This window comes from Triticum urartu, chromosome 7A, assembly GCF_056163025.1.
Source record: "Triticum urartu cultivar PI428250 chromosome 7A, HENAU_Tu73, whole genome shotgun sequence".
Classification (NCBI taxonomy): domain Eukaryota; kingdom Viridiplantae; phylum Streptophyta; class Magnoliopsida; order Poales; family Poaceae; genus Triticum; species Triticum urartu.
In genome coordinates this window covers 674,739,722-674,883,900 of record NC_141879.1, presented here as the reverse complement: position 1 = coordinate 674,883,900, position 144,179 = coordinate 674,739,722, and the positions used below count along the sequence as shown (strand labels likewise).

At 46.8% G+C, this 144,179-nt stretch overlaps 4 protein-coding genes, 2 long non-coding RNA genes and 3 pseudogenes across 6 annotated transcripts; 1 reads left to right on the top strand and 8 right to left on the bottom strand.

The window, feature by feature from the left end:
• Positions 1 to 51,212: 51,212 nt before the first annotated feature.
• LOC147961355 (uncharacterized) lies at positions 51,213 to 51,761 on the bottom strand. The gene has a single exon (XM_087533776.1). The coding sequence runs from the start codon at positions 51,759 to 51,761 to the stop codon at positions 51,213 to 51,215; it is 549 nt and encodes a 182-aa protein (XP_087389902.1).
• A 1,381-nt stretch (positions 51,762 to 53,142) lies between these two features.
• On the bottom strand, positions 53,143 to 61,397 carry LOC125523064 (mitogen-activated protein kinase kinase kinase ANP1-like). Its single transcript, XM_087537959.1, has 6 exons — positions 61,377 to 61,397; positions 54,140 to 54,403; positions 53,748 to 53,813; positions 53,546 to 53,656; positions 53,387 to 53,467; positions 53,143 to 53,292 (listed from the first exon to the last, which is right to left on the bottom strand). Exons 1-6 carry the CDS (start codon positions 61,395 to 61,397, stop codon positions 53,158 to 53,160), a joined length of 678 nt encoding a protein of 225 aa, XP_087394085.1. The 3' UTR covers positions 53,143 to 53,157.
• Positions 61,398 to 63,001: 1,604 nt separating this feature from the next.
• On the top strand, positions 63,002 to 64,214 carry LOC147961354 (uncharacterized; annotated as a pseudogene).
• A 4,999-nt stretch (positions 64,215 to 69,213) lies between these two features.
• On the bottom strand, positions 69,214 to 72,055 carry LOC147961353 (F-box protein At5g07610-like). The gene is made up of 3 exons (XM_087535311.1): positions 72,007 to 72,055; positions 71,301 to 71,934; positions 69,214 to 69,748 (listed from the first exon to the last, which is right to left on the bottom strand). The coding sequence occupies exons 1-3, from the start codon at positions 72,053 to 72,055 to the stop codon at positions 69,214 to 69,216; spliced, it is 1,218 nt and encodes a 405-aa protein (XP_087391437.1).
• A 2,331-nt stretch (positions 72,056 to 74,386) lies between these two features.
• On the bottom strand, positions 74,387 to 80,929 carry LOC147961352 (uncharacterized). The gene is made up of 8 exons (XR_015612083.1): positions 80,498 to 80,929; positions 80,243 to 80,370; positions 80,020 to 80,106; positions 79,397 to 79,815; positions 77,860 to 78,599; positions 75,844 to 77,775; positions 75,597 to 75,758; positions 74,387 to 74,857 (listed from the first exon to the last, which is right to left on the bottom strand). It is a non-coding gene; the product is annotated as an uncharacterized LOC147961352 (long non-coding RNA).
• Positions 80,930 to 90,084: 9,155 nt separating this feature from the next.
• Positions 90,085 to 91,236, bottom strand: LOC147961351 (F-box protein At5g07610-like). The gene has a single exon (XM_087533775.1). It carries the CDS (start codon positions 91,234 to 91,236, stop codon positions 90,085 to 90,087), a length of 1,152 nt encoding a protein of 383 aa, XP_087389901.1.
• A 6,886-nt stretch (positions 91,237 to 98,122) lies between these two features.
• LOC147961350 (F-box protein At5g07610-like) lies at positions 98,123 to 98,948 on the bottom strand (annotated as a pseudogene).
• A 2,251-nt stretch (positions 98,949 to 101,199) lies between these two features.
• LOC147961349 (uncharacterized) lies at positions 101,200 to 107,742 on the bottom strand. Its single transcript, XR_015612065.1, has 8 exons — positions 107,311 to 107,742; positions 107,056 to 107,183; positions 106,833 to 106,919; positions 106,210 to 106,628; positions 104,673 to 105,412; positions 102,657 to 104,588; positions 102,410 to 102,571; positions 101,200 to 101,670 (listed from the first exon to the last, which is right to left on the bottom strand). It is a non-coding gene; the product is annotated as an uncharacterized LOC147961349 (long non-coding RNA).
• Positions 107,743 to 122,194: 14,452 nt separating this feature from the next.
• Positions 122,195 to 125,766, bottom strand: LOC147961348 (uncharacterized; annotated as a pseudogene).
• Between the last annotated feature and the right edge of the window lie 18,413 nt (positions 125,767 to 144,179).

Here is a 144,179-nt window from a genome sequence, read left to right as displayed (position 1 = left end):
ATGGCACAAAATGGCCGTACTTGGACAATTTGTCAATGATCACCATCAAGCAGTTGAACTGTCCAGAAACTGGTAGGCCTTCGACAAAGTCCATAGTCACCATCTCCCAAGGCAACCCAGGAACAGGTAAAGGTTGCAGTAGCCCGGGATAGGGCACCCGTTCAGGTTTTGCTTGCTGGCAAACGAGGCAATTTTTGACAAACTGTTTAATGAAACTGCGCATATCTTGCCAACGGAACAGTTGCCTGACTCGCTTATAAGTGACTGGGAATCCTGAATGCCCGCCAATTGGACTGTCATTGAAAGCGCTCACAATTGTCTGCTGAAGCTTCAGATCTGCCCCCACCCAAATGCACTTGTCCACTCTGAGTATTCCAGCCTTCGGGGAAAATTTGTTGTCAGATTTACTAGAAGAAGACAATTTATGTAACATATCAGTGCAAAACTTGTTTTGCGAGTAGCTGTGTATGATATCATCAAGCCATGCTGGCTAAGCAGTTGTTATAGGAAAAAGTTCAGGCATGGTTTCAGCCAGAGTATGGGGTTTTCTGGACAGTGAATCTGCAGCATTATTCTCCACTCCCTTCTTATAGACAATGCTATATTGAAGGCCCAATAATTTAGTCAGAGCCTTCTGCTGCCATTTCGTGTGTAATCATTGTTCAGATAAACTGGCCAGACTATGCTGATCTGTTCTGATAACAAACTCAGACAGCTGCAGGTATTGGCGCCAGTGCTCTACAGCCAGTAAAATCGCCAAGTATTCCTTCTCATAAACTGATAGAGCTTGATTTCTTGGGCCCAAAGCCTTGCTCACATAATGTAACGCCCTCGATGCGGCTATAGCTCCCACGTGTCGAGGCACGACTTAGAGACATAACCGCATTGAAAGCAATGTCGCAAGTCAGGCAATCATTACAACATCCCATGTAATACATAATAAAAGGGGGAGATAACATAGTTGGCTTACACTCGCCACGTCACATCAGAGTACATAAATAACATCCATCAAACAAACACTCATGGCCCGACTACGGCGCCAAAATGGAAAAGAACCCAACATGCGACAAGGCCCTGAATTGAACCCCAACTAGGCACCACTACTGATCATCGGGAAAGGAAACATAATAACGCTGAGAGTCCTCATCGAACTCCCACTTGAGCTCGTACTCGTCACCTGGAGCGAAATCACCTGGACCTGCATCTGAAATTATAGTATCTGTGAGCCACAGGGACTCAGCAATCTCGCACCCTCGCGATCAAGACTATTTAAGCTTATAGGAATGGATATGGCAAATATATGTGGAGTTGCAGCAAGCGACTAGCATATATGGTGGCTACCTTATACGCAAAAGAGAGCGAGAAGAGGGGGCAAAGCGCGAGCGAGAATCTAGAGGAACAACCTGCGCAAGCATTACTCCAACACCGTGTCCACTTCCCGGACTCCGCCGAGGAGAGGCCATCACGGCAACTCACTCAGTTGATTCATTTTAATTAATTAAGGTTTAAGTTATCTACAACCGGATATTAACAAATTCCCATCCGCCCATAACCGCGGGCACGGCTTTCGAAAGTTCAATCCCTGCAGGGGGTCCCAACTTAGCCCATGACAAGCTCTCACGGTCAACGAAGGAATAGACCTCCACCCGAGACACACTGATCAGACTCGGTAACCCGGTACAACAAGACAATTCGACAGGTTAAAACAAGACCAGCAACACCGCCCGAATGTGCCGACAAATCCCGATAGGAGCTGCACATATCTCTTTCTCAGGGCACACTCAGATTGTCTTAGGTACGGGTAGGCCAGCCCAGAGTTGCCCCTGGTGGCCACCGGTAGCTGACAGGTGGACCAACACTCAGAGGAGCACTGGCCCGGGGGGGGGGGGGTTAAAATAAGATGACCCTTGAGTCTGCAGAACCCAAGGGAAAGAAAAGGGCTAGGTGGCAAATGGTAAAACCAAGGTTGGGCATTGCTGGAAAAGCTTTAATCAAGGCGAAATATCAAGGGTTTCCCATTATAACCCAACCGCGTAAGGAACGCAAAATCCGGGAACATAACACCGATATGACGGAAACTAGGGCGGCAAGAGTGGAACAAAACACTAGGCGAGAGGCCGAGCCTTCCACCCTTTACCAAGTATATAGATGCATTAAGATAACATAGCAATATAGTGATATCCCAACAAGTAAATAAATGTTCCAACAAGGAACGGCTCCAATCTTCACCTGCAACTAACAACGCTATATGAAGGGCTGAGCAAAGCGGTAACATAGCCAAACAAAGGTTTGCTAGGACAAAGTGGGTTAGAGGTTCGAACATGGCAATTGGGAGGCTGACAAGCAAAAGGTAGGCATCGTAGCATTGGCATAGCAAGAGCGAGCAAACTAGCATAGCAAAGATAGTAGTGATTTCGAGGGTATGATCATCTTGCCTGCACAGTTGTCAGAGTTGACTGGATCCTCACAAGCAAACTCAACGGGCTCCTCGGTAGCTAACTCGTCTCCCGGCTCTACCCAAACAAGACAAACAAGCAACAAGGATCCAATCAACCACGTGCAAGACCAAGCAAAAATGATGAAATGATGATATGCTATGCGGGATGCAAAATGCAAGATATGACAGGAAACGCATGAACCTGGCCTCAACTTGGAGTTCCAAGGGTGACACTGGATAGAGGGGATGAAATCGCTTGAAAACGATATAAAGATCATAGGAATCGGAGCTACGGTTTGGAAATGGCGAGCGTTTTACGAAACGAACCGATCTGCGATATACAGCAAGTAGGCTCCTAAATGCAACGAAACGAACATGCTACAGCCACCAAACATGAAAACAAAATACATGGCAGTGATGCCCACAAGATGCTTAACAAATCACTAGCACTGAGCTACAGGCAAATTCATCCATTAAGAGGTTCAAACAAGCATGGCAAAAACGCAAACGCAAAACAGATTCCAGACTTAGTGAAATTAACACTAGCCTGAAATTTCAGATCACGAAGCCCTCTTCGGAGCAGCAAAACAACATGATACATGACCTGAACATGACAAGTAAGAACATGGCATGGAGCTACTCAACAAGCTTAACAAAACACCCAAAGTGACCTGGGGCCAAAAGGGTTCACAAAATACTCTACCGAGCTCACGAACATAGCTCGAACACAATCAGTTTTCAGACTTAGTGAAAACTGGGACATGCAGAAATTTAATTCACGAAGGCATGTAAACGAGCTCGATGCACTCACTACGGTGCAAGTCATGGCAAAGCAAGCATATATCCAGCAAGAAGACACAATATGCTAGCTACACATGGCAAGAACAATGGTATAGCATGCATGGATCACTAGCAATAGCACCGGCAAAATCGCAAACGAGTTGACGACCTGCCCAGATTAACAACGAAGCAAAAGTTGAGCTCGATCGAGTCAACCCAGAGCACTCCACATATGCAAACAAAGACATGGATCACTAGGAAACAAGCTGGACATATAGCATCATGAACTAAAATATCCTAGACTTAGTGAAAATCACTAAGTCCCTGAAATCAGCAATCTCAGGTGCCTCTCTTTGCAAGCTTGCACAAGACAACCCACACACCCTAAAAATGCATGGGTGGCACCTCTGGAAAGAAGACAAAATGCTTAACAATTCATCCCAAAGGAGCACAGGCATATCATGCACGGATTAAACATGGCAAAAATGACAAAAGTGCATGATGAACTAACGGATCTGCAATTTAACTCACGAAGCCTCCTTCTAACAGCATTTTGGGAAACGAGATGACCTCAAATGCAAATGATGCAATGGAATGAAATGATGTACATGTCGAGGCGAAGATTTTGATATATCATACACCCAAATCGGAGCTACGGATGCCAAGTTACGGGTCCTCGAACAGAGCAACTTGGATCAAATTTCCAGGACTTAGACAAAAAATCGGGGTTAGGGTTTACTGTTCACGCGACCGGATCTGGATCGGGCGAGGCTCTCAGAGCCCGAGGATCGCCGGGGCCTCGCCGGCTTGAGGCCCGTGGTGGCCGGCGGCGAGGGAGGAGGCGGTGGCCGGCGACGTGAGGAGGAGGCGGTGGCCGGGGGCGACGGCGCCCGGGCGGCGGGCGGCGAGGTGCCCGCGGCGGCAGCGGCGGCCGGCCGGGGAGAAGACGGCGGCGGGGCGCGGGACAAGGCGCGGCGGCGGATCGGGCCGCGGGGGCCCCGCACGGGCCTAGCGGGCCCGCGGGCGGCGACGAACTGGGGACCGGGCGGCGGCCACTAGGAGGCCGACACGTGGCGGCGGACGGGGAGGCCGGACATGTCCGTCGGCGGCGGGAGGAGTTGGATCTCTTTTTTTTTCGGAGGAGGACGGGGAGGAATCTGAGATCTGAATGGGGGGGTGTTTAAATAGGCATAAGTGGAGCTAGGAGAGTCCAAATGAGGTGCGGTTTTCGCCCACGCGATCGTGATCGAACGCTCTAGGACATGGAGCAGAGTTTGGTGGGTTTTGGGCCAAATTTGGGGGGTGTTGGGCTGCAACACACACGAGGCCTTTCGGTACCTCGGTTAACCGTTGAAGTATCAAACGAAGTCCAAATGACCCGAAACTTGACAGGCGGTCTACCGGTAGTAAACCAAGGCCGCATGGCAAGTCTCGGTCCAATCCGGAAATGTTTAATCCCCACACATGAAAGAAAGCTAGAAATGACCACCGGAGGAGAATGAAGCGCCGGAATGCAAAACGGACAACGGGGAAAATGCTCGAATGCATGAGATGAACACGTATGCAAATGCAATGCACATGATGACATGATATGAGATGCATAAAAACGAAAACAACACACGGAGACAAAGACCCGAACCCGAGAAATAAATATAACTTAACGCCGGAAACGGCAAGAGTTGGAGTACAAATAGGGAAAGTTACATCTGGGGCGTTACAACACTCGACCACTACGAAAAGATCTCGTCCCGAGATCTAGGACTGAAAGAACTCCGGGTACTCAGAACGGAGGTGATCCTCGCGTTCCCAGGTAGCTTCACGGTCGGAATGGTGAGACCACTTGACTTTGAGAAATTTGATTGACTTGTTGTGAGTCTTGCGTTCAGTCTCTTCAAGAATAGCAACTGGGTGCTCACGATAAGAGAGATCTTCTTGGAGCTCAATGTCCTCGAAGTTTACGGTGCGGTCAGGAGTCTTGAAGCACTTTCGAAGCTGAGAGACATGGAACACATCATGAACATTTGAAAAGTTTGAAGGAAGCTCAAGTTGATAGGCGAGGTCGCCTCTCTTGCTGACAATCTTGAAAGGTCCCACGTATCTAGGGGCAAGCTTCCCTTTGATACCGAAGCGACGAGTACCTTTCATGGGAGAGACGCGGAGGTAAACAAGATCTCCGATCTCGAAAGCCAAATCACGGTGCTTACTATCATAGTAGCTCTTCTAGCGGGATTGGGCTGCTTTGAGGTTATCACGAATGACTTTGCACATTTCTTCTGCTTCTGTGATTAAGTCATTACCCAGCAGCTGACGTTCACCGGTTTCAGACCAGTTGAGAGGGGTACGGCACTTCCTGCCATACAGAATTTCAAATGGGGCCTTGCCCGAACTTGCTTGAAAACTGTTGTTATAGGAGAATTCAGCATAAGGAAGACAATCCTCCCACTTCATGCCGAAGGAGATCACACAAGCCCTGAGCATATCTTCAAGAATCTGGTTGACACGCTCGACTTGACCACTTGTTTGAGGATGGAAAGCAGTGCTGAAGCGGATGTTTGTGCCCATGGCCTTCTGAAAAGAATCCCAAAACTTGGAGGTAAAGATGCTGCCACGGTCTGAAGAGATCACTTGAGGAATACCGTGCAGAGAGACAATGCGAGAGGTATAGAGTTCCGCCAATTGAGCTGCAGTGATCGACTCTTTGATAGGCAGAAAGTGAGCCACTTTGGTGAGCTTGTCGATGACAACAAATATAGCATCATTGCCACGCTTGGACTTTGGAAACCCAGTCATGAAGTCCATTTCAATGTGGTCAAACTTTCATTCTGGAATGGCAAGAGGTTGGAGGAGACCAGCTGGCCTTTGGTGTTCTGCCTTCACTCTTCTGCAGACATCACATTCATTCACGAATTGAGCGATCTCGCGCTTCATTCGAGTCCACCAATAAGCTTGCTTAAGGTCCTGATACATCTTCGTACTCCCAGGGTGGATGGAGAGGAGAGAATTGTGAGCCTCGTTCATGATCACTTTACGAAGTTTTCCTTTGGGCACAACAATACGATCCTCGAAGAAGAGAGTGTCCTTGTCATCAAGGCGGTAGCACTTGTACTTGGACTGACTCTTGGCAATCCCAATCTTCACCTTTTTCACCATAGCATCAAGAAGCTGGGCTTGGCGAATCTGGTCTTCTAAGGTAGGAGAGACTTGAAGGTTGGCGAGGAAACCTTGAGGAACAACTTGCAGATTAAGCTTGCGGAAAGCTTCACAAAGCTCGGTTGATAAGGCTTTGAGAATCAGACTGTTGCAGTAGGCCTTTCTGCTCAAAGCATCAACAATCACATTGGCCTTGCCTGGAGTATACTCAATACTCGGATTATACTCTTGAATCATTTCGACCCATCGAGTTTGCCTTAGGTTGAGATTAGGCTGAGTGAAGATGTACTTGAGACTCTTGTGATCAGTGAAAATGTCCACTTTTCTTCCCAATAGAAGATGTCTCCAAGTCAAAAGAGCATGCACAACTGCCGCCAACTCGAGGTCATGAGTGGGGTAATTCTTCTCATTAGGCTTCAACTGGTGAGATGTATAAGCAACAACTTTCTTCTCTTGCATCAAAACTGCGCCAAGACCTTGGAGAGAGGCATCACAAAAGACCTCGTACGGCTTGGATTCATCAGGTGGAGTCAGAACTGGAGCAGTGATCAACTTCTCTTTCAAAGTGTTGAAAGCAATATCACACTCTGGAGACCAAACGTACTTGACATGCTCCTGAAGAAGATTAGAGAGAGGCTTCGCGATCTTGGAAAAGTTCTCAACGAATCTTCGGCAATAGCTTGCGAGACCGAGAAAACTGCGGAGTTGCTTCACGTTCTGAGGAGGTTCCCAATTCACAATTGCGGATACCTTCTCGGGATTCACGGAAATGCCCTTGGCAGAGATGATATGACCAAGATAAAGAACCTCATCGAGCCAAAATTCACACTTGGAGAACTTGGCGTAGAACTGATGTTCCCTGAGCTTATCGAGAACCAAACGCAAGTGCTTGGCATGATCTTCCTTGTTCTTCGAGAAAACCAGAATGTCATCGAGATAGACCAAAGCGAAGCCATTGGTGTAGGCGTTGAAGATGAAATTCATCATGCGAGAGAACGTCGGAGGAGCGTTGGCGAGGCCAAAAGACATGACAGTGTATTCATATGAACCAAAGCTTGTTCTGAATGCTGTCTTGGGAATATCTTCTTCACGAATGCGAATCTGGTGATAACCCATACGGAGATCAAGCTTGGAGAATACTTGGGCACCTTTGAGTTGTTCGAACAGCTCATTGATGTTGGGAAGTGGGTATTTGTTCTTGATGGTCTTCTTGTTCACTGGACGGTAATCAACACAAAGTCGACTCGATCCATCCTTCTTCTTCACAAAAAGAACACCACAACCCCACGGAGAAGTACTAGGCCGAATGAGACCCAATCTTTCTTGCTCATCGAGTTGTTTCTTCAGCTCCTTCAACTCTTCGGGGCCGAGCTTGTAGGGACGTTTGCACACAGGTTCCGTGCCAGGCTCAAGTTCAATAACGAATTCGACTGGCCGGTGCGGAGGCATTCCTGGGAGCTCTTCTGGAAAGACGTCTTGATATTCGCAAACGACAGGAATTTGCGAGATGGCATCCAATTCACCCTTCTCATTGAGAGAAAACAGACGGATAGTATTATCCCGAGAGGCAAAGATAATTACGTCCTCAGACGAATGAGTCAATTGGATCTGCCTGGCTGCACAATCAAGATGTGCCTTGTGCTTAGAAAGCCAATCCATCCCGAGAATAAGATCAATATCCGAGTCACCAAGAACCGTTGGAGAAGATAGAAACTTGTAGTCACCCAAAGTAATAGTAACATCCGGAGCAATGGAGTTAGCCTGCATGCGCTTACCGGGAGAGACAACTGCTAAAGGACTAGGCAAAATTTGCAAAGGCAACCCATGCTTAGATGAAAACGGTCTCGAGATGAAACAATGTGATGCACCCGTGTCAAAAAGAACATTTGCAGGAATATCATTAACAGGAAGGTTACCCATGATCACATCTGACGAGTCCTCTGCCTGAGCTACATTCATCAAATTGACCTTGGCATGCTTGGGGTTATGCTTGACCACAGCTGTACTTGCCGATCTCACAGGAGGAGGAGGAAGACGCCTCTGGTTGAAACACTTGTTGGCATAGTGACCCTTCTGTTGGCACTTGTTGCACGTGACCTCTGAAAGCGGACGGTGATACGGAGCACTCGATCTTGGAGGTTGAGACGAAGTCTTGTTCTGAAAGCCTGGGTTGGGTGGGTGGGAAGAACCACTGCCACCTTTGCTCTTCTGCTGATACGGCTGACGGAACGGAGGAGGAGGAAGCCAGAACTTCTGCTGCTTGGCCACTTGAGTAGAGGAAGAAGGAGTAACATCTCTGACTCGCTTCCTGGACGCATCACACCTCAACTGAGCAGCCTCTTGCTTCAGTGCCATGTTGTAGAACTCATCGTATCTCAAAGGCTCAAAGAGAACAAGAGAGAGCTGAATATCTTCTCTGAGACCACCCCTGAACTGATATATCATGCTCTTCTCATCAGGCACATCCTGCTTGGCAAAGCGGGCAAGCTTCTGGAACAATTTGTTGTAGTCATAGACAGACAAAGAACCTTGCTTCAGATTGCGGAATTCCTCACGCTTGCTTTCAACCACGCTCTGCGGAATGTGATGAGCTCGGAAATCTCGACGGAAATCATCCCAAGTGATAACACGTCCACCTCTGGAATCCTTATACTGCTGGAACCATTCTGCAGCTTGATCTTTGAGTTGGAAGGAAGCGAACTTGACAAAGTCCTCAGGCCTGACGTTGCTGCACTCGAAATGCTTACACAGATCCACAAGCCAATCGTCAGCATCGGTTGCCTCAACACAATTACTGAAAGTCTTTGGCCCGTTAGCAAGGAACTGGTTGAGTGTAGTAAAGTGACTCTGGTTGCTGCCTTGATTCCCTTGATTGTCTTGATTGCGCTCTTGGAGAATTTGCATGATCAGCTGAGTGTTTGCATTGGTTGCGGCCATCACAGCTTGCCATGCCTCTGGAGGAGGTGGAGGCGGTGGCGGATCTTGATTCTGGTTCTGACTGGTGCTCTTAGCGGGAGCCATCCTGAAGAGGTTGACCACCGTTAGCACATAGACAGATAAATGAAGCTGAAACCAACGGAATGAAAATTGCAACATAAAGTCTTCACATCCGAACAAAATGAACGAATGCATTTCTCTTGAAGTGGTCACATATTCCTAAATTGCGAAGCCACGAAGAATCAGGTAGAAGGGGTACATCAACGGGGGATGGAATCAACATATGACGTCGAAGCAAAACGAAAGCCACAACTCGAAATAAAACCAAGGGTTGGCTTGCGGAATAAGCCGGAACACACATATGATAGAAATTTCGTCCGAAGTTTTCGTGGTGGGACCTACACGGGCTCGATCATACAACACCATCATGTACAAGGCAGTGCACATGACCTACGAAGCGTCCCCGAGTCAGCATAGCCAAGGACTCTTTAAGACACAACGAGATCACTGTAAAATCGACCGTGAATAGACGAACCACTAGACGTCGAACCCCAATTTCATATCATACATCTGTCAGAAAGATATCCTAAGGCTACTTGAATTCCCACCTATGAAATTCCCGAAATTTTCCGGTTATGCAATCAGGTGTTGGGGATACAGGGGAGCATAATATCTCACTCAAGCTAGCAAATCCTACATCCAGCTGTATCCATCCTTCAACACATAACCAAGAAACCTTCGGAAACCACCTACCTCAACCTTCGAAAAGCATCCGTTATACAAGTTATGGTGATACTCCCGAACTCCCGCCCCAGTACTGGGTGGCGTCGAGGTTATCTCACCAACGAACTGCATAAAAGAGATTTTCGATGTCGGCGAACATATCTCAAGTATTCCAGAATTGCAACGATAAAATTATGATGACAACACCTCAGAGCTCAACTCCCCGGGACACTTCCACTAAACCCCTGACAGGAGGCACCAAGACAGTATTCTCATCATAAGCCATCGGAACAAATCCAAGATACTCGCGTGATCCTAAAATTTTTTTTTAGTGAAATTTGAGAAGAGAAGAGTCAAAACTCTACGTCAGGATGCCTTACCAGAGCGATGAGGAGACTGGGAAGTAAAAAGAATTCCTAACTCTCCGATATATAAATCCTAAGTGACTCAAAACATTTTTCTAGACACAACTCGGCTACTAAGACGATCAAGCAATGGGGCTCCTAAGCTCGGGGAAGGCTCTGATTACCAACTTGTAACGCCCTCAATGCGGCTATAGCTCCCACGTGTCAAGGCACGACTTAGAGACATAACCGCATTGAAAGCAATGTCCCAAGTCAGGCAATCATTACAACATCCCATGTAATACATAATAAAAGGGGGAGATAACATAGTTGGCTTACACTCGCCACGTCACATCAGAGTACATAAATAACATCCATCAAACAAACACTCATGGCCCGACTACGGCGCCAAAATGGAAAAGAACCCAACATGCGACAAGGCCCTGAATCGAACCCCAACTAGGCACCACTACTGATCATCGGGAAAGGAAACATAATAACGCTGAGAGTCCTCGTCGAACTCCCACTTGAGCTCGTACTCGTCACCTGGAGTGAAATCACCTGGACCTGCATCTGGAATTATAGTATCTGTGAGCCACAGGGACTCAGCAATCTCGCACCCTCGCGATCAAGACTATTTAAGCTTATAGGAATGGATATGGCAAATATATGTGGAGTTGCAGCAAGCGACTAGCATATATGGTGGCTACCTTATACGCAAAAGAGAGCGAGAAGAGGGGGCAAAGCGCGAGCGAGAATCTAGAGGAACAACCTGCGCAAGCATTACTCCAACACCGTGTGCACTTCCCGGACTCCGCCGAGGAGAGGCCATCACGGCAACTCACTCAGTTGATTCATTTTAATTAATTAAGGTTTAAGTTATCTACAACCGGATATTAACAAATTCCCATCCGCCCATAACCGCGGGCACGGCTTTCGAAAGTTCAATCCCTGCAGGGGGTCCCAACTTAGCCCATGACAAGCTCTCACGGTCAACGAAGGAATAGACCTCCACCCGAGACACACCGATCAGACTCGGTAACCCGGTACAACAAGACAATTCGACAGGTTAAAACAAGACCAGCAACACCGCCCGAATGTGCCGACAAATCCCGATAGGAGCTACACATATCTCTTTCTCAGGGCACACTCAGATTGTCTTAGGTACGGGTAGGCCAGCCCAGAGTTGCCCCTGGTGGCCACCGGTAGCTGACAGGTGGACCAACACTCAGAGGAGCACTGGCCCGGGGGGGGGGGGTTAAAATAAGATGACCCTTGAGTCTGCAGAACCCAAGGGAAAGAAAAGGGCTAGGTGGCAAATGGTAAAACCAAGGTTGGGCATTGCTGGAAAAGCTTTAATCAAGGCGAAATATCAAGGGTTTCCCATTATAACCCAACCGCGTAAGGAACGCAAAATCCGGGAACATAACACCGATATGACGGAAACTAGGGCGGCAAGAGTGGAACAAAACACTAGGCGAGAGGCCGAGCCTTCCACCCTTTACCAAGTATATAGATGCATTAAGATAACATAGCAATATAGTGATATCCCAACAAGTAAATAAATGTTCCAACAAGGAACGGCTCCAATCTTCACCTGCAACTAACAACGCTATATGAAGGGCTGAGCAAAGCGGTAACATAGCCAAACAAAGGTTTGCTAGGACAAGGTGGGTTAGAGGTTCGAACATGGAAATTGGGAGGCTGACAAGCAAAAGGTAGGCATCGTAGCATTGGCATAGCAAGAGCGAGCAAACTAGCATAGCAAAGATAGTAGTGATTTCGAGGGTATGATCATCTTGCCTGCACAGTTGTCAGAGTTGACTGGATCCTGACAAGAAAGCTCAACGGGCTCCTCGGTAGCGAACTCGTCTCCCGGCTCTACCCAAACAAGACAAACAAGCAACAAGGATCCAATCAACCACGTGCAAGACCAAGCAAAAATGATGAAATGATGATATGCTATGCGGGATGCAAAATGCAAGATATGACAGGAAACGCATGAACCTGGCCTCAACTTGGAGTTCCAAGGGTGACACTGGATAGAGGGGATGAAATCGCTTGAAAACTATATAAAGATCATAGGAATCGGAGCTACGGTTTGGAAATGGCGAGCGTTTTACGAAACGAACCGATCTGCGATATACAGCAAGTAGGCTCCTAAATGCAACGAAACGAACATGCTACAGCCACCAAACATGAAAACAAAATACATGGCAGTGATGCCCACAAGATGCTTAACAAATCACTAGCACTGAGCTACAGGCAAATTCATCCATTAAGAGGTTCAAACAAGCATGGCAAAAACGCAAACGCAAAACAGATTCCAGACTTAGTGAAATTAACACTAGCCTGAAATTTCAGATCACGAAGCCCTCTTCGGAGCAGCAAAACAACATGATACATGACCTGAACATGACAAGTAAGAACATGGCATGGAGCTACTCAACAAGCTTAACAAAACACCCAAAGTGACCTGGGGCCAAAAGGGTTCACAAAATACTCTACCGAGCTCACGAACATAGCTCGAACACAATCAGTTTTCAGACTTAGTGAAAAATGGGACATGCAGAAATTTAATTCACGAAGGCATGTAAACGAGCTCGATGCACTCACTACGGTGCAAGTCATGGCAAAGCAAGCATATATCCAGCAAGAAGACACAATATGCTAGCTACACATGGCAAGAACAATGGTATAGCATGCATGGATCACTAGCAATAGCACCGGCAAAATCGCAAACGAGTTGACGACCTGCCCAGATTAACAACGAAGCAAAAGTTGAGCTCGATCGAGTCAACCCAGAGCACTCCACATATGCAAACAAAGACATGGATCACTAGGAAACAAGCTGGACATATAGCATCATGAACTAAAATATCCTAGACTTAGTGAAAATCACTAAGTCCCTGAAATCAGCAATCTCAGGTGCCTCTCTTTGCAAGCTTGCACAAGACAACCCACACACCCTAAAAATGCATGGGTGGCACCTCTGGAAAGAAGACAAAATGCTTAACAATTCATACCAAAGGAGCACAGGCATATCATGCACGGATTAAACATGGCAAAAATGACAAAAGTGCATGATGAACTAACGGATCTGCAATTTAACTCACGAAGCCTCCTTCTAACAGCATTTTGGGAAACGAGATGACCTCAAATGCAAATGATGCAATGGAATGAAATGATGTACATGTCGAGACGAAGATTTTGATATATCATACGCCCAAATCGGAGCTACCGATGCCAAGTTACGGGTCCTCGAACAGAGCAACTTGGATCAAATTTCCAGGACTTAGACAAAAAATCGGGGTTAGGGTTTACTGTTCACGCGACCGGATCTGGATCGGGCGAGGCTCTCAGAGCCCGAGGATCGCCGGGGCCTCGCCGGCGTTGAGGCCCGTGGTGGCCGGCGGCGAGGGAGGAGGCGGTGGCCGGCGACGTGAGGAGGAGGCGGTGGCCGGGGGCGACGGCGCCCGGGCGGCGGGCGGCGAGGTGCCCGCGGCGGCAGCGGCGGCCGGCCGGGGAGAAGACGGCGGCGGGGCGCGGGACAAGGCGCGGCGGAGGATCGGGCCGCGGGGGCCCCGCACGGGCCTAGCGGGCCCGCGGGCGGCGACGAACTGGGGACCGGGCGGCGGCCACTAGGAGGCCGACACGTGGCGGCGGACGGGGAGGCCGGACATGTCCGTCGGCGGCGGGAGGAGTTGGATCTCTTTTTTTTTTCGGAGGAGGACGGGGAGGAATCTGAGATCCGAATGGGGGGGTGTTTAAATAGGCATAAGTGGAGCTAGGAGAGTCCAAATGAGGTGCGGTTTTCGCCCACGCGATCGTGATCGAACGCTCTAGGACATGGAGCAGAGTTTGGTGGGTTTTGGGCCAAATTTGGGGGGTGTTGGGCTGCAACACACACGAGGCCTTTCGGTACCTCGGTTAACCGTTGAAGTATCAAACGAAGTCCAAATGACCCGAAACTTGACAGGCGGTCTACCGGTAGTAAACCAAGGCCGCATGGCAAGTCTCGGTCCAATCCGGAAATGTTTAATCCCCACACACGAAAGAAAGCTAGAAATGACCACCGGAGGAGAATGAAGCGCCGGAATGCAAAACGGACAACGGGGAAAATGCTCGAATGCATGAGATGAACACGTATGCAAATGCAATGCACATGATGACATGATATGAGATGCATGAAAACGAAAACAACACACGGAGACAAAGACCCGAACCCGAGAAATAAATATAACTTAACGCCGGAAACGGCAAGAGTTGGAGTACAAATAGGGAAAGTTACATCTGGGGCGTTACACATAAGCTAAAGGGTGGCCTTCCTGCATCAGTACTGCACCCACTCCTACGTCACACGCATCAGTTTCAATAACAAACTGTTTAGAGAAATCTGGGAGTGCTAGGACAGGCGCTGACATCAATCCTTGCTTGAGAGTTGTAAAAGCTTGCTGCTCTACTTGTGTCCAATGGAACGACACACCTTTCTTTAGCAAGTTAGTGAGTGGCTTGCTGATGAGACCATAGTGGGCGATGAATTTCCTGTAGTATCCAGCCAGACCCAAGAACCCTCTGACTTCTTTAGCAGACACAGGCACATGCCATTCCTTAATGCTATTGATTTTCTCAGGATCAGTGGCAACCCCTTGGCTGCTGATGATATGACCCAAATAACCAATCTGGGTTTGAGCAAACGCACACTTTGATAACTTCACCTTCCACTAATGCTGGTGCAAGAGCTGTAGCACTTTTGCTAAATGTTCCAAATGGAGTGCATAGGTGGCACTGAAAATCAATATATCATCAAAGAATGAAATGGCAAATCCCCTGAGGCAAGGAGACAGAGTATCATCCATGGCAAAATGGAATGTATTTGGACCACCAATCAGACCAAATGATAGAACCAGGAATTCAAAGTGCCCAAAGTGAGTTTGAAAAGTTGTTTTATGTTCTTCCCAAGGGGCCAGTCGAATCTGGTGGTAACCAGCTCTAAGATCTAGCTTAGAAAACCAACAAGACCCAGCTAGTTCATCGAGCAGTTCATCAATGACAGGGATAGGGAACTTACTCTTGATAGTAATTGCATTCAAATGTCTGTAGTCGAAGACTGGTCTCCAGGTTTTGTCCTTCTTCTGAACCATTATCATGGGTGATGAGAAAGCACTCGTGCTAGGTCTGATAATACCTGAGTCTAGCATTTCCTTAACTTGTTTTTCCATCTCATCCTTGAGAGCAGGTGGGAGTCTGTATGGTCTGATAGAAACTGGAGAAGCACCGGGGATCAGAGGTATGGTATGATCATATTTCCTCCTAGGGGGTAGGCCGGAAGGGGGCTCAAACACAGATGCATAGGTGTTAAGGATTTCCTGTATTTCAGCAGGTACTTGTTGTTGTTCTGTGTTCTTGGGAGATAGGAGTGCAGACAGTTCAATCATAGCCAGAAGGCTAGGAGTTGCATCATTACCCAGTAATGTAATGGGCATACCATGTAAGTTGAATGATAGCCAGTGTTCAGCCCAATCTACTTGCATGGGACTATGGGTGGCCAACCAATTTAGTCCCAGAATTCCATTATAAGATCCCAGTGGAAATATTTTAAAATCACTGGTAAATTTGTGCCCATCAGTGGACCAAGACCCTGACAACAGCTGCTGGTTGCAAGGCACTAAACTCCCATTGGCCACTTTTACCAACTTAACCGGCATGTCAGATATCCCTCTGATTTGAGCAGCAACGGCACAATCCAGGAACGAGTGCGTACTTCCAGAATCAATGTGACGCCCGGATAATTAAGCTACAGTGAACCTCTGCTAATGATGCCACGTCACCTCGATTACTGTTCCTAGTCTCGTGCTAGTTCGAAACTGATTCAAATTCAAATTCAAAATCAACCAGGGGATAAAAACTTTTCAAAATTTAAAACAAAAATGTTCGGGGTGTGCAAATAAATGCCTAGGAATTTATGGTGTGGGATCCATGCCTTTATAAAAGACCTAAATACTTAAAATGAATTAAAACAGAAAAGAAAATAAATAAAGAAAAGAAAATACAAAAACAAAAAACAAAAAAAATAAAATAAAAGGACCCCCCCCACTGGGCCAGACGGCCCAGCCGGCCAGGCCACCAACCGGCCCAACTGGGCAAAGGCCCAGCCGGCCACCCCCTTTCCCCTTATCCCCCCGCGACCCAAACCCTAACCCCCACGACCGCCCCCACTCGCCCCCTCCCCCAGTCGCTCTCCCCCCTCCTCCCCGGTCCAGATCGGATCGAGGGGACGAGCCCGCTCCCCCCCACCTCGCGACGCCACTGCCCCGGATCTCCGTCGCCTAACCGCCTCCCCAGCACCACGGTGCCGCCCCATCGTCCTCGTCTCCTCGTCGCCAACGCCGTCGACGCAAGCCGCCGCCTCGGCCTCGTCTCCTCCCCGTCGACGCCGTCCCCGTCCCCCTCCACCGCGGTCCTCCCCGACCTCCATCGGGCACGCTGCCCGTTCCCTACGCACCCCGGTGAGGACCCCGGTCCTCCTGCACCCCGTCCCCTCTCGCCGGTGCTTGGCCCCTCCTCCTTGGCCGCACCCCGCGGGCGCTCGCGCCGCGCGCCCCCCTTTTCCCGTACGCCCCGCGCCCGAGCTCCGGACGGGCTCGCGTCTGCCGCGCCCATCGCCGTGAGCCCCGCCTCTCGCCCACGGCCTCTACTCCGCCGCTCGCTGCACGCTGTTCCGCGCCACTCGCCCGCCCTTGGCGCCGCGCCTTGCGCCGCCTGCACCGCGCCTCGTGCCCCCTGCTGCGCGCGTCGCAAGTCTCGCCGTGACCTCGCGCTCGCCTTCGTGCCTCCCGCGGTCGCCTGCTCTGCCATCGCTGCCGCCGCTGCGCCCGGCCGCCGAACCGCATCGTGGCCGCGCCGGTTCCGCCCACCACTGCGGCCGCCGACGCGCCGTCCTGCTCCGCCCCACCTCCGGCTCGCTGGGCCGCCGCCCTGCCGTGGCCTCGCCGCGGCCATCTCCGACGCCCGGCGCCCGCTCGGCCCTCGCCCGGGTCTGGGCGCTCACAGCGCCTCTGCGCCCGCGCCCACTGGGGCTCCATCCGGATCGGGCGCCCGTGCGGCCATGCGCCCGTTAGGCCTAGGGGCCTATGACAAGGGGCCCCACCCTGGAACGTTTTATATAAAAAAAGGAATAAAAATAATAATAATAAAATAATAAAATAAATAATAATAATTAAATTAATTAATTAATTAAGTTAATTAATTATAATTAGATTAACCTAATCACTAGTTTACCTAATTAATCTGTTAGTTTAATTAAACAGTAGTTTGATTAGCCTAATCCCTAATTAACTAAAACAGTCAATGACATGGGGGTCCCACCCCTGTTGACCAGTCAAACGTTGACTGGTCAACTGGGTCCCTCTGGCCCACCTGTCAGTCACTGGGTACACTTTGGTGTACACTGTGCTGGGTGCGCCTAGCAATTTAACAATTATTTTCGAATTAAAAATAATTCCAGAAATTAGTAAAATCTTTAGAAAATCATATCTTTTTATCCGTAACTCGGATTAAATTATTCTCAACATGAAAGTTGCTCAGAACGATGAGACGAAGCCGGATACGCAGCCCGTTCGTCCGCCACAAATTCCTAGCATAGCAAACACGCAACTTTCCCCCTCCGGTTCATCTGTCCGAAAACGCGAAACACCGGGAATACTTTCCCGGATGTTTCTCCCCTTCACCGGTAACACCTATCCCTGCGTTAGATCACCTCTAGCACCACGTTTGTCATGTTATGCTTTGATTGCTCTGTTATTTATTGTGTTCCCCCTCCGTTACTTTTCCGGTAGACCCCGAGACTGCCGCTGATGCCCCTGTGATCGACTACGTCGACGACGACCCCTCTCTCTTGCCAGAGCAACCAGGCAAGCCCCCCCTTTGATCACCAGATATCGCCTACTCTTCTCTATACTGCTTGCATTAGAGTAGCGTAGCATGTTACTGCTTCCCGTTAATCCTATACTGATGCATAGCCTGTCCTTGCTACTACTGTTGATACCTTTACCTGCAATCCTACTTGCTTAGTATAGGATGCTAGTTTTTCATCAGTGGCCCTACATCCGTGTCCGTCTGCCATGCTATACTATCGGGCCGTGATCACTCGGGAGTTGATCACGGGTATATACTATATACTTTATACATGATACATGTGGTGACTAAAGACGGGTCGGCTTGAGGAGCACCCGAGTGGATCTTTGAGGCGGAGCGGCAGGGCAGGTTCCGACCACCTAGGAGAGAGGTGGGCCTGGCCCTGGTCGACGTTCGCGGATACTTAACACGCTTAACGAGATCTGGGTATTTGATCTGAGTCTGGCCATTTGGTCTATACGCACTAACCATCTACGCGGGAGTAGTTATGGGTATCCCGGCGTCGTGGTATTAGCCGAAGCCTTCTTGACGTCAGCGACGGAGCGGCGCGCGCTGGATTGGACTGGAACGCCACTAGGCTAGGTCTGCTTCCGGCCGCCCACGCAACGTGCAGGTGTGCTAAGGGCGACGGGCCCAGACCCCTGTGCGCTTAGGTTTAGACCGGCGTGCTGACCTCTCTGTTGGTCTAGGTGGGGCTGCGACGTGTTGATCTTCCGAGGCCGGGCATGACCCAGGAAAGTGTGTCCGGCCAAATGGGATCGAGCATGTTGGGGTATGTGGTGCACCCCTGCAGGGAAGTTAATCTATTCGAATAGCCGTGATCTTCGGTAACAGGACGATTTGGAGTTGTACCTTGACCTTATGACAACTAGAACCGGATACTTAATAAAACACACCCTTCCAAGTGCCAGATACAACCGGTGATCGCTCTCTCACAGGGCGACGAGGGGAGGATCATCGGTTAGGGTTATGCTATGCGATGCTACTTGGAGGTCTTCAGTCTACCTCTTCTACATGCTGCAAGACGGAGGCTGCCAGAAGCGTAGTCTTCGAAAGGACTAGCTATCCCCCTCTTATTCCGGCTTTCTGCAGTCCAGTCCACATATAATAGCCTTATTCCAGTTGATACCAATGCATACGCATGTAGTGTAGCTCCTTGCTTGCGAGTACTTTGGATGAGTACTCACGGTTGCTTTCTCCTTCTTTTCCCTCTATCCCTTCTACCTGGTTGTCGCAACCAGATGTTGGAGCCCAGGAGCCAGACGCCACCGTCGACGACGACTCCTACTACACCGGAGGTGCCTACTACTACGTGGTGCCCGCTGACGACGACCAGGAGTAGTTAGGAGGATCCCAGGCAGGAGGCCTGCGCCTCTTTCGATCTGTATCCCAGTTTGTGCTAGCCTTCTTAAGGCAAACTTGTTTAACTTATGTCTGTGCTCAGATATTGTTGCTTCCACTGACTCGTCTATGATCGAGCTCTTGTATTCGAGCCCTCGAGGCCCCTGGCTTGTAATATGATGCTTGTATGACTTATTTTATTTGTAGAGTTGTGTTGTGATATCTTCCCGTGAGTCCCTGATCTTGATCGTACACGTTTGTGTGTATGATTAGTGTACGATTGAATCGGGGGCGTCACAATCAACTAGGAATGTGAGCGCATGCCCTTGTAACTGCACTGTCAGTTTCATCGTTGCAATAGCAGGTACAGATGGATCTCCCAAAGCAGCAGCGAAATGCAAATGGCATTAACTTCCCCAGTACTCTCTGCCTCAGTGTCACTGGTCTCTGCTGGCATATTCTGCACGTACTCCAACATTTCCTGTACAACATGTAACTGAACCTCTTGTTTACAACGGTGATCTCTTGCCCAACGCTCTCGCAAATGAAGCATAGCCCCTTAGACTTCCTATATGCACGCAGAGCTGACCAACGATCTTCAACTAGCGCTGGACGACTTGACTCTGCAGTAGTTCTGTCCTCAATGGCCTTACTGGTAGTAGCACAATCTGTGCTCAGACTCAGCAAATCAAGGTGAGCGAGCTTTACTCGTAGCTGATCAGCTTTGAAAGCAGATTGGCTATGTTTGAAGGCGGAGGGCAGTCCTCCCACTCCTCTGCCAACGCCGTGTCTAGTGGCGGGCGCGGTGGATCCAACCGTGGCGGTGGCCGCGGTGGCAATGGTAGCCACAATGGAGGCGGCCGTGGCAACGGCGGCTGCGGCGGCGGTGGGAGCTACAGCTTAATGAACATGAGTATGAACTTGTCCGTAATGTCAACCATCTCCATGACAGGATCTGTGCACACATAAAAACAAAATCAAACCAGATACTGGAACCATTTTATGTGCGAGCAATAATGATCTAAAAGTAGATACTTACATGGCATATTTATACGTAATAAATCATATGTAGTAGATCTAAAGAACATGCAAGTACGTACTCAGATAGTATCTTCATATACAATGGTTTATATTTCTAGTTAATGCTAGGTTCAGTTCATGGCTTCATATGAGATAATTCAGGCACATTGTTGTAATACTTTGTAAGGTCCTCGAGAATAATCAATAAAGTGGCCGTATGCATCTCCCAGATGCAGAGGCCGGGGGTTATCCTCCTTTTCTAAAAAAAATATGAGATAACCTGGCAACCGAGGCACAAATCGTAGAGAGATAAAGCTGGCAACTAATCTGTATAATCATCTTCAAGGAAAGGCAAGAAAATAGTGTGCAGCAGCAAAGCTTTACTTTTTTTTAAGAAAGCAAAGCTTCAGCTATTTCTTCAGCAAGGAACCAAATTCAGAAATCAAAGTCAAAACAGAGAATAAATGTTTCCCTATAGAGCTTATAGGCAAAGAGGTAAAAACAAGCAGATCTAAATACCAATGCTAATGTAATATTGGTATCCATAAGCAGTAGCTTCAGATCCTAAAATTCATCAGCACTGCAGCCACATAATTTTCACTCTTCTGTCTATTTCCCCTTTCATATCATTCAACTCTTTGTTTATTGGATCTTCATAAACAACAAAAATCTCAAGGATTTACATGCACATTAGAAATTAAACTTGCCTTTGCATTCTATTTGTAAACTACACCAAAAGAGAGAAGCCACAGGCATCTAGGGCGAAGATGAACTCGCACGTATGTACACTGGGAAGCATGCATATGAAAGTTAGAAGCATATGTTTACCTATGGTTGTAATCCTATGAATAGAATTAGCAACTACTATTTATTTGTTACTTGAATGGAATCAACAGCGACTTTCATGCATTGCATATACGACGGCTGGCCCTATATGCCTCCTCTGCCTTATCTCGTAACTACTACTAATAATTGTTGACTGGGCTCGGCTGCTGTCTAAACAAAGACAACTGCATTCAAGCACAGGGCAGTACCTCCTAAGACTGAAGCTTTAATTAACAGAAGCAAGCATCTGCCAATTTATTGAAGGAAGAACACCACGCCTGAAACACAGCAGGCCTATCAACTTAATCCAGACATATAAATCTGTGGTCACACCACCACCATCACACCTAAAAACTTAGGAAAAGTCTGTAGTCCATGTCACAATTATAAATACTCTGTTTTCACCTTAAACTATCATAAAAGAGAAATAAAAATACAAGAGTAATATAATGCAGACCAATGCACAACACATCAGGTGAAGATTTCCAAAGATAAGCAATCAGATCAGTTCAGTTGCACACAACATGTTCATACAACTACTTCCACAAACAGTTCCAGTAGGCTTTCATAAACTCACTTGCACCAATCCATCCCTTGCGAGTAAACAGCAACCGCTACCCAATCACTTATCCAGAATGACCCAAAGCACCAAACTGAACATAACTCTATGACCACACTGTTCTGAAATATTATTCTTCTTCAAGCTAATTAATAAATTAATAAATTCACCCAAACTAAATTATCTTCTTAGCTGCTTTAATGGAGCATAGTAAGCACTTGTCGTTGCTGTCTGGACCCTTTTTTTAGGCAGTGATGCATGCGCATTTTACACAGTAGCTTGCATAACCTGCTCAGCTTGCTTAACCCAGGGATATAATGACCACCAGGGTGGGCCCTGAGTAATAGAATAACTGTACGATCCCATGTGTCAGTAACCTGATCTGCAACCCAAGCGCACAAATAGACATGCAAGGAGAAGCAGAATGACACCTACCAATAGATACGATGGTGTGTTACAGAATTGAAAGGCAAAAGAACCAAATGGATTCATCTCAAGCAAGGCAGCAGGAATGCAACTAACCCTCGCGTCTTCCTTGCAGCACGAAGAGAACTTTAGAGAAGCAAAGTAAATGCAAAATAGGGACTCGGTGGGCTAAATCTGACAGATGGCATCAACCAAGATATTAAGAGGAGCTAACATGTTATTAGCCTCCTTGCAACTGTTCAGAGATCACCGTCATATTGCACTTGGTCAGCTGAACGATCCTCCCACCTGCCATAAGAGGAGCTTACCAAAGTAAGCTGACTAAAAATTAAGAAACAAGAACAAGTGGAACATCGCAAGGCAAAACACTCAAAGCACCAACCTGCTCATTGTCGCTTGAGCCCCAGTGCACTGTCACAAACATAGGCGGTTCTAGAGAAAGAGAAGAAATAACATTGTAAGAACCGTGAGGGGCCGGCTCGAGGAGTGTGGTGAGGTCGGATCAGGGTACCTGAGGTGTCCTGCACCTTGCTTCATCAGACCCTGGGATTCCATGGAACAATCGTATCAAAACAAGTAAACCAGGCCGGCTAAGATTATTAGAAGAGATGCACCACATTAAATAATTATAGTACAGAAAATAATTTTTACGAAGAAATGAAAGGGAAAACCGGTTTACATCAATCTTAGATTCCCTCAAAGACAAAAATACAAAGAGAATATTGGGATAAATTATTGAATCTGTTCAAGTGAAGAATGCATACCCAGGGGTTTTAGCCCCCCCCCCCCCCCCCCCCACACACACATCATGTTTGTAGAGAGAATATTTGGTGCAACTCATTGTATTCCATGGAGTAGGTTACATTATATACACAGGATATCTTGCGTGACAAGGTAACTAATCCTACCATATCTCTAGGAGTTAGCTATACAAGGCTAGAGAAGATAAGATTAGAAATACAAGATATGTCACGTTCAACACCCCCCCCCCCCCCCCCCCCCCCGCAGTCGAAGCGTCGGTGTCGGCGATGCAAAGACTGGAACGAAACTCCTGGAATGCAGCGGTTGGAAGCCCCTTGGTCATAATGTCGACAAACTGCTGGGTGGTCGGTACATGAAGAACACGAAGCTGACCCAACTGTACCTTCTCGCGAACGAAGTGAACATCAAGTTCAATATTCTTGGTGCGCTTTGCTGCACTGGGTTGGCCGTGAGATAGGTGGCCGAAACATTATCACAGTAAACCACCGTGGCTTTCGGGATGGAAACCTGAAGTTCACCAAGTAACTGACGGAGCCAACATGTCTCGGCAACAACATTGGCGACGACACGGTACTCGGCCTCGGCACTCGAGCGGGAGACGGTGGGCTACCGCTTGGAGGACCAAGATATGAGAGAGTCACCGAAGAAGACACAATATCCCGATGTGGACCGTCGAGTGTCGGGACAGCCAGCCCAATCCGCATCAGTGTAAGCAAGCAGCTCGGTGGAGGTAGAAGCACGAAGACAAAGACCGAAGGTCGGTGTGCCACGAATATACCGAAGAATGCGCTTGACCAAGGACCAGTGAACATCACGGGGCGAGTGCATATGCAAGCAAACTTGCTGGACTGCAAACTGAATGTCTGGTCTGGTGAGCGTGAGGTACTGAAGAGCACCAACAATACTGCGGTATAGAGCGGCGTCGGTAGCAGGTTGCCCAACAGTGGCAGAAAGCTTCGGCTTAGCCTCGGTAGGAGTGGCAGCAGGCTTGCAGTCGGTCATGCCAGCACGATCCAGGAGATCAAGAACATACTGTCCTTGATGGAGAAAGAATCCGGAGGCATCATGTCGCACATTAATGCTGAGGAAGAAGTGCAAAGCGCCCAAGTACTTCAGCCGAAACTCAGAACCAAGGCGACCGATGATGTCGCGAAGTATGTCCGCGCGAGAGGCGGTGATGACAATGTCATCAACATACAAGAGAAGCATGGTGACATGATCAGCTCGATGAAGCACAAAGAGCGACGTGTCCGAGGTGGTGCTGTGAAACCCAAGAGCAGTGAGAAATGCTACAATGCGGTGATACCAAGCACGAGGCGCCTGCTTCAGACCACAGAGAGACCGTGAGAGCAAGCAGACATCATCAGGCCGAGTGGGATCAACAAAACCAGTGGGCTGCTGACATAGAACATGCTCCTGGAGATGACCATAAAGAAATGCGTTGTTGATGATGAGCTGATGAACATGCCAATGATGAGATGCAACGAGCTGAAGAATGACGCGTATCGTGGCGGGTTTGACAACCGGAGAAAAGGTCTCCGAGAAATCAACGCCGGCACGTTGCGCAAAGCCACGAACAACCCAGCGGGCCTTGTACTTGTCCAAAGAGCCATCCGGAAGGAACTTGTGCCAAAATACCCACTTGCCAGTAATAATGTTAGCACCAGGGGGACGAAGAACCAACGTCCAAGTCCAGTTGGTGACGAGGGCATCATACTCAGAGCGCATGGCGGCAAGCCAATGCGGGTCGCTCAACGCAGAGCGCACCGAGCGCGACATGGGGGAGACGACCGTGACACTGAGGTTGTGATAGCGAGGGTTCGGTTGCTGGATCCCGTCCTTGGCGCGTGTCACCATGGAATGATGAGGCGGCGGGGGTGGTGGCCGAGGCCACCGTCGAGGCGGAGCCACAACCTCGGGAGAAGGTGAGGCGACGGTAACATCCGGTGACGAGGCGGCAGGAAAAGCCGGAGATGGGACCGCCGAGGATGACGGCGTGACCGCGGCTAAGACGGCGGGTGATGAAGGCGACGAGGCCGCAGGTGGCGATGACGAAACTGCGGGCAAGGCTGCAGTTGGCAGCGTCAGTGACGGCGACGGGGCCATCGACGAAGCCGCAGGTGGCTGTACCAACAGCGGCGATGGAGCCGCGGATGAGGCCGCGGGTGACCACGAATACGACGGTGACGAGGCCGCGGAAGGAGCCGCGGGTGGCGGAGTGACCGCAGTGTTGGGGAACGTAGCAGAATTTTAAAATTTTCTACGCATCACCAAGATCAATCTATGGAGTCATCTAGCAACGAGGGAGAGAGGAGTGCATCTACATACCCTTATAGATCATGAGCGGAAGCGTTCAAGAGAATGGGGTTGATGGAGTCGTACTCGTCGTGATCCAAATCACCGAAGATCCTAGCGCCGAACGGACGGCACCTCCGTGGTCAACACACGTACGGAGCGAGGACGTCTTCCGCGCCTTGATCCAGCAAGGAGGAGGGAGAGGTTGAGGAAGAGGACTCCAACAGCATCACGACGGTGTGGTGGTGGTGAAGCTGCAGTACTCCGGCAGGGCTTTGCCAAGCTCTTATGGAGGAGGAGAGGTGTTGGGGAGGGGAGGGGCTGCGCCTTGGATGTTCTGTGCAGCCCTCCCCTCACCCCTCTATGTATAGGGGAAGGGGGAAGGGGGCCGGCCCCCTCTAGATGAGATCTAGAGGGGGGGCAAGGAGAGGGGGGCTTGCCCCCCAAGCAAGGGGGCGCCCCCCTTAGGGTTTCCCCCCAACCCTAGGCGCATGGGCCCTAGGGGGTTGTGGCGCCCCAGCCCACTTGGGCTGGTTCCCTTCTCCATACAGCCCATAAGGCCCTCCGGAAGAAGTGGCCCCTCCCGGTGGACCCCCGGAACCCCTCTGGTGGCCCCGGTACAATACCGATATGCCCCCGAACCTTTCTGGCGACCGTATGACAACTTCCCATATATAAATCTTTACCTCCGGACCATTCCGGAACTCCTCGTGACATCCGGGATCTCATCCGGGACTCCGAACAACATTCGGTAATCACATACAAGTCTTCCTAACAACCCTAGCGTCACCGAACCTTAAGTGTGTAGACCCTACGGGTTCGGGAGACATGCAGACATGACCGAGACGACTCTCCGGTCAATAACCAACAGCGGGATCTGGATACCCATGTTGGCTCCCACATGCTCCACGATGATCTCATCGGATGAACCACGATGTCGAGGATTCAATCAATCCGTATACAATTCCCTTTGTCAATCGGTACGTTACTTGCCCGAGACTCGATCGTCGGTATCCCAATACCTTGTTCAGTCTCGTTACCGGCTAGTCACTTTACTCGTACCGTAATGCATGATCCCGTGATCAACCACTTGATCACACTGAGCTCATTATGATGATGCATTACCGAGTGGGCCCAAAGATACCTCTCCTTCATACGGAGTGACAAATCCCAGTCTCGATTCGTGCCAACCCAACAGACACTTTCGAAGATACCTGTAATGTACCTTTATAGTCACCCAGTTACGTTGTGACATTTGGCACACCCAAGGCACTCCTACGGTATCCGGGAGTTGCACAATCTCATGGTCTAAGGAAATGATACTTGACATTCAGAAAAGCTACAACAAACGAACTACACGATCTTTGAGCTAAGCTTAGGATTGGGTCTTGTCCATCACATCATTCTCCTAATGATGTGATCCCGTTATCAATGACATCTAATGTCCATAGTCAGGAAACCATGACTATCTTTTGATCAACGAGCTAGTCAACTAGAGGCTCACTAGGGACATGTTGTGGTCTATGTATTCACACATGTATTATGATTTCCGGATAACACAATTATAGCATGAACAATAGACAATTATCATGAACAAAGAAATATAATAATAACCATTTTATTATTGCCTCTAGGGCATATTCCCAACAGTCTCCCACTTGCACTAGAGTCAATATTCTAGTTACATTGTGATGAATCGAACACCCATGCAGTTCTGGTGTTGATCATGTTGTGCTCTAGGGAGAGGTCTAGTCAACGGATCTGCTACATTCAGGTCCGTATGTACTTTACAAATCTCTATGTCTCCATTTTGAACACTTTCACGAATGGAGTTGAAGCGACGCTTGATATGCCTGGTCTTCCTGTGAAACCTGGGCTCCTTGGCAAGGGCAATAGCTCCAGTGTTGTCACAGAAGAGAGTCATCGGGCCTGACGCATTGGGTATGACTCCTAGGTCGGTAATGAACTCCTTCACCCAGACTGCTTCTTGTGCTGCCTCTGAGGCTGCCATGTACTCCGCTTCACATGTAGATCTCGCCACAACGCTTTGCTTGCAACTGCACCAGCTTACTGCCCCAGCATTCAAAATATACACGTATCTGGTTTGTGACTTAGAGTCATCCAGATCTGTATCGAAGCTAGCATCGACGTAACCCTTTACGACGAGCTCTTCGTCACCTCCATAAACGAGAAACATTTCCTTAGTCCTTTTCAGGTACTTCAGGATATTCTTGACCGCTGTCCAGTGTCCAGAGTTCATTAGCTCCAGTGTTGTCACAGAAGAGAGTCATCGGGCCTGACGCATTGGGTATGACTCCTAGGTCGGTAATGAACTCCTTCACCCAGACTGCTTCTTGTGCTGCCTCTGAGGCTGCCATGTACTCCGCTTCACATGTAGATCTCGCCACAACGCTTTGCTTGCAACTGCACCAGCTTACTGCCCCAGCATTCAAAATATACACGTATCTGGTTTGTGACTTAGAGTCATCCAGATCTGTATCGAAGCTAGCATCGACGTAATCCTTTACGACGAGCTCTTCGTCACCTCCATAAACGAGAAACATTTCCTTAGTCCTTTTCAGGTACTTCAGGATATTCTTGACCGCTGTCCAGTGTTCCGTGCCGGGATTACTTTGGTACCTTCCTACCAAACTTACGGCAAGGTTTACATCAGGCCTGGTACACAGCATAGCATACATGATAGACCCTATGGCCGAGGCATAGGGGACGACACTCATCTTTTCTCTATCTTCTGCCGTGGTCGGGCATTGAGCCGTGCTCAATCTCGTACCTTGCAATACAGGCAAGAACCCCTTCTTTGACTGATCCATTTTGAACTTCTTCAATATCTTGTCAAGGTACATACTCTGTGAAAGACCAATGAGGCGTCTCGATCTATCTCTATAGATCTTGATGCCTAATATATAAGCAGATTCTCCAAGGTCCTTCATTGAAAAACACTTGTTCAAGTAGGCCTTTATGCTTTCCAAGAATTCTATATCATTTCCCATCAACAGTATGTCATCCACATATAATATGAGAAATGCCACAGAGCTCCCACTCACTTTCTTGTAAATGCAGGCTTCTCCATAAGTCTGCATAAACCCAAACGCTTTGATCATCTCATCAAAACGAATGTTCCAACTCCGAGATGCTTGCACCAGCCCATAAATCGAGCGTTGGAGCTTGCACACCTTGTCAGCATTGTTAGGATCGACAAAACCTTCTAGCTGCATCATATACAGTTCTTCCTTAAGAACCATTAAGGAATGCCGTTTTGACGTCCATTTGCCATATCTCATAATCATAGAATGCGGCAATTGCTAACATGATTTGGACGGACTTTAGCTTCGCTACGGGTGAGAAAGTCTCATCGTAGTCAACCCCTTGAACTTGTCGATAACCCTTAGCGACAAGCCGAGCTTTATAGATGGTCACATTACCATCCGCGTCTGTCTTCTTCTTAAAGATCCATTTATTTTCTATGGCTCGCCGATCATCGGGCAAGTCAGTCAAAGTCCATACTTTGTTTTCATACATGGATCCTATCTCGGATTTCATGGCTTCCAGCCATTTGTCAGAATCTGGGCCCGCCATCGCTTCTTCATAGTTCGAAGGTTCACCGTTGTCTAACAACATGATTTCCAAGACAGGGTTGCCGTGCCACTCTGGTGCGGAACGTGTCCTCGTGGACCTACAAAGTTCAGTACTAACTTGATCTGAAGTTTAATGATCATCATCATTAACTTCCTCTCTAGTCGGTGCAGGCACCTCAGGAACATTTTCTTGAGCTGCGCCACTTACCGGTTCAAGAGGCAATACTTCATCAAGTTCTACTTTCCTCCCTATTGGGGATATAACTATTTGAGTAAGCCGGCTAGGAGGGGCCGGGTTATGCAAAGAAGACTCATCGTAAAGGAAGCCCAAGACCCAGCGTGAAGATGGTGGTTCATTGAGCTTAAGGCCCATGGAGACAAACCGCCGTAATGGCATGACTTGTAACATAAGGTAGAGGTAACTAGTCACCAAGCCGGACACTGTTTATGAGCCGGTCGGGACTCTGTAGGCCGCAGGGCGTCAACCCGTGTATATAAGGGAATGACCCGCCGGTGGCTTAGGGCAAGAAACAACCAATCGAGAACCGGGCATAGTGTATCTCGCTCCCTGGTCATCGAAACCTCAAGCAATACCAACCCAACTAGACGTAGGCCTTCCTTCACCGCAAGGGGCTGAACTAGTATAAACCTCGCGTGTCCTTTGTCCCGATTAACCCCTTTAAGCTTCCTAGTTGCGATGGCTCCACGGTTAAGTCCTTGCAAGAGGACATCTGCCGTGACAATTCCACGAAAGTTGGCGCCCACCGTGGGGCCAGCGCACGGTGGATTTGAGTTCTTGAAGGGCAGCTTCGAAGGGCTCAAGGGATACGCAGTTGGCCTGATGACCAAGAGTCGTCGCGGCAAGATCTACATCGACGACGAAGGCTGGGGCCCCGACGCCAGTTCAATTGAGTACGGGTACCGTGTCCCCTTTGGCGGAATTCACGTCTTCATCGGCCGGATTGGTGAGCCGGGCCCTGAGCCGGACAGCTGCACCGACCTCGTCGAGACGGCTCAGCGTGCGAAACCCGCCCGAGCTCAACCCGTCATGAAGCGTGCCTTTGTGGGTTGCATCCACGGAGGTGAACTTTCCGAAGGATCTGAAGGTGATGGTGAGCCAGCCGTCCTCCCTGACGGTGATTCGTCCGCCGGCTCAACAGATTCGCTATATCAAGTTCAAGATGGTGTGCTTGGGGGCTGTTCCGATGGCAGCACTACTCCGGACCCCTCAGAGTCACCAAACCGGGCAGGAGTCTTCATGGCTGGTACTCAACCCGGCCAAAATTCTACGGCCTCAGCGGCGATAACGTCCGGGTTAGGAGCAGCCAGGGCAGGAGGCCCTGTGCGCTCACCGGCTCAGGTGCTGATGTATCTCATGGATAAACTTATGGCCTTGTTAACTGCTACAGTCATCCCCGCGAACCAATCTGAGCATGAGGCAGAGGTGGCATAGGTTCGCGATGAGATCGCCCGGGCCAGGGAAACCTTAGCAGCTGAAGATACTAGATTAGCCACAGAGCGGGCGGCTTTGGACGTACGGGCACAGCAACTTCAGGCAGAGGCTTTTCAGCTCACGTTGAGCTTGAACGCATCTAATGAGGTAATGAGGAGGAGACATCAGAAAACTCAGTCCCGTTTACCTCAGATTTATGATCCTCGGAATCTCTTTGCTACACCCGGGGCCGGCCCAAGTAACCCGCCAGGTGCAAATCAGTTTATGACATCCGGAGCGGGAGGCCCAGTCCAGCCTCCGGTGACGGCGCCTCTTCACAGCAATATGGCACCGCCCCATTACGTACCAATACCGCAGGGTCACTTCTCCAACCCCATGGAGAACTTAATCGCAACATCAGCACGTTTGGCGGCTCTCCCAGTAGATGGTGATGATCCGACAACGGTGGAAACCCGGAGGATCAGGGAACTTGTCCAAACAGCCATGGCTCAGCAAGAGACCTACTCCTACAGCCGGGACATGATTCACTCAACTCCTCCGCCCTGGTTAGCTCTGCCTCGTCAAAACTGGAGCCCGAGTTACAGTAGACACATGGAGTCAGGGGCCTTTTCAAGTAGCGCTCAGCGCCGGAACCAAACCGGCGGGTATAACCCAGTTCAGGATCGGATACGTCAGGAGGACGAGCGGGCGGCTCAACTAGCGGCTCAGCTAGCAGCCCAACAGGACTCACCGGCTTACCCAACGACTTCCGTTGAGGCGGGTGTTGCTACCAGAACCGGAGGAGTTCCTTGTCTGGTACCGTCTCTACGTAATGTATGTCTGCCCAAGGATTTCAAGGGACCTCGAAAGGTGCCGAATTATACGGCCGATTTACAGCCTGGGGCGTGGATTGAAAGTTACGAGATGGCCATGGAGCTGCTGGAGGTTAGTGATGAAGCGATGGCTAAATACTTCACCATGATGTTGGACGGAACGGCCCGTTCTTGGTTAAAGGGTTTGCCACCCAATTCCATTGGTTCATGGGCGGAGCTAAAGGCCCGTTTCATCCAGAACTTCAAGGACACCTGCAAGCAGTCTATGTCGATTGTGGACCTGACAAATTGTAAGCAGGAGGAAGGTGAATCTACGACTCATTGGGTGCGCCGGGTCAAAGATATAATACATTCGTCAGACAAGATGGATGCCGGCTCAGCAGTTCTCATGCTGGAGAAGAATTGCCGCTTTGAGCCTCTGAGACAGAAAATGGGGCGCCTTAAGCGTGATTGCAACGATATGGGGACGCTGATGGCGGCTTTAGTCAAGTATGCCGATTCTGATAGTACCAAGGATCCCGCGTCTGATGAGGAAAAGACAGGGAAGGGAAAGAAGAACGGTAATGGAAAGGGTCAGCAGCATAACCCGGCGAGTCAAGGAGGCAATAATCGTAAGGCGGACGGTAACCCGGAATTTGTGGCCAATGCACAGGGTAACAATCATAAGCGCAAAGGAAAGCCACCCCCTCGGTTTGGCGGGTCAGGTCCATCTCTTGAGCAACTACTCAATGAGCCCTGCCCGAAACACGACACCCGGGAACGACCAACGACTCATTTATGGAAGGATTGCGCAATCATGAAGGCTTTTAAGAATTCTAATACGTTTGATGGCAATCAAGGCCCTGGCGGCGCCTCAGGAGCTGGCGGCTTTCATGGCCCGGGCGGCGGTTCAGGATCTGGTTTTCAGGGAAGCCAGGGTGGTTATAATCAACAACAGTCTGGTCAAGGAGGTCAATAGCAGCAGCAATCGGGTTATCAGAGCCATCCAGAACAGCTAAACAGTGGGCAGTATCACGTGTTTACCACAAGTTTGTGTAAATGTGATCAGAAAGTTCATAGGAGGGCGGTGAATTCTGTTGAGTCGGCAGCCCCTCGTTACTTGAGGTGGTCGGAACAGCCTATTGACTGGAGCAGGGAGGATCACCCTCCCTGGGTTGATAATCCAGGTCAACTGGCCCTGGTAGTGGCACCGCAGGTTGGTGGTTATAAATTTACTAAGGTGCTCATGGATGGAGGTAGCAACATCAACATCCTCTATTACGAGACCTTTCGATGCATGGGCTTAACTGACAAGAATTTAAAGACTTCCAACACCGTCTTCCATGGAGTGGTGCCTGGTAAATCGGCGTATCCTGTGGGTAAGATTGAGCTAGAGGTGGCCTTTGGAGACGAGCATGATTCTAGGGCGGAAAAGTTAACTTTTGAAGTGGTAAAAATCAAGAGTCCATATCACACTTTGTTCGGGCGGCTGGCTTATGCCAAGTTCATGGCGCGGCCGTGTTATGTTTATTTACAGCTCAAGATGCCGGGTTACAAGGGTACCATCACCGTGCATGGAAGCCGAAAGGTGGCCCTGGAATGCGAAGAAGGCGATGCGGCTTATGCCGAGTCTGTCTGTGCAGCAGAGGAGCTCAAATTTTATCAAGATAACGTTGACCCGGCGGATATGACCTCTCTCAAGAAGCTGACTACGGAGCATGACCCGACCATGAAGTTTAAATCGGCTGCAGAGACTAAGCTTGTTGATTTTACTCCGGGCGATTCGTCTAAGCAATTCAGCATCAGTGCCAACTTGGATCCTAAATAGGAAAGCACGCTCATCGAGTTCATCCGTGAGAACCGGGACATCTTTGCATGGAAGCCTTCTAACATGCCGGGTGTACCGAGAGGACTCGCTGAGCACACTCTTAATATTGATCCGAAGTATAAGCCGGTCAGGCAGTTTCTGCGGCGATTCAATGAGGAACGATGAAAAGCTATAGGGGAAGAAGTCGCCCGGCTCTTGGCGGCTGGGTTTATTGTCGAAGTTTTTCAGCCGGAGTGGTTGGCTAACCCGGTGCTCGTGCTCAAGAAAAACGGCACCTGGCGGATGTGTGTGGATTATATGGACTTAAATAAGGCTTGTCCGGCTGATCCTTTCGCTCCCCCCCGTATTGATCAAATCATTGATGCTACGGCGGGTTGTGCGCGTTTGAGCTTTTTGGATGCTTACTCTGGTTATCATCAGATCAAGATGGCAGTTAAGGACCAGGAGAAGACGGCTTTCATCACTCCGTTTGGAGCCTTCTGCTATGTGTCTATGCCTTTTGGGCTCAAGAGTGCCCAGGTGACTTATCAACGGTGTGTACAGAATTGTCTCCACAATCAGATTGGGCGCAATGTTCATGCTTATGTGGATGACATAGTGGTGAAATCCAGAGAGGCGGAAACCTTGATATCTGATCTCAGAGAAACCTTTGACAATCTCCGGGTTTACAAAATGATGCTTAACCCGGAGAAGTGTGTATTTGGTGTGCCTGCAGGCAAGCTTTTGGGATTCTTGGTCTCAAACAGGGGCATCGAGGCTAATCCGGAGAAGATTAAGGCAATCACTTCTTTGGCTAAACCGGCATGTATCAATGATGTTTAGCGACTGGCGGGTCGTGTTGCCGCTTTAAGCCGGTTAGGTGAGAAGGCCCTACCGCTGTACCAACTGATGAAGAAGGCAGACACCTTTGTCTGGAGTAATGCTGCTAATGCTGCTTTTGAGGATTTGAAGAGGCAGTTATCTGAGCCGCCGGTTCTTGCAGCTCCCATTGACAAAGAGCCTTTGCTGTTATATGTGGCTGCTAATTCACGAGCCGTCAGTGTGGTAATTGTGGTAGAGCGCAAGGAGGCTGGTAAGGAACATCCGGTTCAACGGCCGGTTTATTATGTTAGTGAAGTACTCATCGAGTCAAAACAAAGATATCCTCATTGGCAGAAACTTGTTTACGGGGTGTTCATGGCAAGCTGGAAGCTGAAGCAATATTTCCAAGGTCACCCTATCACTGTGGTAAGTTCTGCCCCCTTGGGAGAGATTATTCAGAACAGAGAGGCTACAGGACGAGTCGCCAAGTGGGCCATCGAGCTCGGGCCTCATGGTCTGAAGTACGTACCACGCACTGCCATTAAGTCTCAAGCTTTGGTGGATTTCATCAATGACTGGACAGAGCTACAGGCAACTGAGGAGAAGCCCGATAACACTTATTGGACTATTCACTTTGATGGGTCCAGACAGTTGGAAGGCTCGGGGGCTGGAGTCGTGTTAACTTCCCCTTGAGGTGACAAATTTTGCTATGTGCTCCGGCTTATGTTTCCTTGTACTAACAATGCAGCTGAGTACGAGGCCCTACTCCATGGTCTCCGGATGGCCAAGGAGATGAACTTGAGCCGGGTAAGATGCTTGGGAGACTCAGACCTTGTGGCTCAACAGGTGTCAGGCAAGTGGGATTCTAAAGATCCCCTTATGGCGGCTTACCGTCGTGAAGTCGATGTTGTGGCTGGACATTTCAAGGGTTATGTGGTGGAACACATTGATCGAAGGAAGAATGAGGCGGCTGATGCCTTAAGCCGGCTGGGATCTCAGTGTAAGCCGGTGCCGCCTAACACCTTTCTTGATGTTTTGAATAATCCTTCTGTTAAGTTACCTACAGAGGAAGATCTGGCAATACCAGACCCAGAGGCACAGCTAGTGGCGGCTCTCCACGTTATCCCGGATTGGACAGTGCCTTATTTGGCTTACATGACCCGGGGAGAGTTGCCTGAAGATGAGACCTCGGCAAGACAAATCGCCCGGCGGTCCAAATCCATGACAATTGTCAATGGCGAGTTACATCATTGCAGCGTCACTGGAGCATTTCAACGTTGCGTGTCACCTACAGAGGGTCAGGAGATCCTTTGTGAGATTCATGAAGGTGATTGTGGTCATCACGCCAGCTCAAAATCTCTTGCGGCCAAAGCTTTCCGTCATGGGTTTTATTGGCTGACGGCTCATGCTGATGCAGAAGACCTGGTCAGTAAATGTGACGGATGTCAGAAATTCTCACGACGAGCCCATGTGCCGGCTCAAGAATTGAGGATGATTCCAATTACTTGGCCATTTGCAATCTGGGGGCTTGATATGGTCGGGCCTTTCAAAAGGTCTAAGGATAAAAAGACGCACCTCTTGGTGGCGGTTGACAAGTTCACAAAGTGGGTGGAGGCGAAGCCAGTCAGTAAGTGTGATGCAGCCACGACGGTCCAGTTTATGAAAAAGGTGATTTTTCGCTTTGGTTTTCCACATAACATTATAACTGATAATGGCACTAACCTCTCCAAAGGAGCTATGGAAGAGTTTTGTCAACGAGAGCATATCCGGCTTGACGTTTCAGCTGTGGCTCACCCTCAATCCAATGGTCAAGCAGAACGAGCTAATCAAGAAATCTTGAGGGGTATCAAGCCCCGGCTCTTGGTCCCCTTGCAGCGGACGCCGGGTTGTTGGGTGGAGGAGTTACCTTCTGTACTTTGGAGCATCAATACTACACCTAACAGATCTACGGGTTACACGCCTTTCTTTATGGTGTATGGAGCAGAGGCGGTCCTGCCAAGTGACATCCGTCATGACTCACCCCGTGTGGCGGCTTATGTTGAGGAAGACAATGAAAAAGCTCGGCAAGACGCACTTGACCTGTTGGATGAAGAGCGAGACTTGGCAATAGCCCGCTCGGCGATTTACCAGCAAGACCTGCGCCGCTACCACAGCCGCCGGGTTAGGTCCAGAACCTTTCAGGAAGGCGACTTAGTGCTCCGACTCATCCAGGATCAATCTGACATGCACAAGCTATCCCCTCCTTGGGAAGGACCCTTTGTGGTCAGCAAGAATCTGAACAATGGATCATACTACCTTATCGACGTTCGGGAGCATAAAGACTCACGTAAGTCGGAGGAGGAGACCCGTCGGCCGTGGAATATCGCTCATCTTCGGCCTTATTATACTTGAGCCATCGGCTCTAATGTGTATATACTTATACTATGTATATTACATAAAGCAATAAAGCAGGACCTCTGTCCTTTTTTCCACTCCCAAAAAGGTTCATGTGTTTTCTTTGTCAGGTGGTGGAGATAACCAAGGAAAAGCGGATCATATCTGAATCCGGCTTTCCTTTGGTCCGGCTTATGATCATATCTGAATCTAGCCGTGGTCATTTGGGGGCTTCCTGTTCAAACATAGGTCGTATTCGAACCAAAGAGAACATAGCTGTCGACACCCACTTGATCGGCATACTGCCAAACCCACTTGGGGGCTTCTTGATCATATTTGAATCATAGCTTAACCCCTTTGGGTCTGACGTGGATCGTATTCGAATTAGCGTCATTAAACAACTCTTATGGTCACTTGGGGGCTTCCTGTTCAAACATAGGTCGTATTCGAACCAAAGAGAACATAGCTGTCGATACCCACTTGATCGGCATCGCCACAGCCACTGGGGGCTAACAGATCGTATCCGAATCTTAGCTCAACCCCTTTGGAACGGTTCACTGATCGTATTCGAATCAGAAACCCTTGAATTTTGTTCATCATATTTTACAAGTATCAACATTGGATATCTTGTGACCCTCTTGAAAATACAATGGAATACATTGCAATCCTCCAGAATTAATATTGGTTACATCAGGTGGTTAAGTACCAGGTGAACTTTTATGTGCCAATTTTCAGGAGTTAAACTTACCCTCAGGGGTTGGCTTATATAAGCCGGAAAAGCAACTGTAAGCATGACAGGGCAATGCAAGACATTTCTGCAAAGGACATAACAGATTCATATAAACTACAAAGTGCATAGTGACGGCGGCTTATGCAAGTATTAAGGGCCATAAGCGTGCGCAAAGGCATAGCAAAACTCAAAGTATTTTCTACTCTGTTACAAGACTCCCCGAGTCTGAATGATGCGGCATTGTTTTTCTACAACGACATAAGCAGGTGGCGCCTGGCAATCTACTCTTGGGGTTGACTTGAAGCTTCCGGGTTATCCTTCTCCGCCTCTCTGCCGGCTGTTTTGTCCTGGAAGGATGATGAGGCCCAGTCAATGCTTCATCATCTATTAAACCGGCCGGGTCGACTTCAGGGGCAAAGGTGTGCTTACGGATTGGAGGGATCAAGCTAACATCGTCATAATGCGGCATGGGGATTCTCCGATTCTCCTTGTCATAACCCGGATGACACTTGGTGAGGTCAGTGTCGTTTCCAATTTGAGTGGCCACAGGGCGTATATCTCTCACACAGGTGGTGAAATCCTTTTCATCAAATGGAGTGCCATCTTCCTTTAAACTTGGATACCCAAGAGCGATGTCGGCCGGGTCTAGCTCTGGTAACCAGGCTTTGGCCCGACTCAAAGCGGCTATTGCTCCGGCTCTTGCTTAGGCCCGTCTCAACTCTTGAATCTGCTGAGGAAGTACAGCAAGCCGTTGTAACACATCTTGCAAGAGGTAGGGCGCATCATTTGATAAGGCTACAACGGCCAAGGCACGTTGTGACCCGATGTACAGTTGCTCTACTAGAGTATACACCGCCTTCAGTTTGATCAGCATATTCTGCTTGAGGTTTGTGCTCCTGGGGCCTGTATTGGTAAGTATAAGGTAAACTTCAGGTAACAATTGAATGAATATTTACAATATTTAAATGCTTGCTTAAGATAACTTACCAAAGATCGCTGAGACCATCCGAGATATCTGGTGTTGTAAGCCGGTCAGTTCGGCTGTTGCATTTGCCAGCGATGCCTCTGCTGTCTCGGCCCGGGTCACCAGTCCGGCCTTTTCGTCAGTCCAAATTTTCTTCTTCGACTCAAATTTTTTCCTCAGCTTCTCTTGTTCAGAGACGCTGAATTCAAATTTGGAATTAGCCTTTTGAGTTTCAATCTCCTGGGCTGCCACACGGTTCTTCAAGTCAGCAATCTCTGATTCAAATTGACTTATGATGGCCTGCATTGCACCGGATAGTAGTCAAGATTACGATAAATAATATTAAGTCCCAAGCACTTTGCAAGCAAAGATACTTGACACTTGGGGGCTAATGTATACTGAAGCTTTCTAAATTATTAAGCCGGTCCTGGATATTAAGTCCCAAATACTTTGCAAACAAAGATACCTGGCACTTGGGGGCTAATGTGTATCACAAGTTAAAGCATATTTATTCATAAGCAATAGACTTGGGGGCTGGTACAGTAAGTATGATTGAAAGTAAGGAAGCATAATTCATACCTCAGATTTTTGCTGTATTTGCTTCACCATGTCAATTTCCAGGTCACGGCTGCTTTGCACCTGGTTGATATAGCCGGAGACGATCTCTCCAATACTCAAATGAGTATAGTCGATGATATCCATCTTGGCCTTATGGCGTTCTAGCAACTCCTCTTTAGCCGAGCATTTGGCAAGGACGGTGGGCCTGGCCGGCTCAACGAATTGAGCCTTGAGAAATTCCACTTCTGGGTCAGCCGTTTTGACTGGGCTAGGTGCCTCCGGGTTAACAGAACTATCAAGAATATCTTCAGTAGGCGGGTCAGAAGTTGGTGCTGCAATGTCTTCAGCCGGCTCAGGCGGCGGTTGATGTGTGGAAGAGTCGGGAGCAGCTATACCCTGGTCCAGTTCAGTCACCACAGGGGTTTGGGCCGGTTTATCCTTCTTGGTTTTCTTCCTGGGCTTAACCTGCACGCTGTGGGCAAAGCAGAGAAATAAGTAAAGAAACATGAAGAAAGAAAAACATAAGGTGAATAAATTGATATTACCCAGGGGCAGTCTTAAAAGCCGGCATGTTTGATTGCATGGACTCGCCGGATGAAGGAGAGGTATCCTGGTAATTAGAGTCAGAGGAATTGAGAGGTTGACGGATTAGACCCGCCAAAGGTAAAAAGGGTATAAATTGGAGATAACCTCAGTCCGACGCTTCCGGGTTGTGTCACGCAAGCCGGAGGATAGCTCTGCATCCTTGATGGTCCGGGTCTGCCTCCGGTTTTCAAATTGCTGTTGCTTCAAAAGAAAGTCAGGATCTTGGTAAGCCAAAGGGTGTGAAAATCTTACTTTCCGGGTTACTCTTCGAATTTTCTGACGCGGCCGAAGTTCGGAGTCAGAGGAGATTATAATTACCTCTTCCTCGACGGGTTGGCTGTTGCCCGTGTCTCCCTGAAAGAAGGTTAATATCAGTAAAGTAGTGATAAAGGAGAAAGGGAAATTAAAAAGTTACCTCTTCCTCATTATCATCAGTATCATCAAGCTGAAACAACTCAGAAGCGCTTGGCTTCCTTTTCCTTGAAGTGGTGGGCTTAGCGGTTTTCCTTTTGGCCCTCTTGGCCGCCCTGGCGGTCTTGGCCGCCTCATGATCATATTGGATTTTCCAGAAGTTATCATTTGCCTGTAAAAGGTTATAAAGGGTTATGCGTAAGAATACAGTATAACATGGTAAAAAAATAACCCGACCGCTGGAAACTTACTGCAGGGGGCGGGTTCTTCTGGCAAAAAGACTGAGTTGTAGCTTCCACTACATCATCTGGTAAGTCGTCAGGACTATGCGCTGAGGGTCATCTTTCTCACCTGAATAATTACACATTAAGCCGGGGCGGTGGCTTAACGGAATTATTCTCCAGGCAACCCAGCCTCGGACCAGGTCAATGCCATCTAAGTCGTTCCCTAAAAGAGCTTTAATCTTCTTGATCTTGGGGGTGAGTGGCAGACGTTCAATAGCAGTCAACTTATCCGGCAGTGGGTGAGTAGGTTCAAGGCGCAATGCACGGAAGCCGGGCAGCGGGTTTTCACCAGTCGGAGAAGTATCTTGGCAGTAGAACCATGTCTGGTTCCAGTCCTTTGGATGACTCGGCAATTCAGCATAAGGGAACAGGCAGTCTCTCCGCCTTTGAATCGATATGCCACCAAGCTCCAGACTGGGCCCGTTGGCCCGCTCATTCTGCCGGTTCAAATAGAACAATTCCCTGAACAAAAGTAGGCTGGGTTCTTCTTCAAGGTAGACCTCACAGAAAACTTGGAAGTTGCAGATATTTGACACGGAATTGGGCCCGATGTCTTGAGGTCTTAAATCAAAGAAGTGCAGAACGTCTCTAAAGAATTTTGAACCGGGAGGAGCAAATCCCCGGCTCATGTGATCGGTAAAAATGATCACCTCCCCTTCCTTGGGTTGAGGTTTCTCTTCAGACGGTTCAGGAGCACGATAAGACATGACATCCTTCTTGGGCAGATGGCCAGACTTTACAAACTCGGACAGTTTGCTCTCTGTAACAATGGATGGGACCCAGTTGCAGGTAACCGGAGGTTTAACAGCTTTGGGTGCCATTGGGTAAATTGAAGCCTACAACAAGATAAAGGAAAATTTTCCGGTTTATTATAGCCCGGAGAATAAATATTATTGGGCTGTTTAAGATGGCGGCTTAAGAAGGGGCCTAATGACATACAGGTAACTATGTGATAATGTTTAATAGCTGCAGGTATTAAAAATGATTAAGGTTTTCTTAAGTCGCCAGAGGCAAGTGGTGCTGACAGCCGGTATTATCTTAAACCGGCTACACGGACTACTATGGCTGAAACAGAGTCAACAGACGCAGTTTTTTGGCTAAGTGTGGAACAAACAGGTTTCACAAGTTGCAATCATTATTTTGGATCAAACGATGCTCTGGAAAGGAAAATATTTCTAGACCTAAAACAGTATAGAGAAGTTCATATACTCACGGAGGGCTTCCAAAACAAGGGAAATGAGATCTGTTCTCATACAGGATAAGCACAAACATTTTCCACGGCAGTTCTAAGTTGTTTTTATAATCTAAACAAAGCATTGGAGATGAGAACTAATGGAGGTTTGCGTCGGGCGGCGATGAACGACGACGAACTCAAGATGGTTTCAATGCAGATCTGAGAAGGGGGAAAAGAGGAACTCACAGATGCGGAAGAACTGCGGAGGGTCGCCATCGTTCTCTGGTCAGAATCAGGGTGATGCAGCGGCCTGAGTCGGTGAAGACGAGGGGGTCGACGGCGGCGGCGGCGGAGCTTGAGCAGCAAAGAAGGAGGTGCGAGGAGGAAGACGACTTAAGGAAATGAAAAAGACCTAGGTCGCATCTATTTATAAGGAGGGTCCGACCAAGACGGTGCGAGAAACGAGGAGACGGAATATCATTTTACAACAGCCCCGACGCCTCAATTTTCGGGATGGTCAGTTAAGGCAAAGATCCGTTGAAGATATGATGAAATAAGATAAGGATTTAATTAAAAGATGATGTCACGGTGGGTTAACCCGGATCCAGAAGATGACGTCACAATGGGTTATGACCTTTTCACGGACAGAAGACAGAGGGACTGATTCTTAAGGTATTTTAAGATTGACATGAACCGGTCCAAATCAATCTGGGGCCTAATGTTGGGGATATAACTATTTGAGTAAGCCGGCCAGGAGGGGCCGGGTTATGCAAAGAAGACTCATCGTAAAGGAAGCCCAAGACCCATCGTGAAGATGGCGGTTCATAGAGCTTAAGGCCCATGGAGACAAACCGCTGTAATGGCATGACTTGTAACATAAGGTAGAGGTAACTAGTCACCGATCCAGACACTGTTTATGAGCCGGCCGGGACTCTGTAGGCCGCAGGGCGTCAACCCGTGTATATAAGGGAACGACCCGCCGGCAGCTTAGGGCAAGAAACAACCAATCGAGAACCGGGCATAGCGTATCTCGCTCCCTGGTCATCGAAACCTCAAGCAATACCAACCCAACTAGACGTAGGCCTTCCTTCACCGCAAGGGGCTGAACTAGTATAAACCTCGTGTGTCCTTTGTCCCGATTAACCCCTTTAAGCTTCCTAGTTGTGATGGCTCCACGATTAAGTCCTTGCAAGAGGACATCTGCCGTGACAATTCCACGACACTCCCACTTATTTCTTTCGAGAGAAACTCTTTCTCTAGAAAGGACCCATTCTTGGCAACAAAGATATTGCCTTCGGATATGAGGTAGAAGGTATACCCAACAGTTTCTTTAGGGTATCCTATTAAGACGCATTTTTCTGACTTGGGTTCGAGCTTTTCAGGTTGAAGTTTCTTGACATAAGCATCGCATCCCCAAACTTTTAGAAACGACAGCTTAGGTTTCTTCCCAAACCATAATTCATACGGTGTCGTCTCAACGGATTTTGACGGAGCCCTATTTAAAGTGAATGCGGCAGTCTCTAAAGCATAGCCCCAAAATGACAGCGGTAAATCGGTAAGAGACATCATAGATCGCACCATATCCAATAGAGTGTGATTACGATGTTCGGACACACCATTACGCTGAGGTGTTCCAGGCGGCGTGAGTTGTGAAACTATTCCACATTTTCTTAAGTGTGTGCCAAATTCGTGACTCAAGTATTCTCCCCCACGATCTGACCGCAAGAACTTGATTTTCTTGTCACGTTGATTCTCAACATCACTCTGAAATTCCTTGAACTTTTCAAAGGTCTCAGACTTGTGTTTCATTAAGTAGACATATCCATATCTACTCAAGTCATCAGTGAGGGTGAGAACATAACGATAGCCATCGCGAGCCTCAACACTCATTGGACCGCACACATCAGTATGTATGATTTCCAATAAGTTGGTTGCTCGCTCCGTTGTTCCTAAGAACGGAGTCTTGGTCAGTTTACCCATGAGGCATGGTTCGCACGTGTCAAATGATTCGTAATCAAGAGACTCTAAAAGTCCATCTGCATGGAGCTTCTTCATGCATTTGACACCTATGTGACCAAGGCGGCAGTGCCACAAGTATGTGGGACTATCATTATCAACCTTACATCTTTTGGTATTCACACTATGAATATGTGTAGCATTACGCTCGAGATTCATTAAGAATAAACCATTCACCATCGGAGCATGACCATAAAACATATCTCTCATATAAATAGAACAACCATTATTCTCAGATTTAAATGAGTAGCCATCTCGAATTAAACGAGATCCTGATACAATGTTCATGCTCAAAGCTGGCACTAAATAACAATTATTGAGGTTTAAAACTAATCCCGTAGGTAAATGTAGAGGCAGCGTGCCGACGATGATCACATCGACCTTGGAACCATTCACGACGCGCATCGTCACCTCGTCCTTCGCCAGTCTCCGCTTATTCCACAGCTCCTGCTTTGAGTTACAAATGTGAGCAACCGCACCGGTATCAAATACCCAGGAGCTACTACGAGTACTGGTAAGGTACACATCAATTACATGTATATCACATATACCTTTCGTGTTGCCGGCTTTCTTGTCCGCTAAGTATTTGGGGCAGTTCCGCTTCCAGTGACCACTTCCCTTGCAATAAAAACACTCAGTCTCGGGCTTGGGTCCATTCTTTGGCTTCTTCCCGGAAGCTTGCTTACCGGGCGCGGCAACTCCCTTGCCGTCCTTCTTGAAGTTCTTCTTACCCTTGCCTTTCTTGAACTTAGTGGTTTTATTCACCATCAACACTTGATGTTCCTTTTTGACTTCTACCTTTGCTGATTTCAACATTGAATATACCTCAGGAATGGTCTTTTCCATCCCCTGCATATTGAAGTTCATCACAAAGCTCTTGTAGCTCGGTGGAAGCGACTGAAGGATTCTGTCAATGACCGCGTCATCCGGGAGATTAACTCCCAGCTGAGTCAAGCGGTTATGCAACCCAGACATTTTGAGTATGTGCTCACTGACAGAACTATTTTCCTCCATCTTATAGCTGAAGAACTTGTCGGACACTTCATATCTCTCGACCCGGGCATGAGCTTGAAAAACCATTTTCAGCTCTTCAAACATCTCATATGCTCCGTGTCTCTCAAAACGCTTTTGGAGCCCTCGTTCTAAGCTGTAAAGCATGCCGCACTGAACGAGGGAGTAATCATTAGCACGTGACTGCCAAGCGTTCATAACGTCTTGGTTCTGTGGGACGGGTGCGTCACCTAGCGGTGCTTCTAGGACATAATCTTTCTTGGCAGCTATGAGGATGATCCTCAGGTTCCGGACCCAGTCCGTATAGTTGCTGCCATCGTCTTTCAGCTTGGTTTTCTCTAGGAACGCGTTGAAGTTGAGGACAACGTGGGCCATTTGATCTACAAGACATATTGTAAAGATTTTAGACTAAGTTCATGATAATTAAGTTCATCTAATCAAATTACTCAATGAACTCCCACTCAGATAGACATCCCTCCAGTCATCTAAGTGAAACATGATCCGAGTTAACTAGGCCGTGTCCGATCATCACGTGAGACGGACTAGCCAACATCGGTGAACATCTTCATGTTGATCGTATCTTCTATACGACTCATGCTCGACCTATCGGTCTTCCGTGTTCCGAGGCCATGTCTGTACATGCTAGGCTCGTCAAGTCAACCTAAGTGTATTGCGTGTGTAAATCTGGCTTACACCCGTTGTATTCGAACGTTAGAATCTATCACACCCGATCATCATGTGGTGCTTCGAAACAACGAACCTTCGCAACGGTGCACAGTTAGGGGGAACACTTTCTTGAAATTATTGCGAGGGATCATCTTATTTAAGCTACCGTCGTTCTAAGCAAATAAGATGTAAAACATGATAAACATCACATGCAATCAAATAGTGACATGATATGGCCAATATCATTTGCTCCTTTTGATCTCCATCTTCGGGGCTCCATGATCATCGTTGTCACCGGCATGACACCATGATCTCCATCATGATCTCCATCATCATGTCTTCTTGAAGTTGTCTCGTCATCTATTACTTCTACTACTATGGCTAACGCTTTAGCAATAAAGTAAAGTAATTACATGACGTTTATGTTGACACGCAGGTCATAAATAAATAAAGACAACTCCTATGGCTCCTGCCGGTTGTCATACTCATCGACATCCAAGTCGTGATTCCTATTACAAGAACATGATCATCTCATACATCACATATATCATTCATCACATCCTTTGGCCATATCACATCACAAAACACTTGCTGCAAAAACAAGTTAGACGTCCTCTAATTGTTGTTGCAAGTTTTTACGTGGCTGCTATAGGTTTCTAGCAAGAACGTTTCTTACCTACGCCAAAACCACAACGTGAATTGCCAATTTCTATTTACCCTTCATAAGGACCCTGTTCATCGAATCCGATCCGACTAAAGTGGGAGAGACAGACACCCGCCAGCCACCTTATGCAACTAGTGCATGTCAGTCGGTGGAACCGGTCTCACGTAATCGTACGTGTAAGGTTGGTCCGGGCCGCTTCATCCCACGATGCCGCCGAATCAAGATAAGACTAGTAACGGCAAGCAAATTGACAATATCGACGCCCATAACTGCTTTGTGTTCTACTCGTGCATAGTAACTACGCATAGACCTAGCTCATGATGCCACTGTTGGGTAACGTAGCAGAATTTTAAAATTTTCTACGCATCACCAAGATCAATCTATGGAGTCATCTAGCAATGAGGGAGAGAGCTACATACCCTTGTAGATCACGAGCGGAAGCGTTCAAGAGAATGAGGTTGATGGAGTCGTACTCGTCGTGATCCAAATCACCGAAGATCCTAGCGCCGAACGGACGGCACCTCCGTGTTCAACACACGTACGGAGCGAGAACGTCTCCCGCGCCTTGATCCAGCAAGGAGGAGGGAGAGGTTGAGGAAGAGGGCTCCAACAGCAGCACGACGGCGTGGTGGTGGTGAAGCTGCAGTACTCCGGCAGGGCTTCGCCAAGATCTTATGGAGGAGGAGAGGTGTTGGGGAGGGGAGGGGCTGCGCCTTGGATATTCTGTGCAGCCCTCCCCTCACCCCTCTATTTATAGGGGAAGGGGGAAGGGGGCCGGCCCCCTCTAGATGAGATCTAGAGGGGGGCGGCGGCCAAGGAGAGGGGGGCTTGCCTCCCAAGCAAGGGGGCGCCCCCCTTAGGGTTTCCCCCCAACCCTAGGCGCATGGGCCCTAGGGGGTTGTGGCGCCCCAGCCCACTTGGGCTGGTTCCCTTCTCCATACAACCCATAAGGCCCTCCGGAAGAGGTGGCCCTCCCGGTGGACCCCCGGAACCCCTCCGGTGGCCCCGGTACAATACCGATATGCCCCCGAACCTTTCCGGCGACCGTATGACAACTTCCCATATATAAATCTTTACCTCCGGACCATTCCGGGACTCCTCGTGACGTCCGGGATCTCATCCGGGACTCCGAACAACATTCGGTAATCACATACAAGTCTTCCTAACAACCCTAGCGTCACCGAACCTTAAGTGTGTAGACCCTACGGGTTTGGGAGACATGCAGACATGACCGAGACGACTCTCCAGTCAATAACCAACAGCGGGATCTGGATACCCATGTTGGCTCCCACATGCTCCACGATGATCTCATCGGATGAACCACGATGTCGAGGATTCAATCAATCCGTATACAATTCCCTTTGTCAATCGGTACGTTACTTGCCCGAGACTCGATCGTCGGTATCCCAATACCTTGTTCAGTCTCGTTACCGGCAAGTCACTTTACTCGTACCGTAATGCATGATCCCGTGATCAACCACTTGATAACATTGAGCTTATTATGATGATGCATTACCGAGTGGGCCTAGAGAAACCTCTCCGTCATACGGAGTGATAAATCCCAGTCTCGATTCGTGCCAACCCAACAGACACTTTCGAAGATACATGTAATGTACCTTTATAGTCACCCCGTTACGTTGTGAAGTTTGGCACACCCAAGGCACTCCTACGGTATCCGGGAGTTGCACAATCTCATGGTCTAAGGAAATGATACTTGACATTCAGAAAAGCTACAGCAAACGAACTACACGATCTTTGAGCTAAGCTTAGGATTGGGTCTTGTCCATCACATCATTCTCCTAATGATGTGATCCCGTTATCAATGACATCTAATGTCCATAGTCAGGAAACCATGACTATCTTTTGATCAACGAGCTAGTCAACTAGAGGCTCACTAGGGACGTGTTGTGGTCTATGTATTCACACATGTATTACGATTTCCGGATAACACAATTATAGCATGAACAATAGACAACTATCATGAACAAAGAAATATAATAATAACCATTTTATTATTGCCTCTAGGGCATATTTCCAACACGCAGGTGGCGGGGAGGCCGCGGCACGCATGGGTGACGCCGACCGGGGCAAAGCCGGCTCCTCCTGAGCCGGCGAAGGAGACCCCGCCGAGAGGCCGGAGGGGCCCGCCAAAGAGGAGGGCGGGCGCGGCGATGGGAGCGCAAGGGCTCCCCGAGACCGCCGAGTGGGAGCATCCAAGGTCGGAGCTGCTATCGATGAAACCTACTCAAAGGGAAAAACAACTTCATCAAAGTAAACATGCCATGAGACAAACACTCGACGAGAGACCGGGTCGAAGCAGCGAAAGCCTTTGGTGTTGGGTTGATAGCCAAGAAAGACACAAGCGAGAGAGCGTGGTGCGAGCTTGTGTGGCGTCGTAGTGGTGATGTTGGGATAACACAAACAACCAAAGACGTGAAGATCATCATATGATGGAGGAGACCCGAACAGAAGATGGTGAGGGGTATAGTTCCAGCGTGGTTTACACGTCCGGAGGTTGAGAAGGAGAGTGGCGGTGGCGAGTGCATCGGGCCAAAAGCGAGGTGGCATGTGTGCATCAAAGAGCAAGGCACGGACACTCTCATTGAGGGTGCGGAGAACACGTTCGGCACGGCCGTTTTGTTGGGATGTGTATGGACAAGTTAAGCGAAAAATAGTGCCATGCGTGGATAGAAGATGGCGAATGGCGAGATTATCAAATTCTTTTCCGTTATCGGTTTGAAGATGAGCAATCACTACTAGGAAAAGGGCTATAGATAGAATTGACACTAATGGCGCACCAGACATGTGGTGCGCCATTACTATATACTAATGGCGCACCATGTGTTGGTGCGCCATTAGTGTGCAAATACTAATGACGCACCACGTCCACGATGCGCCATTAGTAATTTTTTTAATTTTTTCAAAACTACTAATGGCGCACCGTGGGAGTGGTGCGCCATTACTAGTTGAACTAGTAATGGCGCACCACATCTACGGTGCGCCATTAGTAAATTTTTTTTAATTTTTTCAAAACTACTAATGGCGCACCGTGGGAGTGGTGCGCCATTACTAGTTGAACTAGTAATGGCGCATCATGCCACGGTGCGCCATTAGTAACTTGGCCCAAACATTCACCCAAATGCACCCCCCCTTGGACCGCCTTTTCAGTTTCAAAAAAATAAAAGAAAATGATAGAAATGTCAAAAAAATAAAAGAAAATAAGATTCCCATGTGATATGTGGTCTAGTTGTTAGCAAAATTTACAAACATGAATTTTCGACTTTTTTGCAAAATCTCTCGAGAATTTGTAAAAATGGGCATAACTTTTGCGTACGAACTCGGATGAAGAAGTTTTTTATATGAAAATTCATCTACTCGAAAAGTTACATCTGAATTTAAAATTCAAAATAAGTTACTAATGGTGCACCTGCCCATGGTGCGCCATTAGTATCTTCCCTCCTTCAAAATTCAAAATAAGTCAAAAAAATAAAAAAAAAAGTTACTAATGGCGCACCTCCCCATGGTGCGTCATTAGTATCTTCCCGCCTTCAAAATTCAAAATAAATCAAAAAAATAAAAAAGGTAGTAATGGCGCACCTGCCCACGGTGCGCCATTACTATGTCGTATATATGGCTGGGCGCACCTCCTCCACTCCACCTCTCCTCCATTCCATCTCCTCCTCTCCTCCACTCCATCTCCTCCTCTCCTCCACTCCATCTCCTCCTCTCCTCCACTCCATCTTCCCTTCTCTCCTCCACCATACTACCCTCCTCCTCTCCGGCGACCTCCTCCTCCTCTCCGGCGACCTCCTCCTCCCTCCTCTCCTCTCCTCCCCTCCCCTCCCCTCACGGTTTCTCTCCCTCCTCTCCGGTGAGCTCCTCCTCCCTCCTCTCCTCCCATTCCCTCATGGTTTCTCCTTCCTCCTCTCCGATGCTTCGGTGAACTCCTCTCCGGCGACCTCCTCCTCCTCTCCGGCGATGTAGGCGAGCGCCTCTCCGGTGACCTCCTCCTCCTCCTCTCCGGCAAAAGAACACGGCAAAAGAACGTACAAGATCCAAAAACAGGAACAAAATTTGAAATAATATCGTGCCAAAAAACGAGCAAAAAAAACTAGCAAAAAATGGGCAAAAAAATCACGATCCAGATCCAAATTCAAAATTCAAAAATAGCAATGGTGCACGGTGGGGGTTAGACGGTGCGCCACTACTATTTTCCCGCCTTCAAAATTCAAAAATACTAATGGCGCACCGTGGCCTATACTAATGGCGCACCAGTGGCCTATACTAATGGCGCACCGTGGCCTATACTAATGGCGCACCAGTGGTGCGCCATTAGTAAAAAATACTAGTGGCGTGATACTAATGGCGCACCAGTGATGCGTCATTAGTAGGCAAAACTGGTGCGCGATTAGTAGCCCTTTTCCTAGTAGTGAATGGTGCGATGAAAGTGGGTGTTGACATAGGCATAAAATGAGTGAAGGGTGGAGGCGACGTCGGATTTGCGGCGTAACGGAAAAGTCCAGGTGAAGTGTGAAAAATCATCTAAAATCACAAGGTAATATGATAAACCCGAATTGCTAGGCACGGGGGATGTCCAAACATCACAATGAATAACATCAAAGGGAAAAGTTGCAATCGATGAAGATGAAGAAAATGGTAGATGAACGTGTTTTCCTATGCGGCAAGCATGACAAGTGTGAGCCGCTGATTTATTACATGAAAAGGAAAAAGTGCTCAAAATTTTATGAAGAGTGTCGGCGCCGGGATGACCGAGACGAGCGTGCCAAAGCGAGACGTCGGTATGAAGAGCAACCGGGCCACTGCGAGTAGAAGCGCCGCATGGGTAGAGATCATCGGGAGAGTCACATCGGTGCAGAACCCTCCGGGAGCGAGCATCCTTAACAGAAAAACCGAGAGCGTCAAACTCAACGGTGACAGGATTTTCACGAGTAAGAGTGCGAACAGAACAAAGATTTTTAATTAAGGATGGTGAAACAAGCACATTATTGAGAGTTAAATAAGAAGAGGGTAACGGGAGAGAGGATGAACCATGATGGGTGATGGGAAGAGAGCTGCCATCACCAACCATGATGTGGGAGGAGAAAGGATAGGGAGCGAAACGGGATAAGATACCGGGGTTGGAGGCCATGTGGGCGGCAGCACCGGTGTCCATGTACCAATCGCCGCCTCCGTTGTAGGCGCTCGGCGAGGGGGCAGCATGAAGGGCGGAGAGAAGCGCCGGGTCGTAGATCGGAGGGGCGCCACCGTATGCACCATAGCCCGGCGCGCCACCGTATGCAGAGGGACCACCATAGGCCGACGAGCCACCGTAGGCCGCGGCAGCGCCAGACGCGGCAGGGACCGGTGCGGTCAGCAGCGCTTGAGGGGTGCTCGGCCGTGGCCCGAGGATGCTCGGAGCTGGTGGGCGGGGGACGGGCATGGAGTAGGCATGCACTACTCCCGTCCATGGGTTATACCCCGAGAGCCAAGGAGGAGGAGGTGCAGCCGCCGCAGGCGCAGGAGGGCGCGGCGTCATGTTGGAGTTGCGGCCCCGTCCCCCGCGACCCTTCTGCTTGCGGCCGCTAGAGGGCGCAGGCGCGGGTGGCGGGGCAGGAGCGGGAGCGCACGACCCTGACTGGGTTGGAGTAGAGCCGTGGCCGGCGGCGAGGCCGACGTGAAGAGCGGCGTGGGTCGCCTGCCGAGCGGTGTGACGGAGACGCTTTTCCTCCATGCGAAGGTAGGTGACCGCCTTCGCGTACGTCAGTGTGATGAGGGAGAGGTTGGCAGCGGACTAGCCAAGGTCGGGGTGGAGGCCGCGGAGGAGGTTGGTGAGGAGGACCGAGTCATCGATGGTTATGCCGACGTCGCGTAGCTCATCGGCGAGAACCTTCAGCCGCGTGCAGTACTCGTCGATCGAAAGATCGTTTTGCTGCATAGTGAAGAACTCCCATTGAAGAAAGACGCGGCGCTGCAGTTGATTGTTGAGGAAAAGATCACACAGGCACGTCCACATAGCATACGCGGACGGATCGCGGGCATTCACCATGTTGAAGAGGCTGCCGGAGATGGTGAGGAAGAGCCACTTGACGATGCAGGCGTCCACAGCAAGCCACTCGTCGTCGTCCTTCATGTCGTGGAAGTCAACGCTCCCGTCAACATGCTCGATGAGACGGTAAGAGCGGAACAACAGCGCGAAGTACGTGCGCCATGCGTTGTAGGACGGCGAGTCGAGGTCGAGGATGACAGGTACATGGTCCTTGATGTGGATCTCGTTGAGGCGATCGGAGGTGAACATGGCACCGGAGAAAGAACCGGCGTCGGATGCATCGGCCTTGGCCATGGAGACGGCGGGTGGTTAGGGTTTTGGGTGAGGGGGAGAGGGAGCGGTGGCTGCGATGGGTGTGGAGAAGAGGGCGGCAGCGGCGACAGAAGGAAGAGAGGAGCGGCGGCGGCCCTTAGGGTTTCGAGAGGGAGGTGGTGGGGGCAGGGGAAGAAGAGAAGCGGCGGCGGCGTCGACTATGGGAGAGGTGGCGTCGGCGGCGGCGGCTAGATGGATGGGAAGGAAGCGGCGGCGGTGGCTACGGGAAGGGTAGCGACGGCGGCGGTAGGAGGGTGGAGGAGTTGGCGCGGCGGCGACTAGGGCTAGGCGCGGCGGCGTAGAGGTGCGGAAGCGACAGAGGATCGCGGTAAAACTGATACCATGTAGAGAGAATATTTGGTGCAACTCATTGTATTCCATGGAGTAGTTTACATTATATACACATGATGTCTTGCGTGACAAGGTAACTAATCCTACCATATCTCTAGGAGTTAGCTATACAAGGCTAGAAAAGATAAGATTAGAAATACAAGATATGTCACGTTCAATAATGTTCTTCCCTCTAGTGTACAGCTTCTTATGTGAAGGCTGTACCAAAGTACATGAGGTTAGTTCTTTTTCACAGTAATAATCTTAATTGTGGGACATCACTATGTAATATCTCAGAGCTGGTAAAAAAAGACTTAGACATTATTGAGGGTTTGTGATAGGATGGTATGCCATCGACAAGTTAAGGTGATAAAAAAATTGGTGTATTTTCTATTATGGGCAAAGAAGCAAGAGTTTCACTATTACAAATTGTAAGAAACTGATCTTCAAAGTATATTTTGACATGTGAATTGGCTTTTACATGGCAAATAATTACAGCGAAGAAGTGGTAACCTATACATATATGCAATGCAGTCTAATTCTAGTTCTTATCATTACTGCATTGTTCTGCAAAAAGTAGGAGCATCACAATATATTAGTGCAAGTTCAGGACTGCGTTCACTCTTCCTTTAAAAAATTATGCAAGGTGACTCTGGTAACCATATACCAGTTCACAAAATATATAACATTGAATCATATACCAGTTTACAAAAATCCATACGTTTGTATTATTATTCGAACTATCTAATGAAAGAAGGCAGCAACTAACACATAAATTCATTAGAAAGAGATGGTATTCCAGATAGCGTCCCGGACAACGCTTCATTACCAAGAGATTATGCAGGAACTATAATGCAAATACCTGCAGAGAACTTTACCATAAGCCTGCTTGGAACCAAACTCACACTTTCATGTTTCATGCACACAGGTAGTCAAGAGCAATAAATAAGAATCCATAATCTGATGGCATAATTAGACAGGAAAGGTTTAGCATTTGCTATTCTGTTGTAAATTATTGTTTTGATCACTTGACAAGCACATGAAGGTTTTATTTCTTCCAAGCTATTATACTCGACCTTAACAGCATATTGAACATCAATCTTACCAACTTGGCAACTTGCTTAGACGCCCCAAAATCGGCAAGCTTAATGCAGCCTTTGTTATCAACAAGAATGTTTGCACCCTGTAAAACAATCCCATGATCACCAAGATAATTAGCACAACCAAACAATCAATGACACAAAGATTCTAGTATATTCAGGCTTCAGAGTTTTTACCTTAATGTCTCTATGTATTATTGCATTGCTATGCAGATATTCCAACCCTTGCAAAATCTGCCTAGTATACTTCCTAATGACCTGATCAAAATACGCAACGAATCAGTTTCTCTTCTGCGAGTCAAATCACAGAAAACCGCATGATTGATGGTTACTTACTGCCTCCGGGAATGAACCGAGTTTTCCAAGAAGCGACTGGATAGACCCTCCAGGAACAAACTCCAGCAGGATATTCAGTGTGTCTTCCTCACGGACAGTCCCGAGGTACCTCTTCTCAAATCACAGGAAATAGATCAAACAACTGCAGTCTAGCAGTCAAGTATAGAGTATCTAAAATGTAATCGATCTTTCATCCACTAACCACAATATTGGGGTGCGAAAGGTTCTTGAGGAGCTTCACTTCTTCCTCAAGTTCTCTTATATGCGCCTAATCGTAGAAACAAAAGCCACAAATCACCTCACATGAAGGAAAGCCTCAACAACTAAATTGGTAACCAAATCGGTCGGAGAAGTGCTACTCACTTGGGCCTTACCACGGCTATCACTTGCATTACACTGCTATGCATATACTAATCATTTGAATTTATTCCTAGAAGGTAAATAAAGAACGGAAGCTTAAGCACAACCACTGATTTCTATCAACTTCCCAAAACAAAGCATCTGAAGCTATATTAATATGCAAGCCCAGATTCCCATATACTTTATTATGGGGCAAAACAACCATATCAGAGATAAACATGAATCATCACTTACTTTTGCTGTTGTTGTTGGAAAGAGCATGACTTCCTGATGTGTGCTTCGTTTCGTTCTTCTACAACCGAACTCTGTAATAAAGAACAAACTAATAAGGCACACACTCAGTAATGGTAACATCTGTAATCGATGGATGGTAATTATATTCGAACGCCCTTGGAAAGGAAACATAAACCTGGGTTGATCGGCACTGTTCTGAAACAGCTGTATGCAGGCAGTGGAGATAGTTGGGCAGGCTGCCATGCTTGTGACAAAGCGGCTCGTCTGTACATATGTGACAATTAAGAAGGGTTCAGGCTTCAGAGTTTTTACCTTAATGTCTCTATGTATGTCGTCGCCGTCGCACGTGCCGGGCAAGAAGCCGCTGGTGGCCGTGGTGAGCTCGGAGGTAGGTGGGGCGCATCCGGGGCTCCCTTTGTGGACGCTGCTCGCCCGAAGCCTACCTCCGGGGGAACCGATGCTGCTATGCGGAGTAACCCGCGGCTACAGACGTCGGCGATATGGAATCAGCTGAAGACGGCAGGAGCGGCGGGCACGGCGAGGTCGGCGCCGGCGGCTCGCGAGCGTGAGAGCAGGGATGAGGAAGACCCGGAGGCTTTTCGGGAAGGAGAGGACCCTGCCGTTGACGATATGTTGGCTGAACAAATGCAAGCCATGTCTGGTGGAAGTAAGGAAGCTAGGGACGTGCGCCATGCACATGCAGAAGACCACGTCCAGGCTCAGGTCCAGGAGAATGGAGCCAAGGGCGCCCAGTACTCAAACGCTTCCCAGCCGAGGAGTTCGGATATGATTCCGGCGCTGCGCAATATGTCACAGGAAGTGAGCATGGATGAAGCGGACGAGTCTGTTGGCGCGTCCGCCTTGGGCAAGCGTACTGCTGCTAGTGATCAAGTTGCTGCCGTAGGTGGAGAGGAGACTGATAAGGCTATGGTGGATTCTGCTAACACAAACAACCCGGCCGCGCTTGCGCGTTCAGGTACACCAAAGAAGCGCCGGACTCTTGAGTCTCTGGACGGGCAGCAGACTACGCGTGGTGGTGGGATGACGGAACATGACATGATGGACGGAGCTCACACAATGGAGGCAGTCGGCCCAGGGGCCGCTGACGAACTGACGGGGCCGATGGAGCCCCGTCAGGAGCAATGAATATCCTAAGCTGGAACCGCCGAGGGGCGGGGAACACTCGGACAGTTCGTGATCTTGTGAGTCTGGTTCAGGCTCAATCCCCTAGTATCGTTTTTCTTTGTGAAACTAGGCAATCAAAAAATAAAATGCAGAGGTACCGTGCTTGGTTAGGGTTAAGAGGTTTTAATGCTTTCGATTGTGCCGGTCGTAGTGGAGGCCTTGCTTTGTATTGGCATGAGTCTGCGAGTCTTGATGTAAAAGAAATGGACCTGACTAACTTCCACACGTCCGGAGGATTGCAACACATCCGGATGATTTCAAAAAGTAACAGGAGTGAGTGTGGTGTGCGAGCCAATTCCTAATTCATTTCCAAGTCTGCATGCATGCATATAAAACAGAAATGATGACATCAGTAAAGATTCTAGAGAAATTCAAAATGCAAAATGTTTTGTAGCTCAAACCGTCGGTCCGATTGAAAAAATGTTTTCACATAAAAGAACCGTCTCGACAAGACCTTCAAAACAAGATCCCATATTGATATGTTCTGACGACTTTTTTTTTGAGTAAAAAGTTATCACGTCTGGGATATGCAAGTTATCACGTCTATGGTATATAAGTTACCATGATGTTTACATATAAAAATTCCGCGCATAAAAATGATTTCTTCTAACTTTCTCCCCATATGTGAATGCCCTTAAAGTGCACAAAAGCTAATGTCATCATAGATTCACTTTATTTTGAAATTTCAAAATGTTTTGTAACTCAAAGGGTTTGTTCGATTCAAAATTCATTTTCACAAAAAAAAACCGTCATGATGAGACCTTCGAAACAAGATCCTATGTTGGCATGTTCCGACGACTTTTTCTTCTGGGTCAAAAGTTATCATGCCTGAGCTAAGTAAGGTATCAGCTCTGTTGTGCGTATATTACCATGTAATTTACACACATCTTATCGAAGTATATTTTCAGCAACTTTTTTCATGGGTAAAGTTATCATGGTGTTTGTACATAAGTTATTAGGCCCGAGAGCATGTATTACCATGTTATTTATAGAGTATGTTTTGAATAACACTTTTCCATGGGTCAAAAGTGATCATGGTGTTTATACTTAAGTTATCAGGTCCAAGAGCGTATCTTATCATGCTTTTACACAAAAATTTATCGGTGGTATGTTTTCAACAACTTTTTTCCACGGGTAAAAGTTATTGTGGTGTTTATATCTAAGTTATCAGGTCCGGGATCCTATATTATCATGCTATTCACACAAAAAGTTATGAACAGTTCTACCTTCCGACCCTTCGGTATCCCCATTGACACATAAGTTACAAGGTATGTTTAAAAAAATCCCTCGGGTAAAAAACATAATTATGGGTGTTTGTGCGTGAGTTATCAGGTATGTGGGATGAAATATTACCATGCTATTGAGATAGAAGTTATCCGGGATAAGTTCTCAACTACTTTTATCTTTAAGGGTCAAAGTTACCACGTGTTTATAGCTAAGTTATCAGGTCCATAGTATGTATCTTACCATGCTATTTACACAGAATTTGGGGTGTATTTGAATGCCTTTTTCACATGATAATTTTAACAAAGAGAAAACATGATAACTATATCATGAACGACATGATAACTACAGAGGGTATCTCAAACTAACATGATAACTACAAAGGGTGTCTCAAACTATAGCATACAAAAAAGATTCAAAGCAAACAATACATATTATATAATAAAAAAAAGAAATGGAACTCACACAACTAATTGCTTGGCTAGTTGGTTAGCATGGTGAGTTTAGAGGTCTTATCATGCTAAGGTTGACAGTTCGAATCCCACCTTGCACACTATTTTTTTGCCTGGCAAATTAGGATGAGTAAAGGACTGACAAAATCATGCAAATTAGGAGGTGACCCACTACGGGATAATCTCATTAATTACAGGATTCTAATAAAGTTGCCTAGAATTATGATCGCAGTTAAAGCATAATCCAATCAACATTAATTGCGGGATCGTGGAGAAAATGGAAGTAAATTAACAACTGTCGTACGATTAATAAGCACCGTCGGATCCGAAATGAACGCGATCCGAGTCGTGCGGATCTGTCGCAGAATTGCTGCCGACTGGATTTTAGCTTTCTCGAAAAGAAATAAATGAGCGCTATATTGATGCGTATGTAACTGGTGCGGATGCTGAGCCACCGTGGCGGCTTACCTGTGTCTACGGCGAGCCTCGGACGGAGGACCGTCACCGCATGTGGTCCCTCCTCCGTAATCTCCACCAGCAGGCCAGCATGCCATGGGTCGTGGTGGGTGATTTCAACGAGGCGATGTGGAGTTTTGAGCACTTCTCCGACACACCGCGCTCGGCAGGTCAGATGCTTGATTTTCGTGATATTCTTGAGGTTTGTGGACTGGGCGACCTCGGTTTTGCAGGGCTCTCATACACCTTTGATAATCGGCGTGGGGGACGGGCGAACGTCAAGGTTCGCCTCGACTGTGTTGTCACCAATAACGCTTGGAGGGACACCTTTGCGCACGCCAGGGTGGAGCACTTGGTGGCGCCCAGCTCTGACCACCTCCCCATCCTGCTCCGCTGTGCGCTGGAGGAGCCGCGCCAGGCAGCAAGTAGGAGATGCAGACAGTACGAGGTCATGTGGGAACGTGATCCTTCCTTGCCCGAGGTAATCATGAACACCTGGACTGAACTCGGGTCTATGTTACATCTTGGTGATGTTGCTTCGGGCTTAGGTAATATGATGAAAAAATTACAAGACTGGAGTCGGAAAAAGTTTGGTAATGTTATTAAGGAAATTAACAAGTCTCGCTCTCGCCTAGAGGAGCTCATGTCTATGAATGCAGACAGGAAAGAAATCAGAGAGGCGACCGACCGGATGAATGAACTACTTTATAGGGAGGAGATGTTGTGGATGCAGAGATCTCGTATTGCATGGCTACGGGAAGGGGATCGCAACACCCAGTTTTTCCACCGGAAAGCGGTGTGGCGTGCTCGGAAAAACCGTATTAAATCCCTCATTGATGAGTCAGGGGTCACGCATAAGGACCACGGATCCATGGCGGCTATGGCCACGGCCTATTTCTCTAAACTTTTTACTGCTGACACTTCTCTTTGTGTGGACCCTATTATTGATTTGATACAGACTCGTGTTACTGACAGTATGAATGATGGCCTGTGCGCAGATTTTTCCGACAAGGAAATTGCTGATGCTCTATTCCAGATTGGGCCGCTCAAGGCACCAGGTCCGGATGGATTTCCCGCTCGCTTCTTCCAGAGAAACTGGTCTGTTGTGAAGGAGCAGGTTATTGCAGGGGTGAAGGAGTTTTTCCGGTCCGGGAGTATGCCTAAGGGGGTGAACGACACTTCCATCGTTCTCATTCCGAAGGTGGACAACCCGGAGAGGCTCACTGAGTTCCGTCCAATAAGCCTATGCAACGTCATTTATAATGTGGTGGAGAAGTGCCTAGTGAACCGGCTGAGACCTATACTGGATGATATTATCTCCCCTGAGCAGAGTGCCTTTGTTCCTGGTAGGATGATTACAGACAATGCTCTAATTGCCTTTGAGTGCTTTCATTTTATTCAGCAGGAGAAGGATTCTAGTAAGAGCTTCTGTGCGTATAAGCTAGATTTATCAAAAGCTTATGACAGGGTGGATTGGATCTTTTTGGAGCGAATGATGAAAAAGATGGGTTTCGCTCGCCGATGGGTGGACTGGATTATGGCTTGCGTCACCTCGGTGAGATACACGGTTAAATTCAATAGAACCCTCTTGAAATCATTTGCACCATCGCATGGGCTGCGGCAAGGTGATCCTTTATTCCCGTTCTTGTTTCTTTTTGTGGCTGATGATTTATCCTCTTTGTTAAAAGATGGGGAGGAAAAAAGTGATTATACCCCGCTGAAAATATGTCGCAGAGCACCGGGCGTATCTCACCTTCTGTTCACAGACGATACACTTCTATTTTTCAAAGCGCCGGAGGATCAAGCAAACAAGATCCACGAAGTGCTAAGTGTTTATGCTAATGTAACAGGGCAATATATTAATCCGGCCAAGTGCAGCGCACTGTTTGGCTCCTCTTGCCCCATGGATCAGCAGCATGTGGTGAGAAATACGCTCCATATATATAGGCACTGTTACCTTTGAAGAGAAGTATCTAGGCCTGCCGACGCCTGAAGGTCGTATGTCACGTGGTAAATTTTAGAACTTGCAGTCTCAGTTGTTGAAACGGATTATTGCATGGGGGGACACCCTCTCTCTCTCGGGCAAGGATACTATAATTAAGGCAGTTACGCAGGCCATCCCTACTTATATCATGGGCGTTTTCAAGTTATCTTTGTCTGTCTGTGATGACCTGAATAGGATGGTACGAAACTTTTGGTGGGGTGCATCGGAAGGCAAACGGAAAACACATTGGTTGGCATGGCCGAAGATACAAGCTCAGAAAAGCAAGGGGGGCTTGGGATTCAGAGATTTTCGCCTCTTCAACCAGGCTCTCCTAGCGAGATAAGCCTGGCGCCTGTTAAATAATCCCAACAGCTTGTGTGCGTAGGTCCTAAAGGCGCGGTACTATCCAGAGGGGCGCGTCGAATACACGGTCTTCTCGGGGAATGCATCCCCGACTTGGCAGGCGATTCAGCATGGCCTTGAGCTCTTGAAGAAGGGCATCATATGGCGCATCGGGGACGGGCGAAACATCCGCATATGGCGCGACCGGTGGCTACCCAGGGAGCCGTCACGTCAACCCGTGTCCCCGCAGGGCACGTGCCGCCTCAGGGGGGTGGCGGATCTCTTGGACAGCGATGGGTTCTGGCGCACGGACCTTCTTCATCGCTACTTCCTCCCGGCGGATATCGATGTCATCACCAGCATCCGTACTTCGCCTCGCGCCCCGGACGACATCATTGCATGGGCACCAGAGAGGAACGGTATCTTCACCGTTTGGTCTGCCTACCGCCTAGCCATGGACGAGCGCGAGCGTCCATTGGCGTCCGCCACGAGCAGGGCACCGGATGGTCGTCGCGCCATCTGGAAGATCATATGGGGGTGCCCTGCTCCCCCGAAGGTATGTGTCTTCGCTTGGAGAATCGTCACCAACTCACTTGCTACTTGGGCCAATAAATTCTCACGGCATCTCGAGCTTACTGACATATGCCCCCTCTGTGCTATGGAACGTGAAGACGGATTCCATGCGCTTTGCAGGTGCCCCTTGGCAAGGGAGCTCTGGCGCATCATGGCTTTGGACTGGAACATCCTCAAGGTGGATTCCATCCACAATACAGGCCCAGAGTGGGTCTTCTCACTGTTGGACCCCTTGGACGACACGGCAAGACTGGTGGTGCTCATGACCATGTGGCGAATATGGCATGTCCGCAACGAGATCACTCATGCTAAGCCTCCACCCCCTGCCGAAGCTTCCAGGCGTTTTTTGCGCGGGTACATCAACTCACTTTTGTCCTTACAGCAACATCCTACGGGTGATCTAGTGAAGGGAAAGATGGTGGTCATTACATCACCACAATGCACCCAGGTGCGCACGGAGACCAAGGCGATTGCGAGCTGGGCCCCCCCTATGCCGGGCTGGGCAAAGTTGAACACGGATGGGAGTTATATCGCAGCCATGAGCGCGGCGGGTGGTGGCATGATCCTTCGAGATGATAGAGGTGACATCATCTATAGCGCATGCAGGGAGCTCCGCACATGCAATAATGCCCTCGAGGCGGAGCTAGCGGCATGCAGAGAAGGCCTAGAGTTGGCCTTGTATCGGACGAACCTACCAATCATGGTCGAGATGGATAGCACGGAGGTGGTGGCCATGCTTACAGGACGTCAGCGGGATAGATCGGTTCATCGTGCACTAGTAGAGGAGATTCGCAGCATGGCTAGTCTCGCTACTAGGGAGATCTCTTTTATTCACTGTAACCGCTCTCAGAACATTGTTAGTCATGAGCTGGCCGTCTATGGCCGTAGCACCCCGCGTACAGCAGTATGGCTTGCTGCCGGTATGAACTTTGTTGTAAACCTGGTTGCGGCTGAAAAGCCCCCGTGAGCTTAATGGAGATTTCTTTTCACCCTGTAAAAAAAAACCGAGACATATGTTTACCATCGACATCTTCAGCAGCATCTAACTCTTCTTCCTTGACCGTTACTTCCTGGAAACAAACAGCCAAGCTATTAAATTGTTTGATTTCACTGTATTTAATTTGAGAGGATTAACCGTAAAGCATCGTTAGATTCCTGAATTTGGTCTGTTTAGAATGAGTACACAGGACAAAATTTGCTCATAAAAAATTGATGTGCAGATGTACCAATCAAGCATCCGTTTATACTATCCAGGAGCTCAGAGTTTAGTAACTCTACTGCATATGATAGCAGGTAATATCTATGGTAGGGCGTATCTTGTACCCACAAGACTAATGTCAATTTGTTTGTAAGACATGCATAATCACTTTTCTTAGCCGACTTGAGGCTATAATGAGAAGTTAAAAAACACTATCTATTATAAATTCTATTGTATGCGGCGTGCAGACATTTAAAACACCTATGTTTTCTGACGAAATGAATGGTAATGGCTGATTACTAATTTCCTAAATCGGTTTTTTTCTTTGAAACCTAATTCGCGGATAAACATGCCTAAATGGGAAAACGGAGGGTGGATATATAATTATGATAGCTAGCTCATACAGAGGCATGAAGAACATCCTCTGTCCGCATGACCAACATCATGTACTCCTCTGTCAGACCACAAGATTAAAACAAACACTTTTGAAACCTTCGTTTACAAATTTAGCTTTTGTCAGTGGGTAATAGAAATACAAAATCATGTCACGTGCTCTCTTACACAGAAAAATCAAACATCAAGCGTGACTGTATTTAAGAGAGAGAGAGAGAGAGAGTTCACCTTGTTCATCTTTATCAATCTCATTCTCAAAATTCTTCTTCTACTCTCCACAAGTAACCAGAATATGAGAATCAAAATTAGATTATGAGAAAACTGGAAATTCAAGGACGCAGATGGGCATCACAGATTGGAGAGGAGGAGGGAAGAAGCGAAGGTGAGGAGGAGGGGCACGGCTGCTGTTAGATGTGTATAGTTCATCCTCATTGTATAAGGGTTTTTTTTGCACTTTACCACATCTGTATATGTACTGACCGTTGGCCCTCAGCAAAGATCAGTTGCTCACTTATCTAACATGGTATCAGATGCTAGGTTAGCCTCTCTCCCGCACGCTGCAACTCCGTGCCTGCTCCCTCCTCGTCGCTGCCGCTACTAGTCTCCGGCCGTGGTCTGGTCCGATTCGTCCCCGTCCGGATCGTTGCTCGGCGCTCACCTCTGCTCCCGTCTTGCTGGCTGCTATCTTCTCTCCGTTCCCGCTCCTTTCGGCCGTCGCTGTCGCCCCGTTCGGCAGCTGCCGCTGCTGCGTTGGGGCCGCCTCGACCGGCCGCTGCTGCTGCCCAATCTGGCCGCTGCCGCTGCCCCGCGGTCCGGCTGCCGTCCCGCACCCAGGCTGCCGCCGCCACCCCAGGTCCGGCCGCCGCCGTCTGGTCTGGCCCGGGTCTCCTCCAAGCCACCGCCCCCTGCTCCTCGAGCGCTGGGCGCTGGTCTCCTCTGGTCGTGCTCGATCCAGATCGAGCGTTGGTTCTAGCGTTTCCCTCGATCCAGATCAGGTTGAGGGCCCGTTGACAAAAGAAAACCGACGCGGACAACAGCAGCAGAGTGACTTACTCATGTCCTCTTCGGGCTATGTCGCGGTCCCTCGGTGCTCGGTGATCTTTGATGGCACCAACTATGCTGAGTTTGTCGGCTTCATGCGCATTCATATGCGTGGACTCTTTTTGTGGGGTGTTCTCTCTGGCGAGGTCCCCTGTCCGCCATGCCCGGTGGCGCCCGTGGCCCCAATACCACCCGTGCCACCGGTTCTTGCTGCTGATGCTTCTTAGGCTGACCGAGATGCTGCCAAGGCTCTGGATAATGTTGCGGTTGATGCTTATGATCAGCAGGTATCCGCTTATTCCGATGCTCTTTCTGTGTACCAGGATGATCTGTCTGCTTACACTCAGTGGTGCAATGATGATGCTCGAGCTGCTGCTGTTCTTACTGCGAGTGTTCTCCCTCAGTTTGCTTCGGAGTTCATGGGACTTGGCACCGTTGCAGCGATGTGGTCTTACCTCTGTCCGCGCTATCAGCCCTCTGGTGATGCTCTCTACCTATCTGTCGTGCGCCAGGAGCACGCCCTCCAGCAAGATGATTCTTCTGTTGATGAGTTCTATTCACAGTGTTCTTCCATCTGGCGCCAGCTTGACTCTCTTCGGACAGTTGTTTGTGGAACCTGTCGTTGCTGTCAGACTACTCGGTCTGATCTCGAGTTTCAGCGGGTCCATGAGTTCTTATCTCGTCTCCGGTCTGAGTTTGAGCCTCGCCGTGCTCACTTGCTTGCTCGTGGTCGTGTTCCTATCTTCAAGATACTTGCTGAGCTTCGTGCTGAGGAGACCCGCCTTCACTCTGCTGGGTTACTTCTGGTTCCGTCCATGCTGGCCGCCCGAGCTCCTGTGTCGCCTGCTCGCCTCAGCGCTCCGCCGCTCCTGCCTACTCCTTCAGGGGGGTAAGTCGTCCTCCATATGCTGAGAAGGGCACGTCATGCCGTGACATCGTCTGTGGTTACTGCTCCCGGCCAGGTCACCCAGAGCCTGATTGTCGCCAGAAGAAGAGAGACCAGAGGCGCTCCTCCTCCAGTGGACCTTCTGTGTCTTCCTCGACTCCGTCACTCACTGACCAGGACATTGTTCGCCTCAAGCGTCTTCTTGCTTCCTCAGGCTCCTCATCGACTGGCTCTGCTGCTGCTGTGACTGCATCATCTTCCTCACCATCACCAGCATCTACATAGTCAGGTACATCTTTGTGGGTTCTGGATTCTGGAGCCTCCTTTCATATGTCTTCTGATTCTTCCGCGTTGTCTTCTCTCCGACCTCTTGATTCGCCTGTTAATGTTCTTACTGCCAATGGCACTTCTCTTCCTGTTGCTAGTCGTAGCATTCTTTCCACTCCATCTTTTTCTGTTCCGAGTGTTTCTCATGTTCCTCGCCTTACCATGAATCTTTTTTCCGCTGCCCAACTTACTGATTCTGGTTGTCGTGTCATTCTTGATACTGACTCTTGTTCCATTCAGGATCGTCGCACCAAGGCTTTGGTTGGTGCTGGCCCCCGGCACCGTGAGTCAAAGGGACTTTGGGAGGTTGACTGGCTTTGTGTTCCTTCCGCTGCCACCACTTCTGTCAGCTCTCATGCTCTTGCTGCCTCTTCGTCTGCGTGCTTCCAGCAGTGGCATCATCGCCTTGGTCACATCTGTGGCTCTTGCTTGTCTTCTTTAGTTCGTCAGGGCCTCTTAGGGTTTGTATCTGGAGATGTCTCCTTACATTGTAATGGTTGCAGACTTGGCAAACAGACTCAGTTACCTTATCCTACTAGTGAGTCTGTATCTCAGCGTCCTTTTGATTTAGTTTATTGTGATGTCTGGGGTCCTGCTCCCTTTGATTCGAAAGGTGGTCATCGCTATTATGTTTTGTTTATTGATGATTTCTCTCACTACACTTGGCTCTACTTCATGAAATCTCGTAGCGAGGTTCTCCCTATATACAAATGTTTTGCTGCCATGGTTCAGACCCAGTTTGCCACGCCCATTCGCACTTTTCGTGCTGACTCCGCTGGAGAGTATATCTCTCAGCTGTTGCGTGTTTTTCTCGTGGAACAGGATACTCTTGCCCAGTTCTCCTGGTGCTCATGCTCAGAATGACATTGCCGAACGAAAGCATCGTCATTTGCTTGAGACGGCTCGTGCACTGATGATTGCTGCTTCCCTTCCACCCCATTTTTGGGCTGAGACTGTTTCTGCAGCCACCTATCTCATCAACATTCAGCCCTCCTCTGCTCTGAAGGGTGGTATTCCTATGGAGTGTCTCACTGGTCGCTCTCCCGACTACTCCGCTCTTTGTATGTTTGGATGCGTGTGCTATGTTCTTCTTGCCCCCCGCGAACGCACCAAACTGACTGCTCAGTCGGTTGAGTGTGTTTTCCTTGGCTACGGTGATGAGCACAAGGGATATCGATGTTGGGATCCTATGGGTCGTCCCTTGCGCATCTCGCGTGATGTGACTTTTGACGAGTCTCGTTCTTACTACCCACGTTCTTCTTCCTCGAGTTTCTCTGTGGACAACCTTTCTTTCCTTCTTCTTCCTGATACACCCTGCTATGTGCCTCCTGTGTCCCCTCTTCCTCCGGCACCTCTCGTTCCTTCTCATTCCCCACCGCCACCATCTTCTCCACCCTCCTCCTCCACCTCTCCACCATCATCTCCAGTCCGTCGCCCTCTCTCACCATTTCCTCTCCATTATACTCGTCGATATCGTACTGAGGATGTCTCCTTTCACGACCCTTCCACCTCTTCTGCCCCTCTTCTCACGCCTTCCCCGGTTCACAACCTCCGTGCTTGGCCTCGCCCCCCGCCTGATCGCTACTCTCCTGATCGGTATGGTCTCTCTGTTGTTGCCGAGCCCACACTTCCTACCGCACTGCCATGACTCAGCCTGAATGGCAACTTAAGATGGCCGAAGAGCTTGCTGCTCTTGAGCGCTCTGGCACATGGGATCTGGTTCCCCTTCCTTCCGGTGTCCGTCCCATCACCTGCAAGTGGGTCTACAAGATTAAGACTCGCTCCGATGGTTCTCTTGAGCGCTACAAAGCTCGGCTTGTGGCCCGTGGTTTTCAGCAGGAACAGGGACGCGATTATGATGAGACATTCGCTCCTGTGGCCCACATGACCACTGTCCGCACTCTTCTTGCCGTGGCTTCTGTTCGCTAGTGGTCTATCTCTCAACTTGATGTTCAGAACGCTTTTCTCAATGGCGAGTTGCGTCAGGAGGTTTATATGCAACCACCACCGGGGTACTATGCTCCTGATGGTATGGTCTGTAGACTTCGCCGCTCCTTCTATGGTCTCAAACAGGCCCCTCATGCCTGGTTTGAGCGCTTCGCCTCTGTGGTGACTGCCGCTGGTTTCTTGCCCAGTCATCATGATCCCGCGTTGTTTGTTCACACGTCTCCTCGTGGTCGGACTCTTCTCCTTCTCTATGTTGATGATATGATCATCACCGGTGACGACTCTGAGTACATTGCCTTTGTTAAGGCTCGCCTTCGAGACCAGTTCCTCATGACTGATCTTGGTCCTCTTCGCTATTTTCTTGGGATTGAGATCTCCTCGACCTCTGATGGCTTCTACATCGCTCAAGAAAAATATATTCAGGATCTTCTTGCTCGCGCTGCTCTTGCTGATGAGCGCACGGTTGTGACTCCTATGGAGCTCAACGTTCAGCTTTGTGCCTCTGATGATGACCCTCTTCCTAATCCCACTCGCTATCGTCACCTCGTTGGCAGCCTTGTCTATCTGGCTGTTACGCGCCCTGACATCTCCTATCCTGTCCACATCCTGAGTCAGTTTGTTTCCACCCCCACCTCTGTCCACTATAGTCACCTCCTCCGTGTTCTACGATATCTTCGTGGCACGATCTCTCAGCGCCTTTTCTTTCCCCGCTCCAGCTCTCTTGAGCTCCAGGCCTACTCTGATGCTACCTGGACTAGTGATCCCTCTGATCGACGCTCGCTGTCTGCTTACTGTGTCTTTCTTGGTGGCTCTCTTATTGCCTGGAAGACAAAGAAGCAGACTGCAGTTTCTCGCTCGAGTACAGAGGCTGAGTTGCGAGCCATGGCTATGTTGACGGCTGAGGTGATCTGGTTACGGTGGTTACTTGAGGATTTTGGTGTGTCTGCTTCTACCTCCACTCCTCTACTATCCGACAGTACTAGTGCTATCAGTATTGCACGTGACCCGGTGAAGCATGAGCTCACCAAGCACATCGGTGTGGATGCCCACTTTGTGCGTGGTGCTGTGCAGGATCAGACTCTTGCTCTTCACTATGTGCCCTCGGAGTTACAGTTGGCTGATTTCTTCATGAAGGCACAGACTCGAGCGCAGCATGGGTTTTTCCTCTCCAAACTCAGTGTTGTTGATCCACCATGAGTTTGAGGGGGGGGGGGTGTTAGATGTGTATAGTTCATCCTCATTGTATAAGGGGCTTTTATGCACTTTACCACATCTGTATATGTACTGGCCGTTGGCCCTCAGTAAAGATCAGTTGCTCACTTATCTAACAGCTGCTACCTGTAGACATGCGTGGCTTCAGAGGGTTGCTCGCCCCCACCCCTTGCTTATGCTGTCGTGGCCCTGTCTAGGTCAATCGGAGAAGCTCAGGTGGTCGCCATCTCCCCAACCGACGAGCGCCCACAGCTTCTCCCGCCTGCACGCACCTGTCCGGCCCTTCTCCTCCATCGATGCCGGTCCGGTCGACATCCCACAGGCTGAGCCCGAGCAGCCCCATCCCCCTGACTTGTGGAGGCAGGAGCGGAGGCGGCGGCGGGGATATTCCTCCCCGGACGCCCCCACTCTCTCCTCCTCCCCCGTCTCATCCACCCCTCTTCGTTCCGGATCCCGCCGAATCCGAGGCTTGTGGGCGCGGAGGCGAGCTTCTCCGGCGGCGGCGGCAGGAGAGGAGGCGGGGGTCGCGGGGGAGACACGCGGGCTAGGTCACCGGCATCGGCGGCGAGCTTCTCCGACGGTGGCGGCAGGAGAGGAGGCGGGGGTCGCGGGGGAGATGCGCGGGCCGGAGCTGGTTGGAACCGGCCGGCGCGACGGGGAGAGAGAGGGGTTAGCGAGAGAGAGAGAGAGAGGAGGGCGACGAGGAGGGGGGACGAGTGGGACGGGAGGCGGCGGCTAGGTCTTCTCCACAGGGGAGGCGGCCTTTTATAGGCCTGGATGTGAAATGACGAAAATGCCCCTGGCGGGGCATGAAAATAACAGGCGGTGGCACGAGTACTGTTCATGGCGAATTAAAGGCGACGTGGCCACCTTCGTTGTGACTATGAGTTCTTCAGGGTTTATATGTTCAATGTTAGTCCAAATACAATCAACAATATTTTCTTGATTTATAATCTTCAAAACCTTTTATCTTTGAAACCACCTATAACCAGAATAAAGAGATGGTTTCACCTTTGAGGCAAGTGAGATGAACTTTGTCGACAGAGCCACTTGTTATTTTAGTGTTAGAGAACGTCAAAAATCTAAATTCAGATGTGTAAAGTTGCATTCGACTAGTGGAGTGCTTGCGCAGTTTTCTACTGCGGAAAATATTGTCAACCAACTGCTCCGTTACAGGTAGCGTATGTATAATGATAAGTAAGTCAGCATGTAAAGTGCACGGCACAACCTACCTGAGAAACCCTATAGCACAAAGAGGACGTCTTTTGAGTCCTTTGAGGCAATTTTGTGTTAAAAAACTAAAGTATCATAACAAAAGAATGGATATTTTCATCCAAGCACTGATGCACGTACGTACAGCTTCATGATGCTCAGCTAGCACCATCTCCTATTTAAGCATGCCCCAATTAGTTAGCATCAAAGAAGTGAGATTGCAATCACCCGAAGTGTTACTCAATCATAAAACAAATGGCTAGCATTAAAGTAAAAAATTAATCTCACACATTATGCCATTGGTAGGCAATAGGTCTCTGTCAATAAGATGCATATACTTACCCAGACTACAGACTGAACTGATTGATAATCACTTATCATTCCTTTTACAGCATGTGGTCATAGCATTTTCCTCCTTCAACACTACTACGCGAACGATTCTCAGAGAAATCAGACAAGTTGCATCATTAGTTCATTATACTGAACCACCATTGCTCGAAATTTAAAAGGATGTAGACAGCAGTCAATGAGAATGAGAACAAAACTGAATCAGACATGCCAAGGCCGGCGATCCATTGCAAGAACAATTGACTACTATCGAAGATTCACTTCTTATAAAAGCACGAGAATCTGCTATTGATTTCACAAGTGCAAAGATTGTAACAACGCATAGAATGGTACATATGGTAGGTATGGTCGGGCTCCATATTCAAGATTGGAGACCACCTTTACTTGCTGACGGTCCATATTATAGCACATGAATTCCGACATGAATTCGGTATCCCGCCCCGCTGTGAAGAAGATCAAGTCACAGTCCGGATGAATCGACATCCAACGGTGACCAATACGATGTGTCCCTCCAGACATGTGTGAAGCTTCAACACTATGCTTCAACGTCCACTCTTTGTTGCCATAGTCCTCGAGAACATAAACAACTAGTCGATCCACATCCCCATTTTTTCTCTGAAAACTGGAATAATGCAAGCAGCCATGTGACTGCTGAACAAAAGAATTATACGGACCACTAGGGACAGGGACGATCCTCCATGTCCCCTCCGTGTCCACTGCAACCAGACAAAGGAGTGACATGCTGCCAAATGCGTGAAAATGCATGCAGCCATTGAGGAAAGCACTAAGTTGGTACTGAGGAGTAACAAGCCAAAAGTTCTCGTTCCATCTCTTCTCTTTACCAAAAAAGGCTTTCACCCCGCTTTATATATAAAGCAATGATCCATCACAACCTAAGTACAAACGCACCCCACGACACACGCACACACCCAAGACGGGATACATAGGTGCTGAGCGCAGAAACACCACCCCTACCACTACAAGAGCAATCGGGGTCCTCCACCGTGAACACGCCACCGCGAAGAGATGGAGCCGCATATGACGAACCGTGAGCTCCAAGGCGGCGCCTTCAAGAAGGTTACGACGCCAACGCGCCGCCACCGCCCGACCCGGGGGTCAGAGTTTCCTCTGGAGCAACACGATGACCGATGAGAGCCGCGACAACGCCTTCAAGAAGGTAACGCGCTACGCCGCCGCCGGTTCGTTTGAAGATAGAGCAGGTTTCCACCCCAGCTAACACTCATCGCCACCGAACGCCACACCCCAGCCACCATGCCGCCCACACGGCCATGGTCACCAGGCAGCACCAAGCAACGTCCTCTGCCCAAGAGCACCGCGCTACCACCACCAAGGCCGCCGCCCCGGCATCCAAAACCTTGACACCACCTCACCCGAGACCCGTCGCTACCCCAACCAAAGAGATGAGTGGAAAGGCCGCGCCTTTCACACCCCTGGGCGCCCCCCAGCGCCGAGACCCAAAAGGCCGGCCAAAATTGGCCTCCATCGACCCGTCTTGCTGCACCGGGTGCGAGACGAGCTCGACCTTGCGGCCGGGCGCGAGACGAGCTCGGTCCTGCTGCCGAGTGCGAGACGAGCTCGGTCCTGCGGCACAGGGCGCGAGACGAGCGATGGACTGCAGCTAGGAGCGGGCCAGCCCTTCGATGTAAGTAGAGGCCGACCGACGAGGAGAGGAAGCGAAGGTTGAAACGGCCCGACCGCAGACGAGCCGACGCCGGAGAAGCCGGCCGCCGTCGCGGGCAGAGCCGCTAGCCACCGTGTAGCCGCCGCACCACCAGGACCTCCCCGCGCAGCCGCCCACGGCCGGAGCAGCAGCCACGCCCGACCGCTGCCCCAACCCACGCCGCCGGCCAGAAAAATCACGTCAGATCCGGCCGACACGCCTCCCACCTCCACCAGCACCAGCCCACCTCCGGCCCCGACCGAGAGGAGAGGGAGGCCGAGACGGAGCCCGTAGAGAAGGGGCCTGCCAGAACCCGCCCGTTGCAGCCCATGGCCAGATCTGAGCCGCCGCCGCCATCACGGGCACGTAGCCACCGCGCCGCCGCCGCCGCCCACCATGTCGCCGCAAGCACGCCGCCGTCGGGAGTCACCGCCGCCGCACCGCCGAGCCCTACGCACGCCCGATGCCGCCGCCAGAGAAGGCCGCCCCGCACCGGCCACCCTCGAGCGGAGGAGAGAGGGGCCCCGCCGCCAGCCACCGCGAGGGGCTTTGCCCCGGCGGCTTCGGCCGGCGGCAAGGGCGGGGGAGGGCAGGGAGGAGGAGAGGAGGGGGGGAGGGCGCGCCGCCATCCAAGTCGCCCGCGGGGGGACGACGCGGGGGCTAGGGTTGGAGAGCTCCCCTCTCCGCTGTCTGTTTTTACCCTTCTGCAATTATTGGTCGTTTGATGTAGAATCTCCATCTCTTCTCTTTACGAGCCCACCGTCCGGTTTCCGACGAAAACACATCCACTCTGGTGAGGCATAAGTCCTCGCTGGATTCAGGTAGCAACATAAACACGTAGAAGTGGGAAGACACGGCCGGATCAAAACCCAGACGCACGGTGTTCTCATCGTCGACCTGGTTGGGTTCCGGTAGCATGACCCACTCCTCCGTCGCCGGATTGCACACGATGTAACGGCCCTCGTCACCCCTAGCAGCGTAATGGCGGCAAAGGAGGAGGCCGTTGCAGCAGTCCAACAGATTGACACGCCAGTGGTTGGGCAGGAAGGCAAAAGACGTGCTTATCAGAGCGCGGCATCTCCCCGAGAGACTGGTGAAGCGGAAAGATGATTCCGGAAACCACTCCCCCGCAACGCTCCTGGTGTAGATGAAGCCGGCTAGGGTTTGGGGGAGCTTTTTGCGGTGGTCGGGGTGCTCGATGAGGCTCAGCCAGTAGTTGGAGACGCACTTGAAGCGGCAGAGCGACTTGACGGGGACGCGCGAGAGGATCTCCACGAGGAGGTCGTCGGTGAGTCTCTCGACCCATGCCACTGGAGGAGGAGGAGAGGAGGACCTGCACACACAAAGATGGAGAAGTTAGGGTCTCGCTGAAGGAGGAGGAAAGACGAGGATTCCCTGGTGAGTCGAGGTGCCGCCTTCCTCGGACGTGAGAGAGCGATTCGCCGGGGTGGACATGACGACGGAATAAAGCGGCGACGGCGGCACCCTCGAGCGTCTGGGAGGGAAGCGGAAACCTACGGAATTTTTCTTTTTGATGATGATATACTACTAGAAGACTTGTATTATAAACCAATTCGGAACTAGGAGCTCCTAATTTTGGGCGATTGGCCATCAAAATATTGAAGAGGGCCGCTGATTTTTTTCTTTTGAGGGAAAGGGGGCCGCTGATTTAGTTGATCCAATCACAAAGATTTGATCGGTCAGACCGTCAGAGAACTCCTATTTTGGCCGGCCGGTCCAAATGCTTTTCGAACTGATTTTTTCACATAGACTTATAAAAGAATAAAAAAATGTTTAAAACAGTTTTACAATGGAGAATATATAAATCAAAAATAAAATAAGGTTAACCTTCATGTGCATAATTCTTTACCTGTATTCTGAAAAATGTTCATCACGTATTTGGGAAAACGTGTCATGTATATGATAAGTATTTACCATGTATTGTAAGGCTGGTCACAATGGGCAGGAACATAAGCTAGTAACCTACACACTTTTCTAGACTATATTACTACCTCCATAGTGGGTAGGAACATGTATGTAGTGTCATGCAACGATGTATTTATTGGGTCATAGGCTCATTGTTTCTTGGAGTGTGTGATGTTCGGTAACTTAGCTACCACAAGCAGCTCTTTCTTCATTAAATATGTGCTACATAAGCAAAGTTGCATTGGAGTGTGTGATGTTACTCCTAAGTTCCTGCCCATTGTGACCAGCCTAAAAATGTTTATCCAATATTTAAAGGTATTCATCACATACATTTACTAAAGGATTTCACTAACTGGCAGTGTTATATTTTTAGAGATAGACATAAATGATTCATCCTCTTCTGCCCACATGCACATTAACGCATGCATATACTGTAGGAATAAAATGATGTCATTCTACATTCTTCTCTTTTTTAAAATTCAAAATATTTATAGCTTAAACCGTCGATCCGATTCAAATTCAATTTCAACATTAAATCTATCACGATGAGACCTTCAAAACTATATCTCATGTTTGTGTGTTTCGACGAATTTTTTGGATAAAAATTTACCAAGACTGAGCTACATAAATTGCTGCACATGCGATAGGTAAGTTATCCGCAAAAAAAAGATAGGTAAGTTACCATGCTGTTTACACGTAAGTTATCGAGGCATACAAATGATCCCCCGACTTTCTCCCTAAATGCATATGCATGCATGCATGCACTGGAGGACAAATGATTGTCCACACCAACAAGCAACTCCTTGATCTCTTCAATAAGAGGGCCAAACCTGGAGCGATCACGATAATAGGATTATATAACCAGAGCCACACACTGGTTATACTAGTAGAGCGCCCGTGCGTTGCCACGGGCTACAGTGCATATGAATGAATCAAACAAATGATTAAGATCGTTTCAAGGTTGAAATTTATTTCTCCCTCATACGCCAGACGTGTCCAAACATATCAAACAGGTGTCCACTCCCCCAAATCCAGCCATATTTGGGGGAGAAATGTGGTTGTCCGAACATTCGGTCCCAACAAAAAAAAAACGAACCCACCTTTCCCTTTTCTTGCCAGACCCCTCCCCTTCCCTCTAAATTTTCCACCGTAGCGGAACATTTTTCGCCGAGGCCCTCTCTTATAAAACCGGATGACGCCAACCTCACCTCCTATATCTAAAATTGCTTTTATGTCACAAATTTACCAATTCTATGCTCTAATAAACCAAATGGTTGGGCATATCAAGTTGGAACCTTAATAAATGAGTAATACAAGAATTATTCCCGCAAAAATAAAGTTGGAAGCTAAATATGAGAACCTAAAGAGACAACATTTAAAATGTTCGAGGTACCGGGGAAACCATGTAATACCTAATAAAAAAAAATCTAGCTGAAATAACAATATTTGATTAATATTGCATTGATACAACAATCAAGAAAATATAAAAAGGAAAATTAAACCGCACATCCAATGAACGAATCAGGTTTCATGTGGCTCACATGGCAACTTGAGCTTATTGTTGCTATTGTTATAACGGAGAAGTGCAAACTTTAAATATCACTTGACCAAGAAAGGGAAGTTCAAAAACCAATTAATAATCGTAGTTGCATGTCACTATCCAAACTAAACCAGCGTTAGCAACCAGGCGTTACAACATGGGACATATCGGTAAAATGTTAGCATGGCAGTGAACACAGTAAGAAAACATGCAAGGAGCATGCAAGTTTTGACCATCTCACCACGTCCTGATTGAGATGTTGGAACTGTAGACCTGTTGTGTAGTAGAAAAGAAAGCAAGTTCTTTCATGAATACTCGTATATGATTGAATATCAAATCTAGTATTTTTAGGAAGGCAGAAACTTGCAAGATAAAATTAAAGATGCAAGTACTCCTCCTTTCCTCCCTCCATCCTTTCTCAGCAGCAGTACAACACCCATCCATCCATTTCAGACACAAAGTACATACATGTAACACCAGCACCGGGGAAACTCCCCAACAAGCTATCTTGTAGCTATTGCATGATTCACTAAACGCTAACAAAAGTTCATGGACACAAGAGAAGGTCGTTTGTTTTGGCAAAGGGTATGGCGTCGATGGATACAACAAAGTCGTTCTTCGTCAATCATCTATACCTCACGTTCATGTCAAGCTCAGGCTCATAAATGCCGCCACCCAGCATAGGGCCAGCTATGGCTGGTGTATCCGCTTGGATCTGGCTGTAAGCTCCGTCTGCACAAGCCTCTCGAAGAGCTCTGCATGTTTGCCTTGCACATCTGGACCCAGTGGACCTACATAAAGAGGGCATAACATGTTAGAATCAAACATGCAGCCAGAGTTGTATCATAAATAAATTCAGGAAAAAATCAAACATGGACCGGATGGACCTACATAAAGAATGCTAAGCGCAAACATAATATTGTACATTTTAATATGCAGGACGAAGATGTTAAATGGAGCTTTTAATAATGTTCTATCACATTCAAATCTCTACTCAAGTATTTGTCATATGAGTATTTTAAAGTTTTTTGTGAACTTTAAATTGTTATTAGAAGTCACTTCTACTTTTTATATATCTTCAAATAGACCTCTCAGCACTCATCGGGGACATGTATTTTTATTTCTCACAAATATATTCAGGAGGTTTAACTTACATATAGCCCCTGCGAAATATGCATGATTAGAACAGATGTATACCTTGTTGGATTGCATATCTAGCCATTTTATATATGCAGCATATTCGGTTATTTGAGATCTTGCCATGTGGTTCACCTTATCTCTTCTTTTAATCTTCATGCAAAGGCATGATATTGAGTACATGAGTGTTATTTGCAGATATTGATAAAGTTTGACTGTTCAAATATATGAAGCTTTTATACAATGGAAGTTGCATGTGTTGAATTACTGGCGTCTTCTTATATTTTCCAAAATATTGTAATATAGAAAAAAAAGTACTTGGCTGGTCATACACGATTGAGAAGAACGGACGAATACAGAAAACACAATCATGGGTGTTGTATGCCCCCATACCTTACATGGTTGATGATCTGGCTGTCGAGTGGTGCTAGAAGTTCTCCACTCTCTGGCGGGTATTCGCCACCTTGCTCATTGTTGCGGAAGTCAACGGCATCGTCTCTCCAAGTATGTGGTTCAATTGTATCAATTTACAACATCTCTGGATTGATTAAATCTCTGCTGAAGAACAACAAGTGGCATGATACAATTATGGTCATCTTCAGAGAAAATATACGCAAGCGCCAATGCAAATTGTACATACCTTTAATTCACCACAACCTTGCTGGCAATGTCGGTGATTTTCAAGTTCTCTGGAGGTCCCACGTGGGCTCATGGTCTCAACATGCTCGCCAACGGTTTGTTGATGTAGACTATAAAGCAGTGCGCATGCTCTGATCCTATCTCGGTGTTCTTCTCGATGCAAATCACACATTTCAAGTGATATGTTTCCTTGTACATGTGTGTAATTAATCAATCTAAAGGACTATATCTGGTTGTAGCCTTGCAAGTGGAGATGTGTCAAATCCTAGAAAATCATCAAGTTAGGATTGAGCAAGTCTAACTGAGTAGAAGACGCAAAAAATGCATTTACTATGCTTCCTCTTTCAACTAAAAGGAGGAGTTGATTCAATCAAATGTCCACATATGCTAATTTGAAGACTTAAGAACTCTCTATTCTACTAAAAATCATAAGAATTACAAAGAGAACATATAGGACAAACATGTATATCTAGAAGGGGATTGGAGCCTTTCTTGTGTGATGCTATGATCTAAAACCACTCTTAGCTTAGACATATCCTACTTCTAGTTTTCTGATCCAACGGAGGAAAACATGATCAATTATTTCCAAAAGCTAACCATATAAGCAAGGCTAAAAGGAGCTCATTAGTACTGCAAGGTTGATCTAATCACTATATCAACTACTAATGCAAATTTCGAACAGTAAAAGCAACCATTATGTTGTAGAAACGGACAATTCTATTTTAACCCTGAAACATGATTTGCAGACTCGGAATATAGTGTCAAATACAGGTTATAGGATATTGGTTGTAAAACGTTTCCCACAAAAACATCACCTCTAGGCTCTAACATATAAATATGGACTAAATGACTTAAGCTGCAGGGAGGAGGAAGCATACTTGTCTTTACTCTAGAAAAAAATACATACCTAGTTGACACTATTGTCGATCAGTTCTCTAGCAACACTATAGTCACAATATTACAATTTAGTTCTATTACTGGTAAGGTTTTCAATTGAGCAGCTAACTGTAATTTTCGGAACATAATTGTTGGGGCCGCCAAAATTGGTGAGTCTGCAAACAGTGAACTAAAAAAGTCAAGGTAATAAAGATCTTAACAATATCCTTAATTTGTGTAGCATATTCATAAAGGTGGTGATCAGAGTTTGTTAGAACCTTAGAAGACAGTTTAGATTCTGAGACTGAAATAGCACTGTTTGTGAGAAACAACTACCCCTTTTCAGCGACACTTATTTTAGGGCGGAGGGATTAAACACGCGATAGCAACAAAAGAAATTTATATTTCTGCCCGACGATAATAGCTTTCAGTTTCAGAAATGTAGAAACCAAGACATACAAAAATCCAACGTTAAAAAATTTATGTAATCTAAAAAACATGAAGATATTTCACAAGGAAAAACATGAAGGTATAGACAACAACTTAAAAAATTCCCCAAACCTACACTAAATAAATGGGTGACATGCAGAAGTGTGAGCTGTTGAGGCATCAGATAAATTTATTTTGCTAGGGGGATAGTACGAATAGCAGTAGCGGGCAGACTTTGCACAACTGGAACCTGCTTGTCGTGGAGAGTGCCCGTGGTACCTGAACCAGCTCCACCCGTTGGAGGACTTGTGATCGACCGTGCGTCAGGCCTCTAGGAACAGCGGATTCTCCTCCGTGATCGCCAAAGCTGCTTGGTTGGGTCAAAATCATGAATCAGCGAGAATCAAAGCGCAAATCAGTCTGAACCCTCGGCTAGCTCGCATTGCTGCTTCCTTGCGGAACTTGGTCTAGAGTCCAGGACTCTTCAAACTCGTATTTGAGTCTTCTGGCAGTGATTCCTTGCGCAGCTCCTTCCTCCTCTGGGTCATGTGAGCCCGAGTAGCAGTAGGCATATTTTGCACAAGCACCGGCTTAATCAGCAAGTGCACAACAGGAGCAGCACACATATCTGGCAAGACATTCAGCAGGATATAACACAACATGAGTTTTGTAGTTCAACTCAATGAAAAGGACATGGCTTGAGATTTATTACCGCAATGGGATGGCAGGCGCAGGACGGGTCCGGCTGGATCTGGTTGGAGCAGGTGCCGGAGACCTTCCAGTGCAGGCACTGACGGTGGCAATCGCCTCACGCCCCTCCTCCTTGAGATCTAACCATGGATCAACGGATCTGTGGGAGGAGGAATCCCGACTCGTCGTCGTCGCTGGGAAGGACTGAGAGGGCCTCCTTGAGATGAATACGACACCCTTGGCGCAGGATACACGGACGCGGGCACCGGCCGCCGTACACGCGGAAAGATGGATATCGCCATGTCCCCTGCCTTGATCGATCACTGATGTAGAGGGGGTCAACGACGGGCGGATCTGGAGCGTCGGCGGCGGGGAGGCCGCGGCCGTCGTGGCGCTGATTGAAAAAAAGATAATTCGTTGCCTGCCAAGAGGAGTGTAAAAAATCTAGAAGATCATGTGCCCTTATCACTTTGTACCTTTGTTTGTACCTCTACATCAACACAAAGGAATGAAAAGTGTGATAACAGTAGATATGCACAATAACTTGCAATCTGAGTAACCAAATGCAGTGATTGAGATGGAAGTGCAATCCTTTTGCGTCAATAGTCACCATGTAGAAGAATCTGAGTAACCAAATGTAGTGGCTCGTCATTAGAAGGCAGCATGTGAGGTTGTAGTAAGAAGGACGTCAGGTGGATGGTCTCCATCAGAATTTCCGGTGGTGTGGATTCATGAAGAAAACCAGATGGTCCATAACAACTCCTGCAAGGTTGAGGTGTGATCCGTCACTGCCACCGGTTTGAAAGATGAGAAAGGTAGGGAGTAGCCTCACTGTCACTGTCACAAATTGTGAAGCGATGCACAGAGCACGAAGGACCAAGAAAACAACATATAAATAGGTCGAAGCATACATACGCTGAGGAGCCCGTGCGTTGCAACTGGGTATACATATTTAATGCCTCAACACCAATTGTGTCTAAATATAGATTTAGAACTTTAACAATTCAACACTGGTTGCTATTCTTTTTTAAGTAGGAGAGATTTGTTAAATACATAATTACGAGAAAGATAAAAAAAATAAAGGATATTTTGTTGCAATCAGGGGTGGTCTAGTGGCGAGCCTTCCCTGATGCACTACTTTTCCATGGTTTTAAAATTTTATAAACTACAATGTAAAAAAGTTAAAGAAACTCACCTCCCTTTAATATTAAAAAAATAAAATAAAGGAAAAGAGGTTGTACGTTGCAACAGGGGACATATATATATGTATGGCATGTTTATCAATTTGCCGGAAATTGTAGAATAATGAAACCTAAATAACACTGCACCATGAGAAACAAAATAATTTTTTATGAAGTAAAAAAACCCTGAGCCAACATTTCAAGTTATTTAGATGCCGAAATTAGTGCTGACGCATTGTTGTGCACAGTAATATGTTATATTACACGGTGGTGGTGATACAAGCAGGATGAAATTGACTATTATTAACTGAACTCTGCCCTGAACTGTAAACAAACAGCCCTAGGACCATGAATGATCAATCAATATATTCATGTTACCTTCTAAAATCAAGGCCCTCGAGTTCCTTCAGAGCAGACTGTTTTTTTTTAAACCAAACCAGCACTCAGGTAGATAGAAGCCATGCTATATGCAGACCACCCTAGAACTACATCATTTTCTTGCATTTCTTTTAAAACTTCTCCAACATCTATCCTGTTCAATGCCGCACGGCTGATCATTAGAAGGCAGCATGTGAGGTTATCCGGCTTAATATTCTCCACCTTCATCTCCTCAAAAAGGCTACGAATCTTCTGATGTTGGCCTAACTTCATGCAAAGGGACATCAAACTGTTGATGAGGCAGAGTACTGGCTGAGAAGCCAAGCTCGTCCATCTTGTAATAAAGGTCTGGAAACTATCCGGTGTAAACCATCAATAGGAGCACCTCCATCTTGTGTATCGACAGATGTGATGAGCACCTTCGAAGAAAAATTAGGAGTAGATATTATTCAAGCAACTATGATTCATTAAAACTGGAAGGTATAACTGAGATTCGGAAGTTTCTGTAAATATCGGAAGATATAACTGAGATGAAGAAACATCATGCGTCTACAATTCGGCATGATTGATCAATTAAGTTGACCGATTTTTTTTCAAAAAGAGAGTTGGCAGATGATTTTAACCTGCAACAACTGATATATGTGTGTGGCATGCACGCACACCTAGCTAGCTTCTTGCTTATGTTCACCGACTAACAATCAAACGAAGACCTGCACAGTGCTTAACCAATAATAATTCAGCAAATTACAAGTTAACTAAAGCATCAAATTAATTGACAGATTCTTGCTCATGGTCAACAACTAACAATCAAAGTAAGTTAATCAAAGCATCGTTTAAATTAATTACCAGCATATGGATGCAGAGGCAGTTGGTTGTGGCGCCTTGGACCTCTGGACCCTGAGGCAGGAGAGGTTGCAGTTACCTGTACGTTCCCAAGCAAACCCCAATGGCGCCTCAGCCTCCCAGAACGTAACCTGGCAAGCATCCATCTAGGCATAACATCAACTAACGGGACTGGATTAAGCAAGCGAATTAACTACTGAAGATGAATCGATGATGAGGGGAAGAAAGAATTGTTTGTGTGGGTAACTGGGTACTCACGAATCCGCCGCCATTGGATCTGCTGGTGCCCTTGTCGGCGATGATGACGGCCTCGCGGATCTCGCCGAAGCGCTCGAAGTGGCCGCGCACACCCTCCTTGCTCGTCTTCCACGCCAGGACATCCACGAACACGTTCGCAGCCTCGTGTCGCTGCCGCCCGCCGCCGCCTGATGAGCCATGGACATCCTCTTCTCCTTCTTCTTCTAGCTCTGGACCGGCCTCTCTTGATATATTTCTGGCAGGGCGGAGATGGCGACGCTGAAACCCTAGAGAAGAGAGGACAAGGGCTGTGCCTTCCTTTGGTCAGGGGATCGGGGACGGGTGCGTTGCGATGCGATGCGAGCGGCTGATAAAGAAACGGTGGAAAATATCACGCGAAGGGAACGGCGGCGGCAAAGGGATCGGCGGCGGCGATGGCGGCCGGGGCATATGGTTCTCGTCCTCGTAGCGAGATGATGGAGGGCACCTGGAGGCTTCGCTCGCTCGTGCGTGCGTGCGAGTCAAGACGATTTTTTTCCGCTGGTTTTCTTTCGTCGGTTTACTTTTGTTCGATTTACTTGGCTGCGAGGGGAGTAGCTGGAGGCATCGCACCGTGGTAATGTGGGTTCGCTCGATTTTTTTGGCGTGCGAGGGGACTACTGGAGGTGCGAGGAGGACGAAAATAAACCGTCACTGGTGGGACAAAAATTGACCGGCGGAGACTACCAAGTGCTTCATTAGGAGTAGAGATGTCTTCAGACTGAGCTTGACTAAGCTTATATGCATCTAATTCAATGGTCAGTTGCACACCACGCCTATACACCAATAATTCAGCATGTTCAGAAATAGTGACACCGGAGAAAAAAATGTCGTGCCCCAACCCGAAACATGCCATGGTGGTCGGTCACTCCTCCGCCAGAGATTCTTCCTCCTTTTGTCATGGCGCCATCGACATTGACCTTCAACCAGTCCATCTTGGGTGGAACGCAAGGCACCGCAACAACAGATTTTGCTATATGAGTCTTCACACCATGAACACTAGCCTACTATTCAACAAGTGCCCAAACCCTATCGACCACCCTTCGAGATCCCTCGATCTGCTTTACATCATTCATTATGTTTCAAGCCAGCCGCATATGATATAGAATCATAATCATGAACGCCATCCCCGCTTCTTTCTTTCTACCCAGTCAATCAAGGAGCCACAAGCTTAACATGTTCTGCGAAAATTCACACTCAGTTCCATGATCTTCTTGCCTTCAAACATGAATCTTTGCCTTGACTGGGATATCTGTACTCCACAATTCGTTCCAGCCTTGCTGAGCCGCCACGGGTGATGAGCTCACCGGTCCGTCCGCCTTCTGCTCCTTCAGTTGCATCTCAAGATGGTAAGTCAATCATACTATAAAACATCCGCTATTTATGGTAGTTCCATGCCTGGTAATCTTCATTTCCGCGCCATGGACTGTAACTTGATGAATGTCCTTCACACCGCTAACATGGAAAGCTCGCTGAAGTGTTGGGATATCCCACTCCTTACCCGGATAATCAAGGAGGTCATCAACGATGTTTTTATTCCGTGTATCATCTGCTTCTATCAGCTTTCTTGCTTCCTCACCCGGAATCCAATTGTCGAACCAAACCTTTAATTTTAGAGCCATCATCGATCTTCCAGACGCACTCTTTGGGCATGAAGCTTCCATGAACTCGGAATTTTGAAAATATCTAGCTTTTAAGACTCGCACACAAAGAGTCTTGGGGCCACGAGGAGACGCCAAGCTTGCTTAGCTAAAAGAGTCTTGTTAAGGCTTCAAAATCTCTAAAACTCAAACCTCCCAAGCGCTTACTTTTACACATCTTATCCCAAGCGACCAAGTGAACTTTACGCTTGCCATTTTCTGCTCCCTAGCAAAATTTAGAAAAGACAGTGGTCAGGTTCGAGCATAGTTTTTTGGAGAATTGGGAAAAAACTCATGGCAAACGTGGGGGTTGCTTGGCGAACTAACTTGATGAGAACCTCTCATCCCTTCTTAGACAACCCTTGACCCTTCCGTCCAGCAACCTTAGCATGTGATCTTTTTCTGACATATTTAAAGCACCCATCTTTTGAAGGTCCACCACCGTTGGTAAGCCAATTCTTCTCATTAAGAGCCTCATAACTAACATACCCATTGATTGTTCCACCATTCTTTTGCTTGATCATCACAACCCTTGCCAAAATAATCGACGATTTCTAAACATTCACCTTTTGGCCTGAGGCTTTTGCATACACCTGCATAATATTTTTTAACAACACCATATTTTTTGCCTCTGCTTCGAGAAACACAATGATGTCATGTGCAAAAAGGAGGTGTGTTATGTGAGGGTCGTCCCTCCCAAACTCCAGCCCTTTCGTCCTTTGTTCCTGTTGGGCCTTGTTAAGCCACCTGAGAAACCCTCGACACCAAAAAGGAATAAGTCGGGGGACAACAGTCTCCTTGTCGTAGTCCTTTGGAGCGCGCGCGGGTCAAGATGGCAACGGGGACGAAACCCATCGGGGTTTCCCTTCCCAAACCCATCCCCACGAGAAAATAGTAAGCCCGTCCCCGTCCCCATCACCGTGTGCGGGGCTAGTTTTCTGCCCGTCCCTTAAACCCATCAGGTTTCGGGGAACCCACGATAAAATCAAAATATTTAAACAAACATAGTGGTGAAAAAGAATAACATTTCAGCAGCAAAACAAGCACATTTCAACAACATAACTTGAGTAAATTTCAACAAAAAACAATAGTAGATGGTTCAACAGCTATATAAGTTCTGAAATAGAACTTATAGTTCACAAATCACTTTAAAGTTGGAATCATCATGGCATCTTTCACATCTCCAAGCCTCCAAACGACCATCTTCAAATCTTCCAATGCCAAATCAAAGCGCCAAGTACTAGGGAAGATCAAAACTCCCTCAAGCTAAAGTTAAACATGAGAAAAATATGCAGATTAGTATATGAAATTTGCATGTACCTGTACTTCACCTGCACTCCCTCTTGAATGTCTTGAAGACAACTCCAAGAGCTTTGTCCTTATTCATTGTCAGCATCTATGAGAATCAAATAAGTAGTAATGAACATCTTATGAAACATTGGAACAAGATAATGATTTTAAAACATTATAACTGGGCACCCTAGAAGCTCCCTCAGGCTATCAGCCTTCGGAGCCGTCTGATTTCACATAATGATCGTCTCTGGCCGTTGGATGCGAAGTGAATTTTTCTGAAAGCTCCCGTCCCCGCAGCTTCCCGAGGGCAGTTACTCCCGTAACATTTTTGGAGTAAGGTGGTTAATTGGGCCAAACAGCCCACCTAGCATAGCCGCTGGCCGAAGCGAGGGAGAGATTGGTGTGCTAGCTAACCCTAAGTCCCTAACCAAGGCGAGCGACGACGGCAGCGGCGGCGGCGAGCTGGCGCCAGGTCCCGTTCAGCCCTTCTGGTCGGTTGATTTTCATCCTTAGTGATGGTCTTCGCTGAAAGGGGATCCATCGACGAGGGAAGTTCCTGGCATGCCGCGCGCTGGCTGGCGTCTCCACCCGCGTCTGCACGCGAAGATAGGTACGCCATCGCGCACTCCCTACTCCCGTGCACGCAACCTCCCAGTCTCGCCCTAGGTCAGAGAGTGAGAGGGAGAGGGAGAGGAGCGGGGTTGATTCATGGAAGTGGGCGGGTTTTAACTTGACTCAATGGCGAGCACGCGAGGTGGCGCTCGATCTGGGAATAGAGTGCTCTCATGATGGCTCAAGTAGACAAGATACGAGTACATGCCAATTCCTTTGATGATTGTGGACAACCAAGGTGAGAAAAATAATCATGGATAGGTTTCAATCGTGATCTACATTTTCCCTTCCTGGATTTTTTCCCGGTGTTACAGAATTTTGTGCCTGCTTCTCAGTTTCAACCTGTCATGTATGCGACTTAACAGTTTTGCTAAAGCACATCTAGATGTGCAATAAGTATTGCACATCTAAGTCCTATGTCATTGATCTTATGTTGAGATTCGTGTGGATATTTTCTTTTCTTTTTTCTTTTCCTCTTTATGCTTGATTCACTTACTTAGATGTGCAATAACTAGAGCACATCTAGATGTGCCCTAGACACATCCTATTTCTATTTCAGTTGACAAGTCAGTAGGCATCTGCCGGATGATTACTATGTTTTCATTCTTGGTAGCATTTGTATGGGTATGGCTATGAGCGTCTAACTCTATTTCTATAATCAAATAACAGGACCATTGTTAGGTTGAAACCTGAAGGGAAATAAACTATCTGGTGCCATGGTTGTCAAGGAAGGTGGATGTTTACTTATAATTCTACTACTATTTGACCTGTGACTTTTGTTCTTCAAATGAATCTTATCCATGGCATTTCTAACAAGAGCAATGCTACACGGACGATAGTGCTCGCACGATTTGTGCACGACATATGGCTGGAGCCTTTCATCACGTCTGCTGTGTACAGGAGGACCATTGGATCGGCCGTCGTCCAACAATCGTCCTCTGAATAGTCGTCCGCAAAGGAGTTCCGTTCTAACAAAAACCTGCATTTGCAAGGCAAGATGTTTGTACAGTGCACCTGAAACTTGAGACCGATGCGTCATTGAGATTCCATTTTGTTGGTGAGGTTGGTGGCGGAGGGGTCAAGTAAGCCTTCTTTGAGTGAAAGGACATGTAGTAATTTTCGCTTCAAGGATATTTTTGCATGTAGCTAAAGTCGTTCGAACGGGAAATAATTTACTACCGATTATACTTTATCTGTTTTTTCTTCTCTTCACCCATATTCACTATTAGAGTTAGAGGTCAACATGCTACATTCCTTTTCCTCAATGCAGCCGTGTACAACCAAGATTTAGCGTTAATTCATGCTTGCTTATGACATGGAGCTACACTGTGGTGTTATAGAACTGTACTAATTGTATTATTTATCATATCCTGTAGAATACTTACTTTTTTAAGTAGTTTACTATTATAATTATAAAATATTAATCTATACACAGTTCCATAGATCAGTGATACTCATATGGCATAATGAGACTGCTACTGCCGTTAAACAAGATAGAAGAGGTTATCAAAATTTGTAAGAGATTTGAGCATCTTCTGCGATAGATGTTGCTTCATGGTTGGATGCACCATTTTTGTCTTGCTGGACTATTGCTACTCTTAGCTAATTCTTTGCACCATGGAAATGTTTACATGTGTCCCTGCAAAAAAATGATTTATTTGACCTTCTGTGCAGATTTTCATTCAAGCTGACACTTGACACCTTCCTTTGTTTGTTCCAGGACTTAGGTTTGGAAGGCCAGCCAGACACACTCAAGACAGGCGAGCTTCAGTTTTTTCACTAATTGGAACGATCCCTTGTTGCATGCCATTAACGACTAGGCTGCATGAATTATATCTTTCGGGCAGAGGAGCAAAATGAATGGAATTCCAATAGGTGAAGAAGGGTGACCGCTCCGTCGAGGATGGTTAGTACAAGAAGGGCAAGGAGAAGAGTGCCAAGCCAGTGGAGATAGCCACCCAAGGACTCTGTCCATGTTTGGGCAGGGGAGAGCGAAGGTACTAGCGCAACCTTGCAGAGAGGTTACATTGTTTTTTATGAATGTTTTTTTTCCTTTTTCTGGTTCAGTTTGTTGAATTTATTCATGCTGCATTGAATTGTGCCTCGACGTGGATGGCTGAGAATAGATCAAGCAGATCATGATGTTTGAAACGTCTCAAGGACCTGGTTCCATGTAACAAGGTACTACCTTAGTGATTTCATAATACGAAACCGAAAAGAACCAAGTAGTTGATCTTTATGCATGTTATGTTCTGTAATGAAAAAAAAACTACGCAAAAGACCAGTAAATATGTTGGTGAAATTGTGAGTGTCACTTTCACTTGGTACCAAGGCTCCAAAATCTACCTTCTTTAGAGTTATATTTTTTTTGCTAGCAGCCCAGTATTATCAGGGTGAGTACAAGTTGACATGTACGCAAACATTACGTTGACTATGGATCGTTATCTGACAGATTGTGTTGCTGTTTTTACCACAATATTACTTATCTCCTTACTAGGTAGTAGAGGAAAAGAAGCTCATGCGTTGGAGAATGCTATGAATGCATATTATCTTGGGCGTGAGAAATTTCTATTGAAGGTACGTATCTGGTTTGTAACACCATTGCATATTATCTCACAAATAATGAAGTCATTTTAGTTAACAGCGTAATAAATAATCATACTAATAAGTGATTGTCATGGATTTAGTGGTCTGGTATATTTTATTCTTTTATTCAGTTCAAGGGGAAGTTGTCTATGTATCAGTGCAATTTTTGTAATTTTGCGTCATTAGGCTACACAAGGTATCTTGCATGCCAATGAGGCATGAAAACTTTACATTTACCATGGAATGAATTTTCCTGATGCCTTTATCTACCGAGATGATATTCTGCTTCAGTGGCATCTCTTTCTTTGCTGGTTGAGTTTTCTATTTCCTCGTTCCATGCTCTAAACATCATTTTGGCAGGTCCAGAACTTTAAAGATCAGTATGGTGGGACCACATATAAACAATTATGTATGCTTGGAGCCTCGCCCGATTGGTAACACAAAATACAAATCCTTTTCAATCACCCCGTTGCAGTTGCTAGAGAAAGATCAGTATGGTTGTAGCATATTTAGACAATTGCATATTTGAGTATGACATAATATTGTATCTTACACTTAACCATTGTTATGTCCTTCAGATTGAATTTATAGACCATAAGGAACAGACCATGTTTCTTAGCGAAGTTTTCTCCCTCTTTGCATATACTCTATTACTTGTACTTTTTTTGCTTGGATATTATTTGCTATTTAGTTTTGAACATCTGATCTTCCAATGGCGGAATTCAGTTATAGTGAGACACTACAGTTCCAATCATGTGGACCTCCTTCAAATTTTGTTCAATTCATGAAAATTGAAGCGATATGTTTTGTGCCTGTATATTTGTCAAGACTATACCATTTTATTATACAAATAGACAGGCGCAGCAACGCGCGCCTTCCATGATCTAGTAAACTTTATGATGATATGTAAAGAAAGACACACCTTTATATTTGTTTCTTATCCAATCTTGTGAACACGTCAAGGCCTCTAAGATTTCGGGGGTAAGATGACTACGGTGATAAAAAATAATATAATTTCGCGGGTATTGCCGGGTTCCGGGTTCGGGGACTACCGAAACGGGTGTAAACCCACGAAACGTGTCGGGTTATATAATGTGCCCAACAACAGCCCCGCGGGGATGAAAAGATGCCCATCCCCGTCCCCTAATAGGGTAAAAACCCACATGGACTCGGGTTTCGGGGCCCCATTGCCATCTTGACGCGCGGGGGGGGGGGGGGGTGGGATATTGGACACACCCTTGTTGAAACAAAGAGCGAACTTAGACTAATTTAATGCACCTCATAATGATATCAATCCACCCCTAAGAGAAACCCATCTGACGCATCATAGCATCCAGAAAATTCTATTCAACTATGTCATACACCTTCATCATATCCAATTTGACTGCACATAAGGGCTTCTTCCTCTTCTTCCGAATTGAATGAATGAATTCATAACCGACAAGGACGTTATAAGTAATTAATCTACCTGGCACAAAAGCACTTTGCTCCTCGGAGATGAGAATCAGGAGACCTCGCTTCACTCAGTTTGCAACGACCTTGCTGGAATTTTATACAAAACATAACAGTCACTACCAGTCCACACAAACTTGCCCCTTGACCTTATTAAGCTTTCACGCTTTACTGCAGTCCACACATTGATCATCTTGTCCACTATCGCATACAGAAGGAGATTCTCAACATAGCAGTCACTACCAGAAATAAATCAAATTGGTCGATGCATGCACTTTGTTTGCCCAAAAACTGCTGCGAACTTGCTGATAGAAAAAAGTTGGAAGATGCATCATATAACTTGGTAAATACAGACTTGTAAATATAACCACTGTGCCTCACTAAGTCACTATACCAATAGTGATTGAAGGAAACCTTACCATTGGCATTAGTAGATAGAAAATATAAGCTCACCTCCAGACATAAAGTCAAGGTTTATATATATTCTGTTTGTATTTACTGAAAATTAGCTTGCGCTGTTTAGAGTGGAGCCACACAATGTTCCTTGTGCTATTTGCTACTCATATATGAAAATCAGTGCTGGTAAGTTTATACATTAGCAGAATAAAAAAGTGCACAGCTGACCTAGGGACCATGCGTTTTATAGCTTTGAGTCACTTTAGCTCCTCTCCAGGTTATAGCATCCTTCACAACAATGCTTTAATGCAAATAAAAGAGCAATATCACCATGCAAGAAATACTAAATGAGGACTACTTCTGTTGGTACACTTTTGTAGTTACATTTGCTAGGACAGTCAAGTTTGAAGAACAAATGCTAAAGAGATGATCCATCAGATGTTGGCTCCTGATGGTAAATTTGTATGTCTGAGCATCACGGTTTATGACAAATATCATTATGCCGAACTATCATATCAGCAGGATGTGCTTTGGCATATCCAGGTAGCTTAAGTAAATAATATATATTGTGCTATATTAAAAACAGAGTGAGAATAGTAAATTGGCTCCTGATCCAGAATCACAGCATAGCAGCCAATTCTTGCAGTTGCAGGCACTACTATATGAATTACCGAAACAGACAAACCCCAATTGAAAAGAGAATATTAGACCTTTCACTTAAACACTAAAAAATATTATTGTCCTGTTAACATAGAGTGATTGGTACACATCTTGTAAAACATATAGCACTATAGCAGCTACAGCACACTTTACTGCTGCAATACTAGCAGAAGAAAATGTTCATTGTAGAAGAATTGTACTCCCTCCATTTACAATTACAAGATGTTCTGACGTTTTTCTGATTCGGATGTATATAGACGCATTTTAGTGTGTTCAGCCACTATTTAACCCCAAGTTAAATAGTTCAGCCACAGAACCATGGTCGTATGGCCACAGAAAAATGCAGGCTGACCCAGCTAAACCATGTGGTAGCTGAAGCTGAAACTGGAGCCATGACAGCCACAGCCGCGTCAGAAAACAAAATTCACAAACAACACTGGGGCTAGATTGTGCGTGCAACATTACAGACATCATGTATCAGCAGGAGTAGCATGGGAAGTGCAGTGCACAGACTATTTTAACCCACCTACATGAATAAATGTACCTACGAACAAACAGGATTTCTGACCAACATTTGGCAGAATCAATTGTGTACATTATGATTGCTGTTGTTCTGCTAACACCTTTTTCGACTTAAAACAGGCCACGTGTAATTAGCATTTAGCACGAAAGATATGATCCCACAAACTATCATATTAATAGACGAGCAATAGTTTTACTAGGTCTCTGTCAGCAACATGCTTCTAATGATCTAATTCCCCCGACTGCAAACAGAAAACATAAGTTTAAACTGCATGGTGATAATTGATAAGTCCTTCACTAAACGATCGTAGCACGTAGCTTTGCTGAAACATTTTGCAAATATACCACACGGAGGTAGTAGTGAACAGAACCACTATAAAGCAACCAAAATATGAATGACAACTGATGTCAAATGTGCAATGCCTCTAACTCGGCATACAACGGCACATATGGCAGATATGGCGGCTTCACACCTTCAAGATTGCAGATCACTTTGACTTGCCGACGATCCATATTATAGCACATGAGTTTGAGATCCAGCCCAAGGGTGAAGAATATCAAGTTGCATTCCGGATGAATCGCAATCCAATCAAACCCATCAATGCAGTAATCTGTCCTTCCAAGTATGCATGAAGTTTCAACGCTATGCTTCAATATCCATTCTTTGCTTTGGTAGTTCTCGAGAACATAAACCACTAGTCGAAAGACACCACGGTCTTCATCTCTTTGAAAATTGGCATAATGCAAGCGGCCTTGTGACTGTTGAATAAAACCGTTAACCAGACCACCAGGGACACTGAAGTTCATCCATGTTTCCACATCCGTATCCACCACAGCTAGACAAGTGGTTAAGTCCTGGCCATCAGCTTGGATATGCAGATAGCCGTTAAGAAAGGCAGAAGATAACTGAAGCTCAATGACCTTGATACGCTTGTTCCATCTGTTCTCCTTATAAACCCATTCTCCGGTTTCAGACGAATACACTGCCACTCCGGAGAGGTCTGGGTTCCATTGATCCTGCTCCTCCACCAACAAAAACACATGGAAATGCGAAGAAATGCCCGGAGTGAAGCCCAAACGTGCGATAACCACAAAGATGCTTTCCTGGCCGGAGTCCGGCAACATGACCCACTTCTCCGTGGCAGAATTCCACACCACATAACATAAGTCATCACCCTGGGCAAAGACACCGTGCAAGCGGCAGAGGAGAAGGCTGTTGCAGCTGTCCAATAGCTCTATATGCCTGTGGTTGGGCAGGAAGGCGAAAGAGGCGTCGATGGGAGTGCTATGTCTCTGAGATACACTGGTGAAGAGGACGGGCGATACCAGAAGCCAGTCCTCGGCACTCACCCTATCCTTTTCGCACTTGAAGAACACCCATACGGATGTTTCGGCGTGCTCGAAAACTAGCCGTGGGCAGTGGTCACACTTGACTGCCGGCAGCGGGGAGCCGACGAGCTGCTGGACTAGCACCGAGCCCGACCGACGGTCGACGGGCGTGGCTATTCCGCTTGTCCGTCGACGAGTGAGATCCGAGCACCTGGAGGAGGAGGAGGCCATGCCAAGATGTGGCGTAGAGTCGTTGTCGGGGCTGTGCGATTCGGTACACGTCGAATCCATCCAAAAGGCGTCAGCGCCGGCGGCCGGATGTGTCGAAGCCGGCGCCGGCGGCAAGGGCAATCGATCTGCGGATTTATAAGTCGGCAACGGCAAGAGAGGCTCAAATCCGGGTAGACGAGGAACGCGGCAGGTCCTACGGAGCATCCGTGGTGGCGGGTGTTGGCACAACGAGACTGCAGTTTGTTGTTTGCACTCATCCTAAGTTCAGATGCAGAGGCAGAGAGAGGTGTCCTCCTCTAATATCTGAACAAAAATGCACTCGCGCAACCATCAGAATAGATCCAGTCAGTTACTCCGCTCTCCAGATTGTTCATGCTACAGGGGCAACAAGGGGCTGAATTGAATGTAACCCCAGTCCCAAGCATCTGCCCGGCGATCATCTAAGATGCAGTTTTAGAGAAGAACAGATTCAGTTTTGCCTTGGAGGCTTGGACTGTTTTACACCGCAGCCACTACTTATTTTCGTGCATCAGAAATAGAAATTCAGTAGTAACGCTGTAAAGTTCATTGAAATAGTGGTGTGCCTGTGCAGTTTGCAACCATGGAAAGTGCCCAACATTTGGTTATTACAAACTTTTCTAACCTACCTATCTCAACAAAGCCCACAAATAAAGAGGATGTCTTCCCAGTCTTTTGAGCAATTTTGTGTTACAAGGAGCTGTCTAAGAAAAGAATGAACATTATGATCCACAAGCAGAACTCAATGAACTTCTGTTATCAACATCATAACCTATTTTAAAACATGACATAAGTAATTAGAACCAAAATTAAACGCATGTGTGTTGTTCAGCATGCACCATTTAATCACTGATGCACAACTTCATGGTGTTCAGCTAGCACCATTTCCTATTTAATCAACCACAATTAATTAGCATCAAAGGAAGTGAGAATGCAATCATCCAAAGTGTTTCTCCATCAAAAAACAAAGATCTGGCATTAATGAAAAAATGATTACACACATTATACCATTAGCAGACGAGGCCAATCATTTACTAGGTCTCTGTCAACAAGATGGATATATTTGCCCAAACTGATTGAAGATACTGATAATAACTAACATGTATTTTACAACATGATCATAGCATTTCCCCCTTCAACACTACTACGCGAACGAATCTCAGAGGAATCAGAAAAGTTGCCTCATTACTTTCGATTACTGAACCACCATTGCTCCAAATAAAGCACCAGAGTCTCCTATTGTTTTCACGAGTGCAATGATTGTAATGCTGCATAGAATGGTACGTATGGTAGGTATGGTGGGTCTCCATATTCATCAAGATTGGAGATAACTTTTACTTCTTGACTGTTGGATAATCAGCAACTACTCTCACAGGAGGGCCAAAGGCCAGTACATATACATGTGTAAGGTAAAGTGCAAGAGACCCCTTATACAATGGGGATAAACTGAAAAGGGCTATACACATCTAACACCCCCCCCTCAAACTCATGGTGGATCGACAACACTGAGTTTGGAGAGAAGAAAACTGTGCTGCGCTCGAGTCTGTGCCTTCGTGAAGAAGTCTGCCAACTGTAGCTTAGAGGGCACATAGTGAAGAGCAAGAGTTTGATCCTGCACAGCAGCACGCACAAAGTGGGCATCCACACCGATGTGCTTGGTGAGCTCATGCTTCACCGGGTCACGCGCAATACTGGTAGCACCAGTACTACCTAACAATAAGGGAGTCGAGGTAGTAGCAGACACACCAAAATCCTCAAGCAGCCACCGTAACCAGATCACCTCAGCCGTTAGCATGGCCATGGCTCACAACTCAGCCTCTGTACTCGAGCGAGAAACCGCAGTCTGTTTCTTTGTCTTCCAGCCAATAAGAGAGCCACCAAGAAAGACACAATAAGCAGACAGCGACTGTCGATCAGAGGGATCACTAGCCCAGGTAGCATCAAAGTAGGCCTGGAGCTCAAGAGAGCTAGAGCAGGGAAAGAAAAGGCGTTGAGAGATCATGCCACGAAGATATCGTAGGACACAGAGGAGATGACTATAGTGGACAGAGGTGGGGGCTGAAATGAACTGACTCAGAATGTGGACATGATAAGAGATGTCAGGACGCGTAACAGCAAGGTAGACAAGACTGCCGACAAGGTGACGATAGCGAGTGGGATTAGGAAGAGGGTCACCATCAGATGCACGAAGCTGAACGTTGAGCTCCATGGGAGTCACAACTGTGCGCTCATCACCGAGAGCAGCGCGAGCAAGAAGATCTTGAATATATTTTTCTTGGGAGATGTAGAAGCCATCAGAGGTGGAGGAGATCTCAATCCCAAGAAAATAACGAAGTGGACCAAGATCAGTCATGAGAAACTGGTCGCGAAGGCGAGCCTTAACAAATGCAGTGTAATCAGAGTCGTCACCAGTGATGATCATATCATCAACATAGAGAAGGAGAAGAGTCCGACCACGAGGAGACATGTGAACAAACAATGCCGGATCATGATCACTGGGCAAGAAACCAGCGGCAGTCACCACAGAGGCGAAGCGCTCAAACCAGGCGCGAGGGGCCTGTTTGAGACCATAGAGGGAGCGGCGCAGCCTACAGACCATATTATCAGGAGCATAGTACCCCGGTGGTGGCTGCATATAAACCTCCTCACACAACTCACCATTGAGAAAGGCATTCTGAACATCAAGTTGAGAGATAGACCACTGACGAACAGAGGCCACAGCAAGAAGAGTGCGGACCGTGGTCATGTGGGCCATAGGAGCAAACGTCTCATCATAATCGCGCCCCTGCTCCTGCTGAAAACCACGGGCCACAAGACGAGCTTTGTAGCGCTCAGGAGAACCATCGGAGCGAGTCTTAATCTTGTAGACCCACTTGCAGGTGATGGGACGAACACCGGAAGGAAGGGGAACCAGATCCCATGTGCTAGAGCGCTCAAGAGCAGCAAGCTCTTCCGCCATCGCAAGCTGCCATTCAGGCTGAGTCATGACAGTTCGATAGGAAGGGGGATCAGCAATAACAGAGAGACCGTACCGATCAGGGGAGTAGCGATCAGGCGGGGGCGAGGTCGAGCACGGAGGTTGTGAACCGGGAGAGGTGTGAGAGGAGGCGCACTAGAGATGGAAGGCTCGTCAGAGGAGACATCCTGAGGACGAGATCGACAGGTATAGTGGAGAGGAAACGGGGAGAGAGGGTGGCGGACTGGATATGATGGAGGAGAGGTGGAGGAGGAGGATGGAGAAGACGGGTCGGTGGTGAATGAGAAGGAAGGAGAGATGCAAGAGAAAGAGGTGACACGGGAGGCACATAGCAGGGTGTATCCGGAAGGAGATGGAAAGAAAGGTCGTCCACCGAGAAACTCGAGGAAGAAGATCGTGGGTAGTAAGAACGAGACTCATCATAAGTCACATCACGCGAGATGCGCAAGCAACGACCCACAGGATCCCAACATCGATATCCCTTGTGCTCATCACTGTAGCCAAGGAAAACACACTCAACCGACTAAGGAGTCAGTTTGGTGCGTTCTCAGGGGGCAAGAAGAACATAGCACACGCATCCAAACATACGAAGAGCAGAGTAGTCAGGAGAGCGACCAGTGAGACACTCCATAGGGATACCACCCTGTAGAGTAGACGAGGGCTGAATGTTGATGAGATAGGTGGATGCAGAAACAGCCTCAGCCCAAAAATGGGGTGGAAGGGAAGTAGCAATCATCAGCGCACGAGCCGTCTCAAGCAAATGATGATGCTTTCGTTCGGCAACGCCATTCTGAGCATGAGCACCAGGACACGAGAACTGCGCAAGAGTACCCTGTTCCGTGAGAAAAGCACGCAACAGCTGAGAGATATACTCTCCAGCGGAGTCAGCATGAAAAGTGCGAATGGGGGTGGCAAACTGGGTGTGAACCATGGTAGCAAAACGTTTGTATATAGGGAGAACCTCACTACGAGATTTCATGAAGTAGAGCCAAGTGTAGCGAGAGAAATCATCAATAAACAAAACATAATAGCGATGACCACCTTTCGAATCAAAGGGAGCAGGACCCCAGACATCAGAATGAACTAAGTCAAAAGGACGCTGAGATACAGACTCACTGGTAGGATAAAGTAACTGAGTCTGTTTGCTAAGTCTGCAACCATTACAATGTAAGTAGACATTTCCAGATACAGACCCTAAAAGGCCCTGACGAACTAAAGAAGACAAGTGAGAGCCACAGATGTGACCAAGGCGATGATGCCACTGCTGGAAGGACGCAGACGAAGAGGCAGCAAGAGCATGAGAGCTGGCAGAAGTGGTGGCAGCGGAAGGAACACAAAGCCAGTCAACCTACCAAAGGCCCTCTGACTCACGGCGCCGAGGGCCAGCACCAACCAAAGCCTTGGTGCGACGATCCTGAATGGAGCAAGAGTCGGTGTCAAGAATGACATGACAACCCGAATCAGTAAGTTGGGCAGCGGAAAAAAGATTCATGGTAAGACGAGGAACATGTGAAACACTCGGAACAGAAAAGGAGGGAGTGGAAAGAATACCACGACTAGCAACAGGAAGAGATTTGCCATCAGCAGTAAGAACATTAACAGGCGAATCAAGAGGTCGGAGAGAAGACAACGCGGAGGAATCAGAAGACATATGAAAGGAGGCTCCAGAGTCCAGAACCCACGAGGATGTACCTGACTGTGTAGATGCCGGTGATGGTGAGGAAGAGGATGCAGTCACAGCAGCATCGGAGCCAGTCGATGAGGAACCCGAGGAAGCAAGAAGACGCTTGAGGCGAACAATGTCCTGGTCGGTGAGTGACGGAGTCGAGGAAGACACAGGAGTCCCGCTGAAGGAGGAGCGCCTCTGGTCTCGCTTCTTCTGGCGACAATCAGATTCTGGGAGACCTGGCCGGGAGCAGTAACCACAGACAGTGTCACGGCGCGACGTGCCCTTCTCAGCATAAGGAGGACGGCTCACCCCCCGGAGGAGTAGACAGGAGCGGCGGAGCAGTGAGGCGAGCAGACGAGGTAGGAGCCCGAGCGGCCAGTACTGACGGAATCAGAAGCAACCCAGCAGAGCGAAGGCGGGTCTCCTCAGCACGAAGCTCAGCAAGTATCTCTGAGATAGGAACATGACCACGAGCAAGCAAGTGAGCACGGCAAGGCTCAAACTCAGACCGGAGGCGAGATAAGAACTCATGGACCCGCTGAAACTCCAGATCAGACCGAGTAGTCTGACAACAACGACAGGTTCCTCAAACAACTATCCGAAGAGAGTCAAGCTGGCGCCAGATGGCAGAGCACTATGAATAGAACTCATCAACAGAAGAATCACCTTGCTGAAGTGCGTGCTCCTGACGCACCACAGATAGGTAGAGAGCATCACCAGAGGGCTGATAGCGCTGACAGAGATAAGACCACATCGCTGCAACTGTGCCAAGTCCCATGAACTCGGAAGCAAACTGAGGGAGGACACTCGCAGTGAGAACAGCAGCAGCTCGAGCATCATCATTACACTACTGAGTGTAAGCAGACAGATCATCCCGGTACACAGAGAGAGCATCGGAATAAGCAGATACCTGCTGATCATAAGCATCAACCGCAGCATCATCCAGAGCCTTGGCAGCATCCCGGTCATCCTGAGAAGCATCAGCAGCATGGACCGGCGGCACCGGTGGGATTGGGGCCACGGGCGCAACAGGGCATGGCGGAAAGGGGACCTCGCCAGAAAGAACACCCCACGGAAGAAGACCACGCATATGAATGCGCATGAAGCCTGCAAACTCGGCATAGTTGGTGCCATCAAAGATCACCAAGTATCGAGGAACAACCACATAGCCTGAAGATGACATACTGAGATATCCCCCTTTGTATCTCTCTCCTTTTTTTTTGGTCAGCGGGTACCAGGAGACCCGATCTGGATCGAGAGGAAACGAGCACCCGCTCGCTCGCCCATACGCACGCTCGCTCTTCGCAGACAAGCAGAGGGGAGACGCAGCACACACCAATCCTCAGAACCAGCCAGGGAAGAGAGAGCCGGCCTGGCCAGATAGCAGCGGGGGCGCTGGAGATCCGTAGACGAACGGAGGCGGACGGACGGACCCGAGGAGGTCGGGGCGGAGCTTGGCAAGAGCAGCAGCTGGGGCGGCGGCCGGATCCGAGCCAGGCCGCGACGGCGACCGAGCGGGCTGGAGGAGGTGGCGGCCGGATGAGTCAGGCCGCGGCGACTACCAAGCAGGCCTGGGGTCGACAAAGAGGAGGCAGGGGAGCAGCGAGATGGGTCGCTGGCGGCGGCAGCCAGAGATGGAGACGGCCGGAGAGAGCAGCGACCTGAGGAGATGGCCGGAGATGGGCAGACTAGGTTTGGGACGCACGGAGTTGCATCGTGCAGGAGAAAGGGGCTAGCCTGGCATCTGATACCATGTTGGATAATCAGCAACTACTCTCACAGAAGGGCCAAAGGCCAGTACATATACATGTGTATGGTAAAGTGCAAGAGACCCCTTATACAATAGGGATAAACTGAAAAGGGCTATACACGTCTAACACTGACGATCCATATTATAGCATATCGTAGACATGAATTTGGTATCCCGTCCCTCTGTGAAGAAGATCAAGTCACACTCCGGATGAATCGCCATCCAACTGTGACTAATACGTTGTGTCCATCCAGTTACAATGCTATGCTTCAACATCCACTCTTTTTTGACATAGTCCTCGAGAACATAAACTATTGGAAACCTGCTATCAACATCATACAGAAAAGTGGAATAATGCAAGCAACTATGTGACTGATGAACAAAACCATTAAACAGGCCAGGAGGGAGACGGAAGATCGTCCATGTCTCCCTTTCTGTGTCCACTGCAACTAGACAATGGTATGTCTTGAAGCTATATGCGTGAAAATGCATACAACCGTTGAGGAATACAGTAGACCGGAGCTGATGACCAAAAGGAAATATACTCGTCCCATCTCTTTTCCTTACGAGCCCACCGTCCGTTTTCCGACGAATACACATTCACTCTGGTGTGGTAGAAGTCACCGTCGATCTCCTCCAGCAACATAAACACATAGAAGTGGGAAGACACGGCCGGATCGAAACCCAGGCGTACAGTGCTCACATCCTCGGCCTTGCTGGGTTCAGGTAGCATGACCCACTCCTTTCTCGCGGGATTGCACACGATGTAACGGCATTCGTCGGCCCCGGCTGCGTGCCAGCGGCAGAGGAGGAGGCCGCTGCAGTAGTCTAAAAGATCGACGCGCTGGTGGTTGGGCAGGAAGGTGAAAGACGTGTCTATCAGAGGAGCGCGGCATCCCCTCGAGAGACTGGTGAAGCGAAAAGATGAAACCGTAAGCAACTCCCCGGACCCCGGTGGCACTGCTGGTGTAGATGAAGCCGGCTAGGGTTTGTCGGAGCTTTTTGCGGTGCTCGGGGTGCTCGATGAGGCCGAGCCAGTGCTTGGAGACGCACTTGAGGCGGCAGAGCGACATAGCGAGGACGCGCGAGAGGATCTCCACGAGGAGATCGTCGGTGAATCTCTCGAACGCCATGCCACTGCAGGGAGAAGAGGACGATCTGCGCAAACAGAGATGGAGGAAAGGTAACGGGGTCGCTAGGAGGAGGAAAGACGAGGATCCTGGTGCTTTCGTGTACCTGAGTCGAGTCGAGGCGCGACCTTCCTCCCGCGGCAGAGAGCGATCCGCCGGGGTGGACATGACAACGCGACGGCGGCGCCGTCGAGCGTGAGGGAAGGAATTGGAAACCATGGAATTCTCCTCCTTATTTTTCTCTCCGTTATTACTCGATTGGGCCGTGAAGTCTTGGTCTGATTTAGGAAGAATCACAAACCTTCAACTCTCCGCAAAAAAAAAAACCCTTCAATTTTGCAGGTCCAATTGTTGATTTATACTCCCTCCGTCCCATAATATAAGACGTTTAAAAAACATATTACATTATGGGACGGAGGAGTATTATCTTTCGAATTTATTTGTTTCATAGTTTTTTTGTGGGAGATTTGTTTCATAGATTTAATAGATTAAAAGAATATAAAAACAGCTGTAAAATGGAGAAAAATGTATACAAAATAAAAGAAGGTTTGCCATTGTGCGCATAAATGTTTAACCGGTATTTTGAAAAATGTTCGTCACATTTTTTTTAAACATGTCATATATATATAAAAAATGGTCAACGCGTATTGTAATATTGTGTGACATATATTGAGAATATTCATTGCGTATTTTTTTAGCATCAGTACAGACACAAGCGCTCATATACACGAGCATACACTCACCCCTATGAACGCACACACGCACACCCTATCCCTATGAGCACCTCTGAGAGACTGAGCCGGCATATTATCTTGAGATTTACGAAGTCAATGTAGGCGCCTCGTCGTCGACGGAAACGTCTCCTCCCACTGAAAGCGCATCGCCGGAAATCCTGAAATAAATTCAGGAATAATGCGAGCACCAGGATTTGAACCCTGGTGGGTTGGGGATATCACTGTCCACCTAACCAACTCAACCATTGCGTGTTGTTTTTGACCAAATGTATTCATTGCATGTTAATAAATTAGCCTATACCTAAAAAAATATTCATCACATATTTGAAAAGATTAGTGTATTAAAAAACTCATGTGTTTTGGAATTTTTTTTGTAGATTAAATAGATTGTTTGTACACGTGTCAGTATATGCTTGTATACAGATGAAAATTTACCAAGACTGAGCTACATAAATTGCTGCACATGCGATAGGTAAGTTATCCGCAAAAAAAAGATAGGTAAGTTACCATGCTGTTTACACGTAAGTTATCGAGGCATACAAATGATCCCCCGACTTTCTCCCTAAATGCATATGCATGCATGCATGCACTGGAGGACAAATGATTGTCCACACCAACAAGCAACTCCTTGATCTCTTCAATAAGAGGGCCAAACCTGGAGCGATCACGATAATAGGATTATATAACCAGAGCCACACACTGGTTATACTAGTAGAGCGCCCGTGCGTTGCCACGGGCTACAGTGCATATGAATGAATCAAACAAATGATTAAGATCGTTTCAAGGTTGAAATTTATTTCTCCCTCATACGCCAGACGTGTCCAAACATATCAAACAGGTGTCCACTCCCCCAAATCCAGCCATATTTGGGGGAGAAATGTGGTTGTCCGAACATTCGGTCCCAACAAAAAAAAAACGAACCCACCTTTCCCTTTTCTTGCCAGACCCCTCCCCTTCCCTCTAAATTTTCCACCGTAGCGGAACATTTTTCGCCGAGGCCCTCTCTTATAAAACCGGATGACGCCAACCTCACCTCCTATATCTAAAATTGCTTTTATGTCACAAATTTACCAATTCTATGCTCTAATAAACCAAATGGTTGGGCATATCAAGTTGGAACCTTAATAAATGAGTAATACAAGAATTATTCCCGCAAAAATAAAGTTGGAAGCTAAATATGAGAACCTAAAGAGACAACATTTAAAATGTTCGAGGTACCGGGGAAACCATGTAATACCTAATAAAAAAAAATCTAGCTGAAATAACAATATTTGATTAATATTGCATTGATACAACAATCAAGAAAATATAAAAAGGAAAATTAAACCGCACATCCAATGAACGAATCAGGTTTCATGTGGCTCACATGGCAACTTGAGCTTATTGTTGCTATTGTTATAACGGAGAAGTGCAAACTTTAAATATCACTTGACCAAGAAAGGGAAGTTCAAAAACCAATTAATAATCGTAGTTGCATGTCACTATCCAAACTAAACCAGCGTTAGCAACCAGGCGTTACAACATGGGACATATCGGTAAAATGTTAGCATGGCAGTGAACACAGTAAGAAAACATGCAAGGAGCATGCAAGTTTTGACCATCTCACCACGTCCTGATTGAGATGTTGGAACTGTAGACCTGTTGTGTAGTAGAAAAGAAAGCAAGTTCTTTCATGAATACTCGTATATGATTGAATATCAAATCTAGTATTTTTAGGAAGGCAGAAACTTGCAAGATAAAATTAAAGATGCAAGTACTCCTCCTTTCCTCCCTCCATCCTTTCTCAGCAGCAGTACAACACCCATCCATCCATTTCAGACACAAAGTACATACATGTAACACCAGCACCGGGGAAACTCCCCAACAAGCTATCTTGTAGCTATTGCATGATTCACTAAACGCTAACAAAAGTTCATGGACACAAGAGAAGGTCGTTTGTTTTGGCAAAGGGTATGGCGTCGATGGATACAACAAAGTCGTTCTTCGTCAATCATCTATACCTCACGTTCATGTCAAGCTCAGGCTCATAAATGCCGCCACCCAGCATAGGGCCAGCTATGGCTGGTGTATCCGCTTGGATCTGGCTGTAAGCTCCGTCTGCACAAGCCTCTCGAAGAGCTCTGCATGTTTGCCTTGCACATCTGGACCCAGTGGACCTACATAAAGAGGGCATAACATGTTAGAATCAAACATGCAGCCAGAGTTGTATCATAAATAAATTCAGGAAAAAATCAAACATGGACCGGATGGACCTACATAAAGAATGCTAAGCGCAAACATAATATTGTACATTTTAATATGCAGGACGAAGATGTTAAATGGAGCTTTTAATAATGTTCTATCACATTCAAATCTCTACTCAAGTATTTGTCATATGAGTATTTTAAAGTTTTTTGTGAACTTTAAATTGTTATTAGAAGTCACTTCTACTTTTTATATATCTTCAAATAGACCTCTCAGCACTCATCGGGGACATGTATTTTTATTTCTCACAAATATATTCAGGAGGTTTAACTTACATATAGCCCCTGCGAAATATGCATGATTAGAACAGATGTATACCTTGTTGGATTGCATATCTAGCCATTTTATATATGCAGCATATTCGGTTATTTGAGATCTTGCCATGTGGTTCACCTTATCTCTTCTTTTAATCTTCATGCAAAGGCATGATATTGAGTACATGAGTGTTATTTGCAGATATTGATAAAGTTTGACTGTTCAAATATATGAAGCTTTTATACAATGGAAGTTGCATGTGTTGAATTACTGGCGTCTTCTTATATTTTCCAAAATATTGTAATATAGAAAAAAAAGTACTTGGCTGGTCATACACGATTGAGAAGAACGGACGAATACAGAAAACACAATCATGGGTGTTGTATGCCCCCATACCTTACATGGTTGATGATCTGGCTGTCGAGTGGTGCTAGAAGTTCTCCACTCTCTGGCGGGTATTCGCCACCTTGCTCATTGTTGCGGAAGTCAACGGCATCGTCTCTCCAAGTATGTGGTTCAATTGTATCAATTTACAACATCTCTGGATTGATTAAATCTCTGCTGAAGAACAACAAGTGGCATGATACAATTATGGTCATCTTCAGAGAAAATATACGCAAGCGCCAATGCAAATTGTACATACCTTTAATTCACCACAACCTTGCTGGCAATGTCGGTGATTTTCAAGTTCTCTGGAGGTCCCACGTGGGCTCATGGTCTCAACATGCTCGCCAACGGTTTGTTGATGTAGACTATAAAGCAGTGCGCATGCTCTGATCCTATCTCGGTGTTCTTCTCGATGCAAATCACACATTTCAAGTGATATGTTTCCTTGTACATGTGTGTAATTAATCAATCTAAAGGACTATATCTGGTTGTAGCCTTGCAAGTGGAGATGTGTCAAATCCTAGAAAATCATCAAGTTAGGATTGAGCAAGTCTAACTGAGTAGAAGACGCAAAAAATGCATTTACTATGCTTCCTCTTTCAACTAAAAGGAGGAGTTGATTCAATCAAATGTCCACATATGCTAATTTGAAGACTTAAGAACTCTCTATTCTACTAAAAATCATAAGAATTACAAAGAGAACATATAGGACAAACATGTATATCTAGAAGGGGATTGGAGCCTTTCTTGTGTGATGCTATGATCTAAAACCACTCTTAGCTTAGACATATCCTACTTCTAGTTTTCTGATCCAACGGAGGAAAACATGATCAATTATTTCCAAAAGCTAACCATATAAGCAAGGCTAAAAGGAGCTCATTAGTACTGCAAGGTTGATCTAATCACTATATCAACTACTAATGCAAATTTCGAACAGTAAAAGCAACCATTATGTTGTAGAAACGGACAATTCTATTTTAACCCTGAAACATGATTTGCAGACTCGGAATATAGTGTCAAATACAGGTTATAGGATATTGGTTGTAAAACGTTTCCCACAAAAACATCACCTCTAGGCTCTAACATATAAATATGGACTAAATGACTTAAGCTGCAGGGAGGAGGAAGCATACTTGTCTTTACTCTAGAAAAAAATACATACCTAGTTGACACTATTGTCGATCAGTTCTCTAGCAACACTATAGTCACAATATTACAATTTAGTTCTATTACTGGTAAGGTTTTCAATTGAGCAGCTAACTGTAATTTTCGGAACATAATTGTTGGGGCCGCCAAAATTGGTGAGTCTGCAAACAGTGAACTAAAAAAGTCAAGGTAATAAAGATCTTAACAATATCCTTAATTTGTGTAGCATATTCATAAAGGTGGTGATCAGAGTTTGTTAGAACCTTAGAAGACAGTTTAGATTCTGAGACTGAAATAGCACTGTTTGTGAGAAACAACTACCCCTTTTCAGCGACACTTATTTTAGGGCGGAGGGATTAAACACGCGATAGCAACAAAAGAAATTTATATTTCTGCCCGACGATAATAGCTTTCAGTTTCAGAAATGTAGAAACCAAGACATACAAAAATCCAACGTTAAAAAATTTATGTAATCTAAAAAACATGAAGATATTTCACAAGGAAAAACATGAAGGTATAGACAACAACTTAAAAAATTCCCCAAACCTACACTAAATAAATGGGTGACATGCAGAAGTGTGAGCTGTTGAGGCATCAGATAAATTTATTTTGCTAGGGGGATAGTACGAATAGCAGTAGCGGGCAGACTTTGCACAACTGGAACCTGCTTGTCGTGGAGAGTGCCCGTGGTACCTGAACCAGCTCCACCCGTTGGAGGACTTGTGATCGACCGTGCGTCAGGCCTCTAGGAACAGCGGATTCTCCTCCGTGATCGCCAAAGCTGCTTGGTTGGGTCAAAATCATGAATCAGCGAGAATCAAAGCGCAAATCAGTCTGAACCCTCGGCTAGCTCGCATTGCTGCTTCCTTGCGGAACTTGGTCTAGAGTCCAGGACTCTTCAAACTCGTATTTGAGTCTTCTGGCAGTGATTCCTTGCGCAGCTCCTTCCTCCTCTGGGTCATGTGAGCCCGAGTAGCAGTAGGCATATTTTGCACAAGCACCGGCTTAATCAGCAAGTGCACAACAGGAGCAGCACACATATCTGGCAAGACATTCAGCAGGATATAACACAACATGAGTTTTGTAGTTCAACTCAATGAAAAGGACATGGCTTGAGATTTATTACCGCAATGGGATGGCAGGCGCAGGACGGGTCCGGCTGGATCTGGTTGGAGCAGGTGCCGGAGACCTTCCAGTGCAGGCACTGACGGTGGCAATCGCCTCACGCCCCTCCTCCTTGAGATCTAACCATGGATCAACGGATCTGTGGGAGGAGGAATCCCGACTCGTCGTCGTCGCTGGGAAGGACTGAGAGGGCCTCCTTGAGATGAATACGACACCCTTGGCGCAGGATACACGGACGCGGGCACCGGCCGCCGTACACGCGGAAAGATGGATATCGCCATGTCCCCTGCCTTGATCGATCACTGATGTAGAGGGGGTCAACGACGGGCGGATCTGGAGCGTCGGCGGCGGGGAGGCCGCGGCCGTCGTGGCGCTGATTGAAAAAAAGATAATTCGTTGCCTGCCAAGAGGAGTGTAAAAAATCTAGAAGATCATGTGCCCTTATCACTTTGTACCTTTGTTTGTACCTCTACATCAACACAAAGGAATGAAAAGTGTGATAACAGTAGATATGCACAATAACTTGCAATCTGAGTAACCAAATGCAGTGATTGAGATGGAAGTGCAATCCTTTTGCGTCAATAGTCACCATGTAGAAGAATCTGAGTAACCAAATGTAGTGGCTCGTCATTAGAAGGCAGCATGTGAGGTTGTAGTAAGAAGGACGTCAGGTGGATGGTCTCCATCAGAATTTCCGGTGGTGTGGATTCATGAAGAAAACCAGATGGTCCATAACAACTCCTGCAAGGTTGAGGTGTGATCCGTCACTGCCACCGGTTTGAAAGATGAGAAAGGTAGGGAGTAGCCTCACTGTCACTGTCACAAATTGTGAAGCGATGCACAGAGCACGAAGGACCAAGAAAACAACATATAAATAGGTCGAAGCATACATACGCTGAGGAGCCCGTGCGTTGCAACTGGGTATACATATTTAATGCCTCAACACCAATTGTGTCTAAATATAGATTTAGAACTTTAACAATTCAACACTGGTTGCTATTCTTTTTTAAGTAGGAGAGATTTGTTAAATACATAATTACGAGAAAGATAAAAAAAATAAAGGATATTTTGTTGCAATCAGGGGTGGTCTAGTGGCGAGCCTTCCCTGATGCACTACTTTTCCATGGTTTTAAAATTTTATAAACTACAATGTAAAAAAGTTAAAGAAACTCACCTCCCTTTAATATTAAAAAAATAAAATAAAGGAAAAGAGGTTGTACGTTGCAACAGGGGACATATATATATGTATGGCATGTTTATCAATTTGCCGGAAATTGTAGAATAATGAAACCTAAATAACACTGCACCATGAGAAACAAAATAATTTTTTATGAAGTAAAAAAACCCTGAGCCAACATTTCAAGTTATTTAGATGCCGAAATTAGTGCTGACGCATTGTTGTGCACAGTAATATGTTATATTACACGGTGGTGGTGATACAAGCAGGATGAAATTGACTATTATTAACTGAACTCTGCCCTGAACTGTAAACAAACAGCCCTAGGACCATGAATGATCAATCAATATATTCATGTTACCTTCTAAAATCAAGGCCCTCGAGTTCCTTCAGAGCAGACTGTTTTTTTTTAAACCAAACCAGCACTCAGGTAGATAGAAGCCATGCTATATGCAGACCACCCTAGAACTACATCATTTTCTTGCATTTCTTTTAAAACTTCTCCAACATCTATCCTGTTCAATGCCGCACGGCTGATCATTAGAAGGCAGCATGTGAGGTTATCCGGCTTAATATTCTCCACCTTCATCTCCTCAAAAAGGCTACGAATCTTCTGATGTTGGCCTAACTTCATGCAAAGGGACATCAAACTGTTGATGAGGCAGAGTACTGGCTGAGAAGCCAAGCTCGTCCATCTTGTAATAAAGGTCTGGAAACTATCCGGTGTAAACCATCAATAGGAGCACCTCCATCTTGTGTATCGACAGATGTGATGAGCACCTTCGAAGAAAAATTAGGAGTAGATATTATTCAAGCAACTATGATTCATTAAAACTGGAAGGTATAACTGAGATTCGGAAGTTTCTGTAAATATCGGAAGATATAACTGAGATGAAGAAACATCATGCGTCTACAATTCGGCATGATTGATCAATTAAGTTGACCGATTTTTTTTCAAAAAGAGAGTTGGCAGATGATTTTAACCTGCAACAACTGATATATGTGTGTGGCATGCACGCACACCTAGCTAGCTTCTTGCTTATGTTCACCGACTAACAATCAAACGAAGACCTGCACAGTGCTTAACCAATAATAATTCAGCAAATTACAAGTTAACTAAAGCATCAAATTAATTGACAGATTCTTGCTCATGGTCAACAACTAACAATCAAAGTAAGTTAATCAAAGCATCGTTTAAATTAATTACCAGCATATGGATGCAGAGGCAGTTGGTTGTGGCGCCTTGGACCTCTGGACCCTGAGGCAGGAGAGGTTGCAGTTACCTGTACGTTCCCAAGCAAACCCCAATGGCGCCTCAGCCTCCCAGAACGTAACCTGGCAAGCATCCATCTAGGCATAACATCAACTAACGGGACTGGATTAAGCAAGCGAATTAACTACTGAAGATGAATCGATGATGAGGGGAAGAAAGAATTGTTTGTGTGGGTAACTGGGTACTCACGAATCCGCCGCCATTGGATCTGCTGGTGCCCTTGTCGGCGATGATGACGGCCTCGCGGATCTCGCCGAAGCGCTCGAAGTGGCCGCGCACACCCTCCTTGCTCGTCTTCCACGCCAGGACATCCACGAACACGTTCGCAGCCTCGTGTCGCTGCCGCCCGCCGCCGCCTGATGAGCCATGGACATCCTCTTCTCCTTCTTCTTCTAGCTCTGGACCGGCCTCTCTTGATATATTTCTGGCAGGGCGGAGATGGCGACGCTGAAACCCTAGAGAAGAGAGGACAAGGGCTGTGCCTTCCTTTGGTCAGGGGATCGGGGACGGGTGCGTTGCGATGCGATGCGAGCGGCTGATAAAGAAACGGTGGAAAATATCACGCGAAGGGAACGGCGGCGGCAAAGGGATCGGCGGCGGCGATGGCGGCCGGGGCATATGGTTCTCGTCCTCGTAGCGAGATGATGGAGGGCACCTGGAGGCTTCGCTCGCTCGTGCGTGCGTGCGAGTCAAGACGATTTTTTTTCGCTGGTTTTCTTTCGTCGGTTTACTTTTGTTCGATTTACTTGGCTGCGAGGGGAGTAGCTGGAGGCATCGCACCGTGGTAATGTGGGTTCGCTCGATTTTTTTGGCGTGCGAGGGGACTACTGGAGGTGCGTGGAGGACGAAAATAAACCGTCACTGGTGGGACAAAAATTGACCGGCGGAGACTACCAAGTGCTTCATTAGGAGTAGAGATGTCTTCAGACTGAGCTTGACTAAGCTTATATGCATCTAATTCAATGGTCAGTTGCACACCACGCCTATACACCAATAATTCAGCATGTTCAGAAATAGTGACACCGGAGAAAAAAATGTCGTGCCCCAACCCGAAACATGCCATGGTGGTCGGTCACTCCTCCGCCAGAGATTCTTCCTCCTTTTGTCATGGCGCCATCGACATTGACCTTCAACCAGTCCATCTTGGGTGGAACGCAAGGCACCGCAACAACAGATTTTGCTATATGAGTCTTCACACCATGAACACTAGCCTACTATTCAACAAGTGCCCAAACCCTATCGACCACCCTTCGAGATCCCTCGATCTGCTTTACATCATTCATTATGTTTCAAGCCAGCCGCATATGATATAGAATCATAATCATGAACGCCATCCCCGCTTCTTTCTTTCTACCCAGTCAATCAAGGAGCCACAAGCTTAACATGTTCTGCGAAAATTCACACTCAGTTCCATGATCTTCTTGCCTTCAAACATGAATCTTTGCCTTGACTGGGATATCTGTACTCCACAATTCGTTCCAGCCTTGCTGAGCCGCCACGGGTGATGAGCTCACCGGTCCGTCCGCCTTCTGCTCCTTCAGTTGCATCTCAAGATGGTAAGTCAATCATACTATAAAACATCCGCTATTTATGGTAGTTCCATGCCTGGTAATCTTCATTTCCGCGCCATGGACTGTAACTTGATGAATGTCCTTCACACCGCTAACATGGAAAGCTCGCTGAAGTGTTGGGATATCCCACTCCTTACCCGGATAATCAAGGAGGTCATCAACGATGTTTTTATTCCGTGTATCATCTGCTTCTATCAGCTTTCTTGCTTCCTCACCCGGAATCCAATTGTCGAACCAAACCTTTAATTTTAGAGCCATCATCGATCTTCCAGACGCACTCTTTGGGCATGAAGCTTCCATGAACTCGGAATTTTGAAAATATCTAGCTTTTAAGACTCGCACACAAAGAGTCTTGGGGCCACGAGGAGACGCCAAGCTTGCTTAGCTAAAAGAGTCTTGTTAAGGCTTCAAAATCTCTAAAACTCAAACCTCCCAAGCGCTTACTTTTACACATCTTATCCCAAGCGACCAAGTGAACTTTACGCTTGCCATTTTCTGCTCCCTAGCAAAATTTAGAAAAGACAGTGGTCAGGTTCGAGCATAGTTTTTTGGAGAATTGGGAAAAAACTCATGGCAAACGTGGGGGTTGCTTGGCGAACTAACTTGATGAGAACCTCTCATCCCTTCTTAGACAACCCTTGACCCTTCCGTCCAGCAACCTTAGCATGTGATCTTTTTCTGACATATTTAAAGCACCCATCTTTTGAAGGTCCACCACCGTTGGTAAGCCAATTCTTCTCATTAAGAGCCTCATAACTAACATACCCATTGATTGTTCCACCATTCTTTTGCTTGATCATCACAACCCTTGCCAAAATAATCGACGATTTCTAAACATTCACCTTTTGGCCTGAGGCTTTTGCATACACCTGCATAATATTTTTTAACAACACCATATTTTTTGCCTCTGCTTCGAGAAACACAATGATGTCATGTGCAAAAAGGAGGTGTGTTATGTGAGGGTCGTCCCTCCCAAACTCCAGCCCTTTCGTCCTTTGTTCCTGTTGGGCCTTGTTAAGCCACCTGAGAAACCCTCGACACCAAAAAGGAATAAGTCGGGGGACAACAGTCTCCTTGTCGTAGTCCTTTGGAGCGCGCGCGGGTCAAGATGGCAACGGGGACGAAACCCATCGGGGTTTCCCTTCCCAAACCCATCCCCACGAGAAAATCGTAAGCCCGTCCCCGTCCCCATCACCGTGTGCGGGGCTAGTTTTCTGCCCGTCCCTTAAACCCATCAGGTTTCGGGGAACCCACGATAAAATCAAAATATTTAAACAAACATAGTGGTGAAAAAGAATAACATTTCAGCAGCAAAACAAGCACATTTCAACAACATAACTTGAGTAAATTTCAACAAAAAACAATAGTAGATGGTTCAACAGCTATATAAGTTCTGAAATAGAACTTATAGTTCACAAATCACTTTAAAGTTGGAATCATCATGGCATCTTTCACATCTCCAAGCCTCCAAACGACCATCTTCAAATCTTCCAATGCCAAATCAAAGCGCCAAGTACTAGGGAAGATCAAAACTCCCTCAAGCTAAAGTTAAACATGAGAAAAATATGCAGATTAGTATATGAAATTTGCATGTACCTGTACTTCACCTGCACTCCCTCTTGAATGTCTTGAAGACAACTCCAAGAGCTTTGTCCTTATTCATTGTCAGCATCTATGAGAATCAAATAAGTAGTAATGAACATCTTATGAAACATTGGAACAAGATAATGATTTTAAAACATTATAACTGGGCACCCTAGAAGCTCCCTCAGGCTATCAGCCTTCGGAGCCGTCTGATTTCACATAATGATCGTCTCTGGCCGTTGGATGCGAAGTGAATTTTTCTGAAAGCTCCCGTCCCCGCAGCTTCCCGAGGGCAGTTACTCCCGTAACATTTTTGGAGTAAGGTGGTTAATTGGGCCAAACAGCCCACCTAGCATAGCCGCTGGCCGAAGCGAGGGAGAGATTGGTGTGCTAGCTAACCCTAAGTCCCTAACCAAGGCGAGCGACGACGGCAGCGGCGGCGGCGAGCTGGCGCCAGGTCCCGTTCAGCCCTTCTGGTCGGTTGATTTTCATCCTTAGTGATGGTCTTCGCTGAAAGGGGATCCATCGACGAGGGAAGTTCCTGGCATGCCGCGCGCTGGCTGGCGTCTCCACCCGCGTCTGCACGCGAAGATAGGTACGCCATCGCGCACTCCCTACTCCCGTGCACGCAACCTCCCAGTCTCGCCCTAGGTCAGAGAGTGAGAGGGAGAGGGAGAGGAGCGGGGTTGATTCATGGAAGTGGGCGGGTTTTAACTTGACTCAATGGCGAGCACGCGAGGTGGCGCTCGATCTGGGAATAGAGTGCTCTCATGATGGCTCAAGTAGACAAGATACGAGTACATGCCAATTCCTTTGATGATTGTGGACAGCCAAGGTGAGAAAAATAATCATGGATAGGTTTCAATCGTGATCTACATTTTCCCTTCCTGGATTTTTTCCCGGTGTTACAGAATTTTGTGCCTGCTTCTCAGTTTCAACCTGTCATGTATGCGACTTAACAGTTTTGCTAAAGCACATCTAGATGTGCAATAAGTATTGCACATCTAAGTCCTATGTCATTGATCTTATGTTGAGATTCGTGTGGATATTTTCTTTTCTTTTTTCTTTTCCTCTTTATGCTTGATTCACTTACTTAGATGTGCAATAACTAGAGCACATCTAGATGTGCCCTAGACACATCCTATTTCTATTTCAGTTGACAAGTCAGTAGGCATCTGCCGGATGATTACTATGTTTTCATTCTTGGTAGCATTTGTATGGGTATGGCTATGAGCGTCTAACTCTATTTCTATAATCAAATAACAGGACCATTGTTAGGTTGAAACCTGAAGGGAAATAAACTATCTGGTGCCATGGTTGTCAAGGAAGGTGGATGTTTACTTATAATTCTACTACTATTTGACCTGTGACTTTTGTTCTTCAAATGAATCTTATCCATGGCATTTCTAACAAGAGCAATGCTACACGGACGATAGTGCTCGCACGATTTGTGCACGACATATGGCTGGAGCCTTTCATCACGTCTGCTGTGTACAGGAGGACCATTGGATCGGCCGTCGTCCAACAATCGTCCTCTGAATAGTCGTCCGCAAAGGAGTTCCGTTCTAACAAAAACCTGCATTTGCAAGGCAAGATGTTTGTACAGTGCACCTGAAACTTGAGACCGATGCGTCATTGAGATTCCATTTTGTTGGTGAGGTTGGTGGCGGAGGGGTCAAGTAAGCCTTCTTTGAGTGAAAGGACATGTAGTAATTTTCGCTTCAAGGATATTTTTGCATGTAGCTAAAGTCGTTCGAACGGGAAATAATTTACTACCGATTATACTTTATCTGTTTTTTCTTCTCTTCACCCATATTCACTATTAGAGTTAGAGGTCAACATGCTACATTCCTTTTCCTCAATGCAGCCGTGTACAACCAAGATTTAGCGTTAATTCATGCTTGCTTATGACATGGAGCTACACTGTGGTGTTATAGAACTGTACTAATTGTATTATTTATCATATCCTGTAGAATACTTACTTTTTTAAGTAGTTTACTATTATAATTATAAAATATTAATCTATACACAGTTCCATAGATCAGTGATACTCATATGGCATAATGAGACTGCTACTGCCGTTAAACAAGATAGAAGAGGTTATCAAAATTTGTAAGAGATTTGAGCATCTTCTGCGATAGATGTTGCTTCATGGTTGGATGCACCATTTTTGTCTTGCTGGACTATTGCTACTCTTAGCTAATTCTTTGCACCATGGAAATGTTTACATGTGTCCCTGCAAAAAAATGATTTATTTGACCTTCTGTGCAGATTTTCATTCAAGCTGACACTTGACACCTTCCTTTGTTTGTTCCAGGACTTAGGTTTGGAAGGCCAGCCAGACACACTCAAGACAGGCGAGCTTCAGTTTTTTCACTAATTGGAACGATCCCTTGTTGCATGCCATTAACGACTAGGCTGCATGAATTATATCTTTCGGGCAGAGGAGCAAAATGAATGGAATTCCAATAGGTGAAGAAGGGTGACCGCTCCGTCGAGGATGGTTAGTACAAGAAGGGCAAGGAGAAGAGTGCCAAGCCAGTGGAGATAGCCACCCAAGGACTCTGTCCATGTTTGGGCAGGGGAGAGCGAAGGTACTAGCGCAACCTTGCAGAGAGGTTACATTGTTTTTTATGAATGTTTTTTTTTCCTTTTTCTGGTTCAGTTTGTTGAATTTATTCATGCTGCATTGAATTGTGCCTCGACGTGGATGGCTGAGAATAGATCAAGCAGATCATGATGTTTGAAACGTCTCAAGGACCTGGTTCCATGTAACAAGGTACTACCTTAGTGATTTCATAATACGAAACCGAAAAGAACCAAGTAGTTGATCTTTATGCATGTTATGTTCTGTAATGAAAAAAAAACTACGCAAAAGACCAGTAAATATGTTGGTGAAATTGTGAGTGTCACTTTCACTTGGTACCAAGGCTCCAAAATCTACCTTCTTTAGAGTTATATTTTTTTTGCTAGCAGCCCAGTATTATCAGGGTGAGTACAAGTTGACATGTACGCAAACATTACGTTGACTATGGATCGTTATCTGACAGATTGTGTTGCTGTTTTTACCACAATATTACTTATCTCCTTACTAGGTAGTAGAGGAAAAGAAGCTCATGCGTTGGAGAATGCTATGAATGCATATTATCTTGGGCGTGAGAAATTTCTATTGAAGGTACGTATCTGGTTTGTAACACCATTGCATATTATCTCACAAATAATGAAGTCATTTTAGTTAACAGCGTAATAAATAATCATACTAATAAGTGATTGTCATGGATTTAGTGGTCTGGTATATTTTATTCTTTTATTCAGTTCAAGGGGAAGTTGTCTATGTATCAGTGCAATTTTTGTAATTTTGCGTCATTAGGCTACACAAGGTATCTTGCATGCCAATGAGGCATGAAAACTTTACATTTACCATGGAATGAATTTTCCTGATGCCTTTATCTACCGAGATGATATTCTGCTTCAGTGGCATCTCTTTCTTTGCTGGTTGAGTTTTCTATTTCCTCGTTCCATGCTCTAAACATCATTTTGGCAGGTCCAGAACTTTAAAGATCAGTATGGTGGGACCACATATAAACAATTATGTATGCTTGGAGCCTCGCCCGATTGGTAACACAAAATACAAATCCTTTTCAATCACCCCGTTGCAGTTGCTAGAGAAAGATCAGTATGGTTGTAGCATATTTAGACAATTGCATATTTGAGTATGACATAATATTGTATCTTACACTTAACCATTGTTATGTCCTTCAGATTGAATTTATAGACCATAAGGAACAGACCATGTTTCTTAGCGAAGTTTTCTCCCTCTTTGCATATACTCTATTACTTGTACTTTTTTTGCTTGGATATTATTTGCTATTTAGTTTTGAACATCTGATCTTCCAATGGCGGAATTCAGTTATAGTGAGACACTACAGTTCCAATCATGTGGACCTCCTTCAAATTTTGTTCAATTCATGAAAATTGAAGCGATATGTTTTGTGCCTGTATATTTGTCAAGACTATACCATTTTATTATACAAATAGACAGGCGCAGCAACGCGCGCCTTCCATGATCTAGTAAACTTTATGATGATATGTAAAGAAAGACACACCTTTATATTTGTTTCTTATCCAATCTTGTGAACACGTCAAGGCCTCTAAGATTTCGAGGGTAAGATGACTACGGTGATAAAAAATAATATAATTTCGCGGGTATTGCCGGGTTCCGGGTTCGGGGACTACCGAAACGGGTGTAAACCCACGAAACGTGTCGGGTTATATAATGTGCCCAACAACAGCCCCGCGGGGATGAAAAGATGCCCATCCCCGTCCCCTAATAGGGTAAAAACCCACATGGACTCGGGTTTCGGGGCCCCATTGCCATCTTGACGCGCGGGGGGGGGGGGGGGGGTGGGATATTGGACACACCCTTGTTGAAACAAAGAGCGAACTTAGACTAATTTAATGCACCTCATAATGATATCAATCCACCCCTAAGAGAAACCCATCTGACGCATCATAGCATCCAGAAAATTCTATTCAACTATGTCATACACCTTCATCATATCCAATTTGACTGCACATAAGGGCTTCTTCCTCTTCTTCCGAATTGAATGAATGAATTCATAACCGACAAGGACGTTATAAGTAATTAATCTACCTGGCACAAAAGCACTTTGCTCCTCGGAGATGAGAATCAGGAGACCTCGCTTCACTCAGTTTGCAACGACCTTGCTGGAATTTTATACAAAACATAACAGTCACTACCAGTCCACACAAACTTGCCCCTTGACCTTATTAAGCTTTCACGCTTTACTGCAGTCCACACATTGATCATCTTGTCCACTATCGCATACAGAAGGAGATTCTCAACATAGCAGTCACTACCAGAAATAAATCAAATTGGTCGATGCATGCACTTTGTTTGCCCAAAAACTGCTGCGAACTTGCTGATAGAAAAAAGTTGGAAGATGCATCATATAACTTGGTAAATACAGACTTGTAAATATAACCACTGTGCCTCACTAAGTCACTATACCAATAGTGATTGAAGGAAACCTTACCATTGGCATTAGTAGATAGAAAATATAAGCTCACCTCCAGACATAAAGTCAAGGTTTATATATATTCTGTTTGTATTTACTGAAAATTAGCTTGCGCTGTTTAGAGTGGAGCCACACAATGTTCCTTGTGCTATTTGCTACTCATATATGAAAATCAGTGCTGGTAAGTTTATACATTAGCAGAATAAAAAAGTGCACAGCTGACCTAGGGACCATGCGTTTTATAGCTTTGAGTCACTTTAGCTCCTCTCCAGGTTATAGCATCCTTCACAACAATGCTTTAATGCAAATAAAAGAGCAATATCACCATGCAAGAAATACTAAATGAGGACTACTTCTGTTGGTACACTTTTGTAGTTACATTTGCTAGGACAGTCAAGTTTGAAGAACAAATGCTAAAGAGATGATCCATCAGATGTTGGCTCCTGATGGTAAATTTGTATGTCTGAGCATCACGGTTTATGACAAATATCATTATGCCGAACTATCATATCAGCAGGATGTGCTTTGGCATATCCAGGTAGCTTAAGTAAATAATATATATTGTGCTATATTAAAAACAGAGTGAGAATAGTAAATTGGCTCCTGATCCAGAATCACAGCATAGCAGCCAATTCTTGCAGTTGCAGGCACTACTATATGAATTACCGAAACAGACAAACCCCAATTGAAAAGAGAATATTAGACCTTTCACTTAAACACTAAAAAATATTATTGTCCTGTTAACATAGAGTGATTGGTACACATCTTGTAAAACATATAGCACTATAGCAGCTACAGCACACTTTACTGCTGCAATACTAGCAGAAGAAAATGTTCATTGTAGAAGAATTGTACTCCCTCCATTTACAATTACAAGATGTTCTGACGTTTTTCTGATTCGGATGTATATAGACGCATTTTAGTGTGTTCAGCCACTATTTAACCCCAAGTTAAATAGTTCAGCCACAGAACCATGGTCGTATGGCCACAGAAAAATGCAGGCTGACCCAGCTAAACCATGTGGTAGCTGAAGCTGAAACTGGAGCCATGACAGCCACAGCCGCGTCAGAAAACAAAATTCACAAACAACACTGGGGCTAGATTGTGCGTGCAACATTACAGACATCATGTATCAGCAGGAGTAGCATGGGAAGTGCAGTGCACAGACTATTTTAACCCACCTACATGAATAAATGTACCTACGAACAAACAGGATTTCTGACCAACATTTGGCAGAATCAATTGTGTACATTATGATTGCTGTTGTTCTGCTAACACCTTTTTCGACTTAAAACAGGCCACGTGTAATTAGCATTTAGCACGAAAGATATGATCCCACAAACTATCATATTAATAGACGAGCAATAGTTTTACTAGGTCTCTGTCAGCAACATGCTTCTAATGATCTAATTCCCCCGACTGCAAACAGAAAACATAAGTTTAAACTGCATGGTGATAATTGATAAGTCCTTCACTAAACGATCGTAGCACGTAGCTTTGCTGAAACATTTTGCAAATATACCACACGGAGGTAGTAGTGAACAGAACCACTATAAAGCAACCAAAATATGAATGACAACTGATGTCAAATGTGCAATGCCTCTAACTCGGCATACAACGGCACATATGGCAGATATGGCGGCTTCACACCTTCAAGATTGCAGATCACTTTGACTTGCCGACGATCCATATTATAGCACATGAGTTTGAGATCCAGCCCAAGGGTGAAGAATATCAAGTTGCATTCCGGATGAATCGCAATCCAATCAAACCCATCAATGCAGTAATCTGTCCTTCCAAGTATGCATGAAGTTTCAACGCTATGCTTCAATATCCATTCTTTGCTTTGGTAGTTCTCGAGAACATAAACCACTAGTCGAAAGACACCACGGTCTTCATCTCTTTGAAAATTGGCATAATGCAAGCGGCCTTGTGACTGTTGAATAAAACCGTTAACCAGACCACCAGGGACACTGAAGTTCATCCATGTTTCCACATCCGTATCCACCACAGCTAGACAAGTGGTTAAGTCCTGGCCATCAGCTTGGATATGCAGATAGCCGTTAAGAAAGGCAGAAGATAACTGAAGCTCAATGACCTTGATACGCTTGTTCCATCTGTTCTCCTTATAAACCCATTCTCCGGTTTCAGACGAATACACTGCCACTCCGGAGAGGTCTGGGTTCCATTGATCCTGCTCCTCCACCAACAAAAACACATGGAAATGCGAAGAAATGCCCGGAGTGAAGCCCAAACGTGCGATAACCACAAAGATGCTTTCCTGGCCGGAGTCCGGCAACATGACCCACTTCTCCGTGGCAGAATTCCACACCACATAACATAAGTCATCACCCTGGGCAAAGACACCGTGCAAGCGGCAGAGGAGAAGGCTGTTGCAGCTGTCCAATAGCTCTATATGCCTGTGGTTGGGCAGGAAGGCGAAAGAGGCGTCGATGGGAGTGCTATGTCTCTGAGATACACTGGTGAAGAGGACGGGCGATACCAGAAGCCAGTCCTCGGCACTCACCCTATCCTTTTCGCACTTGAAGAACACCCATACGGATGTTTCGGCGTGCTCGAAAACTAGCCGTGGGCAGTGGTCACACTTGACTGCCGGCAGCGGGGAGCCGACGAGCTGCTGGACTAGCACCGAGCCCGACCGACGGTCGACGGGCGTGGCTATTCCGCTTGTCCGTCGACGAGTGAGATCCGAGCACCTGGAGGAGGAGGAGGCCATGCCAAGATGTGGCGTAGAGTCGTTGTCGGGGCTGTGCGATTCGGTACACGTCGAATCCATCCAAAAGGCGTCAGCGCCGGCGGCCGGATGTGTCGAAGCCGGCGCCGGCGGCAAGGGCAATCGATCTGCGGATTTATAAGTCGGCAACGGCAAGAGAGGCTCAAATCCGGGTAGACGAGGAACGCGGCAGGTCCTACGGAGCATCCGTGGTGGCGGGTGTTGGCACAACGAGACTGCAGTTTGTTGTTTGCACTCATCCTAAGTTCAGATGCAGAGGCAGAGAGAGGTGTCCTCCTCTAATATCTGAACAAAAATGCACTCGCGCAACCATCAGAATAGATCCAGTCAGTTACTCCGCTCTCCAGATTGTTCATGCTACAGGGGCAACAAGGGGCTGAATTGAATGTAACCCCAGTCCCAAGCATCTGCCCGGCGATCATCTAAGATGCAGTTTTAGAGAAGAACAGATTCAGTTTTGCCTTGGAGGCTTGGACTGTTTTACACCGCAGCCACTACTTATTTTCGTGCATCAGAAATAGAAATTCAGTAGTAACGCTGTAAAGTTCATTGAAATAGTGGTGTGCCTGTGCAGTTTGCAACCATGGAAAGTGCCCAACATTTGGTTATTACAAACTTTTCTAACCTACCTATCTCAACAAAGCCCACAAATAAAGAGGATGTCTTCCCAGTCTTTTGAGCAATGTTGTGTTACAAGGAGCTGTCTAAGAAAAGAATGAACATTATGATCCACAAGCAGAACTCAATGAACTTCTGTTATCAACATCATAACCTATTTTAAAACATGACATAAGTAATTAGAACCAAAATTAAACGCATGTGTGTTGTTCAGCATGCACCATTTAATCACTGATGCACAACTTCATGGTGTTCAGCTAGCACCATTTCCTATTTAATCAACCACAATTAATTAGCATCAAAGGAAGTGAGAATGCAATCATCCAAAGTGTTTCTCCATCAAAAAACAAAGATCTGGCATTAATGAAAAAATGATTACACACATTATACCATTAGCAGACGAGGCCAATCATTTACTAGGTCTCTGTCAACAAGATGGATATATTTGCCCAAACTGATTGAAGATACTGATAATAACTAACATGTATTTTACAACATGATCATAGCATTTCCCCCTTCAACACTACTACGCGAACGAATCTCAGAGGAATCAGAAAAGTTGCCTCATTACTTTCGATTACTGAACCACCATTGCTCCAAATAAAGCACCAGAGTCTCCTATTGTTTTCACGAGTGCAATGATTGTAATGCTGCATAGAATGGTACGTATGGTAGGTATGGTGGGTCTCCATATTCATCAAGATTGGAGATAACTTTTACTTCTTGACTGTTGGATAATCAGCAACTACTCTCACAGGAGGGCCAAAGGCCAGTACATATACATGTGTAAGGTAAAGTGCAAGAGACCCCTTATACAATGGGGATAAACCGAAAAGGGCTATACACATCTAACACCCCCCCCCCTCAAACTCATGGTGGATCGACAACACTGAGTTTGGAGAGAAGAAAACTGTGCTGCGCTCGAGTCTGTGCCTTCGTGAAGAAGTCTGCCAACTGTAGCTTAGAGGGCACATAGTGAAGAGCGAGAGTTTGATCCTGCACAGCAGCACGCACAAAGTGGGCATCCACACCGATGTGCTTGGTGAGCTCATGCTTCACCGGGTCACGCGCAATACTGGTAGCACCAGTACTACCTAACAATAAGGGAGTCGAGGTAGTAGCAGACACACCAAAATCCTCAAGCAGCCACCGTAACCAGATCACCTCAGCCGTTAGCATGGCCATGGCTCACAACTCAGCCTCTGTACTCGAGCGAGAAACCGCAGTCTGTTTCTTTGTCTTCCAGCCAATAAGAGAGCCACCAAGAAAGACACAATAAGCAGACAGCGACTGTCGATCAGAGGGATCACTAGCCCAGGTAGCATCAAAGTAGGCCTGGAGCTCAAGAGAGCTAGAGCAGGGAAAGAAAAGGCGTTGAGAGATCATGCCACGAAGATATCGTAGGACACAGAGGAGATGACTATAGTGGACAGAGGTGGGGGCTGAAATGAACTGACTCAGAATGTGGACATGATAAGAGATGTCAGGACGCGTAACAGCAAGGTAGACAAGACTGCCGACAAGGTGACGATAGCGAGTGGGATTAGGAAGAGGGTCACCATCAGATGCACGAAGCTGAACGTTGAGCTCCATGGGAGTCACAACTGTGCGCTCATCACCGAGAGCAGCGCGAGCAAGAAGATCTTGAATATATTTTTCTTGGGAGATGTAGAAGCCATCAGAGGTGGAGGAGATCTCAATCCCAAGAAAATAACGAAGTGGACCAAGATCAGTCATGAGAAACTGGTCGCGAAGGCGAGCCTTAACAAATGCAGTGTAATCAGAGTCGTCACCAGTGATGATCATATCATCAACATAGAGAAGGAGAAGAGTCCGACCACGAGGAGACATGTGAACAAACAATGCCGGATCATGATCACTGGGCAAGAAACTAGCGGCAGTCACCACAGAGGCGAAGCGCTCAAACCAGGCGCGAGGGGCCTGTTTGAGACCATAGAGGGAGCGGCGCAGCCTACAGACCATATTATCAGGAGCATAGTACCCCGGTGGTGGCTGCATATAAACCTCCTCACACAACTCACCATTGAGAAAGGCATTCTGAACATCAAGTTGAGAGATAGACCACTGACGAACAGAGGCCACAGCAAGAAGAGTGCGGACCGTGGTCATGTGGGCCATAGGAGCAAACGTCTCATCATAATCGCGCCCCTGCTCCTGCTGAAAACCACGGGCCACAAGACGAGCTTTGTAGCGCTCAGGAGAACCATCGGAGCGAGTCTTAATCTTGTAGACCCACTTGCAGGTGATGGGACGAACACCGGAAGGAAGGGGAACCAGATCCCATGTGCTAGAGCGCTCAAGAGCAGCAAGCTCTTCCGCCATCGCAAGCTGCCATTCAGGCTGAGTCATGACAGTTCGATAGGAAGGGGGATCAGCAATAACAGAGAGACCGTACCGATCAGGGGAGTAGCGATCAGGCGGGGGCGAGGTCGAGCACGGAGGTTGTGAACCGGGAGAGGTGTGAGAGGAGGCGCACTAGAGATGGAAGGCTCGTCAGAGGAGACATCCTGAGGACGAGATCGACAGGTATAGTGGAGAGGAAACGGGGAGAGAGGGTGGCGGACTGGATATGATGGAGGAGAGGTGGAGGAGGAGGATGGAGAAGACGGGTCGGTGGTGAATGAGAAGGAAGGAGAGATGCAAGAGAAAGAGGTGACACGGGAGGCACATAGCAGGGTGTATCCGGAAGGAGATGGAAAGAAAGGTCGTCCACCGAGAAACTCGAGGAAGAAGATCGTGGGTAGTAAGAACGAGACTCATCATAAGTCACATCACGCGAGATGCGCAAGCAACGACCCACAGGATCCCAACATCGATATCCCTTGTGCTCATCACTGTAGCCAAGGAAAACACACTCAACCGACTAAGGAGTCAGTTTGGTGCGTTCTCAGGGGGCAAGAAGAACATAGCACACGCATCCAAACATACGAAGAGCAGAGTAGTCAGGAGAGCGACCAGTGAGACACTCCATAGGGATACCACCCTGTAGAGTAGACGAGGGCTGAATGTTGATGAGATAGGTGGATGCGGAAACAGCCTCAGCCCAAAAATGGGGTGGAAGGGAAGTAGCAATCATCAGCGCACGAGCCGTCTCAAGCAAATGATGATGCTTTCGTTCGGCAACGCCATTCTGAGCATGAGCACCAGGACACGAGAACTGCGCAAGAGTACCCTGTTCCGTGAGAAAAGCACGCAACAGCTGAGAGATATACTCTCCAGCGGAGTCAGCATGAAAAGTGCGAATGGGGGTGGCAAACTGGGTGTGAACCATGGTAGCAAAACGTTTGTATATAGGGAGAACCTCACTACGAGATTTCATGAAGTAGAGCCAAGTGTAGCGAGAGAAATCATCAATAAACAAAACATAATAGCGATGACCACCTTTCGAATCAAAGGGAGCAGGACCCCAGACATCAGAATGAACTAAGTCAAAAGGACGCTGAGATACAGACTCACTGGTAGGATAAAGTAACTGAGTCTGTTTGCTAAGTCTGCAACCATTACAATGTAAGTAGACATTTCCAGATACAGACCCTAAAAGGCCCTGACGAACTAAAGAAGACAAGTGAGAGCCACAGATGTGACCAAGGCGATGATGCCACTGCTGGAAGGACGCAGACGAAGAGGCAGCAAGAGCATGAGAGCTGGCAGAAGTGGTGGCAGCGGAAGGAACACAAAGCCAGTCAACCTACCAAAGGCCCTCTGACTCACGGCGCCGAGGGCCAGCACCAACCAAAGCCTTGGTGCGACGATCCTGAATGGAGCAAGAGTCGGTGTCAAGAATGACATGACAACCCGAATCAGTAAGTTGGGCAGCGGAAAAAAGATTCATGGTAAGACGAGGAACATGTGAAACACTCGGAACAGAAAAGGAGGGAGTGGAAAGAATACCACGACTAGCAACAGGAAGAGATTTGCCATCAGCAGTAAGAACATTAACAGGCGAATCAAGAGGTCGGAGAGAAGACAACGCGGAGGAATCAGAAGACATATGAAAGGAGGCTCCAGAGTCCAGAACCCACGAGGATGTACCTGACTGTGTAGATGCCGGTGATGGTGAGGAAGAGGATGCAGTCACAGCAGCATCGGAGCCAGTCGATGAGGAACCCGAGGAAGCAAGAAGACGCTTGAGGCGAACAATGTCCTGGTCGGTGAGTGACGGAGTCGAGGAAGACACAGGAGTCCCGCTGAAGGAGGAGCGCCTCTGGTCTCGCTTCTTCTGGCGACAATCAGATTCTGGGAGACCTGGCCGGGAGCAGTAACCACAGACAGTGTCACGGCGCGACGTGCCCTTCTCAGCATAAGGAGGACGGCTCACCCCCCGGAGGAGTAGACAGGAGCGGCGGAGCAGTGAGGCGAGCAGACGAGGTAGGAGCCCGAGCGGCCAGTACTGACGGAATCAGAAGCAACCCAGCAGAGCGAAGGCGGGTCTCCTCAGCACGAAGCTCAGCAAGTATCTCTGAGATAGGAACATGACCACGAGCAAGCAAGTGAGCACGGCAAGGCTCAAACTCAGACCGGAGGCGAGATAAGAACTCATGGACCCGCTGAAACTCCAGATCAGACCGAGTAGTCTGACAACAACGACAGGTTCCTCAAACAACTATCCGAAGAGAGTCAAGCTGGCGCCAGATGGCAGAGCACTATGAATAGAACTCATCAACAGAAGAATCACCTTGCTGAAGTGCGTGCTCCTGACGCACCACAGATAGGTAGAGAGCATCACCAGAGGGCTGATAGCGCTGACAGAGATAAGACCACATCGCTGCAACTGTGCCAAGTCCCATGAACTCGGAAGCAAACTGAGGGAGGACACTCGCAGTGAGAACAGCAGCAGCTCGAGCATCATCATTACACTACTGAGTGTAAGCAGACAGATCATCCCGGTACACAGAGAGAGCATCGGAATAAGCAGATACCTGCTGATCATAAGCATCAACCGCAGCATCATCCAGAGCCTTGGCAGCATCCCGGTCATCCTGAGAAGCATCAGCAGCATGGACCGGCGGCACCGGTGGGATTGGGGCCACGGGCGCAACAGGGCATGGCGGAAAGGGGACCTCGCCAGAAAGAACACCCCACGGAAGAAGACCACGCATATGAATGCGCATGAAGCCTGCAAACTCGGCATAGTTGGTGCCATCAAAGATCACCAAGTATCGAGGAACAACCACATAGCCTGAAGATGACATACTGAGATATCCCCCTTTGTATCTCTCTCCTTTTTTTTTGGTCAGCGGGTACCAGGAGACCCGATCTGGATCGAGAGGAAACGAGCACCCGCTCGCTCGCCCATACGCACGCTCGCTCTTCGCAGACAAGCAGAGGGGAGACGCAGCACACACCAATCCTCAGAACCAGCCAGGGAAGAGAGAGCCGGCCTGGCCAGATAGCAGCGGGGGCGCTGGAGATCCGTAGACGAACGGAGGCGGACGGACGGACCCGAGGAGGTCGGGGCGGAGCTTGGCAAGAGCAGCAGCTGGGGCGGCGGCCGGATCCGAGCCAGGCCGCGACGGCGACCGAGCGGGCTGGAGGAGGTGGCGGCCGGATGAGTCAGGCCGCGGCGACTACCAAGCAGGCCTGGGGTCGACAAAGAGGAGGCAGGGGAGCAGCGAGATGGGTCGCTGGCGGCGGCAGCCAGAGATGGAGACGGCCGGAGAGAGCAGCGACCTGAGGAGATGGCCGGAGATGGGCAGACTAGGTTTGGGACGCACGGAGTTGCATCGTGCAGGAGAAAGGGGCTAGCCTGGCATCTGATACCATGTTGGATAATCAGCAACTACTCTCACAGAAGGGCCAAAGGCCAGTACATATACATGTGTATGGTAAAGTGCAAGAGACCCCTTATACAATAGGGATAAACTGAAAAGGGCTATACACGTCTAACACTGACGATCCATATTATAGCATATCGTAGACATGAATTTGGTATCCCGTCCCTCTGTGAAGAAGATCAAGTCACACTCCGGATGAATCGCCATCCAACTGTGACTAATACGTTGTGTCCATCCAGTTACAATGCTATGCTTCAACATCCACTCTTTTTTGACATAGTCCTCGAGAACATAAACTATTGGAAACCTGCTATCAACATCATACAGAAAAGTGGAATAATGCAAGCAACTATGTGACTGATGAACAAAACCATTAAACAGGCCAGGAGGGAGACGGAAGATCGTCCATGTCTCCCTTTCTGTGTCCACTGCAACTAGACAATGGTATGTCTTGAAGCTATATGCGTGAAAATGCATACAACCGTTGAGGAATACAGTAGACCGGAGCTGATGACCAAAAGGAAATATACTCGTCCCATCTCTTTTCCTTACGAGCCCACCGTCCGTTTTCCGACGAATACACATTCACTCTGGTGTGGTAGAAGTCACCGTCGATCTCCTCCAGCAACATAAACACATAGAAGTGGGAAGACACGGCCGGATCGAAACCCAGGCGTACAGTGCTCACATCCTCGGCCTTGCTGGGTTCAGGTAGCATGACCCACTCCTTTCTCGCGGGATTGCACACGATGTAACGGCATTCGTCGGCCCCGGCTGCGTGCCAGCGGCAGAGGAGGAGGCCGCTGCAGTAGTCTAAAAGATCGACGCGCTGGTGGTTGGGCAGGAAGGTGAAAGACGTGTCTATCAGAGGAGCGCGGCATCCCCTCGAGAGACTGGTGAAGCGAAAAGATGAAACCGTAAGCAACTCCCCGGACCCCGGTGGCACTGCTGGTGTAGATGAAGCCGGCTAGGGTTTGTCGGAGCTTTTTGCGGTGCTCGGGGTGCTCGATGAGGCCGAGCCAGTGCTTGGAGACGCACTTGAGGCGGCAGAGCGACATAGCGAGGACGCGCGAGAGGATCTCCACGAGGAGATCGTCGGTGAATCTCTCGAACGCCATGCCACTGCAGGGAGAAGAGGACGATCTGCGCAAACAGAGATGGAGGAAAGGTAACGGGGTCGCTAGGAGGAGGAAAGACGAGGATCCTGGTGCTTTCGTGTACCTGAGTCGAGTCGAGGCGCGACCTTCCTCCCGCGGCAGAGAGCGATCCGCCGGGGTGGACATGACAACGCGACGGCGGCGCCGTCGAGCGTGAGGGAAGGAATTGGAAACCATGGAATTCTCCTCCTTATTTTTCTCTCCGTTATTACTCGATTGGGCCGTGAAGTCTTGGTCTGATTTAGGAAGAATCACAAACCTTCAACTCTCCGCAAAAAAAAAAACCCTTCAATTTTGCAGGTCCAATTGTTGATTTATACTCCCTCCGTCCCATAATATAAGACGTTTAAAAAACATATTACATTATGGGACGGAGGAGTATTATCTTTCGAATTTATTTGTTTCATAGTTTTTTTGTGGGAGATTTGTTTCATAGATTTAATAGATTAAAAGAATATAAAAACAGCTGTAAAATGGAGAAAAATGTATACAAAATAAAAGAAGGTTTGCCATTGTGCGCATAAATGTTTAACCGGTATTTTGAAAAATGTTCGTCACATTTTTTTTAAACATGTCATATATATATAAAAAATGGTCAACGCGTATTGTAATATTGTGTGACATATATTGAGAATATTCATTGCGTATTTTTTTAGCATCAGTACAGACACAAGCGCTCATATACACGAGCATACACTCACCCCTATGAACGCACACACGCACACCCTATCCCTATGAGCACCTCTGAGAGACTGAGCCGGCATATTATCTTGAGATTTACGAAGTCAATGTAGGCGCCTCGTCGTCGACGGAAACGTCTCCTCCCACTGAAAGCGCATCGCCGGAAATCCTGAAATAAATTCAGGAATAATGCGAGCACCAGGATTTGAACCCTGGTGGGTTGGGGATACCACTGTCCACCTAACCAACTCAACCATTGCGTGTTGTTTTTGACCAAATGTATTCATTGCATGTTAATAAATTAGCCTATACCTAAAAAAATATTCATCACATATTTGAAAAGATTAGTGTATTAAAAAACTCATGTGTTTTGGAATTTTTTTTGTAGATTAAATAGATTGTTTGTACACGTGTCAGTATATGCTTGTATACAGATGAAAAAAATCCAATTATAAAAACAATAAATTAAGAATAAATTTTGTTTTGGTAGAAAAATAAACACGCATAGAAAAGGTAACACAAAAAAATTGGAAGAGAAAAAACAAGAATGGACATATAGCAAGGCCTAGCGGAACAAAACAGGCATCAGCGGGTCCAGCACGTTTCTCTCTCTAAGAGGCGACCGAGAGGCGATCGCTAGGCGATCGGGAGGCGGCGCCTAGGGTTAGGGTTTGAACGTAGGGTGGTGGTAATCTCCGGGCAGCGGGTTCGCGGCGACGACGCTGTGATCTTGGCTGGCTACGGCGCGGGTTTTCCTTCTCGAAGGCGAGGCCATGGCGTCTGCATCGAGAAAGGGAGGGGGTGTTCCCTCATAGGCGGCGACTCCGACGAAAAAAGATGCGGCGGCGGTGACAGGGCAGAACGCATCCGCGAAGAGGGGATCTCCAGGATCCCCGGCTGATGGCAAGGCGTCGGAGGAGGCCGCGACCCTGTCAGGGAAGATGGGAGGACTGGCGCTGACTGAAAAGGAGGCGGCTGGTTTCGTGTTCGACGAGCCGGGGCCAAGGAAGAAGCAGGACATGAAGTGGGCGGTCGTGGGGAAATCGTTTTCACCGCGTCCCTTGAACAGATATGCTTTCGAAAGAGCGATGCAGAGGGCATGGGGACTCCACCAAGAAGCCCAGTTTAAGGATCTGGGTGGCAATATCTTCATGATCAGGTTTGGTAGTGAGGGTGACTGGAAGCATGCCTTGCATAATGGCCCATGGCAGTTCGACTTCAACGTAGTGGTTTTGAAGGACTATGATGGTGTGACCAGGCCGTCTGAGATGATTTTCGACACAATTGACATCTGGGTAAGGGTAGGTGATCTACCTTTGGACAAAAGGACCAAGGAGTTTGGAGAGGCTCTAGGAAATTGGCTGGGAAAAGTAGTGAAAGTGGATGTTGGGGAAGATGGGCTGGCTAGAGGAATGGAGCTCAGGGTGAGGACCAAAATTGCAGTGCAGGATCCGTTGGTTCGCGGTTTCTACCTGAAGAAGAAACCGGATGATGAAGAGAAAACTTGGTTTGATTTTGCTTATGAGAAGGTTCCTCATTTTTGTTTTGATTGTGGAAGGCTTGTGCATGTAGATGGACGATGTGAACCACCAGTTGACCCGCTGTCCCACTGGGGAGAGTGGCTTCGTGCCTCACCAGGTAGGTCCTCGTCGGGTGCCCATGAAAAAAAGCAATGGAGGGGGAGCTCAAGCAAGGGATTTAGTAAGGGAAGTTCAATGTCAAGCGGAGGAGAAAATGGCTCGAAAGGACAAGGCTTTGTCAGAGATCTTCCAACGCGTCGATCCCTCTATAGGGAGTACACATCCTCAGCTAACTCCCACACTAGTGGGGTGCAGAATAAAGGGAAGGAGCATGATGAAGTGATCAACCCACAAAAATCGCACACTGGTGCAAGGGCTGAGCAGGAAAAGGATCTACGGAATGACTTAGAGGAAAGGAGAGAAAGGAATCTACGTAATGAACTGCACCAAAAGGTTAGAGAGGGAATCATCTCTCCGAAGAAGCATCAAGTTTTCAATGGGAGGCAGCAAGTTCAGGGAGAGAGACCAAGTATGGGGCAGCAGCGGCGGCCGGGGTATTATGTTCGTAAACCAAGGAGGGATGATGGTACTGCCCGACAGCGGGAGAGCTACCCATAGTATGTGCCAACAGAGAAAAAACGTTCATCAAAACAGATATGGGTGGCAAAAGGGGAAGGGGCCAGGAGGGAAGGAGCAGATATGTTCTCTGGTGATAAACGACAGAAAGTGTCGTCAGTCTTTGAACGTATCGGTGATCATGGAGCTACATCGGCGGACCCCGAGTTCCGGGGCCGCCGGGACCAATGAATTTCTTGGCCTGGAACTGTCGGGGACTGGGGTTGGTGTTGGGGAACGTAGTAATTTCGAAAATTTCCTACGTACACCCAAGATCATGGTGATGCATAGAAACGAGAGGGGAGAGTGTGTCCACGTACACTCGTAGACCGAAAGCGGAAGCGTTAGCACAACGCGGTTGATGTAGTCGTACGTCTTCACGATCTGACCGATCAAGTACCGAACGCACTGCACCTCCGAGTTCTGCACAAGTTCAACTTGATGACGTCCCTCGAACTCCGATCCAGCCGAGCTTTGAGGGAGAGTTCCGTCAGCACGGCGGCGTGGTGATGATGATGATGTTCTACCAACGCAGGGCTTCGCCTAAGCACCGCTACGATATGACCGAAGTGGATTATGATGGAGGGGGGCACCGCACACGACTAAGAGATCCAAAGGATCAATTGTTGTCTCTATGGGGTGCCCCTTGCCCCCGTATATAAAGGAGTGGAGGAGGGGGAGGGCCGACCCTCTCTATGGCGCGCCCTAGGGGAGTCCTACTCCCACCGAGAGTAGGATTCTTCCTTTCCTAGTAGAACTAGGAACCCTTCCAAGTAGTAGGAGTAGGAGGGAAGGAAAGGGAAGGAAAAAGGAGAAGGAAGGAAGGGGCACCCCCCTCCCTAGTCCAATTCGGACCAGCCCATGGGGAGGGTTACGGCCACCCTTTGAGGCCTTTCTCTCCTTTCTCGTATGGCCCACTAAGGCCCAATACGAATTCCCGTAACTCCCCGGTACTCCCGAAAATACCCGAATCACTCGGAACCTTTCCGATGTTCGAATATAGTCGTCCAATATATCAATCTTTACGTCTCGACGTTTTCGAGACTACTCGTCATGTCCCCGATCTCATCCGGGACTCCGAACTCCTTCGGTACATCAAAACACATAAACTCATAATATAACCGTCATCGAACTTTAAGCGTGCGGACCCTACGGGTTCGATAACTATGTAGACATGATCGAGACACGTCCCCGGTCAATAACCAATAGCGGAACCTCGATGCTCATATTGGCTCCTACATATTATACGAATATCTTTATCGGTCAAACCGCATAACAACATGCGTTGTTCCCTTTGTCATCGGTATGTTACTTGCCTGAGATTCGATCGTCGGTATCTCAATACCTAGTTCAATCTCGTTACCGGCAAGTCTCTTTACTCGTTCCGTAACACATCATCCCACAACTAACTCATTAGTTGCAATGCTTGCAAGGCTTATAGTGATGTGCATTACCGAGTGGGCCCAGAGATACCTCTCCGACAATCGGAGTGACAAATTCTAATCTCGAAATATGCCAACCCAACAAGTACCTTTGGAGACACCTGTAGAGCACCTTTATAATCATCCAGTTACGTTGTGACGTTTGGTAGCACACAAAGTGTTCCTCCGGTAAACGGGAGTTGCATAATCTCATAGTCATAGGAACATGTATAAGTCATGAAGAAAGCAATAGCAACAAATTAAACGATCAAGTGCTATGCTAACGGAATGGGTCAAGTCAATCACATCATTCTCCTAATGATTTGATCCCATTAATCAAATGACAACTCATGTCTATGGTTAGGAAACATAACCATCTTTGATCAACGAGCTAGTCAACTAGAGGCATACTAGTGACACTATGTTTGTCTATGTATTCACACATGTATTATGTTTCCGTTTAATACAATTCTATCATGAATAATAAACATTTATCATGATATAAGGAAATAAATAATAACTTTATTATTGCCTCTAGGGCATATTTCCTTCAGTCTCCCACTTGCACTAGAGTCAATAATCTAGTTCACATCGCCATGTGATTTAATACCAATAGTTCACATCACCATGTGATTAACACCCATAGTTCACATCGACATGTGACCAACACCCAAAGGGTTTACTAGAGTCAATAATCTAGTTCACATCGCTATGTGATTAACACCCAAAGAGTACTAAGGTGTGATCATGTTTTGCTTGTGAGAGAAGTTTAGTCAACGGATCTGCCACATTCAGATCCGTAAGTATTTTGCAAATTTCTATGTCAACAATGCTCTGCATGGAGCTACTCTAGCTAATTGCTCCCACTTTCAATATGTATCCAGATTGAGATTTAGAGTCATCTGGATCAGTGTCAAAATTTGCATCGATGTAACCCTTTACGACGAACCTTTTTGTCACCTCCATCATCGAGAAACATATCCTTATTCCACTATGGATAATTTTGACCGCTTTCCAGTGATCTACTCCTAGATCACTATTGTACTTCCTTACCAAAAACAGTGTAGGGTATACAATAGATCTGGTACACAACATGGCATATTTTATAGAACCTATGGCAAAGGCATAGGGAATGACTTTCATTCTCTTTCTATCTTCTGCCGTGGTCGGGCTTTGAGTCTTACTCAGTTTCACACCTTGTAACACATGCAAGAACTCTTTCTTTGACTGTTCCATTTTGAACTACTTCAAAATCTTGTCAAGGTATGTACTCATTGAAAAACTTATCAAGCGTCTTAATCTATCTCTATAGATCTTGATGCTCAATATGTACGCAGCTTCACCGAGGTCTTTCTTTGAAAAACTCCTTTCAAACACTCCTTTATGCTTTGCAGAATAATTCTACATTATCTCCGATCAACAATATGTCATTCACATATACTTATCAGAAATGTTGTAGTGCTCCCACTCACTTTCTTGTAAATACAGGCTTCACCGCAAGTCTGTATAAAACTATATGCTTTGATCAACTTATCAAAGCGTATATTCCAACTCTGAGATGCTTGCACCAGTCCATAGATGGATCGCTGGAGCTTGCATATTTTGTTAGCACCTTTAGGATTGACAAAACTTTCTTGTTGCATCATATACAACTCTTCTTTAATAAATCCATTAAGGAATGTAGTTTTGTTTATCCATTTGCCAGATTTCATAAAACATGGCAATTTCTAACATGATTCGGACAGACTTAAGCATAGATACGAGTGAGAAACTCTCATCGTAGTCAACCCTTGAACTTGTCGAAAACCTTTTGCGACAATTCTAGCTTTGTAGATAGTAACACTACTATCATCGTCCGTCTTCCTCTTGAAGATCCATTTAATCTCAATGGCTTGCCGATCAATGGGCAAGCCAATCAAAGTCCATACTTTGTTCTCATACATGGATCTCATCTCAGATTTCATGGCCTCAAGCCATTTCGCGGAATCTGGGCTCATCATCGCTTCCTCATAGTTCGTAGGTTCGTCATGGTCAAGTAACATGACCTCCAGAACAGGATTACTGTACCACTTTTGTGCGGATCTCACTCTAGTTTACCTACGAGGTTCGGTAGTAACTTGATCTGAAGTTACATGATCATCATCATTAGCTTCCTCACTAATTGGTGTAGTAGTCACAGGAACAGATTTCTATGATGAACTACTTTCCAATAAGGGAGCAGGTACAATTACCTCATCAAGTTCTACTTTCCTCCCACTCACTTATTTCGAGAGAAACTCCTTCTCTAGAAAGGATCCATTCTCAGCAACGAATATCTTGCCTTAGGATCTGTGATAGAAGGTGTACCCAACAATTTCTTTTGGGTATCCTATGAAGATTTACTTCTCCGATTTGGGTTCGAGCTTATCATGTTGAAACTTTTTCACATAAGCATCGCAGTCTCAAACTTTAAGAAACGACAACTTTGGTTTCTTGCCAAACCACAGTTCATACGGTGTCGCCTCAACGGATTTAGATGGTGCCCTTTTTAACGTGAATGCAGCTGTCTCTAATGCATAACCCAAAACTATAGTGATTAATCGGTAAGAAACATCATAGATTGCACTATATCCAATAATAGTACGGTTATGACGTTCGGACACACCATTATGCTGTGGTGTTCCAGGTGGCATGATTTTGTGAAACTATTCCACATTGTTTTAATTGAAGACCAAACTCGTAACTCAAATATTTATCTCTGTGATCAGATCGTAGAAACTTTATTTTCTTGTCACGATGATTTTCCACTTCACTCTGAAGTTCTTTGAACTTTTCAAATGTTTCAGACTTATGTTTCATCAAGTAGATATACCCATATCTGCTCAAATCATCTGTGAAGGTCAGAAAATAACGATACCCGCCGCGAGCCTCAACAGTCATCGGATTGCATACATCAGTATGTATTATTTCCAATATGTCAGTTGCTCGCTCCATTGTTCCGGAGAACGGAGTCTTAGTCATCTTGCCCATGAGGCATGGTTCGCAAGCATCAAAATGATTTATAATCAAGTGATTCCAAAAGCCCATCAGCATGGAGTTTCTTCATGCGCTTTATACCAATATGACCTAAACGGCAGTGCCACAAATAAGTTGCATTATCATTATTAACTTTGCATCTTTTGGCTTCAATATTATGAATATGTGTATCACTACGATCGAGATCCAACGAACCATTTTCATTGGGTGTATAACATAGAAGGTTTTATTCATGTAAACAGAACAACAATTATTCTCTAACTTAAATGAATAACCGTTTTGCAATAAACATGATCAAATCATATTCATGCTCAACGCAAACATCAAATAACATTTATTGAGGTTTCACACTAATCCCGAAAGTATAGGGAGTGTGCGATGATGATCATATCAATCTTGGAACCACTTCCATCACACATTGTCACTTCACCCTTAACTAGTCTCTGTTCATTCCGCAACTCCCGTTTCGAGTTACTACTCTTAGCAACTGAACCAGTATCAAATACTGAGGGGTTGCTATAAACACTAGTAAAGTACACATCAATTACATGTATATCAAATATAGCATTGTTCACTTTGCCATCCTTCTTCTCCGCTAAATACTTGGGGCAGTTCCGCTTTTAGTGACCAGTCCCTTTGTAGTAGAACCACTTAGTCTCAGGCTTAGGTCCAGACTTGGGCTTCTTCACTTGAGCAGCAACTTGCTTGCCGTTCTTCTTGAAGTTCCCTTTCTTTCTCTTTGCCCTTTATTTGAAACTAGTGGTCTTATTAATCATCAACACTTGACGCTCTTTCTTGATTTCTATCTTCATCGATTTCATCATCATGAAAAGCTCGGGAATCGTTTTCGTCATCCCTTGCATACTATAGTTCATCACGAAGTTCTACTAACTTGGTGATGGTGACTAGAGAATTCTGTCAATCACTATTTTATCTAGAAGATTAACTCCCACTTGATTCAAGCGATTGTAGTACCCAGACAATCTGAACACATGCTCACTGCTTGAGCTATTCTCCTCCATCTTTTAGCTATAGAACTTGTTGGAGACTTCATATCTCTCAACTCGGGTATTTGCTTGAAATATTAACTTCAACTCCTGGAACATCCATATGATCCATGACGTTCAAAACGTTTTTGAAGTCCCGATTCTAAGCTGTTAAGCATGGTGCACTCAACTATCAAGTAGTCATCATATTGAGCTAGCCAAACGTTCATAACGTCTGCATCTGCTCCTGCAATAGGTCCGTCACCTAGCGGTGCATCAAGGACATAATTCTTCTGTGCAGCAATGAGGATGAACCTCAGATCACGGATCCAATCCGCATCATTGCTACTAACATCTTTCAACTTAGTTTTCTCTAGGAACATATCAAAAATAAAACAGGGGAGCTAAACGCGAGCTATTGATCTACAACATAGATATGCTAATACTACCAGGACAAAGTTCATGATAAATTTAAGTTCAATTAATCATATTACTTAAGAACTCCCACTTAGATAGGCATCCCTCTAATCCTCTAAGTGATCACGTGATCCAAATCAACTAAACCATAAACGATCATCACGTGAAATGGAGTAGCTTTCAATGGTGAACATCACTTATGTTGATCATATCTACTATATGATTCACGCTCGACCTTTCGGTCTCAGTGTTCCGAGGCCATATCTGCATATGCTAGGCTCGTCAAGTTTAACCTGAGTATTCTGCGTGTGCAAAACTGGCTTGCACACGTTGTAGATGGACGTAGAGCTTATCACACCCGATCATCACGTGGTGTCTGGGCACGACGAACTTTGGCAATGGTACATACTCAGGGAGAACACTTTTATCTTGAAATTTAGTGAGAGATCATCTTATAATGCTACTGTCAATCAAAGCAAGATAAGATGCATCAAAGATAAACATCACATGCAATCAAAATATGTGGCATGATATGGCCATCATCATCTTGTGCCTTTGATCTCCATCTCCAAAACATCTTCATGATTTCCATCGTCACCGGCATGACACCATGATCTCCATCATCTTGATCTATATCAATGTGTCGTCACATGGTCATCTCTCCAACTATTGCTCTTGCACCTATTGCTATCGCATAGCGATAAAGTAAAGCAATTATTTGCTGCTTGCATCTTATGCAATAAAGAGACAACCATAAGGCTTCTGGCAGTTGCCGATAACTTCAACAAAACATGATCATCTTATACAACAACTTATATCTTATCACGTCTTGACCATATCACATCACAACATGCCCTGCAAAAACAAGTTAGACGTCCTCTACTTTGTTGTTGCAAGTTTTTACGTGGCTGCTACGGGCTGAGCAAGAACCGTTCTTACCTACGCATTAAAAACACAACGATAGTTTGTCAAGTTAGTGCTGTTTTAACCTTCTCAAGGACCGGGCGTAGCCACACTCGGTTCAACTAAAGTTGGAGAAACTGACACCGCTAGTCACCTATGTGCATAGCACGGCGGTAAAACCAGTCTCGCGTAAGCGTACGCGTAATGTCGGTCCGGGCCGCTTCATCCAACAATACCGCCGAACGAAAGTGTGACATGCTGGTAAGCAGTATGACTTATATCGCCCACAACTCACTTGTGTTCTACTCGTGCATATTACATCAACGCATAAAACCTAGCTCGGATGCCACTGTTGGGGAACGTAGTAATTTCAAAAATTTCCTACGCACACGCAAGATCATGGTGATGCATAGCAACGAGAGGGGAGAGTGTGTCCACGTACCCTCGTAGACCGAAAGCGGAAGTCGTTAGCACAAGACGGTTGATGTAGTCGTACGTCTTCATGATCCGACCGATCAAGTACCGAACGCACGACACCTCCGAGTTCTGCACACGTTCAACTTGATGACGTCCCTCGAACTCCGATCCAGCCGAGCTTTGAGGGAGAGTTCCGTCAGCACGACGGTGTGGTGAGGATGATGATGTTCTACCGACGCAGGGCTTCGCCTAAGCACCGCTACAATATGACCGAGGTGGATTATGGTGGAGGGGGGCACCACACACGGCTAAGAGATCCAAAGGATCAATTGTTGTCTCTATGGGGTGCCCCCTGCCCCCGTATATAAAGGAGTGGAGGAGGGGGAGGGCCGGCCCTCTCTATGGCACGCCCTAGGGGAGCCCTACTCCCACCGGGAGTAGGATTCCTCCTTTCCTAGTAGAACTAGGAGCCCTTCCAAGTAGTAGGAGTAGGAGAGAAGGAAAGGGAAGGAAAAAGGAGAAGGAAGGAAGGGGGCGCCCCCCCTCCCTAGTCCAATTCGGACCAGCCCATGGGGAGGGGTGCGGCCACCCTTTGAGGCCTTTCTCTCCTTTCCCATATGGCCCATTAAGGCCCAATACGAATTCCCGTAACTCCCCGGTACTCCTGAAAAGACCCAAATCACTCGGAACCTTTCCGATGTCCGAATATAGTCGTCCAATATATCGATCTTTACGTCTCGATCATTTCGAGACTCCTCGTCATGTTCCCGATCTCATCCGGGACTCCGAACTCCTTCGGTACATCAAAACACATAAACTCATAATATAACCGTTATCGAACTTTAAGCGTGCGGACCCTACGGGTTCGAGAACTATGTAGACATGATCGAGACACGTCTCCGGTCAATAACCAATAGCGGAACCTGGATGCTCATATTGGCTCCTACATATTCTACAAAGATCTTTATCGGTTAAATCGCTTAACAACATACGTTGTTCCCTTTGTCATCGGTATGTCACTTGCCCGAGATTCGATCGTCGGTATCTCAATACCTAGTTCAATCTCGTTACCGGCAAGTCTCTTTACTCGTTCTGTAACACATCATCCCGCAGCTAACTCATTTGTTGCAATGCTTGCAAGGCTTATAGTGATGTGCATTACCGAGGGGGCCCAAAGATACCTCTCCGACAATCGGAGTGACAAATCCTAATCTCGAAATATGCCAACCCAACAAGTACCTTTGGAGACACCTGTAGAGCACCTTTATAATCACCCAGTTACGTTGTGACGTTTGGTAGCACACAAAGTGTTCCTCTGGTAAACGGGAGTTGCATAATCTCATAGTCATAGGAACATGTATAAGTCATGAAGAAAGCAATAGCAAAAAACTAAATGATCAAGTGCTATGCTAACGGAATGGGTCAAGTCAATCACATCATTCTCCTAATGATGTGACCCCGTTAATCAAATGACAACTCATGTCTATGGTTAGGAAACATAACCATCTTTGATCAACGAGCTAGTCAAGTAGAGGCATACTAGTGACACTCTGTTTGTCTATGTATTCACACATGTATTATGGTTTCCGGTTAATACAATTCTAGCATGAATAATAAACATTTATCATGATATAAGGAAATAAATAATAACTTTATTATTGCCTCTAGGGCATACTTCCTTCAGTTGAACCCGACGGTGGGCGAGCTTAGAGACCTGATACGGTCTTATAACCCAGCGGTGGTATTTTTGAGCGAGACAAAAAAGAAGGGGACAACTATGGAAAAAATCAGATGGAGTTTGGGGTTTAGGAATGGCATAGCAGTGGACTGCGTGGGCAAAAGTGGCGGCTTAGCTTTATGGTGGAGAGACACTATCTAGGTTAAGGGTTAAGATCAGACCGTGGTGCCAATACTATATTGATGCGGAGATTTCAAATGAGGGTAAAACCTTTAGGTTCACTGGAATCTACGGGGAACCTCGTATGGAGCAACAGAATAAAACATGGGAAGCTTTACGTTATCTGAGGAGACAAGACAATTTACCTTGGCTTTGTGCCGGGGGTTTTAATGAGATTCTTTTCCAAACAGAGCAGTGAGGTGGAAACTTAAGGAGCTTCAACCAAATGGAGGGGTTCAGAGAATGCCTGGCTGACTGCGGCTTGGCGGATTTGGGGTTTACCGGGTACCCGTTTACGTGGGATAATTGGCAAGATGCTGAAGGAAATATACAAGTTTGACTTGATCGAGACACATGCGATGACGAGTTTCTTCAAGCATTTTCGGAGACTATGGTGGAACATGTTATAACAGAAGAGTCAGACCATGCGGCACTTGTGATTAGAGCAGCAGTGTCACTGGACACGGCTAGGAGAAATGATCCGAGGGGTTTTCACTTTGAGGAAGCATGTGTTGGGGAACGTAGTAATTTCAAAAAAAATTCCTACGCACACGCAAGATCATGGTGATGCATAGCAACGAGAGGGGAGAGTGTGATCTACGTACCCTTGTAGACCGACAGCGGAAGAGTTAGCACAACGCGGTCCGACCGATCCAGCACCGAAACTACGGCACCTCCGAGTTCTAGCACACGTTCAGCTCGATGACGATCCCCGGACTCCGATCCAGCAAAGTGTCGGGGAAGAGTTCCGTTAGCACGACGGCGTGGTGACGATCTTGATGTACTACCGTCGCAGGGCTTCGCCTAAGCACCGCTACAATATTATCGAGGATTATGGTGGAAGGGGGCACCGCACACGGCTAAGAATATGATCATGTGGATCAACTTGTGTCTAGAGGTGCCCCCCTGCCCCCGTATATAAAGGAGCAAGGGAGGAGGAGGCTGGCCCTAGGAGGGGGCGTGCCAAGTGTGGAGTCCTACTAGGACTCCCTAGTCCTAGTAGGATTCCACCTCCCATATGGAATAGGAAAAGAGGAAGGGAAAAGGAGAAGGAAGGAAGGGGGTGCCCCCCTTCCCTAGTCCAATTCGGACCAGACCATGGGGAGGGGTGCGGCCACCCTTGAGGCCCTTTTTCTTCTTTCCCGTATGGCCCAATAAGGCCCAATACGTATTCCCGTAACTCTCCGATACTCCGAAAAATACCCGAATCACTCGAAACCTTTCTGATGTCCGAATATAGTCGTCCAATATATCGATCTTTACGTCTCGACCATTTCGAGACTCCTCGTCATGTCCCCGATCTCATTCGGGACTCCGAACTCCTCAGGTACATCAAACTCATAAACTCATAATATAACTGTCATTGAAACCTTAAGCGTGCGGACCCTACGGGTTCGAGAACAATGTAGACATGACCGAGACACGTCTCCAGTCAATAACCAATAGCGGAACCTGGATGCTCATATTGGCTCCCACCTATTCTACGAAGATCTTTACCGGTCAGACCGCATAACAACATACGTTGTTCCCTTTGTCATCCGTATGTTACTTGCCCGAGGTTCGATCGTCGGTATCTTAGTACCTAGTTCAATCTCGTTACCGGCAAGTCTCTTTACTCATTCCGTAATACATCATCTCACAACTAACTCATTATTTGCAATGCTTGCAAGGCTTATGTGATGTGCATTACCAAGAGGGCCCAGAGATACCTCTCCGACAATCGGAGTGACAAATCCTAATCTCAAAATACGCCAACCCAACATGTACCTTTGGAGACACCTGTAGAGCTCCTTTATAATCACCCAGTTACGTTGTGACGTTTGGTAGCACACAAAGTGTTCCTCCGGCAAACGGGAGTTGCATAATCTCATAGTCATAGGAACATGTATAAGTCATGAAGAAAGCAATAGCAACATACTAAACGATCGGGTGCTAAGCTAATGGAATGGGTCATGTCAATCACATCATTCTCCTAATGATGTGATCCCATTTATCAAATAACAACTGTTTTGTTTATGGTTAGGAAACATAACCATCTTTGATTAACGAGCTAGTCAAGTAGAGGCATACTAGTGACACTGTTTGTCTATGTATTCACACATGTATTATGTTTCCGGTTAATACAATTCTAGCATGAATAATAAACATTTATCATGATATAAGGAAATAAATAATAACTTTATTATTGCCTCTAGGGCATATTTCCTTCAGTCTTCCACTTGCACTAGAGTCAATAATCTAGTTCACATCGCCATGTGATTCAACACTAAGAGTTCACATCACCATGTGATTAACACCCATAGTTCACATCGTCATGTGACCTATACCCAAAGGGTTTACTAGAGTCAATAATCTAGTTCACATCATTTATGTGATTAACACCCAAAGAGTACTAAGGTGTGATCATGTTTTGCTTGTGAGATAATTTTAGTCAACGGGTCTGTCACATACAGATCTGTAAGTATTTTGCGAATTCTATGTCTACAATGCTCTACACGGAGCTACTCTAGCTAATTGCACCCATTTTCAATATGTATCTAGATCGAGACTTAGAGTCATCCGGATCTGTGTCAAAACTTGCATCGACGTAACTTTTTACGACGAACCTTTTGTCACCTCCATAATCGAGAAATATTTTCTTATTCCACTAAGGATAATTTTGACCAATGTCCAGTGATCTACTCTTAGATCACTATTGTACTCCCTTGCTTAACACAATGTAGGGTATACAATAGATCTGGTACACATCATGGCATACTTTATAGAACCTATGGCTGAGGCATAGGGAATGACTTTCATTCTCTTTCTATCTTCTGCCGTGGTCGGGCTTTGAGTCTTACTCAATTTCATACCTTGTAACACAGCCAAGAACTCTTTCTTTGACTGTTCCATTTTTGAACTACTTCAAAATATTGTCAAGGTATGTACTCATTGAAAAAACTTATCAAGCGTCTTGATCTATCTCTATAGATTTTGATGCTTAATATGTAAGCAGCTTCATCGAGGTCTTTCTTTGAAAAACTTCTTTAAAAACACTCCTTTATGCTTTGCAGAATAATTCTACATTATTTCCGATCAACAATATGTCATTCACATATACTTATCAGAAATGCTGTAGTGCTCCCACTCACTTTCTTGTAAATACAGACTTCACCACAAGTCTGTATAAAACTATATGCTTTGATCATACTATCAAAGCGTTTATTCCAACTCCGAGAGGCTTGCACCAGTCCATAAATGGATCGCTGGAGATTGCACACTTTGTTAGCTCCTTTTGGATCGACAAAACCTTCCGGCTGCATCATATACAACTCTTCTTCCAGAAATACATTCAGGAATGCAGTTTTGACATCCATTTGTTGGATTTCATAAAATGCGGCAATTGCTAACATGATTCGGACAGACTTAAGCATAGATACGAGTGAGAAACTCTCATCATAGTCAACACCTTGAACTTGTCGAAAACCTTTTTGCGACAATTCTAGCTTTGTAGATAGTAACACTACTATCAGCGTCTGTCTTCCTCTTGAAGATCCATTTAATCTCAATGGCTCGCCGATCATTGGGCAAGTCAATCAAAGTCCATACTTTGTTCTCATACATGGATCTCATCTCAGATTTCATGGCCTCAAGCCATTTCGCGGAATCTAGGCTCATCATCGCTTCCTCATAGTTCGCAAGTTCGTCATGGTCTAGTAACATGACTTCCAGAATAGGATTACCGTACCACTTTGGTGCGGATCTCACTCTGGTTTACCTATGAGATTCGGTATTAACTTGATCTGAAGTTACATGATCATCATCATTAGTCTTCCTCACTAATTGGTGTAGTAGTCACAGGAACAGATTTCTTGTGATGAACTACTTTTCAATAAGGGAGAAGGTACAATTACCTTATCAAGTTCTACTTTCCTCCCACTCACTTCTTTCAAGAGAAACTCCTTCTCTAGAAAGGATCCATTCTTAGCAACAAATGTCTTGCCTTCGGATCTGTGATAGAAGGTGTACCCAATAGTCTCCTTTGGGTATCCTATGAAGACATATTTCTCCGACTTGGGTTTGAGCTTATGAGGATGAAACCTTTTCATATAAGCATCACAATCCCAAACTTTAAGAAACGACAACTTTGGTTTCTTGCCAAACCACAGTTCAGATTGTGTCGTCTCAACGGACTTAGATGGTGCCCTTTTAAACGTAAATGCAGCTCTCTTTAATGCATAACCCCAAAACGATAGTGGTAGATCGGTAAGAGACATCATAGATCACACCATATCTAATAAAGTACGGTTATGATGTTCGGACACACCATTATGCTGTGGTGTTCCATGTGGCGTGAGTAGTGAAACTATTTCACATTGTTTTAACTGAAGGCCAGACTCGTAACTCAAATATTTTACCTCTGCGATCATATCGTAGAAACTTTTATTTTCTTGTTACGATGATTCTCCACTTCACTCTGAAATTCTTTGAACTTTTCAAATATTTCAGACTTGTGTTTCATTAAGTAGATATACCCATATCTGCTCAAATAATCTGTGAAGGTCAGAAAATAATGATACCCGCCACGAGCCTTAACACTCATCGGATCTCATACATCAGTATGTATTATTTCCAATAAGTCAGTTGCTCGCTCCATAGTTCCGGAGAACGGCGTTTTAGTCATCTTGCCCATGAGGCATGGTTCGCAAGCATCAACTGATTCATAATCAAGTGATTCCAAAAACCCATTAGCATGGAGTTTCTTCATGCGCTTTACACCAATATGACCTAAACGGCAGTGCCACAAATAAGTTGCACTATCATTATTAACTTTGCATCTTTTGGTTTCAATATTATGATTATGTGTATCACTATGATCGAGATCCAACGAACTATTTTCATTGGGTGTGTAACCATATAAGGTTTTATTCATGTAAACAGAACAACAATTTATTCTCTTACTTAAATGAATAACCGTATTACAATAAACATGATCAAATCATATTCATGCTCAACGCAAACACCAAATAACACTTATTCAGGTTCAACACTAATCCCGAAAGTATAGGGAGTGTGCGGTGATGATCATATCAATCTTGGAACCACTTCCAACACACATCGTAACTTCACCCTTAACTAGTCTCTATTTATTCTGCAACTCCTGTTTCGAGTTACTAATCTTAGCAACTGAACTAGTATCAAATACTGAGGGGTTGCTATAAACACTAGTAAAGTACACATCAATAACATGTATATCAAATATACTTATGTTCACTTTGCCATCCATCTTATCTGCCAATCACTTGGGGTAGTTCCGCTTCTAGTGACCAGTCCCTTTGCAGTAGAAACACTTAGTCTCAGGCTTAGGACCAGACTTTGGCTTCTTCACTTGAGCAGCAACTTGCTTGCTATTCTTCTTGAAGTTCCCCTTCTTCCCTCTGCCCTTTTCTTGAAACTAGTGGTCTTGTCTACCATCAACACTTGATGTTTTTCTCGATTTCTACCTTCGTCAATTTCCGCATTACGAAGAGCTTGGGAATCGTTTCCGTTATCCCTTGCATATCATAGTTCATCACGAAGTTCTACTAACTTGGTGATGGTGACTAGAGAATTCTGTCAATCACTATTTTATCTGGAAGATTAACTCCCAGTTGATTCAAGCGATTGTAGTACTCAGACAATCTGGGCACATGCTCACTAGTTGAGCGATTCTCCTCCATCTTTTAGCTATAGAACTTGTTGGAGACTTCATATCTCTCAACTCGGGTATTTGCTTGAAATATTAACTACAACTCCTGGAACATCTCATATGCTCCATGACGTTCAAAACGTTTTTGAAGTCCCGATTCTAAGCCATTAAGCATGGTGCACTCAACTATCAAGTAGTCATCATATTGAGCTAGCCAAATGTTCATAACGTCTGCATCTGCTCCTGCAATAGGTCCGTCACCTAGCGGTGCATCAAGGACATAATTCTTCTGTGCAGCAATGAGGATAAACCTCAGATCACGGATCCAATCCGCATCATTGCTACTAACATCTTTCAACACAATTTTCTCTAGGAACATATCAAAATAAACACAGGGAAGCAACAACGCGAGCTATTGATCTACAACATAATTTGCAAAATACTACCAGGACTAAGTTCATGATAAATTTAAGTTCAATTAATCATATTAATTAAGAACTCCCACTTAGATAGACATCCCTCTAATCCTCTAAGTGATTACGTGATCCAAATCAACTAAACCATGTCCGATCATCACGTGAGATGGAGTAGTTTCATTGGTGAACATCGCTATGTTGATCATATCTTCTATATGATTCACGCTCGACCTTTCGGTCTCCGTGTTCCGAGGTCATATCTGTATATGCTTGGCTCGTCAAGTATAACCTGAGTATTCTGCGTGTGCAACTGTTTTGCACCCGTTGTATTTGAACGTAGAGCCTATCACACCCGATCATCACGTGGTGTCTCAGCACGAAGAACTTTCGCAACGGTGCATACTCAGGGAGAACACTTCTTGATAATTAGTGAGAGATCATCTTATAATGCTACCGTCAATCAAAGCAAGATAAGATGCATAAAAGATAAACATCACATGCAATCAATATAAGTGATATGATATAGCCACCATCATCTTGTGCTTGTGATCTCCATCTTCGAAGCACCGTCATGATCACCATC

Bases quoted from the DNA above. Each gene is read 5' to 3' on its own strand.
- LOC147961355 (XM_087533776.1), bottom strand. From the start codon at position 51,761: ATGGCCAAGGCCGATGCATCCGACGCCGGTTCTTTCTCCGGTGCCATG.
- LOC125523064 (XM_087537959.1), bottom strand. From the start codon at position 61,397: ATGCTGCTGAAGATGTCGATG. The intron at 53,468-53,545 runs GTAAGTAACCAT...TATTTTGATCAG, and splicing joins TCGGTTCATTCCCGGAGGCA to GTCATTAGGAAGTATACTAG. The intron at 53,293-53,386 runs GTAAAAACTCTG...ATTGTTTTACAG, and splicing joins TAATACATAGAGACATTAAG to GGTGCAAACATTCTTGTTGA.
- LOC147961353 (XM_087535311.1), bottom strand. From the start codon at position 72,055: ATGTCCACCCCGGCGAATCGCTCTCTCACGTCCGAGGAAGGCGGCACC. The intron at 71,935-72,006 runs CGACTCACCAGG...TTTGTGTGTGCA, and splicing joins GTCCGAGGAAGGCGGCACCT to GGTCCTCCTCTCCTCCTCCT. The intron at 69,749-71,300 runs GTAAAAACAGAC...TAAAGAGAAGAG, and splicing joins CGACCAATAATTGCAGAAGG to ATGGAACGAGAACTTTTGGC.
- LOC147961351 (XM_087533775.1), bottom strand. From the start codon at position 91,236: ATGGCCTCCTCCTCCTCCAGGTGCTCGGATCTCACTCGTCGACGGACA.